The 144,179-nt window shown below is 37.0% G+C and overlaps 7 protein-coding genes and 1 long non-coding RNA gene across 12 annotated transcripts in view; 4 read left to right on the forward strand and 4 right to left on the reverse strand.

Moving 5' to 3' along the window:
• Positions 1 to 1,399: 1,399 nt before the first annotated feature.
• On the forward strand, positions 1,400 to 37,111 carry LOC136264547 (uncharacterized). The gene is made up of 28 exons (XM_066059321.1): positions 1,400 to 1,514; positions 9,889 to 9,966; positions 10,322 to 10,784; positions 11,688 to 11,788; positions 12,570 to 12,667; positions 12,719 to 12,806; positions 13,178 to 13,263; positions 13,315 to 13,371; positions 13,422 to 13,537; positions 14,437 to 14,546; positions 14,611 to 14,703; positions 14,764 to 14,935; positions 15,241 to 15,384; positions 19,030 to 19,068; positions 19,128 to 20,324; positions 22,720 to 22,974; positions 23,043 to 23,158; positions 24,528 to 24,650; positions 25,765 to 26,052; positions 30,076 to 30,301; positions 31,337 to 31,491; positions 32,436 to 32,583; positions 32,635 to 32,810; positions 32,877 to 33,003; positions 33,150 to 33,341; positions 33,394 to 33,780; positions 35,478 to 35,616; positions 36,802 to 37,111. The coding sequence occupies exons 1-28, from the start codon at positions 1,449 to 1,451 to the stop codon at positions 36,986 to 36,988; spliced, it is 5,427 nt and encodes a 1,808-aa protein (XP_065915393.1). The 5' UTR covers positions 1,400 to 1,448; the 3' UTR covers positions 36,989 to 37,111.
• Positions 37,112 to 39,097: 1,986 nt separating this feature from the next.
• On the forward strand, positions 39,098 to 44,454 carry LOC136250296 (uncharacterized). Its single transcript, XM_066042486.1, has 2 exons — positions 39,098 to 39,235; positions 41,968 to 44,454. Exon 2 carries the CDS (start codon positions 42,098 to 42,100, stop codon positions 44,231 to 44,233), a length of 2,136 nt encoding a protein of 711 aa, XP_065898558.1. The 5' UTR covers positions 39,098 to 39,235; positions 41,968 to 42,097; the 3' UTR covers positions 44,234 to 44,454.
• An 11,179-nt stretch (positions 44,455 to 55,633) lies between these two features.
• LOC136264572 (receptor-type tyrosine-protein phosphatase eta-like) lies at positions 55,634 to 84,231 on the forward strand. Of its 4 annotated transcripts, none has more exons than XM_066059347.1 (9): positions 55,634 to 55,704; positions 55,784 to 55,835; positions 63,775 to 63,840; positions 64,628 to 64,915; positions 72,492 to 72,770; positions 78,432 to 78,704; positions 79,149 to 79,231; positions 81,952 to 82,189; positions 83,646 to 84,231. In XM_066059347.1, exons 3-9 carry the CDS (start codon positions 63,783 to 63,785, stop codon positions 83,945 to 83,947), a joined length of 1,521 nt encoding a protein of 506 aa, XP_065915419.1. In that variant the 5' UTR covers positions 55,634 to 55,704; positions 55,784 to 55,835; positions 63,775 to 63,782; the 3' UTR covers positions 83,948 to 84,231. The 4 variants fall into 4 exon arrangements, with proteins under 4 accessions (XP_065915419.1, XP_065915415.1, XP_065915412.1 ...); XM_066059340.1 differs by having other exon boundaries at positions 55,676 to 55,704; positions 55,779 to 55,835; XM_066059343.1 differs by lacking the exon at positions 55,784 to 55,835 and having other exon boundaries at positions 55,649 to 55,704.
• Positions 84,232 to 92,538: 8,307 nt separating this feature from the next.
• LOC136246738 (uncharacterized) lies at positions 92,539 to 93,771 on the reverse strand. Its single transcript, XM_066038299.1, has one exon. The coding sequence runs from the start codon at positions 93,769 to 93,771 to the stop codon at positions 92,539 to 92,541; it is 1,233 nt and encodes a 410-aa protein (XP_065894371.1).
• Positions 93,772 to 94,652: 881 nt separating this feature from the next.
• LOC136246747 (uncharacterized) lies at positions 94,653 to 96,108 on the reverse strand. The gene is made up of 2 exons (XM_066038310.1): positions 95,268 to 96,108; positions 94,653 to 95,224 (listed from the first exon to the last, which is right to left on the reverse strand). Exons 1-2 carry the CDS (start codon positions 96,106 to 96,108, stop codon positions 94,653 to 94,655), a joined length of 1,413 nt encoding a protein of 470 aa, XP_065894382.1.
• Positions 96,109 to 106,364: 10,256 nt separating this feature from the next.
• Positions 106,365 to 144,179, forward strand: part of LOC136264644 (uncharacterized) — a 70,762-nt gene continuing 32,947 nt past the window's right edge. Inside the window, exons 1-3 of the mRNA XM_066059422.1 lie at positions 106,365 to 106,505; positions 129,704 to 129,769; positions 130,515 to 130,802. Of these exons, the coding sequence (XP_065915494.1) occupies positions 106,463 to 106,505; positions 129,704 to 129,769; positions 130,515 to 130,802 (397 nt within the window). The 5' untranslated portion in view covers positions 106,365 to 106,462. The remainder of the gene's footprint in view (positions 106,506 to 129,703; positions 129,770 to 130,514; positions 130,803 to 144,179) is intronic.
• LOC136264651 (uncharacterized) lies at positions 109,044 to 113,847 on the reverse strand. The gene is made up of 3 exons (XR_010705263.1): positions 113,770 to 113,847; positions 109,336 to 109,458; positions 109,044 to 109,154 (listed from the first exon to the last, which is right to left on the reverse strand). It is a non-coding gene; the product is annotated as an uncharacterized lncRNA (long non-coding RNA).
• Positions 116,217 to 120,773, reverse strand: LOC136264591 (uncharacterized). 2 transcript variants are annotated; one of them, XM_066059371.1, is made up of 12 exons: positions 120,654 to 120,773; positions 120,430 to 120,603; positions 120,286 to 120,381; positions 119,463 to 120,240; positions 118,958 to 119,155; positions 118,661 to 118,906; positions 118,454 to 118,599; positions 117,984 to 118,390; positions 117,800 to 117,934; positions 117,619 to 117,749; positions 117,462 to 117,570; positions 116,217 to 117,413 (listed from the first exon to the last, which is right to left on the reverse strand). In XM_066059371.1, exons 4-12 carry the CDS (start codon positions 120,096 to 120,098, stop codon positions 117,169 to 117,171), a joined length of 2,253 nt encoding a protein of 750 aa, XP_065915443.1. In that variant the 5' UTR covers positions 120,099 to 120,240; positions 120,286 to 120,381; positions 120,430 to 120,603; positions 120,654 to 120,773; the 3' UTR covers positions 116,217 to 117,168. The 2 variants fall into 2 exon arrangements, with proteins under 2 accessions (XP_065915443.1, XP_065915436.1); XM_066059364.1 differs by having other exon boundaries at positions 117,984 to 118,599.

The raw sequence follows: 144,179 nt of genomic DNA on the forward strand, positions 1-144,179 counted from the left end.
TCATCAAAGCAGACTTTCTGTTGACTATCGAAAAACAGTTAAAAAGTAGAATCAGCTGGTGAAGGAAATGTTTGTTGTAAGGAAGAAAGACAATTTAGACAAGGTCTGTACATCAGTGTGGTAATATTATAAAATAATGGCCTAATGGTAATACCCTCCCGCCCACATCATAATAATTAGAAAGGCTGGATGAGAAACTAATAATCACCAAATAGGGGCCTTAGAGGCACTTAATACTCCCAAAAGGTGCCAAGTTCCTATTGTTATTAACACTTTACAGTGACTAGCACTTAATGTCTGACAGCAACATGTGCTGCAGCCTTAGGATTACCTAACCTAATTTCAAGGGCTTAGACTTGATGACTTACAGCTGAAAAAGGTGTAACAGAAAAGGGGCCAAAGTAAGGAAAAAATCCCTCCAACCCCAGGTTTCAAACTGCAGGTCACCCAATGTATAATCGGGGCCACACTCAGGAGGGATGGATGGATTTTCTTCCTTAAACCTAAAGTATTTATTGCTATTAACACTTTACAATGACCAGCACCAAAGGTCTGACAGCAACATGTACTGCAGCAGTAGGATTACCTAACCTAGCAACGATTACAAGGGCTAAGACTTAAATGACTTGTAGCAAATAAGGTCAGGTGAAACAGAAAAGGGGCCAGATTGCTTGACAGCTGGTTTGACTTAGGTTTCGGGTGAGTCAGTTTGCAGTTATAGTGATATTGGCGGGGGGGATGACACCTCTACAAATCACGTACGCCCCTCAGCTACCAAATCACAGGTCAACAAATCTTCGCCGAAACGATTCGCCCACGCAGATAACTAATGCTGCTTGCCAACTATAGTCTCGAAAACAGATTTATGAACAATGCAAGCTCACAGTGTTCCAATACTAGTTCTTATTCATGAACTAATGTCCTTCAGAACCCAGTAGTAACCTTACAAATCACACTACGGCAATCACGCATGACGTTTCAAATCAAGTTTCAAATCACAAATCCAATTTCAAATCACAATTAATCAAGGACATGATTTCAAATCACAATTAATCAAGGACATGATTTCAAATCACGTAGCTACAGATTTGCGAAGGTGTCGCACCCCTCGGATCGAGCCTCGGATATTGGCCTGAAAAGGCGTGAAAAGGTTTAGTATTTGATCAAGTCCTCCACAAGTATAGACTCTCTCCAACTTGACTCTCTCGATATTCTATGCCACAAGGGCCGGGGAGAGGGCATTTGCTCCAAACGCCATGTGTTGGATCCGCCAATGCTAATTTTCAATCGATTTGTCAAAATGCTATGAAATAAAAATTCAGTGGGGCCACTACCAGACGTGAGCTAGCGAATCCGGGGCTCAACTTGGCGCATCCTAACCCGTACACGCCCCACCCATCAGGTTTTGGATACACAGACTAAAAAACGGGAAAGGGCGAATTGGTTCTATGCCGTACCTGGTGATGCCGCGTAGTTCCATGCTTGTACTGATCGGAAACAATGTTATCTTACAGGTACGTTACCTTCATAATCATCTATAATATTGTTTTAATTCGGTTTGCTCGGCTTTGTGTACTCATTAATTAGTCAGGCACGCCCCCCATAGAAGTCTGAAACATCGTGTTAGCTACAGTAGCTATACGTATCGTCTCAATCTTTTCTATTAGTGCGTGGCAACGTAGCTCATGGGCGGGCTGACAAGGTCAGGGGCAGATCCAGGACCTTGCAAGGGGAGGGGCAGATCCAGGACCTTGCAAGGGGAGGGGCATAAACAGGGAAGCTATAGGTGGTTAGGGAGAGTTAGATCCTCTTGTTAGTTGCTGTATTTTTTGAAGTATACACCTCTTAGTAGGCATTCCAGCCCAATTTTTAAATTTTGGAAAAATGGACTTTTTGTATGCTCAATAGATAGAGTATTGATTGCCGATCTCAGAAATATATAGTTTGTTTGGTTGGAATTAACTACCTTGGCATGCACATTGCATTTTTTTCTCCGGGGCTCCCCATACATTTTAAGAGAAAAATGGCACAATTGAATCAGGAAGTCATCAAGCAATCTGGACTGTCTTGAAACTGCAGTTGCTTCTAGCTGCAGGTTTGTACATGTAATGAGAGTAACTTCAGATGTTATCAGATCTCAGTGATCTTTGTATGCTTTGTGGTGAGCAAATATGTTTCAGCTACTCCACACTTCTCAATACAATGGTGTCATACCCATAGGTAAGTGGCTATCTCAAGTAAATAAAAACATCAAGTTAGCAACTTATAAAGGTAATCAACTAAAGTGGAGGAGCCACAATGATGCAATAATACCTAAGGTGGAGTTGTGGTTTCAATTACGGCATTGTTATGCCGTCTTTGAAGTGGTTAGTATTTTTGAGCTGATGACACAGCCATCAAAAAATTGCTCTGGAGCTGAAAATCGCTAACCCCAGCGAAGTAACTACGCCCTTTAAAGTAAGCACCAGCGACTACCTTCCACCCGACACTGCGTTTTTAAAAGTTTTTTAATGCATTACAAGGCTTGAAAATATTACAAGACGACACAAAACTTACTTATATGTAACGCGCACGACAAAACTAAGATTTTCATAATGATCAGCGTGTGGACAAACACCATAGCGATTTTCATCCTCAATGGAGTTCGGACTACAGAGCAATACCAAGTTAAACGCAAGTTGTTATTTTGTGCCAGGGTTCTATTGGGGAATATACAGAGAAATGTTTTATTAAAAAATCTCGGATACTGGAATGCCTACTCTTAGTAGTATCTCACCGTTGATTTTTACCATTTTGGCCTTTGCAGATGGCTGTAAAGTCTTTAAAGCTGCTCTTAAACAACAGCAATACAATAATTATTTTATAGGCACTTACTACGCACAAAGGTGCTGAGTGACAGTTTCGTAGCTAGTTTGACATTGATTCGCTATAGTTTCAGGTGAATTCGTAATAAATGCTAGTAAAATGTGCATGTTTTATGAGCTGATCTTGGCCTGGCATACAGTTTAGTATTTTAATCAGAAGTAGGGCCTTTTGTACTGTTCCTTCCCTTGTGGTAAATTGAATAAATAAATAAAATAACAAAATAGCACTGTAGAATTCTATGAAACTTTAAATAAAATACATACTGTCAGACCGGGTGATATTATATTGGTGCTTACATTATTACATGTAGCTACTTTGCTTAGTGATATTTTGTTAGCTACTCAACAATTTCTAATAGTTGTGTCACCAACTCAAAACAATAAAGCCACTTCAGGCATAACAAAACCATAAATGAAACCACAACTCCACCTTAGGTATTGTTGCATCATTGTGACACTATAAGTTGTTAGTTTAATCCGTTTACTCACGTACTTGGGATAGAACATGGGTATTAAGTGTGCAGTAGGTGAAAATAATTGCTCACCAAAAAACATACAGGGATACAAAAACCCAGAAGTTACTCTTATTTCATATAATTATATACAAACTTGCAGATAAGAAGTGGCTGAATGAGAGTCAGGTTATTAAATGGCTTTCGAATTCAATTATATTGAGTTGTGCCATTTTTTCCTCTAAAATGTATGAGGAGTCCAAGAAAAAATGTACCTTCTTCAGTATTAAAGCATTGTGCATGCCAAAGTAGCCAACCAATCTATAGTAATTATATATTTCTGAGGTGGGCAATCAATGCTCTACAGTATCTATGTAAAAAGTTCAAAATTTAATGGACTGGAACTGCGCCTATTATGCCGGCATAATCTTGAGAATAATAGTCACCAATTTTGTGAGAATAATTCCAGAATTATAGGATAGTTACAGGAATAATTTCAGAATAATCGGACGACCATGGGAATAATCGGTGGGATTAGGGGCGTGTTACTTCTTGATTACCTAGAAGAAAGAGTTAAGCTACTACAAATGATATAAAGCTTATAGGAGAACTGGCTGAAAGGAGCTGAAAAGCCTCTAAAAGATCGATATACTCTAATACAACGCTCAAATACTCTAATAGAGCAGTCAGATCGTTTCATGTAAACAATCTGCAGCCAGCATCAGGGATTTGTATTTAACTGCATGATTATCAGCAATTCTGAAACTTGTACATCTTATACCAGTGTATCCTCTGCAAGTCTTTGAGCATTATTACATGTATCTACCTAACTTAGTAGCTATACAGTAGTTACAGCATTGCTATTATTATAATACACTAATAATTAAATACACTTGAATTATTACTGTAGATAGCTATTTACATCTGCTGTAACTATTATGGATAGAAAAATGATGTGTAAGGTGGAATGCTTCATATAATAATAACATAGCAAATAATTTGGACAAAACTACTGATAGCAGCATCTTGAAAAAACTAAGCAACTAGCCACAGATATACTGAATGAGATTAATTATGGAATAATAGGCTGGATACAAGAATAACAAAAAGAATAATAGGAGAATATTTTGGGAAATTCTGGAAAGAATAATAGGTAAAATTTTGAGCATAACAGGCTCAGGCCTAACTAAAAGTAGCTTTTAAAATCCAGTCTCAGAGCTTCTAAATCTCAAAAATTTCTGTACTCAGATACCTCTGATTAATCGAACTCTCCCATTATCCAAACACAAAATCAACTGCTCAATTAGGGTATTTTGTCAAGAAGTGTATGCTTTATTAGAGTAGTTGAGCAAAGTTCAGTATTATTATAAATGTATGGATGTTCGATCTTACGTACTTTCGATTATCCAAACACCCTTCCCCCCAATTAGTTTGGATAATTGAGGTTCCACTGTATATATGTACAATGTAAAGCTACAGTGGAAGATCTAGGATTTTTAAAAGAGGGTTTCTAAAAATTGATATAAACTGAGTGTATTATATATAGACAAGGCCAGAATAACTTGATAAGTGTTCGGATAATCAAGGTTCCACTGTATCAAATAGCTACTGGGCCAAGGCAGGCCAATATCTTTATTAAACTTGGAGCAGTCACTAGCTACATTAATGCAGTAAAAATGCTGTCTGATATTTAGTCTTGTTAGTTGTTACCACTTCAGGGGAAAAGGACTATCTACAATGCCAGTTAATAAAAATCTAAAATCCTTAATTATCCTGTTGTTGCTCAAAATTAGCTCTATTGATCACTACACACACAATAGCTTATACAGTGTATGGGAAGGATACAAGATGTCTGATTTTCCGGGTATCAGTACTTTAAACAGTGGCTTTCTAAGGTGATGCAGCCACATGATACAGTACGCATAACCAACACATTTTATAAATGGAGGTTATAGTCATAGGTCTTTCAATGAGTTAGTCTTGTGGCTCTTACGGGAAATATTGCATCCAAAAGTTTATGGTGGCTAAGAATACTTCAGCTAATGCTCTATGGGTGGATAGCACAGGAGGCCATTAAACTATATTGTTTTGCGCTAGTGTAAAATAAACCACAACATCACATGGATGTACATACTAGTGTAGCTACATGGTGTATATATATACATGTAATACAGCATACTATCACCCAAAACAATTTTATTGTCAGATGTATGCTATCAATTGCTGCAGTCGATTTGTGATAATTTAGGTATTTTATATTATGAGGTTTAGTAAAACACTAAAAGCCTTTAAGACAGCGATTAAAATATGGGTAGCTATAGGACATTTTTGTCAATTTTAAAAGTAGCTACAGTTACGTACATAGTTGCATATGGTAAGTCTAAAAGTTGGCTACTTTTGGTATTTAATGCTAATAATTTTCCATTCTTGATCTTGTCAGTTTTAATTTCAGATAGGTGAGGCTAATAAATAGTGTGCACAACCTTGCTACTGCTTAGTAGTTGGTGTCAATGTTAACTTCATACACGTTTATGTGCAGAAGTGTTGGTATGGAATGTGCAAATGTCATAGTGCAGGTTCATAAGATGATTATAATCACATACAGTATATTATAAATAATAAATTTAAAAATAAAGTAGGAATCCAAGCAATAAAAAGTAGTGAAACAAGAGAAGAACGATGGTAGCTATTGCAGCATAGCTCAGTGGGAAATCCCTACTTTGGCATTATTTTGTGTTCAATGCCAAAGTAAGAATTTCCCACCAAGCTATGCTGTAATAGCTACCATCGTTCTTCTCTTGTTTCACTACTTTTTATCGCTTGGATTCCTACTTATTTTTAAATTCATAATTTTTAATATACTCGTTTGTTTGTTTTGTTAAGGCATACAACTAGCTATAAACATGTGACTGTTCTATTAGGGTGACTGCTGTGTTAGAGTATCTCGAGTCTAGTCTCACGTAGCCAGACCCTTTCTGCGCAGCTGTTTATCAATAATTAATGGAGATTATAAGCGGCACGCTACAAGGATCTGAATTAGTTCATGATTTATAAAATACTGCTCTCACCAGTGGTTGGTGAGTATTAATTGGCTCACGCGATCTTTATTTTTTTAATTGCCAAAATAGTGTAATTACTGAAGAACACCTCTGGGAAAGACGACTACCAACCCGTGTGGATTTTACCTTCTCCCTCAGACCATTGAATCTTCACAAGTATGGTTGAATATAGACAAACAAGCTCGATTCATCTTGCTAACTTGCTTTACAGGAAAAATAAACGGAAGATATTGAATGGATTTGCCAATCAGAACAGGCTAAAGATCGAAGGAAGATCCATTGCCTTTTGTCCCTTTGTATCTTAGGTGTCACTCAGTCAACCAATCGTTGCCAATAATGTGTTGAAGATTTTTACGTTCACGAACTACTCCTGACCGTTGTAGTGCGCCGCTTATAATCTCCGATCAATAAGCGGCAGCGAGCAAAGGGTCTGACCACGCGAGACTATCTGGAGTCAGCCTGCAAAGATGTGTACTTGCCCAAAAAGGGGTGTGGTTTCAATCGATTATAGAGTATCTCGAGTAATTGAAGGTGTGTGGTAGTGGAAATACAGCTAGTGCAAAAGGGATGGTTTCAATCGATAGATCGATAATGCATAGAATGAAGAATGGGCGTGATCTTGTGACCTAGTCTAAGTGCCTTAAATAATCTTGTGGCGTCTATTATGCTGCTTAAAGAAAGTGTTGATACGGAAAATTAATACCTCTATATGGTTTCATTGGATGAAGAAGAAGACAAGCAGCCTGATTAAAGATAAAAGAAAAGACAAGGCGCAGAAGGCACTGACACACTCGTCGGAACCCCAAAAGGCACATCCCACTGGTGAGTTTGTTATTGTAGTGTAAAATGGTGGCTGTGCACTGCTTCGTTTTGCCTCTAGGCTTGCGACTGTGGTCAGTCAGTCAGGCAGTCAGTCTAAATTCCAAGTTTTGGCATTTTTTAAAAAAATTCTGCATCTGGCCACCTGTAAGCGTTTTGTTGTATTTAATGCTGTTTTATGTATTATATGGACTAGTACTACTCTGTAAAGGTGATTTCCGTCTCGTAAGTAAGATATCTCTAGGATGATTTTTTTAAGTTGGAATTTTGGGCGGCGTGTGAAACTTTCACCTGGATTCCTACTTAAACGGTACAACCGTACCATAGAAAAGAAGAAATGTGAGTACAAGCAAACCTCAAAGTCAGCCATAGGCTGGTTTTGGGGCCTTATAAAGTACAAAAAGGAGTGAAATCCACACAAAAACAGCCAAGCTGTGAAAAATGGTGCGGCCTTGAAAAGCCTGGGTGAAAAAGTTGTGAAATCAAAGGTGGCTGCCAAGAAATGGCTGCAATGATGTTAATGCTAATAAATTTTAACAATGCACACAGCCATTATTAAATTTTTTAGCATTAACATCATTGCAGCCATTTCTTGGCCGCCACCTTTGATTTCACAACTTTTTTCACCCTGGCTTTTTAAGGCCGCATCATTTTTTCACAGCTTGGCTGTTTTTGTGTGGATTTCACTCCTTTTTGTACTTTATAAGGCCCCAAAACCAACCTATGGCTGACTTTGAGGTTTGCTTTTACTCACATTTCTTCTTTTCTATGTAGATACAATGATGATTATTGAAGACAGACTTATAAATGTATTTCATTGCATGATTTAATTCAATATTTGATAATATTATTGTAATACTCTAATAGAGTGCACATATTTTTGAGGACTTCTAATAGAACATACATAGAATGTTCTAGAACAATGTAGTACTTCTATTGGTAGATCTATGAAATTACAAACGTTTGATTATAAGTAGATTTCAACTAGAAATTTCATTTATAAAGCAGAAATTAAGTGAGGTGATCAGTCAAGGTAGCGGTGGTTCAGTGGTTAAGGATGCAGGTGTTAGGTATGGAGGTCCCTGGTTCGAACTCTGGTAAGTTTTTTTTTCTACATTTTTTGCACAACTTTTTTACCCCGTGGTGACTGCTCTATTAGAGTATCTCGATTCCACGATTTACACTTGCTTAGTTTTTGCCTTATAACTTTGTCGCTGTAACTCTGTTGCTATTCAAACTATCAAAAGGCACTGCTACAATGATCAGCCTATCTACACACCAATTTTCAAGTTATTTCTATACTTGGTTTACCCTGTAGCCGTGACAGAAGTTTGATCTTTTTTACGTGAATAAACGTCCATAATTCCTTGAATATTACTCAGATTTACAACAAACTTGGTAGGTGAATCCACCGTTACACGTTCTTCATTTGTGCTAAAGATCGAGGCAATTGAGTTACACCTTTGCATTTTATAGCAATTTTTGCAAAGTGTGCAAAAATAAATCGAAACCCCCTTAGCCCCCCGTACAGCATAAGAAGAAAAAAACGAAGAAATTATAACGAAAGTTTGAACGCCCATATCGCGCAAATGGCTGTTGCGAATTTAATCAAATTTAATGTGTGGCGTACCCTACCTGGGGGACAGCTATAATGCAAAAATGGTGCGCTTTGGAGAACGGGCCATGGAGCTATGCATGTGTGAAAAAGCTGTTTTCTTTCTTCCTGTAAATATACTCACGGTGTGGTCGCCGGTTTTCTTGGCCGCACAACACATTACCGTGTGTCTTGATATTACCTGTGCAAAATAGCCAGAGTTAGTACGAGTTGCAGAATAAAATCAACAATGTTTCTAGCATCTGTCCTCTATGTCATATATGTTGGTTTTTAACCACTGCATGTACGAAAACCAGTAAATGCAAAATACGTTGACATAGGCTACTCTAATAGAACAGTCAGATAACCAAGATTTTGCATGGTGTTGCAGTTTCGTGCCCATCTAAGTTAATAAGATCAAGAACATCAAATCCTTTAAGAGGAGTATTAGTAGCCTTTCTGTATGTGGCTAGTTAAAGACTTGCTACAATGCAGCTATATGTAGCTATGTGCTATACTTACAATTGACAAAAACTACACCTGTGTTTAAGTTGCTGTGTTCTAAACTTCCTCTCACAAAATTCCAAAAATAATTGATAGGTCAAAAAATACAATTACGTTTTGGTATCTGATGTTCAATCACGTTACCCCATAAACTTTATATTGCAACATTTCCCAGGATAGCAATGAGACTCAATAATTTATTACATTATTTTGGAGACCTACGTATGTCTATAATCTCCATGTATAAAATATGACAGGATTTGGTTCATGTGGCTGCAGTGACCTTTGAAAGCCACTGTCCAAAATCATAGATAATTGATACTCGGACATCATGTGCATTCAGATGGCACCTCATGTACCCTTCCCATACATACTATTATAAGCTATTGTGCACATCGTAGTGATTGGCAGAGCTCACCTTGAGCTGTTGAGCTGTACCACAAGATATTAGTAGGAATAGATTTTTATCAACTGCTATTGTAGATAGTTCCTTTCCCCAGAAGTGGGCGAGTTTATATTACTCCATTTTTGTGCATAATTACTTAATTATACTTGTAGTCATTGCAGTATGTAATGTTATGGTCCTTTGTGTGCAGCTCTTGATCGTTGTTACTGGACTTACTCTATATAATGGAGAGGTAATCAGTCGGAGACCACCATGTATTCACGACAAGGTACAAACTGTATCTATACCTCATTGACTTATGTCATGCTGAAAAATGATATTACATGTATTTTGTGTGCTTAAGTATGTTACTATTAGTATGGTTATGATCTCAGATAGAACACCCAAAATACAGTAGTTTAATGCCAAAATTCTGACTAGTGGTTTACAATGTTTGCCTTCTTGTGGGCTCCTACAGTAATGCAACTAAAAATGATCTGCAGAGTTTTACGTATGGAAAAGTATACAGAGTGTACATGTTTGTGAAAGCTATACAGTATCCTTCAGAATATTTGTATATGCTTATAACAGCTATGTGTTAAATTTGCTTTGAGAGCTTATAAAGCACTTTTTATTTACTACAGATAGTAGAGAGACACCCACACATGGTGGATCTTGCTAGTCAGACAGGGAGAAAGATAAATAAAAAACAATCTTCAGTGGACTATTCCAAGATCAGGATACATGTGGAATATACCAATGTAGACTCTAATGCTGACTCATATGTACGAGGGCCTAACAGTGTATTATCTGACAGTATTAAGACTCTTGAGAGTATTCTAATGGTCCACCCAGTACAGGGTAATCTACTCATACCCCCAATGTGTGATGATACCTGGTCCTCTGGCTCCAATGGAGGAAAGTGTATAGCTCCCTTACCATCTCAGAGTTACTATGAATGTGGGGAGTTTGGTACCATTCCACTATCATACATTGGTACCAGAGAAGTCTGTACCTCTTCTAGTGGATCATGTACCTCAGAAGGTCCCAATGGCTCAGGACTACCCAATGCTGACTATTTACTCTTTGTGTCAGCTACTTCTTCAAGTAAGCTACCATTGGTAAACTATAATGAACAAAACAAATTAATGTATGATAGAATGGTTGCAATAATACTCTGAACACTTACAGGGTTTGCACACTATAATAATTTAAGGACATTGAGAGAGTTCATTACAATGTTTACCTGAAAAATTTTCTAAAACTGTATAATATAATTATAGCTTGATTTAGTAATGCTTAACAAGCATAATATGCACAGAGAATTAATAAGTACATTTACAATTAACAGGAATAGACTCTTCATAATTATACTTTAACTTACCACACAAGAACATATTTTCTCCATCTGTGTGTATAAATCCCTGGCTTAGACACTACCTTGAAATACTGGTGTATTTAGGATTTATGGGTGTATTACTGTATAGAGTGTATTTGGAATATGCCTGTGAATTTGCAGTTATTTCATTTGCAAAATCTGTTTACAAGCCTATAAACAAGTCAGATGTTCCAAAATATTAAGTTGTGGATACATGCATTTATGGATGTAACACAGCAACTATACAGTAAGCATGCACTGCTGTAATCTGCATTTATTGTCCACCATGGGAACTTTGAACATGGTCCTGAATGTGATGACTGTGATTTATTATTATCTACAAAAGTAGCAGACAGATTTAAACTTGAATTTGTAACAGAATATGAACAGAGTAAAAGTGATTTTGAAAACATTTTGTTATTGCCCATTTAGTAATTCCTGTTTGTGCAATTTTTTTTGTTCAAACAAGAAATTATACAATGGTGGCAACAATTGTACTTATTCGTACAGTACTTGCATAAACATAGGATAATGTTAATGCATGTAATGTAGTCTTCCATTTCATTACTAAAGAACTCATTATAAGTACGTATGTCATTTGCTTGTATAAATAAAATATTTTGTTTTTGCAGTTAATTGTGATGAGGGAACCTTAGCCTATGCTTCACACTGTATGATAGATGTTAGTGGTAATAACAGACCAGTGGCTGGATACATCAACCTCTGTCCATTGGTAAAATTTGTATCTGCTGCACAGATGTTAATGTTTAAATTTGCACATACCTTGTACATAACGGTGTTCTCCATTAATACTGTAAAGTACTAAATATCTGTATACTGGTAGTAACCTACTGTAAACATGGCAGAATGTCACACTATTGTCATTGTAGCTCCAGCAAAAGGAAGATCCAGATTTTAGGTCCAGGAGAGGATCTACAGAGGGTATATTAATCCTCTTGGAAGTTTTTAAAGATTGAGATACTCTAAAAGAACAGTCACCTATACTCTAATAGAGCATTCATGCAAACATGATCTTAAACACTTACTTTTAGAGGCACTATGGACATTAATTTGATGAATTCAAATTGGACGGATTCATCAGCTTTTTCTTTTGTCAAAATTTCCTGTCATACGGTAGTAGGCTAACAGGATAATAGACTTGTAAGTCTTCACATAATTACTTCAGCGCCACATTAAAAACTCAAAATTTCATGCCAATATTACAAACACTACTAAAGTATGATAATGTGAATAAATTGTAAAGTCAAACGTGTGTTTTACTGTCCTTCATCCCATTGAAACTGTAACATGGTCTGTTCTTATCATGGCATAATTGAGTTACATGCATGAATGTGTTGAAAGTTACATTATTGGTTCCTGTGTACTATGCAATACAATCGTCGGTCATGCAGCTGTATAAGCTTCCCTTGTCCACACGATTTACTGTTATGTGTCTTATTACATTTTTCACTTTTATATTGTCACAATTTGATTGGTGATGTCTTTGTACACAGTCTCTTGAAGATTACAGAGGCGCAACCAGAGCCATTAAAGACCTCTTCACGCATGAAATGATCCATGCATTGGGATTTTCATCTGGTCTGTTTGATAAGTTAGTTTTACATTGTTGTATACATGTAATGCACACCATCATGTATGTTAGGTTTGTTGATGAAAATGGAAACAATTATGATACAACAAAGACCATCAATGGACCTTATGGAGAAGCCACCATTTTCACAGGGCCTAAGGTTATTATATGTCTACATACAAGTAGATGGGTACAGTATTTGTGCTTACAGTAAAACCATAGTTATCCAAACACCAGTTATCTGAAGTGTTTTGGTACACTAATTTACTTTAAATATTAGGTCTATTAGAGTAGTGAGCATTCTATAAAAGTAGTGAGTGTTTTGTCAGTCTTATAGAGTACGTAGTTGAGGATATCGAATGTAACTTAAGAGCTTGGGCTTTTATTATTAAATCAGGTGGTCCTCAGAAGGTTCGGGATAACTGAGGTGGTTCTGTACATATGTGTATGAAGGCATGAATGTATATACATGTATGTGACAATGTGCAGTTGGACATTAACTGGATTAAATTGTACTGTATTACATTACAGACAACAAATGTTACAAGATCATATTATTCATGTGAAGACATTGAAGGTGTTTATCTAGAAAATGAGGGAGGCTCAGGAACCTTAAAGTATTGTGTGCATTTGTTGTGTAACTCTGCATCATGATTTCTGTTATATAGTTCCCATTGGGAGAAGCGGACACTCAACCATGAACTGATGAATGGATACATATCAGAGTAACCTCACAATAGTGTATGATGTCATTGTATAGTGTACATTATTACAGTGATTATGAAGTGTTGAGTGAGTTCACTGTAGCCTTGTTAGAAGACAGTGGATGGTACAAGGCTAACTATACTGCATTACGTGAACTGAACCAGGTCCCTTTGACATGGGGAAAAGGTATATGAATGAAAAGTGCATGTGTTTTGTGTTGTATTGTTTTGCTTGCTCGCTCACTCACTCACTTGCAGGCACAAAGCAAAGCCAACAGCAACCGTGCGAGACTCTTGTGTGGACAAATCTTCCTGGGGCAGGATAGTAAGAACTGTCCAAGTCTCGGTAGTAACCCGTAGGAGGACTGTCCAAATCTCACACAGAGCGATTTCAGAACCCGAAGCTCCCCAACACTACTAAACGAGACAAGGACAGCTGGGAATTTGCTTTGTAAACACCAGGCACCCATTGATGTTACAGCTGGGTGGACTGCTTCCCCAGTTGACACCAGGCCACCAGGTCCCCAATATACAGCTTGTGTAGCACTGTTTGAGTAAAGTTTATTGCTCAAGGAGACAACAACACCAAATTGGCATAAATATATAGGCACCGAACCTGGAACCTTTTGATTACCAGGCTGATTCTCTAGCCACTTGGCTATGCTGTCTTACACACATGCAGACGCACACAAACACACAGACCCTCGCTCACACTATATGTACACATGCATGCACACACGCACGTACGCACACACACACACATGCAAACACACACAGTGGTGAATACACACATATCCATCCACGTTCACACATGCACATGTGCACACCACATGCATATAGCTAAATAACTGTGTAGGCATTGAAGGGCTCACTCTGATGTTGCTGTCTGTAGTTTACTATCTCAACACATGTTGGATGTATCTGCCACCATCTTTAAGTATCCAATGTCAAGTTATAGGAAGATAGTATTATGTGTTTATATCTTCAGGGATACTTTGATAATTTGTTTTGTATTCTGAACTTCATGTTGTGTTTGTACACATTTCGTACCAAAGTGTTAATGTAGACATACTGTATATCATACAGGACTTGGATGTTCATTTTTGACTCAACAATGTTTAGACAACAAAATATATCCTTATTTATGTGATCCAATCAATAGTCAACTAGTATGTACCCATGATCATTTGACAAAGGTAAAGTAAATAAATACATTTCTCATGTTACAGTATGTATAGCAAGTAACACTCACTCCACTAGGGTAACTGCTCCACACGGTGGAATGGATTTGATCATTGTCCTGTGGCTATTGCTTATAATGTTAAAGATTACTGTCGAGCTGAAGGAATTATTGTATGTAGTATAATTATAGTGTTAATGCTATTGCAACAATAATGGTATACTATTCTGTAGACATCAGGAACAGTGGAAAGTTTTACCAGTAGCTCAATTTGTGTTGATGCAGTGAGATTAGTCTCTTCTTATACTTGCGGTACCTACATCAGAAAACCAGTGTGGCCACTTTGTGTGGCACAAAATTCATACTCAATGAATGATAGCAAACAGTATGCTCTCAACATAAATGGTGCGTATATACGTATATAATTTTATTTATGTACAACTTTTTAATCTTACATGTAATAATTTTACTCAATTTAGGTAGAAGTTATTCAGTTTTTCTTTCAACATTTTAGTATAGTTATTTTCCATTTTGTATCTGTTTCTGTTGTGCTTCTTACTGAACTGATTAGAAGGCTATTAATAATACCTAGACACATCGTAGTCTCACTATTATATTTAACCCTAAAGAATCAGGCCTTGAATCATGTACATTCTCATGTATATATGGTTTTCACTCTTTCATAATACGTGTTTCATATTCACCAACAGGGCAGCTATATGGATGTCAAGATGGACATGCTGTTATAACTGGTGATAACTGGGTAATGTTATGTCCTCCCACTGATGAGGTAGTATCACGATCTCCATTAGTTTATAATAAGTTACCTACACTAACAACTACTGCAGAATTTGGTAAGATTTATTTTCATGATACATTAGGTTTGTAGTATGATGTGTGGGTGGATCAAAGTCAGTGTTACAAATCAGTTGTAAACTGGTTTTCAACTACACATGTAGTTGTCACACAGTATACAATAGCATCATCTTCAGTCTGACCATTAGTTATTTTACGAAAGCATCCTATTATTTTTAGATCTATTTTTTTTCTTTCCTGCAATTCTTTATGTGTTTTGCTCAAAATTAATCTCAAACTCACAAGCATGTGTGACTACTGTAATAGGATAATTATTCCATACCAGAATGATTGTTCTATTAGAGTATCTTGACCCCTTGTTGCCCGTATCCTATACTGTAAATGACAAAAGTTTGACAAGACCTAGAATTTGTTGAATCAAAGAAAATTTGCAAAAACTGTTAGGTTTGGTGAATTTGGTCGAATATTTTATGTAACTGTTCTATTAAAGTACTTTGATGCATATTGTGTTATTTTACTGTTCACTGTCCTCTAAATCCATGTATTATGCCACCATTTTGCTCATTGTTTTTAAACTTTGGTAACAAAATTGGCAATCTCTAATTAGTTTAAAGGTATCAAAGTAACCATACACCACACTACAGCAGGAAGTCATGATCAAACTGTGAATTTGTTTATACATTAAGCTACATATGTGACTAGATTTTACAATACCAATCCAAATCGCACATCAGGCAAAATCAAACTAACACCACCAGTGGATAGCTACACTATCGTACTAGTATTTTTGACACTCAGTACCACTCAAACTACTCAAGGCTGGTTTCAACAGATGTCTTTTCTGGGGTGTGTGTAGAGCTCGAATGGTTGTTTTTGGCTTTGTGAAGGACCTGGCTTGGCAAGAATCAGTGGTTTACTGGTAGACAGCCTGACAATGTAGGCCAGACATTTTTTTTCTGTGAATTTTGCTACATATCAACCACTAAGGAGCCAGCACAGCTCTGTAATCTCGTCTCTGGACTCCAATCATGGTCTGTCTCCATTTTGAGGTCTAACCCTTGCCCACCCCGCCACCCTCCACCCCTTTGTGAGCACTCGTGAATCGTCGTGATACTACTTCGCTCATCCAACAGCTCAGATTTTCTATCTTATTTGGTGGGAAACTCTACAAGCAGCTACAAGTACTGGAAGTAGTCTGAAAGGTAACAGATTGATGCATCTTTAGTGTAAATTTCATATGTGTGCTTGCTATCCTTGGAGAGTTATGCTGGCTTCAATTCTTTAAAACCGTTTATCTCGAAACTTCTAATGTGCGATTTGGATCGTTTTTCCAAAATCCAGTTACATATATGTAACACTATTACATTATGTATCTGCTGCATTGTGGTGTATTTGAAATTGGGAATTATATAGGACAATGGTTGGGTTGAATTGTGAGGCTGTACCAATACCACATGTTACAGCTGATATCAATATTCATGTCTATTTCCGATAAAGATTTTCTAATAAACCAATATTAAATATTCAGCTGATACTTAATAATTGTAACCAATATGTATTATCTTGAGATTTAGCATAATAAGATTACATAGCATAGTCACTATGGCTGTGTTTGAATTTACTAAAATTCATTGTTCACAAAGTGTTTTCATCCAAAATTTTCTGTGTAATGTTAGAGTAGTATCATAAATGAAAATGTATTACCAAAAAAAGTGGTACAAAAAACCCTCAAAAACGAAAAAAACAAAAAAACACATAGCCACTTGGAGAATTGAACCCAACGCGACTCGCAGTGTAGCCCAGGATCTTACCACTTGTCTACAAAGTCACTTATTGAAGATAAGGGCTTTTAATAGTACTTATAGTATTTTTACTGGTACTTACACTACTCTACTGAAGTATCTGTACTATAGACTTGCAATTGACCAATACCAATACTCGTAATATCGATACTGATATTGATATAATATTGATATAACATCGGTATCGGTACAGCCCTATTGAATTGGCATCAATGTGACCACATGCTCATTCATGCAACTCTGTAGCTACCAATGTAACAATTATTGTTACTGACCAAGACAGTAAGATTTTTCCTTGGGCATAGTTGTTACACAGCAGTAACCATAATTTCTTTCTTGTTACAAAATAGGAGTCTTTTGACACATGATGATATCTTTTGTAAGTTGTGGCACAACAAGCTATAAGTTATACACAAACTCACAGTGCCTATTAGAGTCTTCTAATTGCTAAGTGCTCTATTGAAAAAAGTAGCTAAATTCTCTATATGTCATGGTGTGACCTTCTCAAACATACTATATCTCCAACCCAATGGAGACAAAACACAGGCTGAAAACTGAATATGGCTAGCTTCAGCTTCTGTCAGCTTCATCTTTAGTAGTACACCTGTACTGTAAATACCTGTATCCTATATGTGGCTATAACGTCGAATGACTAGCCCAAGTACTTAAAAATCTAATTATCATAATATTACAATGTCTAAGCCAGAATACTAGAATGAGAAATAGTGAATGTCTGATTTCTTGGATATAGATTAGAGTTACCTAATAGAGCAGTCAGGAATTATGTAGTGAAGTATTCTAATAGAACATTCATAAATAAATGTTTTGAAAGATAATTTTTTCTAATTTCAGTATCTCAAGCTCACAAGCATGCATGATTGTTCTTTTAGACTATATTGGTAGTGGACATGACTAAAACATGGAACAGACTGGGAAAACGGACTGGGAAAAACTTGCTTGAAAACGTTTTTTTGGCCATAGAAATTCACTGTATAGCTGCTAGAAAGATATATAACATGCAACAACGACCTGAAGCAAACCTCTGAACTGATCTGAACACAATGTTGAAGTATGCTCAAGCCGATATTAGCCCTGCGCTTAAAGATATTCTGACATTAAATTCATTATGTTTATTAAAAGGGCACTTTCCATTTCGCATGTGTAAACAAGACAAGACACATTTGAATTCGTAGTATGGTTAATTGCTGCAATTAATTTGATGGCTGATCTTCAGTTTTACAGGTGACAGGTAGGCTTCATGGTGGAACCACATTGTATTTAATCAGCTGGCAAGGCACTGGCTACTACAAATGCAGTCTGTGTTATTTTGTTAGTTTAAACTGTAGCTAACCGACAACTTCGCTGTCACACTGACAGGGTGGCGCTTTGTAAATTATCCCAGGGTTTAATGGCAGCTCAAGCACACATTTAGAGGTTTGTTTAAGGCTGTTGTTACCTGTTATATTCTTTGTAGCAGCAATTTAGTGAGTTTCTATGGCAAAAAAAATGTTTTCAGGGAAGTTCCTTCCAGTCCGTTTGTGAGTCCATTTTCCCAGTCCATTCCGTGTTTTAGTCATGTCCTATTTGTAGCATACATAATTACTGTTCTATTAAAGCATCTCTAGTTGCCCTAGCTATAACAAGAGGCTGATAATACCATGTGCTACTGTTATATTACAATATTTCAAATCTTCTTCATGAAAAATGTGCTGTACCTCAGTGCCCACTCTTCCAAAACTCAACCTATTATACATGATTTTGCTCATTGCTGATACTTTTCCAAAACTTTAGCTGGCAAAATTGTCACATTCTTGCATGTTACTGTACCTGCATAAACATAACTAAGTTACAACGCTGACAATTTTTCTTCTATTTGTGTAGCCTCCAGTACTCTAGAAGCATTTGACAACGTTTTACCTGGTAAGTTAGTATGTAAAGGAATAATTATACTATTTACAAGGCTTAAATGTTGTACGTAGTTTCAGATTCATCACAAAATAAAAGTCTGGTATCATTTGGAGGAATCAATTTCCATAATGGAATAACTGCTCTGTTACATATCAACTCTTTTACTAATGACACTATTCCAATCTGTGAACTATTTGGATGTACAACTTGTGATGGTCCCCTACTGGTAGACTCTTATACAGTAGTCAGTGGTAGTGTAATGTACTTAGTAGCTAGTGGATCAGTAGTGGTCAGTGCAGAGTTTACCAATATACTAACACAAGCTAAACATTATAGTCTTATGTTGATGTTAAATCCACAAGCCAGTCACTCTTTTGTGTATTATGCAGTATCTACACTGTCTAATGATGGTAGTTTCTTCAGAGTTACTGCTTTAACTAACAATGTGGAGGTTAGGATAGCTCCTAGTAGAAATGTAACTATTAATAGGTTTAAAATTTCCTATGGAGAAGAGTACAGTACTACACTAGATATTGGAGAGTCAGTGATGGTAACCAGTAGTGAAGATCTTACTGGTTCTAGAGTAACTGCTAATAAAGCAATATCATTTTATTCTGGTCACTATTGTGCTACAGGTAGTACTGACAATTGTTCAGTTCTCATTGAGCAAATTCCTCCATTCAATTCATGGGGGAACAGTTTCATATTACACACCAATGTCAGTGGGTTGATAGGAAACATGTTCAAGTTGATATCATCTGATATTGATGCTAGTGTGTCAATTAACTGTACTGATGATGGAATCAACTATGAGAGTAACAACTACCATCTTGGCTTTAGACAACACCTTGTTTTATCCATTACTCATCATCACTGCATAGTTAACTCTGATGAGAATATTCTGATCATACAATTCAAAGATACCAGTCAGTCACCGTTAGACACCTTTATGACTATCATACCAGCAGTTGACCAGTTTGAAGATCACTATGTCTTCAGTGCAAATAACAGTCGTGTTGCATTAACTGTTATGGGAACTAATCCTAATATCCTGCTTGATGGTCATCTTATAAGTGTACAATGGACAATGATTAATTTTGAAGAACCACATTATTATAGTGTATTGATACTTTCTGGGGGTAGACATACACTAACCTTCTCAGGAGATGGTAAATTTGGAGTTATTGTGTATGGATCTAGTGGGACCAATACATATGCATTTCCAGCTGGAATGAAACTTGATCTAGCTGCTGACCTACCATCACAAGGTATGAAACACAAATTTCTATACATGCATATTTTGTATGCCACATTGAAAAACAAAACTTTAATGAGGAATGTGTTTGCTTTAATTTGTAAAGTGTGCAAAATGATAAAGATTTACAGTGTATGCCACTGAAGAATAAAAATTAATGAAGAAATCCCCCTACTTTGTTGTATTTCACAAATGAATAAGGTGATTTTGCTTAAATTTGCTATGTGGATGACAAAGGCAGAGGGCATTTGCATTATATTAAATAATTTCCATTTGGAGAAAGGAGTACGTATGTATGCATGAAAACTACATTTTATTCTCCTTCTACGTAATAGTTATACCATGGGATTTTGCTGATATATACACCCAAAGCCTGAGGACCGCAGGCCTGAGGGTTAAGGATGCAAAACTTGATGCAATTGTGGTATAAGTGATATATACAGTACCTCTAGGCACACTCATAGCATGAGATAATTGCCTTCAGAACATTATTCATATGACATTTTGCTTTACACACAACACCAGAAGAATTTTGATTGTGGGATCTATATTTATACTACTTAAGCCTACTAACTTGGCTATTGGTACAGTCAGTATGTTAATATGTAATAGTTGTATCATGTACCCGAGTGATTTGCCTGATATGTACACCCAAGCTAGCATGAGGGCCATCAGGCCCGAGAGCGTGGGTGTACACAGTGTTGGGAAAGTTACTTTGTAAAAGTAACTAGTTACATCTTACATATTACTTGCAACTGAACTATTTAATTATAGTTACATATTACCCATAAAATAAAGTAACTATAATAATATTACATATTATATTACTTTGTGTCCACAGCCTTAAGTTGTCATGTGTGAAACTACCACTTTATCACATGACATGATTGCATTGTTGGACAATGTGCAAATCTTGGTTATAAGTAAGAAGCTGATGAATAAGCTTTATTCAGTAGGCTTCATTACTTTGTTGTGGCTAGGCATTACTCAGAAGATAACTAACGAGATTAGTAACTTCGTTACTTGTAGTAATAATATTACATAATATTTGTCTCGTTACAGTAACTATATTACTTAGGTAACGCGTTACATTTGTAAGTAAAGTAACTTGAGTTATATTACCCGTTTTTATAGCGTATTTCGTTATATTACTTAGTTACCACAAAAGTAATAATATTACGTAACGCGTTACTTATGCAATGCATTACTTCCAACACTGGGTGTACATATCAGGCAAACCACAAGGTCACGTGATACAACTGATACGTACCATGAAGCCACCTAACTTCAAAGGCAAATTTCAGGGTACATATCTTATAAACCCTGGCTGGCCATGCTACATTTAAGTTAAACCATGGTTTATTAAGTTAAACCATGGCCTTGATATCTGGTGAGGTAACATGGGCTTGTTTTTATAAGAATCCTGGCAGTATTCGATTTTGGGAGTTTATTATTGCTCATGTGCTGAAAACCATGAAGCCAATTTTCCATCCTACAGTGCTCAGACGGAGGCGATTCGGCTCCCTTACCACCCTATGAGTTGACAAACGAAGGTTCAAGGTGAGAACTAATGTCATGGGTAATTTACAAGCACTTGTCTACGTGTTTGATTACGTACCACACCCACGTTTCGTATATTACGAGGTAACCACTCTACTAACAGCGAAGTTTACCCCTCTGGATGTTTAGAAAACTGTGTAAACAGTATTTAAGTGATGTAGCAACTTTAAAACACTTGTAAAATCGCTAAATTGAGTGTTTCCATGATATCCATAGGATTTTCCCATTTATGTTACAAACGTAGTCACAACGTTAGTTGCTGCTGTCCCATAATTGAATTTCACAAGTTGGTCTATATAATGAACTCAGTGGTCGGTATAGTATTGGTTTGGGTGATTAATCGCCCGCACGCTCTTATCCTGCATTGGCATGGTACATATAAAGTTAAGTACTTAGGACTATAAGTTACTCACCTATTGATTTATCTAGTGGTCCTCAGTGTTGTTCCGCTCAATGGTTGACACATGGTGGGTAGAAATATGCATCCACACATTGCCCAAACTTTTATTTTGCTGATCATTCGTCATTTAGTGCCTATCAACTATTCGAAATTTAGCAATTACTCTGAGCCTAGCCTAATCTCCCACATTAAATGTTCCATGTTGCTCAATATAACAAGTCGAAGTATACCGTATCTTTGGACTAGTTGGGCATCAAAGTGATGAGCAAACCACATTCCCATGATATGTCCCAGGAATATGCTAATAAAACTCCAACGGCACCTTTAAACTCCCACGCTAAAGTGGTATATACAGTAATACCCATAATGTGACACGTTGGCTTTCTTGGTTTTGAAATATACAGTATGTGTACATGTTGTTTGTTTTCAATTGCATAATATTTTCCAGTTCCTTCACCAGTTCAAGATGCAGTTCTAATACTAGTTGATGGAATGATCAATGTCACATGGACACCTCCTGTTGTTCCTAATGGAATCATTTACCAGTACATTGTACAGAGAGTCAACTCTAGTGGGAAATTTTATCATCACATTCCAGCTAACCAACAGACAATATCACTACCCTACTTCAATGTTGCTCTTGTGTTTGTAGCTGCTGTTAACCTGTATGGTCAAAGTGTCTTTGAACATGTCAACTCTCAAGGTAGGTATGCATGCACGCACACACATTTCTACAGTTCATTATAACCAGTGTTCTATACTTTATTACAGTTCCATGCCAGCCACTTCCTTGTATTAATGGTGGATCTTGCTCTACTGATGGACAATCATTTCACTGCAGCTGTAGTGAACTGTTTGCTGGTTTGTACTGTGAGAAAGCTCGGAAGGTAAATACAAGCATATAATTGCTGCTACAAAGAAACCTGTTACAGAAGTTTTATTGCTTATTGCAACAGTGGAAGGCAAACAGAAATAGAGTTCTTGCATGTTAATTATGCACAGACATTCATAGTCCATTCTTATAGTAGTTACTGTTAACTCTAAACATTTGCAAGGTGTACCATGCAATAACACTTTATGGAAACCATACTGTGCCTTCCCTTTTCTTGAGGTAATGAAATTTCTGTAATATGGACACAACCGCAAAATCTACAATTATAGTTGAGGTCCCAAAGTAACTTGTGGTAGTACATTAACTGGAGGAGACTGAGTGTGGTGCTCGACTAGACTTTGGGTGGCCTGCAGTTCGAATCCTGGGTAGGAGGGATTTTTTTCCGGCCTTTTTCTGTTTCACCTTATTGTTAGCTAGGTTAAGTAATCATTTAAAGTCTCCAGTTCTTGTTAGGTTAGGTAATCCAAAGGCTGCAGCACATGTGGCTGTCAGACCTTCAGTGCTGATCACTGTAAAGTGCTAATAATAATAACTAAACTGGGCAGCCTCTTAATTATCACTCCTGGACCAATATAAAATGTGACTATCGCTGGGAAAACCATTCACAGTTATATTTCTGCAAGTATTGAGAAATGCTGGTTTTAAGTATTTAGAGTGTTATAGCTCACCGATAGTTGAAGCTGCATGTTTAGGTTTTTGCACATATCTGGCTGAGACCTGTACAATAATCACTGAGGGTGAGGCCCGAGTTATCGTCAGATGCCTCCAAATATATAACGTAGATATCCAGATGTGTGCAATAACTGATTTAGACTATGACTCATGCAGCTCCAGTAATAGCAGTTTCCTAATCAAGTTTGTGCTAAAACAACTCACTGGTAGGCTTACTAGATGAATACTAGTATATCAAAATTTATTAGCTTTAAAATGAAGTAGGGATCCAAATTAAGTGAAAGGTATTGAAACAAGGGATGAATGATGACTGTGTTACTGATAGTGTTTCTCTATGACAGCATATAAATTCAAAAAAGGGTATAGTATATAATGCAATACAAATAAGCATACAGTACTTGTGTCTGAATTTAAAATTTTTGGTAGTTGGAACACGTTTTGCACCATCATGGTGCGTGTACTACTTCTTACCTTTATCATCTGTGTAAAAACTACAGACAATATTCATTTTGAATACAATGTGCCAAAGTCTCTGAAGCCCCTACACTAACATGGCCATTTTGGAATTATGACATCAAATTTCGTCATTGCGGATATCACTCATTCACATTGTAGCACAGTTATTATTATTATTGATCATTTTTGAGTTGTCTATATAGTAATAGCTGCTTTTCCATTTTATTGTTGTTTAGCTTTATCCATTTGGGAGAGTTCATGATGATCACTCACTACCATTAACTGATGATGGGAGCTCACTAGAGATCTACTTATCTCATGACTTTATGTTCTATGGAGATGCCACAAGGAATGCATATGTATGTAATGTATAAATCAATCCATGCAAAAACAGCCAAGCTGTAAAAGAAGGATGCAGCCTTTCAATGCCTGGGTGAAATAAGTTGTGAAAGTTAAACGTGGCAGCTGCAATGATATTAATATTTTAATTTTATAATGCACAATGGATTTCAATACCCCCAAAGCCTGGCTTTAGGGGTTGTTTTTTTTTTCTTACCTACAGATACAATATTGATCATGTAAGACAGAAGTTACATTGTGGTTATTTATTAATAGTATATTAAGGACTTAGTAGAATTTTCTAGACCATGCAATTTATTAGTAGATCTATGACATTATAAACTTTAACTACTAAGTAGATTTTAAACTTAAAAATTTTTATTCATAAGGTTATTAAGGTAGAAATTAAACTTTAGTAGTAGTTTAGTGGTGAAGGGTTTGGTAGTTACACTGTAGGTATGGAGCCCCTAGTTCAAATCCCAGGCAAGATTTTTCAACGTTTTCAGTACACCTTTTAAATTCTCATGACTGCTCTATTTTGACTACAACAAGTTTGTAACTCTGTGGCTGTCACCAAAATTACAAAAGGTTATTCTCATAAGTGGTGTGTCCTGTAAGTGTGACAAAAAGTTGTTAGTCTTTTTAAAAAATTGTTCATAACTTTTATCAAATTTGCACCAAATGTGGTACTTGGTTTAGCTTTGATATATTGGTAATGTATGCTGCATTTGCACATTTTAATTATTTTGTACAGTGTGTGAAAAGATCTATACCCTTAAATTGAAGAACAAAAACATGAAACAAAAAGAATTAACCCAAACTTTAAGTTAGAGTTTGTATTTCATGGATAAATAGGTGATCTTGCTGAAATTTGATATGTGAGGTTCAGAATGTGGAGGTGTAAGATTTATTTTTATTCCAGAGAATACAGAACTATGCATGTGTGATATTAGATTTTCTTTTCTCCTGTCAATATACTTATGCTGTGGTATGCTGGGTTTTTTGACCACACAACACACTACCAAATGTCTTGATGTATAAGTTAGTATGTATTATAGTATAGTTCTGTGCATATATACGTGATTATATGACAAGACTGTTTTTTATAAGTAGATGTTACATTTTTTGTACTAGGTGAATGCCAATGGAATTGTTAGCTTTGTTTATCCGTTTGATGACTCTGTTATACATCCATTACCACTGACTGGAAATAATAATAAGATCATTGCACCATACTGGGCCGATGTTGACACTAGAGGAACAGGAAATATTTACTATCGTCAGACCACTGATCCTGGTTTCCTTAATACAGTAACTGAACAAATAAGAACAGCTTTTCCTAATTCTCAAGTTGTATCAGTTGACAATATATTAATTGCAACATGGGATAGAGTTGGTTACTATCCTGAAAGAACTGATAAGGTAAACAATAGTGTTATATTTCTAATTCAAAATAGCTTAGCTCCAAGCTGTGAAAAAGAGTGCGGCCATCAAAAGCAGACTGGTATGAAAAGATCAGATATCAAAGGATGGTAGCCAAGAGTGATATTAATGAAAATAAATTACTGCAACCATTTCTTGGCAACCACCCTTTGATATCACATACATTTGCTTTTGATGGCCACACTTTTTTCCACAGCTTGGATGTTTTGGATTTCATCTATTTTATAATTGTATAATTGTACAGTATACGCAAACCCTAAACCAAGTCTATGGCTGGTTTTTGGGGCTTGGTGTTTACTTTTTGTCCTTTTTTAAAGAAAATATTGAAGAGGAAAACAAATTAAACATTATTACATTTATTTGTATGTTTGCATGTAATTGAAGTTTCAACTGTGACATTATTGTGTACTGTGAACACTCTAATAGGTTTATTATGTAGCTGAACACTTTAATGCACTGTATTGTCTAGCTGAACACTTTAATGCACTGTATTGGCTAGCTGAACACTTTAATGCACTGTATTGTCTAGCTGAACACTCTAGTTTAAATGAATTATTGATAAACTGAGCAATTTGTATATGCGCACTAGGGCCCAAATAAACTTAATTGAATTCGAAGGTTTGTTCGTCGAACGTATATACAAATATTCGAATGTGGGTTGAACAGTTCGAACTATACTATTTAGATAGTGATACAGTTAACTATTCCATATGATGTGGGGATACTAGACTTATGGTATTTTGGCATTTAATTAAGTTATGTGTTAATGGTTTAGTAGCGTTACAGGCCATGCCTATGAAGTAAACTGAGATTTTGAGGTTTCCATATTGTGCTTAGCCAATTGTCTCAACTGTATAGCAATAGTAAAATGTATTTTAAACCTAGTAACCATGAGTATCTTTACTTGTGGTATTCAATTTAAAGTTTTCTCAGTAAAAGTGTTGAGTCAGTACAACAGTGTGTGTTGCAAACTTGTGGGACATACATTTAATATGTTGCAATTTGTAATTTGCATACCTGTTTGAAGTTTAAAAGATTCGTGAACTTTAGTTAATGAATGTTCAAACCCTAACAATCCAAGTTCGTTTGGGCCCTAACACACACACACACACACACACACACACACACACACACTACACACACACACTACACACACACACATGCACACACACACACACACACACACACACACACACACACACACACACTCACACACACACACTACACACACTACACACACACATACACACATGCACACACACACACACACACACACACACACACACACACACACACACATACACACACACACACACACACTACACACACACACACAAACACACACACAAACACACTCATATACTGTACACTCTAATAGGTTCTATTAGCTAGCTGAACACTCTATAGATTAATAACGTAGCTGAACACTCTAATAGGTTTTATTTTTATCATAATAGCTATCAATTTTATTATAGTTTACTTTCTAGCTGAGTTGCACACTCTAACAGATTTTAGAACATGGTATACATAGTATACTTTGATCTTTGATATTTAAAGGGGCAATGTACTGTTTACATGCTGTATGTTTTGATGCATGGAATCCACTCAACGCTTGTCCAAAACCAGCTGGTTGCATTGTGTATCTTCAAGTTCATGTTGTAGGTGGTAAAGTACAAGTATCACATTTTATTGGGCCCCAAAATAATCAAATGTTGTAAACAGCACATTGCCTCTTTAATAAGGCCTCTACTATCACTAAGCAACCTCCTGGCACATTAGAAACCTCCTTTAGTTGGTTAGAAATATATTGCATTTATACTCGCTGTGCGAGGTCTTGCAATTATTATAATTAAAGAAAAAAACAAAAAAAAAACCTACTGAGCAATTTATTCAGACTCTTCCAAGCCTGTCCACTGAGTATATAGAATCTAGCAAAATGTACTTAAAAATTATTTTGATTGTGGGTTTCAAAAACATTTATATGGTTAAAATTAAACACCAAGCCATGTTCTAAGTCAGTTACAAACCACACCCATTGTTCTCTATAGTTTTAGAAACCTCAGCTTTGTCTTGGTTTCTAAAACCACAAGTATACAGAAAAATTTGGAATTTTCAACTAGAGTAGGGACCATAGCACATCGATAAAAAGTAGTGAAACAAGGTGGAGTAGTGCACGATATTAAGTCAAGTAAAACAATAAGAAGTGTTATATCCCTACTGTGCATTTCCACTATGGTATTGAGCACAGTAGGGATATAACACTTCTTATTGTTTACATACTGTAATATCGTGCACTACTCCAGCTTGTTTCAAGTAGGGATAAAACACTTCTTATTGTTTTACTGTGATTTAATATCGTGCACTACTCCAGCTTGTTTCAGTACTTTTTATTGATGTGCTATGGTCCCTACTCTAGTTGAAAATTCCAATTTTTTTGTGTACTTGTTTGTTAACTTTTTTGTAAGTAATTATAATGACTGGTGAACCCACATGTACCGCATCTGAAATGCATGGCGCCATGCGACCCAGCTATATCAATTATCGTCTGAAAAGTGAAGTATCCATTACGCTTCATTATCAGCTATGTTCAACCCATTACGCAGCATTTCGAATCAAGAACTGTTTGAAAAGCACCTCTGCAATCCATGCATACCAAAAGAAAGAAATGATGCCGCGCACTCCAGTTATATCAGTTATCATCTGAAAAGTGAAGTACCCATTACGCTTTGTTGTCGGCTTTGTTCAACCCGTTACACAGCAGTATGAATCAAGAACTGTATGAAAAGCACCTATGCTATCAAAATAGCCACTATGACAAATACGGACGATTTCCGTTATGAAGGGAAGCCATCACAAGCTATTGCCAAACCAACACTTTTTGCTGTCAGCAAAGATGAATGGGACACAAAGGAGGACACTGGTAAGTCCATGAAGAATGCATTGTACGTACTGCGGTATGCCAAAAGGCACCTCTTGGGCCAAAGTAATGTCAAACAGTGAAAAACTCAAGCCCGTAGCCTTAGCCGTTATCAAGTTACGCTTGTCTGAAGGCATCAGTCAGTTATTTACTGTACTTACTCAGTCAGTAGAAAATTCATTTAAATAATTTTTTTGTTAAAATTCTGTAGCAACTTGTTGAAAGAATTTCGGGTTGATCTGAAAGCTTAGTTTTACCTAACCAATACTGCCTCATTGCCGTCAGGGTATATTGAGGCTGTTTTTTTGGGTGATATTATTTCATGCTACTCCTTTGTGGTCCCTACTATACAGTACTATCATACTGTATGATGAAGAACCTTGGGCTGGGTTCCTAACCTAGGCTATGTGAAATTGATTTTATTGCATAGCTGAATAATAGGTTGTATTTACCTCACTGAGAGTTCTAATACATTTAATTACCTAGCTAAACGATACCTATAGGCTTTATAACTTAGCTGATTGATCTAATAATTACTCAAACTTAACATAACCTGTTACTAGGTTTTACTACGTATTACTGTAACAGTACCTTGCTAAACTTATAGTAGATTTGTTAGCTACTTTAACATGCTAATAAGTTTTATTACCTACGTATCTGAATACTTTAGCTTTGCTGAACTACAGTAGTTTTATTTCCTTGTTGAACTTAATAGGCTTTATATAGAACATTTTTTTTTAAATTAAGTACCTGAATACTCTAAGGTTTTATAACCTAGCTAGATGCTCTAATAGGTCCTTCTATTACCTAGTGTAATAGGATACATACATAGCTGAATGCTCAAATAGGGGACTGCACTGTTAGGGTAAACTGGTTATACAGTTGGTGTTTGCATTTTAACCCAATGGTTTTATGCAAAACACTTAGGATATCTAATAGAAAGGAATAACTGTACCATATTTGGGTTACATAAAATTCTTGTAATATTGTAACATTATCATCCACTTGTGTGTGATATCAACTGTTTAGATGTAGTTCAGTATATATTCACTTTTGATTACATATACTGTACTCTGTGTACTTAGGTCAACACATTTCAGTGTGTACTAGCAAGTAGTGGAACTAAATCTTTTGTGATTTTCCTGTATGAGGACTTACAGTGGGGTGGTGGTAAAGCTGTGGCTGGAATTAATGCTGGTGATGGTACTAATTTCATCACCATTCCTGGATCACTATCTCAAAATATCCTCAGTATCACTGAGACCAGTAATGTGGGTGATCCTGGAGTGTGGATATTTGAAGTTGATACAGGTAACCTTACAATATTGTACACACTGTAGATATGCAAATATACTAAAATAAATTAATTGTGAATGTACTGAATGATGTAGTCTGAATCAACCATAATTAGTTTGCATTCTAAATTTTTCCCTTTTCCATACTTTTGTCTTACTTTCACTATAAGAGTCTAGTTATATTACAGGTACGTAAGCATGACTGAGACTGAATAGTAGGAATGTACATGTACATATAACAATTTTTTTTTTAATTTGTTAAGTGCTTGATGTAATTTGCACAGCATGTGAAGTACACTTTGTAGGGAATGCTCTATCTGGGACCATGCCCCACAAAAAATTTTAATGTGATGAAAAAAAGTTAATTTGGTTACAGTAATTTTTGCTGAAAGTTATTAAAAATGCACTTGAATGCTCATTTGAGTGCGTGACTGCTAGCTGACTGCTCTATTAGAATATATTATCAATCTCGAAAAGTGAAGGGCTACACCCCTTCTATAATAAAGTGGAATGGTTCCAGCTATGCCTATTCAATACAAGCATGAGTGCAGACATACATGCAAAAAGAAGAGGAATTTAGACAGATTTTTCATACATACAAAATAACAATGTCTCTTCTCCAAGGTTGAAAAAGGCTGGTCATTTTATTGTACTAGGAATGGTTAAGTACCATGGTCTTTGCCATGAAGTGCTGGATAACTCTGTACATTTCAGATGATGAATAAAATAAAATGCTCTAAGACTCGTCTATTGTCTGTTCTGTTTGGACTGTGATACCCTGTGTGATTTTTGAATTCCACTATGTATTCCACCAACCCAACACTAGTCCTATGTAAGCGTGTCTAGTGCTTCAAAACTTTTGAATTATTATTTACCTGTTGGTTTTAGAAAATATGTGTTGTAATGGATAGTTTAATAGTTTTGAAATGTCATAATACAATGGAGTTATTCACATCCATGCATAGACTGTACAGTAGCTGTCTATGCATGACAAACTCGGTTTAATGTAGAAAATTTGCTGACTACTATGTACTGCCTCATGTTTATCTAGGACTACCTCCAAGTGTAGCTCCTGGAAATTTCAGAGTTATATCTACTACATCGACAACCATTAAATTCAGTTGGAATACTTTGAATGCTGCAGAAGCTAATGGAGTAGTGTTATGGTATATCATCACTTGTAATGAAACAGACTATAACTTTGTGGTGAGTACTACTGTCAGTGGTGAATAGATTGAGGTGAATTGATAGGTGTTTTCAATTTTTTCATCTTGGTTTTGTCTACATTTACACAATGAACTTCTACTACAGTTAGCTATACATGGTAATATTACAGTAACTTCAAACCCTGAATCTGACTATCTGCTACTATTATTTAATACTCTCCTCTACAAGAAAAACAAAAGTTTCACTGCATTTTTGGTTGAAACGCTAAGTAGTTTAAGCTTGGTATAATAATACAGCCAAAAGGCAACTTTTATATGCTTGATGATATGATTGTGCAAACTGCATGTACTGTACAATTATGTGACTGAGTCTGGGAAAACCAGTCTTATCGCCCATGACAGCAGATTTCAAGAACGCAATGCTACTGTACATGAATAAACTATCAAATTTCATTATCAAAATCAGCTAGACTTGACTCTGCTTTTCCCATTATGGCAAGCACAGTGGTAATCCATACGAACTCTGGCCAGCCTGGAGATGGCTGTATGTGGCTGTACAGCACCAAGAATAAAGACCTGTGCTGTAAATGTGCTTTCATTTTATCCAGTTTTGAGACCTCAATGGCCCATAACTGTGCCTAATGTATCTCTACACCTTCCTCTTTAAGATTTTTAAACAGCCGGTGTCTCTTCTCCAAGCCTCACCTCCCACCTCTTTTGGAGCTTGCCTGATACAGTCAATCTCGGTTTAAAAACTATCTAAAATGGCCAGAAACTTAGCTGCTAGTTACTTGTACATTGGATGCTCTGGAAGGTAAGGAATTGGTTTAAAATGTGTGAAAATTTGGTACACATAGCTTCAACCATTGGTGAGCTCTAGTGCATGAATACTGAAAACTGGCATTTCTTGACACTTTAAGTTGGTGATAAGACTGATTTTCCCAGACTGAATCACATATTATGTGCATTATTCATGTTATACAGCAATTTCATGCTAAAATTGATGGTACTGCTACACAAGGAACAGTTACTGGACTAACTCCACACACCACATACACTTGTACAATATATGCTGTTAGTGGATCTGATGGACCAGTAAGTGATCCCATCACTGTAACAACTGATTATGAAGGTAAGTAAAGACGGACATTTGAATGATTCTGGTTAAAAAATGTTCTCACAGCTCCTAATCCTCCAGTGATACTATCAATCACTACAATTGATAGTCAGTCAGTTCATGTAACCTGGATAGCACCAACACAACCTAATGGAGTATTGATCAGTTATACTATATCATATCATACTGAATCAGATCATAATAGTTATCCAACAATTGATATTCCTTATAATGGCAGAACAGTAAGTTTCTAATGAACCTGTTTGCTATGATCATGTTAACCTTTTATATACATACGTATATTGTAGACACAATCTTATGATATTACTGGACTGGCTCCATATCAGTTAGTCACAGTGACCATCACTGCAACTAATGATGGAAAAAGTACAAGTGGGAACAGTAATGAAGTGACTGGCAGAACAAATGAAACAGGTAAACAGCAAGCAAAACACTGCAGCAGCAAATGTTGTGTATACATTGCACTCTTGTTACTCTATGAAATTTGACATTCCAAATTGTACATCTAATGGTGTGAATAAGGCATGTACTGGTTTATTAGTTTTAATGTTTGTACTCAGCACCTGGCGTGGTACTATTTGATGTTATTGAATCAACTAGCACTGAAGTAGTTGTGATGTGGAGTCCTCCTCTACAACCTAATGGAATTATCACAGCATATGAAGTGATGTATCAAACATATGAGGATGACAATAGCATATTTGATGCTAAGCTAAAGGACATTATTAGGAGTTATGCTATTCATAATTTAAGTAAGTCACTGATTGTGTCAAAAAATTAGTCGTATTATTACTTCTAACACAGTACCAGGCACTCCTTATCAAGTGAGAGTAGTGGCATTCACTAGTGTTGGTATGGGAGTATTGGGTGATTATGTTGTATTCTTCAGTGAAGAACTAACACCAACTAAACCACCAGATAATGTACAAGCTAACTGGTTGAACTCTACAACAGTGAAAGTAGCTTGGACTCCATTAACTCTTGTTGAAGCTCAAGGATTTCCACAATATAGGATAGTTCTCACTCCATTTTCTACCTATGATCAAAGAAGACAGATTGAAGTCAATGTTGTGTACACTGATAAACGTTCTGTAGTCTTCCCTCACTTGGATAATAATACTGAATATCATGTGGTAGTAGGTGTGAAAACTAATGGATCATCCTCTTATACGGATAGTCAACCTATTGATGGTATGAAATGTACTACTGCATATTACATCATGATGATATCCATGTTACTGTGTTACTGTATCTTTATTATACAATGTGACTCTCTGGACATCTTGCAACTCCTTATGATTTTCATATTAGTTGTGCGTCATATGTATATATACTCGTGCAAATGGGACCATGCCTTTGATTATTAGCGTCAAGAGTTCATAATAACATACGGTATGATAGTACTGTATTTATTAGGAATCATGAAAGTTTGGGCTTTTCTAACCAAACATAACCAGCCTCACAATACCTTCATGGTGCCTTGGCATGCAGTATTAGCAAAAAAAGCATCTAAAGAGTGTTACGGAATTTATTTAGCAGAATTTTCTACTAACTGACTAACTTCCTGCCTGCCTACCAACCTCCTACTTGATGCATTCAGACAAGCATACTGTAACTCAACAACCGCTAAGGCTACAAGCCTGATCTTTTCACTATTAGATGTCTCTTTTGGCATACTGTAGTCCATACAGTGCATACTTTTTGGACTACCAGTGTCCTCCTTTGTGTCCCATTTATCTTTGCCGACAGCCAAAAGTGTCAATTTGTAGTAGCGCAGCATGATGGCTTCCCTACTTAATGAGTTTTTCATTGGGATTGGATTGATTGCAGATGTCCTTTACATAATTTTCTTCATTAATTTTGTAATGCTGTGTAATAGACTGAGCATAGCTGAAATTGAAGTGTAATGGCACTTACTTTCAGTGATATTTGATAGTTGGGTGTACAAAGTTAATTTAATGGCATGTCTGGTATCATTCTTTCTTTTGATGTGGTATACACTGGTTCATTATTCATAAAAGTTATACTATAAAGTAGTAGTACACTTTATTAGGAATTTTCAGTCTGACTTGGGATTATAGCCATACAAAGTAGTGAAACAAGAGAGGTTGCCTACACCTACAAATATGAGGACATTTAGACTCTAATTCAGTCATGGGTATATATATTACTATTGATGTAATAAGTGATAGTTCCAGTGAAAACAAAATTTTAGATACCATTAAAAAGCAGTCAGACAAAATGAACTGCTTCAACAGAACAGTCAACCAGTTTACAAGATGAAAATCTTAAAATCAGAGACCAACTAATGCCACACCTTGTATGCAATAATGATTAAGTTTTGGAAGGATTCAAGTGTATAATAAGACTGTGCTAGTTCTATCAATCTGTATAGGTTAATAGGGTAGTTCTAGATAATTTGCTAACTGGTTTCCAACTCAAAGTCAGAAAAGCCCATCAGGCCATTCTGATACATTTTAATTACAGCTATTTTCAGCAAAGTCTATACAGAAAGATATGATTCATTATCAAATAGTTGCAGAAGTTACAATAGCTAAATTATTTTAGAGGCGCTTCAACATTCAAGGTTCAGGAGAAGTAATTTTGTGCTGGAGAGAAGTAGTTTTGCGTAGTTTGATCACTAGAAGTTACTATCTTTTTGTAATACACCTCGTTTCACACTTGAATTTACTTACTGTTTTAATTATTTTTTGATTAAAAAAGCTGACTGGTTCTGGAAACCAGTGAAACCCCCCTTAGAACCGTGCCAGTGCATAAACACTAAATTATATTTGCGAGTATGGCGCACTACAAAGCATTGGCATATAGCTATATAGTATATATTAATTATTAGAATATTCATATCTTGTGGTAATGTTTCTACACAGTATCACTGATCACCAGTAACAAAACTGTTAGTGGTAAACACACTACTAATACTGCTGCACTAGTTGGTGGAGTTGTTGGTGGAGTAATAGCTAAAATAATTCTGATAAGTGTTATCATCCTGGTGGTACGGCATTACAGGTGAGTGGACTACATACTGTAAATAACTTTGCATGTCGACACACAAACTTTACCAATTCATAAAATTAGCAATGCTATTCCTGTACTTCTGTAACTTCTGTCTCTACATGATCATTATAGATTAAGAAATTGGGTCAAAATGAGCCTTGAAGCCACTTTATGGCTGGCTTTGTGGTATTGTAAAACACAAACTATTGTAATTGAAGTACATGCAAAAATCAGTCAAGCTGTAAATAAGAAATAAATTAAGAACTATAAAATACAGGGTTGTACCCAGGGGTTTCAGCCTTTCAGGCTTTTATTAATGGTTATTGAATTTCATGAAACATTGAGAAATTGAAACTTTTTAAACCTCGTATTTAAGTAATATAAACTCTTATATAACAGTCATTTAACTGTGAGGAAACTCCTTTTCAAAATTCCAGCATATGCCCCTAAAATAGGTGCAAACTTTTAAAACCTAGGTGAAATGAAAAAGTAGTGAAATGAAATCAAAGGTATCAGCCAAAAAATCACTGCAATGTTAATGCCAATCAATTTTAACAAAGGGGTTGGCATTAACACCATTTGATTTTACATTTTTTACTGAGACCATAGAAGGCCACACCCTTTTTACAGCTTAGCTATTTTTGCATACATGTAGTTACTGTTTTCTTGGCTAATTATTAATTAAAACTTTACAGAAATAAGTTCAAGATACTCTAATAGAGCAATCACTTACTCTAATCCGGAAATGTTGATGATTAGCTTATCCTCCTCTTGCATAACTTTGAGCATACATATGATAGGCATGATTGTCAAGAAAAATGAACTGTTGTGTTACCTTGCTCTGGAAGTAGAGAGGCAGAAGTGAGAGACACATGAGGATAGAATGACTGCATAGCTATGTGCTAGCTAGAATACTGTAGCAAGATTGCCTTAATTAAGGCTATTATCACACATACATGTACCACATGTCCACACACTTTCCATTATACACAAATAGCTATACATAGTCCTGTAAGCCAGGTCTATAAATAATTGTACAGTAATTACAATGCAAAATTTCATTTCTGCTATTATGGATAGGCTGTTGTTTTAATATGTGTAAGTGTAGCAGGTAATAAATATCAAAATACAAACAAAAATAAGTGAAACAAAAATACGTTAAAGTTCGTAGGTTTAATCATTGTGCTGTTATTTAAGGCTCCGAAGAAAGAAATCATTATCATCCAATGTACATGAGGTAGCTCCTTTGATGTTAGATGATGATGAAGATTATTATGATAACGATGATCAACAGTTACACATGCAGGATGTGTGTGATATTATGGAACCAGCAACTACCTCCAACCATGATAAAGTATCTACTATGGTGGAACTGGAAACTTAAAATTTATTTTCTCTATATTGTACGTAGTATTTTTTTTCATACAGTGTTGTCATTATATTTATACACATAATTTATTGATGTATACCATAATTTACTATTTTTCATTGTAAAATAATTTTCTTATACAAGATCATTTGAAAATTTCTTACACAAATATTTTTTGCAGAAGAATGAGATATTCTAATAGAGCAGTCATTCATGGAAAATATTTTACATGCACATTTTATCTTGAAACCTTTAACACAAAACAGTGAATCATGGTACGGGGTATAGCATGTAATATTTCAAAGTGGCTGTACACAATCATGAGGATTGCACACTTAAAATATATTAAGGCATTGGAATGTGCCTTTATTAAATGTGTTTTTGGTACCATTTATATGAAGTAATTATATAGACTTTACCACAAGTTGGTTACTGCGTACAGTGAACTTTACCCAGCTGTATACAGTAGCGTGTAACTGTTCTAAGTGTTATGCTCACATGTTGTATAACTAGCTAGAATTTGATGTCATTATTATAGTTTGTTTATTCATCAATAGCTACAGCATGATGATGCTAAACATTTGCTCTTAAAGTGTCATAACCAATTGGACTATGAATGTCAGTAAATTTGGCTGCATGTTATGTACTGTACCTTGCATGAGTTGACAGAACATACTGTACATTACACTCGTTTAGGGTATATAGGGACCCGCCGATTATGCTGGCATAATTTTGAGCATAATAGGTACCTAAAAGCATTGAGCATAATGGGTTAAATATTTGTACGATAGTGAAAAAATGACAATTGCAAAATAAGATCGATATACTCTAATAGAACAGTCAGTTTGATGATTGTTCTATTAGAGTTACTGACTGCTCTATTAGAGTATATCGATCTTATTTTGCAATTGTCATTTCCCAGCAAGAGTTTACACTATCGTACAAATATTTAACCTATTATGCTGGCATTATGCTCAATGCTTTTAGGTACCTATTATGCTCAAAATTATGCTAGCATAATCGGCGGGTCCCTACACTCGTTCATAATGTGACTTGCATAATTATGATATGCACACTAGCTGGTAGATTAACCATCCACATCAGATGAACTCATCCATATACAGTATATGGAACCCTTTATTTGAAAAGTCTTAACATCACTTGAGCTGCTGACAAGTTCTCTTGAACTCAGTAAAGTCAAGAATCATTTCATATTAGAGTCTACAAAAACATTTCCGTGGGCTGTAATGTCATTTTTTTCTATCATAATTATGTCAGCAAACTATCGGTAATGTATTTGAAATCTGTTCAAATATCAAAAATGTGATTAACCAACAATATGTGTAACAAATGAGTTTGATACCTTAATAGAACAGTCAAACATATAACAGAAAATAATACGAACTTACAAAATATCTAATTATTCAGTTTACCTGTACAAAACTAAAAGGATAAAGAAAAGCCAGCCAAAGGCTAGTTTTAGTGCTTGCATATATAAAATTAATATAAAAGGAAGTTATAATCTAACCCAGATGTGAAAAACTATGCAGCCAATTGACGTTATGATATCATTGCAGGTATTTTTGATCTCCACCTATCTTTTTCATACTAGCCTATTTTTTGGAAGTTCGCACATTTTCACAGTTTGGCTGTTTTGAATTACGTACATATACTCATCTGCATAGCTACTAGCTACAGTGTTACTACATAGATAGTAGAGCCCATGGTTTTCTTAGTCTCTGATACAGTATCTCAATCATAACAATTTTCCTCAAAAGCAATGTTGTAGTGTTGTTTACTACATAAAAATAAGTCTTGAAATAGCATGTAATATGTACATGTATATTGCAGTTTCAATAAAAATCAACATCAATAATATTATTAAGCAATTGAATAGGGTCAATAACAATAATCATTCAATGTTGTTATGTATATTTGTATATTATATCTATTGCTTAGCTTTCAAAGTCATCACTAACAAGTCCATCATGGTATTCATTATAATTCTGTGTGCATTCAGGAACATCAAGTAATGCAAGGATAATAATATTTATTTATTATTGTGATGACCATGTTTCATTTTATAGTTACAGTACATCATCAACCTTTTTGTCACAGTTTGTGATGTTCTCACATTACAGTGACATGTGTAGATGAGGAAGTGATAGAATACACTTGTGAAAAACTGAATAGCCAAAGGTGACATTTGTGACAGTAGAGAAAACACTACCACTACCCTGATAGGATACTGCATACATTATGGTGAGGTTTAGTAGTAGTAATAGTTCTGGGAAGTTTACAAGTTTGTTTTATTTGGATGAGCATATCCCGGTCACAGATCTGTATATATCTATATGGCACCCCCTTGCAGTAACCAGGCATGCTCACAGCTGGCCCTCGGCTGGCTGTTGGCACATGCCTGATTTAACATAGTAGCTACTTGTCATGCTACAACCGGTACCCCAAAAATCGGTCCCCCCAGACCAGTTGCAGCAACCCTGCAGAGTCCATTTTGAACACCACTCAAAGGAGCAGATGACTGCTCAGGTAGACCAGTGAGTGTTGATATACCAGATTTATGTTTAACATAATTAGATGGATGCATGATGTTGCTTTTCATAAGTTGACCTGACCTGAGGCACGGCTGAACTGGGTTAAGTGAAATATGTCCTGTCACATTGGCTGCAGGAATTTTAATTGTCTTCACTAAACTATATAATTACAGTATGTAGCCTCACACTAAAGTCTGACAGTTGCAACCACCAGGTATTATATATTACTAAGTGACTCCTATCACCTGTCTACACTGAGTAGCTACATAGTAAAATTAATATTCATCAGGTGCCCACAAAAAGGCTATAGCTGATTAAATATGAAGAGCTAAGAATCTTTGCATTGAAACTCAACAAAATTCCAGGCCAGTAATGTCTCCATTGCAGCTTGTGTTCTAGGAAGCAGTCTAATTTGGAGCCAGAAAACTAAAACATGGAATTCTTTTTGTGCTTAACTAATACATAAACAATGATTGCAATAAAAGTGAGATGTAGAGAAGCTGATGTTTCTTGATGATGTGTAGCTACTACAGTACTACTACTATGTACTATTATGATGCGCTGCATAATGTTTTCATTTTCAGCATGTCCTTAATGTATGCACAAACTAGATATAAATGTGAATATCTATTTTGTATGTGTGTCATACTTTGTTACAGGGGCGGAGGAAGTAGTTGATATGAGGGGGGGGGGGCTGACCAGTGGTGGATCCAGACTCATGTTTTAAAAAAATAAACTGAAGTACTACATTGTCTCTGGTTTGATAAGGTGAGACCAAAAAAAAAAAAAAAAAAAGGTCGCAACCAGCTGGCAATAGCTGCCCACCTCACCAGCTACGAATTTATACTGATAAACTACATAAAAATCCTTCCTTAGCTCACTACACACTGCTCTAATACTGTGATTGCTTTATTAGAGTGACTGCTCTATTAGAGTATCTCGATCTTGATCACGGTTTTCAGCCCCACTCCAAGAAGGATAATTTCGCGTGATATCATTCTGAGGGGGGCTAGCCCCCCCTCAGCAGACCGAGGGGGGCTTCAGCCCCCTAGCCCCTCCCCTTTCCGCCGCCGCCTATGCTTTGTTTCATGTACATTAATTTTGTAGAAGCTGTGCCATGGTATGTTTTTCTCTACAATTGTTTTGTTTTACATGATCCATTTTGCAGGTAGAGCAATTGATTGTTATCCTGTTTACAGTACCTCTTATCTCAGCTACCAAAGTATACTATGTTTTACCGGATAATATTTCTACTGTACATTGTCCATCTCAACCATGTGCTACACTCAGTCAATACCTACAGGATAATAGTACATTATCTTTTGTGTCTGATGTTGAATATCACTTCTTACCAGGAGAGCACCAAGTTACCAGCACTGTAGTAGTCCAGCATGTTAACAAGTTTGTACTGCGTGGGAGTAGTAAGGCTTTATCCTTATTACAATGTACATCACAAGTATCTATTAGTATTAAGTTGTCCAGAAATGTCACAATCATTGATGTATCCATTAGAAACTGTGGAAGTACTTCTGGTCCCCTAGCTAGCATAGATATATATAATTGTGCCTACTGCAACATCATCAATGTACATTTTCATCCTTATATGGAATACAGTATAGCAGGGACCAATTTGATGGGAGAATGTCATTTGGACAATGTATCCATTAATTTGCATCCATCAATACATGGTGCATGTGGAATGGGAATTTCCCTTACATATGACAACAATGTCAGTGTCAACAACGCAATAAATAGTACAACAATAGTTAGCAATTTCACTGCTAATGACATGCATATCCAGTGCTTGTCTTATGGTAGCACTAAAGAATTGCAAGGGATTCTTCTTAGCATCACAACAAAGCAGACGAAATATAATGTTACTGTTGAATTGTTTCAAGCTTTTATTCATGACATATATTTCTATGGTCGTCCAGTGATTTATGCATATTTTTATGGAAAGTATGGTAACATAGATTCTTTACGGTTTCAAAACTGTACATTTGCTGGCATAAAATTTAACATTTTTGCAGATTATGAGACATATGGAGTGACGCCAGCAATGATTAGTCTGTACATGTCACATATTAATGCTGCAGCAGTCATATTTGTAAGTTGTAACTTTTATTCAAATTTTCTAACATCTAATCTAGCATTAATAGATATCGACACATTCCAGACTAGGAAGAAAAGTAATGGTTTGCTTACTAGCAACATTGTCATACACACGTGTATCTTTTCTCTAAATTATGGAACATTATTAAACGTATTTAGTACTCAGTACAACAAAACAGAATTGCTGTTGCTTGGGCATAATCACATTTTATACAATAGAAACCCTAATAATTCCATAATCTCAGCCAAAAATGTTGCTGTTTTCATAAATGGAACAATGAACATTTTAAACAATGAGGCATTGATTTTATTTTTATTTTTTTCATGCAGTGTGGTTATTAATGGAAATGTTGATTTCATCAGCAACACTTGTCATGATATTATTGGACTTAAGAAAAACACTAGGTATATTATCACTGAGGAATTCACAAATATAACATTTATCGATAATGAATCAAATATGATGTTTTCAACAGAAGAGGATATCCACAATGAGTATTCCAATCATCCTAATCCATATTGTCTTTTTCAGTATGTAGCATCCAATAACACATCAAGTACCCCACCATCAACTGATCACTACAACATCACCTTAATCGGAAATCTTGACAGAGATTCACACTACAGTTCTGTATCTATTCATACACTTAATGTTCATTGTAAATGGATACCCACAGCAGCATACAAGAGCTATCATCCTGCAAATGTAAACATGTTGATCATTAATATTCCAGATGATGATGTACCATTAAACATTCACAACAGGGTATGTGCATGCTCATCACATGGCGTACATGATTGCAGCATAGATGTGATAGGACCTGTGTATCCTGGACAAGTGTTAAGGGCTATTATGTCATTACCTTACAACAAGGAATTGTCAATACTGTACACTGAAACACATGCTGCTTCTTTATCTTCCTCAGCTTGTAAAGTTGCTCATCAAGATGAGTCATTAAATGCACTAAATGAAGACTGCAAAACACTTAATTTCACAATTGTTTCAAATGAAAGTAAAGAATGTGAGTTATTCTTAACAGCTGAACCTGATATGTACCTTTACTATGATGCGTTTTATGTGCAACTCTTAACATGCCCAGCAGGTTTTGTGCTACTTAATGGAGTTTGTGACTGTGATCCACTTTTAACTAATGGTGGTATAGAAACTTGCAACATTGAAGAAGCAGCTATCAAACGTTCTGCTAACAGTTGGATAAGTTGTTATACTTTGTCAAATAGTTCCCAATGCAGGTATTTATTCTCATTTTGTCCTATGGATTATTGCTTGCCACACTCATCAGCACTCAATTTGTCTAATCCTGACTTACAGTGTCAGTTTAATAGGAGTGGTATCTTGTGTTCACAATGTCAACATGGACTTAGTATGGTATTTGGATCATCAAGGTGTATGAAGTGTACTAATGTACATATTCTCATCACTCTCATAGTAATAGTGGCAGGAATTGTTTTGGTAGTATTACTTTATCTTCTCAATCTCACAGTTACTAATGGAACTATCAATGGAATAATATTTTATGCTAACATTGTTAGTATCAATGACTCTGTTTTCCTGGTAAATGATAATGTGTTTAAACCTCTTAAAGTGTTCATCTCTTTCATCAACTTAGATTTGGGTATTGAGACATGTTATTACAATGGGATGGACAGTTATGCTAAGATGTGGCTACAGCTATTCTTTCCATTGTATCTGATATTGATAGCTACTTTCATTATCATAACAAGTCGCTACTCCTACAGAATACAACGACTAACATATACTAGATCTCTTCCTGTACTAGCTACATTGTTCCTACTATCCTACACAGGTATCCTCAGAGCTGTATCAACAGTGTTGTTCTCTTATTCTACCATAACTGAACTACCAAGTGGTCATCAACAGTTAGTGTGGTCTATTGATGCCACTGTTCCATTGTTTGGAATAAAGTTTACCATACTGTTCATCACATGTCTTGGGTTCTTTTTCTTGTTGGTCCCATTTAATCTGGTCTTAATGTTTACAAGGTACTTATCATACTTTAAAATGATAAACCAGTTTAAGCCATTGTTGGATGCATTTCAAGGATCACACAAGGATAGTTACTACTACTGGATTGCAGTGCATATTGTAATAAGAAATATATTCTTAGTATTTTATGCAGTAAGCACAAGCATAAGATTAGCTATTTTAGCAATGTTTCTGGTATTGTTTTGTGCTATTAATGGATACATTCAACCTTATAAAAACAAGCTTGTAAATGTCCAAGAACTATTTCTGCTGGTAAAACTCACTATACTGTATGGTGTGGGTGTATGCTATCAAAGTAGTAGCAATGTGTTTTCTATCACAGTAAATTTCATATTCATTGCCAGTTTACTTCATTTCATCACCATTGTGCTTTACCATTTCTTCACCCACACATGCCACTGTGATATTATGACAACTATGCTTGGTATTAAAAAGAAGCTGAAAAAACTGTGTTCCAGTAAAGAACAACACGAAAGAGTATATAATATACAGTTGCTTAACATTCCTGAACGTGATTATAACTACAGTGAGTACCGTGAAGGACTTGTTAGTGACGACTTTTGCAACTGATTGTATAGATATCAGTGCCCACACCAATTTTGTTTTCATTACTAACATGTAACAAAACAGATACTGCACACGCACACATTAGCTTAGCATTGAACTCCTAATAAATCAATAACTATGTATAGTCTGCTTAAACTGTAATGGTGGACTGCTAATGCTTATTGAGTTAGTGTAATACATTGAGAACATGTACACTGACTTGCTTATAAGTATGCTGTTGCAAAAAGGGATACAATGATTGTCCTTAGCCTAGAGTCATCCATGTACAATATATGGTATATAGCAACACACCATTAAATTATTGATCACAATTGAGAAGGTATTATTATATATTCAAACCAAGTAATAAATAAAGTTCCATTACAGTACTTTATGGAATACTTTATTAAATTCAAATATAAAATGGATGCATTATCATACTTTGCATGATCATATCAAGCTGTATGATAATGCCTGATAATTTTTAATTTTAACAATACCATATCAAGCAGTGGCAGAGGAGGTAGTTTGTATGAAGGGGTGTATAGAATCTCTGGCAGCAGGGGGTCTGGGGGGCTGCGTCCCCCAGAATGCTGTAGCCATTTTAACTTTCACAATATCTCAAAGTTCACCGGAATTAATTTATAGGCACAATTTGAAACATTTCAACTAAAACACCAATTTTTTATTTATAGAAAACTTCTTTTGGCAATATTTTTAGCTGTTGACTACAGGGTTAATAAACATACAGAATTTAAAAGCAGCTTTAAGACACTTGAGAACACTTGATAAGACACCAACTTTCTAAAGTAAGAGGTCAGTAGCTAGATCCCTGCTGTATATGATTTTTTTCATTTTTAGAGACTACTTTTAGGAGTACGGCTTTGACTGCTCTATTTGGGTATTTGAGCATTCTATGAAATAATATATGGAAATAATTGGACGTAAGAACATTCGTCAAGATTTTGATCAGAGATTCTAGATTTCATTTTGGGATTCCAAGTGATTTGCGTTGGATTCCAGTTGGTGTAGGAGCCCCTGTCTTCAAAACAGTAAAATCAATTAAACAGTAATTACTTATAGAGACACTATGTGGCTTGACAGTGTTGGAGAAGTGGCAATGGATGATTTTGTGACCAAGGTAAGTACTTTATGAGGCTTTAGCCACTAATGGTTGCTTTGCAATGTACAATAAGTACTTGGCTAATCTCAATAAATTAGGATTCTGAATGGCAAATGTATATTTATATTATCTATTCAATGAATCCAAAATGGCCCATTAGCAACAAGTATCTTGGTACATTTAATCAGTGAATGCTCTATTAGAGTATTTCACTACAAAGTGGCTGTTCTATTAGAGAATATTGATCTAAGGAGTTATGTACAATGTCTTATTTGCTCTATGATTGCAGTTTCCACTGACTGCTCTATTAAGGAGTGTTGATCTATTTTCATGAAATTAAGCTCCATAGTTTGAAATATCCACCTAATATGCTTTTTATTATGCTGGCATAATTGACACAGCCACCCAGGCCTACTATAGCTACTGTGTTGCTACACAGATTCTGTTAGTAGAGCCTGTGGTTTACTGAACCTCTTATACAGTATCTATGTGGTTGCTATGTGCAAACATAATACAGATGCATTATTTTTCCACACTAACAATGCTGTGGTGTTGTTTACCACATAAAAAAAGAGTTGCATAATTACTATCAATGTATATTGAAAGGGTATCTTCAAATGGCATATAAATAATTATGTTATTACAGTACATGTGTATACATTTGCAGTTTCAATAAAAATAAACATTAAATAAACAGTGGGGTCAATGGCAATAATGTTACTACATAATATTATATCCTTTCTGCTTGTATATTTAATCTATTGTTTACATTGCTCAGTAACTATCTAGCTTTCAAAGTCATCACTAACAAGTCCATCAAGGTATTCATTATAATTCTGTGTGCGTTCAGGAACATCAAGTAATGCAAGGTTAATAATATTATTATTGTGATGACCATGTTTCATTTTATAGTTACAAGTACATCATCAACCTTTTTGTCACAGTTTGTGATGTTCTCACATTACAGTGACATGTGTAGGTGAGGAAGTGATAGAACACAATTGTACAAAACCGAACAGCCAAACTGATCATGACATTTGTGACAGTAGAGAAAACACTACCACTACCCTGATAGGATACTGCATACATCATGGTGAGGTTTAGTAGTAGTAAGAGTTCCTGAATGATTACAAGTTTGTTTTTATTTGGATGAGCATACCCATTGAATGTAATTATCACAATAAGGATCATGGTTGTAAATATTAGTCTAAGTTTAGTTTGTATTGCACAGAAACTGAATAGCATACTCGTCACAATGGTATGTACTGCAATCCAATTATAGTGTTTGTCTTTGTACGACCTTTGAAATGCATCCAGTATAGATTTAAAGTGCTCTGAATTGTGATACAAATCTTGTAAACAACAAAGTGATGTTGAAAGGAATCAATATTAAGAACAACACAAGACATGTGATGAACAGTATGGTAAACTTTATTCCAAACAGTGGAACACTGGCATCAATAAACCACACTAACTGTTGATGACCACTTGGTAGTTCAGTTATGGTAGACTAAGAGAACAACACTGTTGATACAGCTCTGAGGATACCTGTGTAGGATAGTAGGAACAAAGTAGCTAGTACAGGAAGAGATCTAGTATAAGTCCATCACAGTATTTTGGAGGAATAACAACTTGCTACAATAATTGAAGTAGCAATAACAATGAGATAAAAAGGAAAGAGCAACTGTAAGAACATCTTAGTATATCCATCCATTCCATTATAAAACATGTATCAACACCCAAATCTAAATTACCAAATAAAACAAATATTCTAAGTGGTTTAAACACATTATGATTTACCAGGAAAACAGAGTCATTGATACTAACAATGTTAGCATAAAATATTATTCCATTAATAGTTCCATTAGTAACTGTGAGGTTGAGAAGATAAAGTAACACCACCAAAACAAATTCCTGCCACTATTACTATGAGAATGATGAGAATATGTACATTAGTATACTTCATACACCTTGATGATCCAAATACCATACTAAGTCCTTGTTGACATTGTGAACACAAGATACCACTCCTATTAAACTGACACTGTAAGTCAGGATTAAGAAAGTGCAGCTGTGATATGTGTGGTATCCATTAGACAATTATGTAATATTAATAACTAGTACTGTTAGAGTAATAATGAGCCGTTATCCAAGCATTAGCAGGACGTGTGATAGTTGATTGAACAATATAACATGTGTCAATGTGAATGATATTGTTATGAAGACAAGGATCACAATCGCATACTCCATCTTGTAAGGTAAACCCAAATGGACAAGATAGTACTTGTACATAAAATGCTTCATAAATATTATGTTGACAAGGTGATGCTGTTAAAAATAACTCACATAACTCTTTAGCTTCAGTAACAATAGTGAAGTCAAATGTACTTGAATAGTCTGTGATAGTTTGTAATGATGGCAGATTAGATTCTTACCATATAAACAAAACTGGCCATGGCATTATCTTTAATTTTTTACCACATCTCACAGTCAAATAGAATGGGTTCATTACAAACACACTTTACATACTGTAAGGTTCAGACGAGGCCAAGAAGTTTTAGCGTTTATTCAACTAAGAGGAGAAGAATGGAACTCTAGTACACAAATTATATTTATTTGAATCATTAACATAACTTTGTTTGGTATGTAGCTGGATGAATGAAGGGCATACACTTTCTAAGACTCTAATTGGATATCTATTGAGAATTTGAAAGCATTTTTGATAGTTATTTAACAAAATGTATGCTTTGCAAAGCATGTAAACTTATCTAAGATAAAACGTGTTTGATGGTAAAGCTTAATGACATTAGAATTGTGACTGTTCTATTAGAGTAATGACTGCTCTATTAAAGTATCTCAATCTTTGCACAAAAAAATTGCCTCAGTTTCTTCACAGTGTGCAGTAAAGCACATTTTAAACTGTTGTAACTGTTGTCTCCTAATTACTCACTGGTTCCTATACAGTGTGAATGATTCCTAGTTTGTTTTTGAAGTCAATATAGTCCTATAAGTCTAAGAGGGCATTGTCTCAGATCTGCTTGCAGAACATAGCTAGCTGAAAACAGAGCAAAATGGCTACTTTGCGTGGTCAGTGAAAATTACAGTGTGGCTACATTTCAACTGAAGAGTACAATTTTGTCAGGAGTATATTACAGTAGTAGGACTGAGTTTTCCATGCATACATATGTAGCTACTGTATGTCAACCTTGTGATTAGCATCAGTACCTGCCCTACCATATTGAGCTGCAGTGCAGCTGTTGAAATAGGGGATAGGTCAGTTGTACTATGACACTTTGATATTAATGAAACAATAATTGTTACACTGTCAAGTGAAATGATATCACAGTTATCAATGTTACTGTAGTATTTGGTCATAATGTATGCTAATGATTAACACACTCATTCTTGCTGTAAATGAACTGTTACAAGATGAATACTGTTCCAATGACTATCACATGATGTTACTGGACAATGAGCATAAAATATGCTAATATACTGTGTATCACTCAATTATTGTGTAATAGCTGAAATATTCATGTACACAAGATGATGTTGTACTACGTACTTCTGAATGAGGTGTCCAGTTCATTATTATCCACTGCTCTATAATATATTGAGAGATTTAAATTATGGTGTTCTGTATCTTGCAGTACAGTAATATTCTATACAAGTATAAGGAAAAATTAGGAATTTTAAGTACGATTAGGGATTATACTGTAGCAAAAAAAAAGTAGGAAAACAATGGAGGTCACCCACACCTGTAGATATACTAGTGAACATCTAATCCCTGATCCAGTCTATACCCATGACTGAAGTGGGGATTAAATGTTCACTAGTACAGGGTACAGAAAAAACACAAATTTAGTTGACTGGTAAATGGTTCAAATATCTATATGTGTATTTTGGTATTATGTATGTGAGTATACTTTATTATTATTATAGTACAGGAATAAAATAATAGGCACTAGGCCTGTAATAGTCCTGATCCTAAGATTCTATATACAACAGAGAAATAAAACCTAGGTATCACATTTAATGTTTTGGTAAAAAGTGTCGCATCTCATCTTAAATAGTGATAAAGTTGGTGCTGGTGTTGTATACTGTTAGTCAAAAAGAAAAGAACTGTCTAACTGATTTAGACAAAATATCTGTACCTACTTGTTCGGTCAACTGAGCCTTAATGTAATGTCTGTGTGTGTCATGTGATACATTCCTTGGAGTTTACTGTTTGTTTTTTTTAAATAATAATAATATAATAATTTGTAACAGAGTTTAATATGATTCATTAACCTTGCGTAATCTAGGTGATTAATAGCATCTTTAAATCTTTAGTTGGTTTCACATGTTCATTCAAGTTTGTACCTTCCCTGTAGCTATGGTGATAGACATCAGCTTTTATTATGACTGAGAATAACTTTCATAACCACTCCTCAATTGTACCTTAGTTCTGACATACAGTACTAGTTGTGTATAGTTGTGTACAGATGTTTATTGACATAATTAAAGCAAGTACAATGAAACATTCACTATGTTGTGTAGGCTATCATACTCATATACACATTTTAGTATTCTATTAGTGATGGATCTAAGTTCCACAGCTATGGTAAAGGTAGAAAATAGGTGGGTATTTGAGCCACTTGAATCTCCATTGACTGGGTTGTATTGCTAGTCTCTAGTTATTTAAAGATTACCAAGATAAAGCTTGACAAAATTTTAACAGTGGTTAATCCCCCACTACCTGGGAAAAGTAATGGATTCCACCATTAATGTTTATCTCTCCACAACTCTTGCTCCACCCTTCAAGTTACAATTAATTTGCCCAGAACTTGTGTAAGAAGGTTCCTGTCTAATGGCTTTTGTTTATAGGCATCCAATGGATCAGGTAATGCAAATAGGTAATCAGTATTTTGTTTGTAGCTATACATCTAGTGTACACATGTAAAATCAGTGTATGTGTGTGAGCTGTGAACGTGTGGAAGAGATGAATGTGTTCCAGCACATGTGCTATGTGTGTGATTTGACAGTGAAATATTATAATTGTATGACTTTATCAGTGAATTGGTTGACCATAAAAATTTAATTGGGCAGCCATTAATAGCTTATATTGCACATTCCATCATCATGTTGTAGTCTACAGCACTAAAAAAAAATCCATGCCAATAAATTAATTTAGTTGAAAGGTTATTAGAATAGATATCTGCCTCTGCTTACCACTAAACCAAGAATCATGTACTTATATAACATACATACTTTACAATTTCTTGTAATAATCTCCTACAACATGATAAAGATTATTATAGTTAATGTTGATGTACTAAATTCTAAGTGTGGTTCCTGAAGGCTTTAGACAACCCAACAGCTACAGTATTACAGTTTGGTTACTCAGTGAAGAAGAAACTATTGTTTAAGTACAGATGTCAGAGTGCACTACTGTATTAGTCTACTGCTACTGTACAATGTTAGTGCATGTACTGTGGAGAATGATTTTAATACTTTTACAGCATAGTAGTACTGTATATTAGGGATCATGAGGTTTGCACTTTCTTACAAACCAGAAACCAGCCTTACAATACTTCATGGCATCTTGGTAGTATTGGTTAGGTGTAATCAAGCCTAAAATGCCTTCTGGCAGTGTGACTCAAAACACTTCCAATAGGTTAATACATTTTCAAGTGGAATATTTGCTCACTCTACTCACTCACTCACCCACTCACTCACTTCCTCGCTTGCTTGCTTCCTTACTTACTTACAGACAAGCTTACTGTAACTAAGACTGTGTGCTTGATTTTTTCACTGTTAGATGTCTACAGGTGTCTTTTGGCATACCACAGTACATCCACACATTATGGCAATTTCTATTCGCTGACAGCACAAGGTGTTGATTTGTGATAGACCAGGCAAGCCTTCCTACTGTTTATAATGGTGTAGTCATCCATACTTCCTTAGTTACTGGATTGACTGCAGAAGCACTTCTTGTATTGTTCTTTGTTTGTAACACTGTGCATCGGTCTGAACACAGCCTGGCAAAAACGAAGCATAGTGGCCACTTCACTTTCAGTAATTGATAGTTAGGGCATGTATTGAGATGTAAAATTGATTTTATGAGATGTCTGGTGCCATTCTTTCTTTTGATGTGGTATGTGCAGGTTTACCAGCCATAATTACCGTAGAATTTCATGCATGTACGTATATATTAAGTGCATATTATTTAAGCACATAATACTCATTTCTTGTACATAATTAAGCACATGTAAACAAACACGAAGTTCCAACATGAGGTACAGCTACACAAGAAAATAAATGCTAGAGGTTTGCCAATGGCGTAAGGTGCAAAATTTCATCTTGCATGGCCAATAATAATAATTTGCCTTTCACTATGTTTACTAAGCAAAATGGACTTTTGCAGTTTGCTCCACGTGACGGATTTGCACAGAAACTAGACTCCTAATGTAATGTTGGTACACATGGTGACTGCAAATCACACCACTCCAAGAGAGTGAATCTGTAATACTCATAATGATGTTTATTTGTTATCGAGATACTCTAACAGAGTAGTCATCGTAGTATAGTCTACTCTAATAGAGCATTCAATGCAGATTATATAGTCACTGTTCTCATTACATGTAACTATGTAGCTAAATTCATTTTGTGATTGCTTTCTCTTTTTTCCCTGAGCATATCAGCTGTGCTGTCTGCTTATAAATATTATAATACACTGCATGGTCTAAATCATTTACATTTATGTTAATTGTATTAAATTACTTTTTCAAAAGTACAATGAGTCAACTGCATGGCATTGCATTGCAATGAGCTAATTGATTGTGCATTAGCAGTTACAATCAAAAATAGTAATATAGCCTCCACATGCCATTTCAAAGCACATATTTTCAAAATTTTCCTTGAGGGAGCATGCCCCCAGACTTTACAGTTTGACATACTTAGCACAATGCAGTTGATCATCACATGAAAGAGGTAATCTCTGACTTGAACATCCCATCAGATCAATAAAAAGTATAGTGTGCACGATTATGACCCCCCTTGCAGTCCATGGATGGCCTGACCACTCGATGAAACTATCTCTGGAGTAATTCAGTTTTTTGTGCCAGGTGAATGCAATTAAACTGGTCTAATAATTGAAGCATGGTATACTGTAGCATTAACTAAGCTGTAGCATTACTTATGACATAGAAAAATGCTCAGAGTCTTCAGAACAGTTTCTTCCATCCAACCAGTGAGTCAACCTGCAAATGTTGTGCCTCCCATACTTGGAGTGTTTGTGAATCAGTTGAGTCAGAAGCAGACCATTTCAATTAGGTTAATGAATAAACTTTGCCTCGGTAAAAAAAAAATATTTTCCTGGCTACATCACTGGCTACTCCCTACAAACTTAAATGTTCCACTTGTATATGAGGCTCTCCTATATTCATTTTAGAATATGACATCATAATAAAATGCACAACAGGCTAATGTACTATGTCATTGTAGTGCTTGTTAGCAAACTAGGTGGACTAGATTAAAATTCTTTGAAAACTATGACAATGCATTTTTCTTGTTGCACGTTACATTCTAATAGAACATTTATAAATTGAAATCTTTAAAGTTTATGGTAAACAATAATATATAATGGGAACACTTTAGAGCATAATAGGTGAAACTGTTTTGGACACACTTTTAAGCATATTTGTCACCACTGCTGCATGCTTGATGTACAAATCTTTTGTTCGTCCCATATTAGAATATGGAAATATTATATGGGGTCCACAGTTCATACTTGATCAGCAGTCAGTTGAAAAAATTCAAAGAAGAGCTACCAAGTTAGTGAGCGAAATTAAAGACTTGCAATATGTTGACAGATTAAACCACCTAAACTTACCATCTCTCAGATATCGACGTCGTAGAGGGGACTTAATTTACACATACAGACTATTCATAACATGCTGGACATGGATAGCTCATCTTTATTTACCCTTCGATCATCTTCTATAACAAGAGGTCATGATTTAAAGATCTACAAACTACACGCTACCTGCTTGCCACGCCGTCACTTTTATTCAGTAAGAATTATAAATGATTGGAATGGACTCCCATATGACTATGACTCAGTTAATGTTCATTCAACCAATTTGTTTAAGACACACCTAGATAGATTTTATTATGATTACCAGTATGATATTGTATAGTTATTTTTGTAGTAGTTTGATTGTTTAGATCAGGTTTTTACAGGCTTTGCCTCCTTACCTGTACCCCCAATAATAATAATAATAATAATGCTTAGTGAATAACACGCCAAAACTAATATAGCTTTTTGTGTGTGTTTAATCATAGATATTATATTAATAACACATGATTTTTCTGCCCTGTTTCCATTTACTCGTGCTGCCAAACATAGATAGTTTGGTGTTCCTGCTACAAACCTGCAAGTTAAAACTTCAGGGTTTCCAGAACCCCAGGAAACCCCCTTAAATATGCTCTTGATATATATGTTTGTTTGTGTGCGCACTGTATTTACCACATATAGATTAAACGATTTATAGTATCGATGACTAATCGATTAATAAATATAGTAATCGATGACTAATCGATTAATAAATTAATTGTAACTGGGAGCCCTAGTCAGAAGCCACTGTTTTGGTGATATTAAAAGCATCATACTAATACTACGTACATACAGTATACGTATCTACTTGTCCCCATGAACAAAGTTATATTATATTATTACTGATGCAGTCAATTTTATGAGTCAGTGGCTTTCCATCCAGGTATGGACAGGTAACATTATTACATGAAATCTACTAATAAGAGTTTATTGTATTAAGTAGTGAGAGAGAGTGTCGAGCTGAAGCACATTTGGTAAACATACTGTGTGCAGTTTAATACCAACACTCCAGCAGAATTTGTGAAGAAGTTTTTGGAGATTTGCTCCAGGTGCACTGGTTTGTTCACTATAAAATTGAATAGTTTTTATTTTATTGACATTTCACACTGTCTCACATATCTTTTCATTCAAAATACATATTACAGAGTTGCAAGTACTTTGAGAAAGAGCAGCTCTTGGAAAACAGGATGAAGGTTGGTATGCTAAAACTCTGCTTGTCATTTCAGACCATTTAAATATGTGGACAATTCTGAGTGAAACTATTGCTGTGTTTTAGCGTGGATTTCATGGGGCTCAGCCGGTCTGATGAGTCACACAACAATGCTTTGACTGTAAATAACTCGCCAAAATTAATCCAGAACTTTATCAAGATTTTATTAAAGAACTTCTGCATGCATACAAAAGTTCAATGCTCCAATGCAGTTGTCATAAGTTGCTACTACACAACACAGCCAGTCTGTGGAAGGTGTTAATTACTAATGCAGGTATCAAATTTCCAATGTAGATACACTGTGTAAAGAAAGTTCAATTCAGTTCAGAACAGAAATTTGAGGGACAAATTAGGTGATTAGTCCAACTAAGATGAAAGCAATTGAGCAGTTGCAAATAATTTAATCAGTGATAAAGGCTTTACTGTTGCTGATTTTCCATTTTTGTAAGTTTTGGAAGATTTGTTTTAGGACATTTCTGATAAGATGAAGCATACAAATTTGACATCTACCTACACTGTATAATAGTTAGACACCAAGACCAAGGGAACTAAGTGATTTAGTAACCCTGATGACCTGAGGCTGTAGCATCCCGAGCTCAGTGAGGGTGCTACTAAGGACCTGAGGAATTACTAAATAGCTTAGTTCCCGTTGGTCGCGGTGTTTACCTTATTTAGGCTATGGTTTAAAGTACATAACTTTATAGTCAAAGCATAAGTGTGGGGTGAAAGAGCAATGCAGAACAGCAGAACAGTTTCTTCCCTGAAGTCCTTAAGCACCCACAAAACTTATTATTCAACCGGTAACCAAAGTAATGGCTAGAGCTACAGTACATGCACCGTTTAGTCTATTATTTGTCCAGAATTATTTTGCAGAACATGGAGAAGAAGAGTACTACAGTACTGCAGTGTGCCTTTCATGTTATAATTATTTATCATGTACAAAATTGCTTGAGGGCGGGTTACTAAGTGAACATGTGTAGATGACTAAGTGAGCATGTCAGGTGACTAAGTGATTTAGTAAACCTGTAAATGTAAATGAGCCATACCATAGTCTGATAGACTTTAATATTACATACTCTTGCTACTAAGTATATTCATTTTGTGTGGCCAACATAATTATGTACAAGAGTACATGTATGGCCTCTTTCCCCAGACTTAATTGATATGACATGTGAAGCCATTTAAAATATTATTATCAGCCCAGGTGCTAATGATATGGCCATAACATATCCTAAAGTGGCTTAGTGGATTGTTAGTATAATGTTGATGCTGTGATATTATGCTGTGTGAGTTTTTTGCTAGTACTGTAAATATGATTTCAAATATTTTTTACTTGTATGTGTGTGCTATATGTCATAAGTACAGGAGCTGCTTGCTAAAGGAAACCGAGCTGTACTGAAAATATTAGTATTGTACGGTAAGTAGACATTTTTATTTCTGAATGAAAGTTAGGGCTAGCTAGAAAACTTGATTACTAGTTTAAATGCTGAACTAATACAGTACAATAGTACCAAGAGTACATAATGAGGAGGGAGAGTGTCACACTGCATGATACACTGTGAAAATGAGCCTGTTAAGTCCTATGGCATTGTTCAAATGACTTTGATTTGTGTCGATTGGTGACTAATTATAAGTATGCATGTGTACACGTGAAGAAACAGAAGCTACTGAGTGAAAGAACAGTTGTACTTGAGAAAATATGGCACATTGTGCAAACTGGGAACTTGCTACAAAGAGCCGGAAAAGAAACAGGCAACTAACCTGGAAAGCATACATTACCAGGAATATCGATGCTGCCTTGGACGAATCAAGTTCCAGTTCACAAGTGCACTGTACTCTGGGTTGTCATGAATATTTCAACCTCATACAAGACATCTTCATTTGAGATTTAATCAAGGTCTCCATTTGCCCACAGTTTTGCTAGTGAAACTGACATGTCTAGTTGGAGTTTCAGTCATTGCGATTCCATGTGGACCACCTGCCTTGAAGTAGAAATGTGTTAAATCTGGGCAATCAATAGCGGTCAGGTTTACAAGAAGAAACTAAGGTATGTGGGTAACTTTACATGTTCATTTTTCACACCCTGTAGCGCAGTTTGACACTCTCCCTCCTCCAATATATACTCTTGATAGCACTGTATAGTATGGATCAAAGTTTGCATCAATGTTACAAAAATCAATCCTGACCTTTCCTTAATGATGTCTTGGCAGCATTGGTTAGGCCCAAACACGACCCACAATACCTTTACAGAATGTCATTTCTTAAACTTTAATTGAATTTCTACTGACTAGCTAACAGATACCAAGCATAACTTGACTATGTACATTTAATGGTAAGGATGATTTCTTTACTGTTCAATGTCACTTAAGTCCAAGATTGTTGTTTTACCTATGGCAGCAGCTATACTGCTTGCATCATGGACTTCCTTTGTCCTTCTTTGTGTCCCATTTCTTTATCCATTAGTGTGTATGGTGATGACTATATATTGAAATACTCTAATAGAGCAGCCATGTATATACACAAATATGAATGGAGCATCATGTAATTAATTCTTGCCAGAGAGTCAAAATAGAGATGACATTACCACCCCATTTATCCCTTCTTGTTTCATGGCTTTTTCAGCATTTCCTATAAATTTTAGATTTTTTAGCTTTTCTTATTCATAATATTACAAGTACATGTACGTATAAGGAAAACTAGAAAATTTTCATTTGATCTTAATTTTAAATATGGATCATAAAAACCGAAGAGATGAGAGGTCATCTACACCTGCACCTATATTAGTGGACATTTAATTCCTACTTCAGCCATGTTATACTCTGCATGTAGGAATTAAGTATTAGTAGACAACCTCCCTAAATTCATTACCTTTATTTCTATGATCCGCACTAATTTTCCTTGCACATGTTTTTTTTTTTTTTGCATAATTCAAGAATGCATACTGCATCAAAGGAAAGAACGAAACTGGCCAGACTTATTAGCAACTTGACACACTCCCTGACTATCAGTTATTGGAAATGGGTGTGGCCATTGTACTTCATTTTCAGTTATGCTCCACACAAAGAAGCGCCTCTGCAATCAATCAAGTTACTAAAGAGGAGTTGCAACAAAACACAATTAATTACTGAAAAGTGAAGTGCCATTCCACTTTTGTTTCAGTTATGTTCTACCTGTTATACAATGTTACAAACAAAGAACAACGTCTTTGCAATCAATCTACAAAAATTATGGATGATTTATTCTCATGATAGCCAGCTGCAGTGACACCATCAAGAATCACCACAAATCAACACCTTCACAGTAGTGGAAAAAGAAATGAGGCACAAAGGAGGATAAAAGTAAGTCCATGACGCATGCACTGTAGCTGTAGCAATAAGAAAAAGCACATTTCAGGCTGAAGTGACATCAAACAGTGGAGAAATCAAGGATGTAGATTTAGCCATAGTTAAGCTGTGCTTGGCTGGAGGCATCAGTTAGTCAGTCAGCAATAATTATATTTTAAAAATTCACATATACTTGTTGGAAGGGTTTGTGATCACTCTACAGGAATATTTGGGCTATACTATTACAAAGAGTTCACTAGCATTATGAACTCTTGCTATTACTGCCAAGCTGTCATGAAGGAAAAATGAAGGTGGTTTTAGGGCAATAGTTTTGGCCAGAATAGCCCAAACCTTCATGATCCCTACCATATAATACTACCGTACAGTGTGATATTGTTTCACCAGTGGTGGGGACAGTATAGTATGTACAAGTTAAGCTGAACCCTGAGAAAACAACTTAAAAAGAATATTGGATTTTTCTTAATATTTCAGTTAACCAGATGATTAGTGGTGACAGTAAAGGTGTCAAGGGCAGGCATGTGCAGTTTGGCTCCATTACAAATACAAGAAAGGTCAATAACTGGCTGTGTACGTTTACGGCTTCCTTATAGGAAATGTGTAGTGAAATCTTTGATTGGCCATGTAGATATTGTGACAGACATTTGATTTAGAATTTTTAGCAGGCCAAGCAATACTACAAATAGCCAATTTTTAAGACTTTGTGTAATTCCATCTTCGAGTTATTAAATGTTTTTTGAGTGTTCAGCTACATATGAGATGGGGTGGGGGGCTTACCAGAGTATATAGAATCTCTGGCAGCTGGGATCTGTGCCCCTCAAAAGCTGTAGCTATTTTAGCTTTCATGGTGTGTCAAAGTCCACCAGAATTAGTTTGAAGCATTTAGCTATAAGTATTTGAAACTAGGGATGAGTCTATTTTGTCCTATTTTTTCTCCAGCAATTATTTTATTTTTCACCTATTATATGCTCCATATTTTGCTCAAAAATTATCTATTTTGCTCAGCATTAATCTTTGTTAATTGACCATTTCTAAGTGCAAAGCTACAATTTCACATTTTCATATATTTCATAATTAGCATCATTTCTAAAAATTGTCACAATAATTACAATATTAACCAACTGGGTGCCTGGTTTTTTAGAAGTAGCTAACACAGCATCAACTTGTACAGATTTGGAAATGTACTGGCAAGTTCCATTCAAGTTTTGTAAAATGATTGAAAAGTCCAATTTGTTGGCATGACTACCAGACAAGCTACTAAAATTTATCTGAATTCTCTACAGACTTCAGTAAACTACCAAAGATTAGATTACCATATCACAACAAATTTTGGCAAAAAAAACTATACTTGGAAAATTGGTGAATTGTCTCCAAATTTCCAAATTAAAAATTTGTCGTACTGTACATAGTTATTTTCATAACATATTCAGTGTTCATGACACTGTAGTCCTAGCAGTTATTAGCATTAATGTTGACAAACCATGACTAATAAGATTTATAACTTGGTCCATTCCTCCACTCCAAATGCCCCCATGACGTGAGACGTTGAAGCCCGGTCACTAATCACTACTGCTGACATGGATGATCCACTGACCTTGGGCAGGACCTGGATTTGACCTGGAGTAATAAAGGCAAGGCTTGTGCCAGAGGTGCATTTTTGGATAACTCCATGTGGTAGCTAATTAACCATTAGTTGTCCATGCAAGTTTATGGACAACAAAATAATTTTCTATTAGTGGGTGTGACTTTGTGGATACTTACAAACTTAAAGACACCTTACTGATGAAATAGCATGGCTCCATCTATGTAAGTGGTTCAGCTCACGACAGAAGCTGCCTGTTGTAAGACCTGACTACAACTCCTGCCCTATTAGTGGGCATGGCTTCACATAAGCTTCCAGGAAGATTTGTGCAGACCACAACACACCTATTGTTTAATGGGTGAGGCTCTGGATCACCTATGCCTACAGACAATAACACATAATTTCAATAAGTGGGTGTGACTTACAAAAGAAATCATGCCTAAATCCACAAAGCAGACTTTTTAGCACAAGATGGTGCAGCATCCTTTGTCTTTCTGTCAGATTAAATTTATTATAACATGTACAACTCCACGTGCAACAGTACAGCATCAATTATTTACCAGTAAATGACATTATGACAGTGAGCCCAGGGGCGGATTTAGGGAGGGGGCTAAGGGGGCTGTAGCCCCCCCTTTCCTTTTAAGTCAGTACTTGGCCAATAAAATGCTAAATCCTCTATGTGTATCAAAAGCAGACTTATTTCAGGAACTACACATCACTATCAACACAAATCGTGTCTATATAACTATACCTATTGTTCAACTCTGTTCCAGGAGAGTATAGCTTCTTTTTCCTCAAGAGTTCTTCAAGAAAAGGTTTCAATTGTGGGTTGCATATCCATAGTTACAAAAGTTTTAATTGTGGGTTTTGTTTTATCCAGTGTTTTCCCACTATGGCTATAAGAGGTGATTCTTAATCAAAGTGTGGTTTGATTCAAAGTGTTAGTTGGTTTGACTGGTTATTAGTTGGTTTAACTGGTTACAGTCTGTATATAGCTACCAACTCAGTCATTTAGCAAAACTGTAGTCTTGGTAATTGACAGTCTGATAAGGCAGCTAGCATATTCACCCACTTTTGTCTATGAATGTTAAATCTGTATCGGTTACCTTCTGATATGACCCCATGCTGTGGATTATGGTGCTGGCATTTGTAGCTAGCTAGATCAGTCTTCATAACCTGGCAGATCTTTGACTATCACAACAGCAAATTAATTCAGAAAGCTCATCATCAAGTAAAGCTGCATGCACCTTGCTAAGGGTTACTATAGTGGACTAATAGCTACTAGCATACTGACTGCCTTCTGCTTTTACACTTTATTTGGTGCTTAAGGCTAACAAATTAAAGTGTCACTAAGCTAAGGAGCATGCATACTAATTGCATTGTGATCTTTAAATGCGTCATTATGTTCAACACTACAGCTAGCTATAGTGTTGAACATAATGCTTAGCTAGCTTAGCTATACCTGTTTCCATATCACAGATTTAGCTGATTAGAACATGGCTAAGAAGGGCTGATCCATTAGATAATAATGGTATATAGCTATAGCTAAATGCTCTAGGATTTATATAGCTATAGCTAAATACTAACCGCCCCTCATTTGCTGTCCCATGTTGATTTAGACTTTCATCTGCATAGAATTTTTTTCATTCAAAAGGGACCTACTGGTGGAACAATTTACCATCTTTATCCTTATGCAGCCAAATAGTTATTATGGCTTTAAGAAGCGAATGTTGCAGCATCTTTTGGAAAACGACTGATTTATTAAATTTTAATTTTAGTTAGGTTTGTAATAATTATGTGTAGTAAACGTTTTGCTGTGTTTATTGTCTTTGTAGTGTTTCTAGGTATGTGTGTTGTACTTTATGTTGTAATTGTTGTTGTATGTAAGTATGCCCCTCTGGCAGGGAAGAGCGGCTTGTCCGACTGTTTAGAGGTATTAAACAATCAATCAATCAATCAATTGGTAGCTACAAATGAAGACTATAATATTATGTGTGATACTCAGTGCATATATTGCAATCAGCCTTGATACAATGGAATAGTAAATGGTATAAAATACCATTATTTTCCACTGAAAACAGCTGAAAACACTCTCAAATTCACCTATACAGAGTCTAATTTTCAAACATTTCCTGGGGGGCGTGCTCTCAGACCCCCTAGGTTGGCATGCTAGTGTACTTTGCACACTAATGTAGTGTTTATTTCAAATATGGATACAGGATACTAGATGCATTTTTATCACTTGGTCTCTGCATTAAAATACCCCTACATATATATAAGTGCTTTCCCACTAGGGACCTGTGAGAAGGCTTGGTATCATCTAATGTCTGGCTAGTCACCTATGTTCCTGTCTGGCTTAGCCCCCCCTTTCAAAAAATCCTAGATCCGCCCCTGGAGCCTTTCACCAAATTAAAATCTCACCAGGTGCAGTTCTTTTAGCAAATCAACAAACATTAGTCTCACCCAACACAGTATGTAATAAGTTTTTTTGTATGTATTACTGAATTATTTTATTCTGTGTATGCAATATGCAATGTATTTGACCCCATGTTTGATATTAGAGATCATGGATGTTCGAGCTTTCTTGTTCAAAATTAATACCCAGAAACCAGCCTCACTATTCCTTCACAACAGCTTGGCACTATTGCTTAGGCATGACCAAGCCCAAAAATGTCTTCAGGCCAATCCCAAATCCATCCAACAATTTTCTATGAAATTTAAAACAATAATTTAGCTGAAAATTCTACTATAACTGACTGACTGCGTGTCTGCCTACCACTGATTCCTCCAGCCTATCATAACTTGACAATAAATAAGGCTACAGGCTTGCTGTTCAACATAAATTCATCCAGAGATATGCCTTTTTCCAACTGCAGTACACACAATACACTCATTATGAACTTTGTCCTCCTTTGTGTCCCAGTTCTTTTTGCTTCAAAGAAAAAGTGCTACCAAGGGAACAGCTAAAAAGTTATGAAACTAGAGAAGTTGTCTATATCTGCAGGGACGTACCAAGGGGGGTTTCCAGGGGTTTCAGGAAACCCCTTCGGATTTTACACACCACTTGAAACATTAAGAAATTGAAACGTCAGGTTTCCAGAATCTGGAATCTGTCATGGAGCGGGACACATTTTAAACTTTTATCTTAGTTAAATAATAGTTTGAACATGATAGTAACACATATAGCATTGTTCTGAATTATGAATTTGGTGAAAAGATCGAGATACTCTAATAGAGCAGTCAGGTAATATAAACTACTCTAATATAACAGTCACTTAGCTGTAGTGGAAACCCCTTTTAAAAATTCCTGTGTACACCCTTGATCTGCAGATATACTATTGGACATTTAATCCCTAGTTATAGACTGAAGTAGAGGGATTAAATGTCCATTAGTATAATACGTAGACTACCTAGAGCTGTTGTTTCACAACTTCTTCAGCTATCCCTTTGTTGATTACTTTTTTCTTTGATCCCTAATCCAACTTAAAATTCCTAACTTTTCTTTCTACCTTTTAAACCCAGAAGCGGCAGGGACACCTATATTTAGGGGGGCTGGGGGTCTAGCTCGATAATGTAATGGCCTAGTTGTAAGTTGAAGACCAAAAAAAAAGGGTCATTACCTGCTGACAATAGTTGCCCTCTACCAACTACACTATATCTCCTTATTTTATAACTACATACGTAGCTCTCCTTAAAGAATACTGTGACTGCTCTATTAGAGTATCTCGATCTGGACTGCTCTATTAGAGTGTCTTGAATGATGCTATTAAGCTAGGTTCTCCATCACAGCTACAGATAATTTCAGGGGGCCATAGATTATAGACACACCATGGGGGGGCTAAGCCCCTCCATAATTTTTTCACAGTGGCTGTAGCCCCCCCTTCTCCACCGCCCCTGTTTAGGCGAATATTTGGTGATAATATGTTTTTCATCAGTGCCTGCATGTATTTTTACTGCCACACGTCTTTCCTCATTATTAAAGATTTAACCATTATTTCATCTGATTAACCAAATATTGGAGATGAGCAATTCAGTTTTCAAGATTGCTGCACAGTAGCTACCTTGCATTGTATCCAAGAAAATGGGAAAGATTAGACTGCAGTGATGCTTACTGATGCTCGAGTGGAACTGTGATCACGTGACGAAGGACGACTGGATATGGATGCAAAATTGGCTGTGTTGAGTTAAGCTAAGTTAGCAAATTGTCTGCTATGCAGAGAGTATCAGGCCCTGGAGAGTAAAGGTATGAAAATAAGTCTATAGCTAGCTAGCTATATTGTGGCAGGACTGGAATAATGGGTAATGGTAATGCCCCACCCACCCGCACTATACATTTGGAATTTTCTGATGAAAAACATGGTATCACCAAATAGTGGCCTTAAACCTGTACTACTACTACTACTACTACCTGACTTGCTGTATGTATATTACAGACAACAAGATGCTTACAGTGGTTGGATTATTATTACTAGCAAAGTGTACCTTGCAACAAAACTTTAGTAAGTAGTGTGTGTGTGTGTGTGTGTGTGTGTGTGTGTGTGTGTGTGTGTGTGTGTGTGTGTGTGTGTGTGTGTGTGTGTGTGTGTGTGTGTGTGTGTGTGTGTGTGTGCGCGCGTTAGGCCTCAGGGAACTATGCCAGCATAATTTTGGGAATAATGATAAGGTAAAAGAATCAAGAATTATTCCAGCATTTTGAAGCAATATTGAGCATAATTAGCATATTATGCAATTAAGATAAAACTTCTGATGGAACAGTCACTTACTTTATTAAAATAGTCATCGGTGGAATATTTTACTCTACTGAAATAGCCACCAAGCATCTTACTGACTACATAATAAAGTTCATTATCTAATAAAATAGCAATTTAGCTGACTTAAAAGTTTGCTGAATATATAATTTTAAAAGCTTTTACAAACTTTGGGAATAATTTTGAGAATAATGAGTGGATTTTGGGAATAATGAAACCATAATGAGAGGATATTTTGAGAAATTCAGAATAGAATAATGATGAAAATTTGGAGCATAATTCCCTGAGGCCTCGTGTGTGTGTGTGTGTGTGTGTGTGTGTGTGTGTGTGTGTGTGTGTGTGTGTGTGTGTGTGTGTGTGTGTGTGTGTGTGTGTGTGTGTGTGCGTGTGCATGCACACACGTGGAGTTCTAGTACATAATTGTGTACACTGTTGAAAATGTGCTTTTACTACATCCATATGTATAATAAGTAGCTGAAAATGAAATCATGTGCATGTAATGTTGGTTTTGAGGAAATGCATAATTGTTTTATTACAGCACTCAGTCAACCAGCTACTGGTCCTAGTATAACATGTCAAGGAAGTAATGTAACTCTACAATGTGTGATATTACGTAATGAAATACCAGTGGATATAGTTTGGAGGAGAAATGGAACAGCTGTTGATCCTAATGTTCTTACTAATCATCAGTTTGTGTTCAACCTTACATATAATGCTAACACTGATCTTGTGATCACTAATGTTGATTTGGAAGATGATAATATTGAGTATGAGTGTACTACTGCTACTAATGATGTTACTAGTTCCATAGTGTTAAATGTGGCAGGTAATGCATGATATTATGCAGCTGTTTGTCAGTACAAGTACACTGGAATTTTCAACTAGAGTAAAGACCGGATGGGGTATTTGAGGCAAATTCCCACCACTGACCTTGTGGAGCCAGCCATACTTCTAGTAAATATTGAGGCCAAGATCAGTTTATAAAACTCATGAAAATATGCACATTTTACTAACATTTATTACAAATTCACCTGAAACCAAAGCAGACCAAAGTCAAACTAGCTTTGGCCCCTTTTCTGTTACACCTTTTCAGTAAGTCATTACGTCTAAGTCCTTGAAATTAGGTAATCAGATAATCCTAAAGCTGCAGCACATGTTGCTGTCAGAGCTTCAGTGCCAGTTACTGTAAAGTGTTAATAACAATAGCTGTGAAATAGCACTTTCGTGTACTAGGCGCCTCTAAAACTAATTATCATGTTGCTGTTATATCAGACATTCAGAGCCTTTTTTTAAGACTTCACAACCATCTGCAAAGGCCAAAATGGCAAAAATCAACAGTGAGACACTACTAAGATGTGATTATTTGCTGCTCCAAAAATGCAGCAACTAACAAGAGAATCTGCTCTCCCCAACCACCTAACAACTTAGCCTGTTTGTGCCCCTCCCCTTGCCAGCTCCTAGATCCGCCCCTGGGGACCATAGCACATCAATAAAAAGTACTGAAACAAGCTGGAGTAGTGCATGATATTAAATCACAGTAAAACAATAAGAAGTGTTATATCCCTATTGTGCATTTCCTTTATGGTATCGTGAGCACAGTAGGGATATAACACTTTGTTCTTATTGTTATACTGTGATTTAATATCATGGACTACTCCAGCTTGTTTCAGTACTTTTTATCGATGTGCTATGGTCCCTACTCTAGTTGAAAATTCAAAGTTTTTGTGTACTTGTTTGTTAACTTTTGTGTAATAAAAAAATATTTTGCAGAGGCGGAGGAAGGTGAAAAGGTTGGGGTCTCAAAATTATTTGAGCTGATACTTGTATGGAAGCTGGCACGATTGCAGTGATTCTACATAAAATATCATGCCCTTTACTGAGCTATATACTAGCCTGCTAGCAAATCAAGCGGCCAAGAAAGCCAGCCCACCACACAGTGAGTATATTGACAAGAAGAAAGAAAACAGCTTTTTACGCGTGCATAGCTCCATGGCCTCTTCTCCAAAGCACACCATTTTTTCATTATAGTTGTCTGCCAGGTAGAGTAGGCCACACAGCAAATTTGATTAATTTGCAACAGCCATTTGCGAGATATGGGTGTTCAAAGTTTTGTTTTAATTTCTTTGTTTTTATCTTATGCTATACATGGGCTACATGGTTTCAATTTATTTTCACATACTTTGCAAAAAATTGCTATAAAATGTAAATGTGTACCTTGATTGCCTCAATCTGTGGCAGAAATGAAGAGCAGGTAATGGTGGATTCACATACCAAGTTTACTGTGAATTTGAGGAATATCCAAGGAGTTATGAGCATTTATTCACGTAAAAATAGATCAAAATTCTGTCACGGCTACAGTGTAAACCAAGTATAGTTGAAAATTAGTGTATTGATAGGCTAAGCATCATAGCAGTGCCTTTTGATAGTTTGAATAGCAATAGAGTTACAGCAACAAAGTTATAAAACAAAAACCAACCAAGTGTAAAATCTCGGGATTGAGATGCTCTAATAGAGCAGTCACCACAGGGGTAAAAATATGTACAAAAAATGTCAAAAAAATTTGTGCAGTTCGAACCAGGGACCACCATAGCTAACACCTGCATCCTTAACCACTGAACCACTGCTATCTTGGCTGATCACCTCATTTAATTTCTGCTTTATAAATGAAATTTCTAGCTTATAATTAAATGTTTGTAATTTCATAGATCTACCAATAGAAGTGCTAGTTTGTTCTAGAGCATTCTATGTATGTTCTATTAGAAGTCCTCAAAAATGTACACTCTCTATTAGAGTATTACAATAGTATTATCAAATATTAAAGTAAATCATGCATTTACAAGTCTGTCTTCAATAATCATCATTGTGTCTGCATAGAAAAGAAGAAATGTGAGTAAAAGCAAACCTCAAAGTCAGCCATAGGCTGGTTTTGGAGTAAAATCCACACAAAAACAGCCAAGCTGTGAAAAAATGGTGCAGCCTTAAAAAGCCTGGGTGAAAAAAGTTGTGAAATCAAAGGTGGTGGTCAAGAAATGGCTGCAATGATGTTATTGCTAAAAAAATTATTAATGGCTGTGTGCATTGTTAAAAATTTATTAGCATTTTATAACAATTTTTGCAGTGTGCCCAAAAAAGAAATCGAAGCCCCCATAGGCCCCCTACAGCTTAAGAAGAAGAAAAAATCAATTTTGAACATCCATTTACTGGTACAAATTTTTTGTGACCTGGTGGACAGCTATAAAGCAAAAATGATGTGCTTTGGAGAAGGGACCATGGAGTTATGCATGTGTGAAAATGCAATTTTCTTTCTTCCTGTCAATGTACATGTGTGGCTTTCTTGGCCACACAACACACTACCAGGTGTCTTAATCTGGAAGCAGTTGTGACTGCAATAATGAAGTTGTAATGTTAAATACAAATTCTTGGATTCTGAATCTTGAAGTACTGCCAATGGACTAAATCATTCCATGAATGGTTGCATTTTTGTTGCTGATAGAGCTATTGGGGCCAATTGGCTAAACCAAGTGTTAAATATTACTAGTGCTTGAAAAAGCAATATTGTGGATTTATCATAAAGTATTAGATATGCTAATAATAATAATCAGTAGTAATGAAAGTATGTGCCCTGTATCATAAGTGGTAGACTGAATCTTACAGTAATTGTATCATCTGATTATCAAAATTACAATTCCATCAATCTGTTGGGTTGAAAACCAGTTTCTCCATAGATAAAAAAATACATTATGAATTTCAGTAGCGCACTGATATTGCTTCAAAAGAGGTACAACCATAAAATAAAATTATTTTTGCTTGTAGAAGAAAACCTTGGCAGTGAGTTAGCTGAGTTTGCTAGATGGCAAGCTCATTGCAATAAATTCTCTGAAATATTATAATACATAGTGACATAGTTTGTGAGCCAGTTTTTGTGAAAGGGACAATGCGGACCGAATAGTTTTCCTAATGTTTGAGAACTCCAATGCATACTACCTATTGGCAGCACTTAGGCATAAGAAATGTCTTCGACGATTTATTTATGGCATCATGTTATGGTATCATGTAAGATGTCAGACTGAGCACTATACAGGGATTTAGTTCATCCCTAATGTTAACTAGTATTTTTTTTAAATTGTTAATTTAAAAATAATGTAGGGATCTATGCAATAAAAAGTAGTGAAACAAGAGATGAATGATGGTATTGCAGCATAGCTCAATGAGAAAGTCCCTACATTGAGCAAAATGCTAATGTGCCAAAGTAGGGACTTTCCCATCAAGCTATGCTGCAATACCATCATTCATCTCTTGTTTCACTACTTTTTATTGCATAGATCCCTACATTATTTGTGACCGGATTTGCGAAAAGGTACCTTTTCCAAACATTTGACATACCAGCAAACAAAATAATGTAACACTTGACTCCTTATACCAATTTATTTGCTCTTAGTATCAAAATGTAGCCAGATACTGTGGTTACATTCAATGAAAATTTCAAGCAATTATATGCAATGATCAAAAAGTTATGAAGCTTTGAAGTCCAAAAAATGGGTCAAATTTTGTGTGTGAAAAAGGTACCTTTTCGCAAATCCGGTTACATTTTTAAATTAACAATTTAAAAAAATACTAGTTTGTGTAGTTTTTTGTTGTAGCACAGCTAGTTAGCTACACAGCTAGTTACAGTGCAACTTGTGAGCTAGCTATTAAGTTCCTGTACAGCTTATTATTTTAAAAGTACTTAAAGTATGTACATAGGCCCGTAGTAGCATGCATAGCTTACAAGGGAGACAGCTTACCTTTGATTGTAGTAGCAGTAGCACTCATGATCAGATCTATGACCTGTTGACGATGGTCCGCGTTCTATTCACCTGGGCCAGAAGTTGTTCAAATGAACAGGCCCTTTCAGTTGTCTGGAGCTTAGGCTCAACTAACAGGATGGAGTAATACAATTTCCACTTGAGTACTATCCAATCACATGAATCACTGACTTGCTGATCTCGCCATCCGGCTGAGTCAGTGTGTTCAGAGGAACAAGCCGTCGAGTATCAGTCCTCAAAATCTCTTCCACGATTGCAGTCCAGGTGTTGGCAAAAGTCAAAGTGACAACTCAGCAGCCTTAATGTTTCACGTGCAACACTTGAAATTATAAGAGCCCCACTCTTTCAGCAGCATAAGCGCTTTCTGAAATAATTGTGTGGTGTCTACAGAAAAGTGTTGATACGGAAAATTAACACCTTGGTATGGTTTCGATGCTTGAATAAGAAGCAACCAACCTGATGGAAGACAAAAGGAAAGACAAGGCGCACAGGGCTTACACTTGTCAGAACCCCAAAAGGCACATCCCACTGGTGAGTTTGTTGTTGTGGTGTAAAATGGTGAGTGTGCGCTGCTTTGTTTGGGCTCTAGGCTTGCGGCTGTGGTCAGGCAGTGAGTGAGTGAGACGAAATTTCAAGTTTTGGAGTTTTTTTAAAAATTCTATATCCAGTCACCGGTAAGTGTTTTCTTGTTTTTAATGCTGTATTTCATGTTAGATAGACTAATATTATTCCATAAAGGTGATTTTCATTGCGCAAGATGTCTCTAGGATGATTTTTATTTAAAGGCGGAATTTTAGGTGGCGTGCATCATTTTTGGGGGATCCCTACATAAACAGTACGACTGTACTGTTTAATATGATGTTTTTATATGGAATTTTGTAACTGAATACAGCAAAAGAATAATGTACTTTTATGTTTGAGTATATCATACAGTAAGGTAGTACTGTATAATAGTAGGGTTTAGAGATGTTTGGGCTTTGCTTCGGCTTGAACCGCAGCAGCTACAATGGATGCATCATGTACTGAGTGGATCGATTCATGGTTGAAAACAATTGAAAGCAGAATGGCCACTTTTCAGTAATTGACATTGTGACCTGCATTTAACTGTAATGTGTCTGGTGCCTTTCTTTCCTTGGTGCAGTGGGCACTGATTCACCAGCTATACTGTAAATTATACAAATAATCATATTAAGAACAAGTTGATGCTGTGTTAGCTACTTCTATAAACCAGATTCCCAGTAATGCTATTCCTTGAATTAATGAGCTGTGTATGAAGTTTAGAAATACGCACAACATGCTATTAATTATTAAAGCTTTGTTTTGTAATAATACACACATTAGTTAATCTATTTATTAAATTCATCAATGATGTTGCTATGCATTGCTAAAACCACTTTCAATGACAAATTATGGACAAGGGTTAGGCGATATTTAATTTGTGACATCATATGCGATTATTACAATTAAGAACTGACATAACCACATAGTTTGAAAAGTCTGCAATGTCAATATGATTCACTGAGAATTAGTTTACTAACACAATTTATTTGCTAAAAAGTTAACCAATTGACATGGTCAGTGATAGTATGCACAAACTGCATTAATTATGAGGCCCAGAATAGACACATATTAGATGATAAGTGCAATAATTATTTTAAAATGTGATAAATATTTCCTATGTGATAATATTGCGAAAGCTGAATACTTGCGATAATTGTATTGCGGGCACTTGATTAGGCATTATTGGTGATATTTCCCAACCCTACAGTATCTTTTATAGTTTGTCTATCGTGTTTTTGCACAATTCTCTAGACAATGCCCTTAATTTTTGTTCACATACAAAGGGAACATGCTCCCTTACAACTTGAAAGCATACGCTATTCCTGGTAGCCTACAAGGCATGCAATGTTAAATCTCTGTTGCAACACTTAGGCAAGCCGGCCATATCAAGATATACAGGCTGAAAAAGGAAATAGCTGAAGTTTCTGAAATCTTAATAGTAACATTGTAAATTTCACAAACTAACCTGCAGAGCTATTTCACAATGCTTCTTTTACTTTAAATCTCTAATGTAGTAAGGGTAAATGGGTGTCAGGATGTCGGAATACCACTGGAGTTTCCCCTTCCAAATGGATGCCATACATTTTCCCATAGAAAAAGAAAGCAATCTTCAACTTTAAAATGACGCACCTAAATTTCCTCTGATTTCCTTCTGCTATATTTCAATCGCCATTCACTGCTCTTTCTAAATCTAGTTGAGAAAATGAGGTATCTATCACGTGTCACGGGTTATTACACCATATATTACACGGCCCGAAATGCCCAATACAAAATTAATGTATGGGAAAATTTTCTACTCCAGTTTGGTTTAGGCTATTTTGATGCATTTAAAGTTCCATGAATTGGGCTTCTTCTGGCATCATTAGACTCACAGAGAGTTACTCTACATGTATCACACTGAGAAAGTTGCTAAACGAACTCGAGGAAGGCGATACACTACAATTTATTTCACTTTTTAATAGTCTTTCCAATGCAAATGTATTGGACATGCCTGTTACAGCTGTCATTTTGTGTCATGAACAAATTGTATGCAAATTTCCAAAAATGTCTTGATGTGATTAAGCATTTCAGTGATGGGCCACACCCATTCAGGTGAACACAATTAATTTAAAAACAGTTTATAATGCTTCTATCAATATTAAGCTCCCCTATATCCCACTCAGGGAGATTTGATCCTATTTGACCAAACTCACCCTACTATATAGTGGGGCATTTGACTATTCAAAAATTTTAAGCACTTGCTTGACATTGCTGGTTATGCACCTCCTGTTTCTCAAAGTACAATGGGTAAGGATTTGACCACTCATCATGTCCCCACGGGTAAGGGATTTTTTTTTTTTAGAAAAATTAAATACCTACCTTCCCAACTGTTGCCCAGGAAGTGAAGGATAATATTGATGGATGCATAAAAAGCTAACCTTCACCATACAAATACAGTAGTACATAAATAGCCTTTATTCATTGAATGAAGACTTTTTTTCTGTATCTTAAAGTTTGTGTGCTCACATGTGTGTGTGGACAGACATGCAGACGCATGGTTTTCCCAAACAAATTTTGCTGACCTTGTTTAAAAATTTGAAGTTTTACATTCATAGAAATAAAAAGCAAGGAAATGATGGAGGTCATTGACACATGCAGCTATACTAGTGGACATTTAATTCCTAATAAGTAGGAATTACTGTAAATGTCCAATAGTAAACATATTTGATTTGGAATTTCAAAAATTACTTAGAAGAATTTTAAAATAGGATTTTAGAAATAGTATAGGAGTTAGAAATTTTCAGGCTAGTGATCAATCATTGCAATAAAAGTGCTGAAATGGGAGATCATCACATGAAGTAAAACCATATAATTTGCAATAAACTAGCATGACTACAGCAGGGATTAAATTTTGCACTGCTGGTGGTGATATTTCTTGTTTCAGCACTTCATTTTGTATTAATAACTACTGGTAACCATTAATGACATGTACGGCAGTTTAATGTTTCTGTTCATTGAGATAAAGAAATTCCAATATAACTTTTGTATATGTTACAGATTCACCATCACTCATCAACATCACAGTGGAAGATACTGGTACCACCTTCATCACTATATCATGGATCAGTACATCAGTTGGTAGTGTGACTTATACTATATTATTATCATCTTCAACTGGTGATGTGATGATACAAATTATCACTACTGATACAGAGTACAATATTACTGGACTATCCATTGGTACATCATATAGGATCAGTGTTGTCCCTAGTGTGGGGATGTGTCAGGGAGAAGGAAAAGAAGTGATGGTGAATACAACAGGCATGCCAACTACAGGTATCATGTAAATACTTTACTCATTGAATAGTGTAAGAGTTTCTGTAATAACATACATGTAGTTTCAAAAGCATTGCTGACCTTACAAAAGCTGACCAATAATGTATAATATTGTCAGATCGTAAATAACTGATAGACTCAGTATTTACAACAGTTTACAAGGTTGCAATTGATTTGCTTCAAATATCACAATTTTCTGAATTGCTGAATTTAAAATGTCATGCTTGGGTGCATGTGCACATACATATGTGTAGCAAGTTAATGATGTTCTGTTGTTGCATACCACATGGTTTATTGTTGGTATACACAATGTAAGAGTAGTTGTCACTGCTTCATCTATAGGCAAAGCATATCCTAGAGTCCAAGTGTGCAGTGTTAGTACGTAGTGGTCACAAATTTAACTACTTGGGATGACAATAATATAACCTGGGGTGGATATGTCACCATCTCAACAGCACTGCTACAAGGAACGACTAGTTTGTTGTTCCTTGTAGCTGCTGAAGTCACATAAGTAAAAATACTATGAGAAAACTTTATCCCTCTGTATTTATACCTAGTGCATGTGCTTCTCTATGGCTTTTACATAGATAAGTACAGTAATTATAACCTATCAGTAGGTTGCTGTATTTCATCATAATGCTATATAAAATATAATTTTCTGAACACTTTATTACTAGGGCAGACATAATCAAGACACACCGTAGTGTGTCGTGTGGCCAAGAAAGCCGGCACACCACACCATGAGTATATTGACAGGAAGAAAGAAAACAGCTTTTTCATGCGTGTATAGCTCCATGGACCCTTCCCCAAAGCACACCAGTTTTGCATTATAGCTGGGGTAGGCCACACAGCAAATTTCATAACAGCCATTTGCAAGATATTGGCATTCAAAGTTTCATTTCAATTTCTTCTTTTTATGCCATATGGAGGCTACGAGGGCTTCAATTTATTTTTGCACACTTTGCAAAAATTGCTATAAAATGCAAACGTGTAACTCAATTGCCTCGATCATTGGCACAAATGAAGAGTGTGTAATGGTGGATTCATGTACCAAGTTTGCTGTGAATCTGAGGAATATTGAAGGAGTTATGAGCGTTTATTCACGTAAAATAGATTAATCTTCTGTCACGGCTACAGGGTAAACTGAGTATAAGAATAACTTGGAAATTGGTGTGTAGATAGGATGATCATCGTAGCAGTGCCTTTTGATAGTTTGAATAGCAACAGAGTTACAGCGACAAAGTTATAAGGCAAAAACTAAGCAAGTGTAAATCGTGGAATCGAGATACTCTAATATAGCAGTCACCACGGGGTAAAAAGTGTACAAAAAATGTCAAAAAAACCTTACCAAAATTCAAACTAGGGACCTCCATACCTAACACCTGCATCCTTAACCACTGAACCACTGCTACCTTGGCTGGTCGCCTCACTTAATTTCTACTTTATAAATGTAATTTCTAGTTTAAATCTGTTTATGATCAAACGTTTGTAATTTCATAGATCTACCAATAGAAGTTCTAGATTGTTCTAGAACATTCTATGTATGTTCTATTAGAAGTCCTCAAAAAAATGTGCACTCAATTAGAGTATTACAATAATATTATCAAATATTGAATTAAATCATGCAATACATTTACAAGCCTGTCTTCAATAATCATAATTGTATCTACATAGAAAAGAAGAAATGTGAGTGAAAACTGTTGTATTAGCAAGGTTTTCACAGAGCAACTTTAATGAGTGATTTCAAGCGGACTGACAAATTGTACAACAACATGCTCTTTTATAGACTAAAATTCTAGAAGTCTGGAGATAGTTCCAGAATAAGAACAATAAACAACATAATAATTAGCTGTAGTCTAATTACACAATAATTAGTCAATTCAACACAGTTAAAAGTCAATTTACTCCACAACAAAAACAAACCTCAAATCAGCCATAGGCTGGTTTTGGGGCCTTATAAAGTAGAAAAAGAATTGAAATCCACTCAAAAACAGCCATGCTGTAAAAAATGGTGCGGCCTTAGTTATTATCATTAACATTATTGCAGCGATTTCTTGGCCACCACCTTTGATTTCACAACTTTTTTTCACCCAGGCTTTTTAAGGCCATGTACCATTTTTTCACAGCTTGGCTGTTTTTGCATGGATTATCTTTTACACTGACAATCTTGCTCATTCTACTTCACCTACAAAATACCAAAACACATCATAGTATACGTATAGCTAATCTTCAACCATGCATAAATGCAGAGGCTCACAAATGCAACCAACTCACAGAAGCTCACCCCACAATGTTTTTATCATCCGTCTAATTTATACAATCCACACAAAAACTGCCAAGCTGTGAAAAAATGGTGCGGCCTTGAAAAGCCTGGGTGAAAAAAGTTGTGAAATCAAAGGTGGTGGCCAAGAAATGCCTGCAATGATGTCAATTCTAATAAATGTTTAACAATGCACACAGCCATTATTAAAATTTTTTAGTATTAACATCATTGTAGCCATTTCTTGGCCGCCACCTTTGATTTCACAACTTTTTCACCCAGGATTTTTAAGGCCACACCATTTTTTCACGGCTTGGTTTTTTTTGTGTGGATTTCACTTCTTTTTGTACTCTATAAGGCCCCAAAACCAGCCTATGGCTGACTTTGAAGTTTTTTTTTACTCACATTTCTTCTTTTCTATGCAGACACAATGATGATTATTGAAGACGGACTTATAAATGTATTGCATTGCATGATTTAATTCAATATTATTGTGATACTCTAATAGAGTGCACATCTTTTTGAGAACTTCTAATAGAACATACATAGAATGTCCTAGAACAATCTAGAATTTCTATTGGTAGATCTATGAAATTACAAACGTTGATTATAAGCAGATTTACACTAGAAAAATTTCATTTATGAAGCAGAAATTAAGTGAGGTGATCAGCCAAGGTAGCAGTGGTTCAGTGGTTAAGGATGCAGGTGTTAGGTATGGAGGTCCCTGGTTCGAACTTTCAAATTGGTAAGATTTTTTTGACATTTTTGTACACTTTTTTTTACCTGTGGTGACTGCTCTATTAGAGTATCTCAATCCCACAATTTTACACTTGTTTGGTTTTTGCATTACAACTTTGTAGCTGTAACTCTATTGCTACTCAAACTATCAAAAGGCACTGTTATGATGATCAGCCTATCTACACACCAATTTCCAAGTTATTCCTATACTCGGTTTACACTGTAGCCGTGACAGAATTTTGATCTATTTTTACGTGAATAAATGCTCATAACTCCTTGGATATTCTTCAGATTCACAGCAAACTTGGTATGTGAATCCACCATTACATGCTCTTTATTTGTGCTAATGATCGAGGCAACCAAGTTACACGTTTGCATTTTATAGCAATTTTTGCAAAGTGTGCAAAAATAAATTGAAGTCCCTGTAGCCCCCCATATGGCATAAGAAGAATAAAAACTAAGAAATAAAAGCAAAACTTTGAACACCCATATCTCACAAATTGTTGTTGCAAATTTAATCAAATTTGCTGTGTGGCCAACCCTACCTGGAAAGCAGCTATAATGTAAAAATAGTGTGCTTTGGAGAAGGGGCCATAGAGCTATGCACACATGAAAAAGCTGTTTTCTTTCTTCCTGTTAATATACTCACGGTGGGTGCACTGGCTTTCTTGGCCACACGACACACTACCGGTTGTCTTGATTATGTCAGTAGAAAAATTTCTTATACCATTATTATTTTATTTTTGGCAAAGAGGCTAAAATAACCTGTACACCAAATCATGATAGAAAAATATACATATTATTACTCCAATGCATATCCAGCTCTGACTTGAAGTTGTTCAATGAGCGTGCCTTGATAATATGTTGTGGTAAACTGTTCCAAGAATTCACTACACAATGAAAAAAAAAGTTACTTCATAGCAAACAAGAAGAATGGCACTTGTAAATTTTTAAATGATGTCCTCTGGTAATCCCTGGTGACTGTGTGAAAAAATCATTTACATTGATATCCACTAAATTATTAAATATCTGATATAGAAGTATCATGTCACCACACTGACGATGATAATTAAGTGAAGGCAGCCTTAATTTTGTGAGTCTTGTGCCATAGTCACTATCATGCAAGTTGTTTATCAATTTGGTTGCTCTTCGTTGAATTGTTTCAACTTTCTTTTGGTCTAATAGGTAGTGGGGTCCCCATATTACATTACCATACTCTAGTATAGGACGTACCATAGATCAGTAGAGATGAACCAACATGTTGGAGTCTAGGAAAAACTTCTTTTAATCAACCTAAGTATGTGATTTGCTTTGTTGGTTACAAGTGAAGTGTGCTCATGAAACTTAAGATCTTGATCAATTATAACCCCGAGGTCCCTGACAGATTATGCTGGTTGGATGGCAGTGCCGCAAAGGAATAGGTGTAGTTTTCTATAACTGTAGCTAACTGTGGTATGAAAAATATATTGGTTTGCTTGACCATACCATTATATAAAAATTGTTATTATGGGTTTTGGTTTTCTAAAAAGTAAGTTCAGGTTTCCAGGTACATGTGTATGTATAGATTATACTGTAACCTGTGGACGCCAGCCCTAGTCACCACTGAATAGATTGTACCAAGGGTGGGTCATGTGTACAGCCATTATGATGTACAGTACAGCTATAACACTAGAAAGCAGTTCCATAGACCTGCATAACTTAGCTTCAGAGTTTTCTCAGTTCCAGTGATGACTGTCAGCTCACCTTAAGGAGCCATAGACCAGGATTAGGGTATCCAAATATAAACTGAATAGAGTCCACATACAGCCATGTGTAGGTATGCGGCTATTATGCTCAAAAATTGAGCATTATGCTTTTGAGCAGTGCTCAAAAAATCACCCATTATGCTTTTGAGAATTGCCCATTATTCCCAAAATTATGCCACCATAATTGGCTATGAATTAATAATGACAGTTTATTGCTGTATCACACCATTTTCATTGTTAGCTGGTTGATGTATTAGAGTATTTCATTTCAATGTGACTGTTTTATTAGATTAAATAATAATCATTCAGTGACTATTTTGTTAGAGTTTCTGACTGCTCTATTAGAGTATTTCGATCTTTTTAGTGCAATCTACAGATTTTCCTACTGTAAAAGCTTTATAATCACCTCAAAATGCTAGCATAATTCCTGATTCCCACACATACCTATTATGCCCAAAATTATGCCGGCACAATTGCCGCATCCCTAGCCATGTGTGTTAAACAGTTAGAATAATTACATATAAACATATAAACAATGAATTAGAGTATCATATAACTACCATGCTGACTGCTTGTTGACAAGACTTTTAGAACAGTGGAGACTGTATCATGTTTAATGCAAATCGGTCGTTGGGCAACCCATCACTGCTGTGCCTGTGCCACCCTAAATGTGGGTTGCTACATATCTTGTATGCACATATGTACATGAGAGTTGCAGTTGCATACATGTGTGAAGTAGCTGTGTGTATTTTATACACATGGATTTTTGAAACACATGTGTGTTGCTGTGCATTGCTGCACCACGTGTGTGGGAAGTTATATCTGTATGCAAAAAAAACATACATACCTTCATGGAGTCTGTATCTAATGTATAAAGCGCCAAAATTTTTTTAAAGATTTGCTGTGACTTTACTGTAGATATACCACAGCTCAGTGATCCTGTTGTGGTAGAGAGATGTGTATCCTACTTGTACATAATTTGGAATGACACTACTCAGTCTGTACCAGTGAATTATACAGTGATGTTGACTAATACATCATCTGGTGAACTACTACATAGTACTACTACTAATAACAACTACAACTTTACTGGACTAACTAGTGACACTTCATACACAATAACCATTGCTGGTAGGAACAGAGTTGGTCAAGATGTGGTGATTAATCACATTTCATCTTTGAAATCAGAGGGTAGGTGCTCCTGGTTTTGACTAAGTTATTTACATTACGATTACAATAGTACAGCTTCTGGGGGTCAGTTTCAGTGGCAGAAGGAACTTTTAGAGGGTCTGACCAGAGAATGGTGAACTCTAGAAACAAGGAGCCTGGAAATTAAGGTCAAAGCCTATACCCATTTTGCTTTCATGGTGTCTCAAAGTTCACCAAACTATAACCTCAACTTACATTATCTAATCAAAAATATTTTAAAGCAAATATTGTTAGGCTATTTAATATTAGTAGAGATATCACTATTATGTTGGTATGCAGCTAACAACTAGGCAACATTTACAAGCATTACAAAAGAGTCTTGAAAAACTTGATACAGTGGGAAGTAACCCTGTAATGTTTCATTTAATTATACTTGTGTGTATGTGCCAAACATATTATTGTCTATTTGATCTGAACGTGTATTAGTTCCTCAAATGGTTTTGGAAGTGACTCCATCTTCAATTACTACCTCAAGACAACAAGTGAAAAACATCACAATCAGCTGGATGGTATGTGTGAACCTCATGCAATTATCCAAACTATTGAATGTCACATTAGTTGAATGTTTTATTATTAGAGATCCCTACAATCATTCTTTAAAGATTCTGTATAGTACTGTGGTAACATAGACCATTCTTTATGGCAAATACAGTACTGTGTAGTAATCACAACGTTATTGGCTACCTTTATTACAGGTACAATAACATTAACATATTAAATTAATCTAGCAGGGAAGCCTTTACTGGATAAAAAATTTCATCACTCATAAAGCCTCATAACTGGTGACACAAAAAAAATATTGTGCAGTACTTACAGCATTATTGTGATCTATTAGCCATATAATGCAACAGATATCACCATACATTTTGCCAATTAACTACAATTCAGAAATTAAGATTGACAACTACATAACAGTGTGAGAGTATCATGAAGTATTGTGGAAGTGTTTTGTGGAAGTGTTTTGTGGTAGTTGATCATCAATTGTGAGATTATGCTAGTGAGAACACCGTCAATAATAAAAAATATAAACTCCATGATCATTTTAGCCCTAATGTACAGTACCTTAAGTGTTATTTGTGACCCACTAAGCAAAAACCAGCCATTTTTGCAAAATTCTATTTGCAATAAAAATATATTGAAATAAACAGGATAATAAGTATGTATGCTACACAAAACATTTACTCACATTTTAATCACTTCGATTGAGACAAACTCAAATCAAGAAAACCTATACACCATCAGATTAGCCTTTTCATGGGGAGTAAGAAAATCTTTGTTTTATGTTTGTACAGTGTAAGGCACAAGAGATAGGCCAGGCAAACTTGATTAGTTGTTTCTCATCCCCGCCTGCATCCCTTTTTACCCCACCACCTCTAATTTCATTATTGCTGTTATCAATCACGTGCACACAGATTTTGATGCTAAGAAGGCTGGCTATCATTTTACAGCACAGCAAATGTCACTTGCACCTCAGAAATGCTGGTAAAACATAAGCACTACGTAGTTCTTAAAACGCTTTAGTTCACTTTTATAGTAACAGACAGCTTGATTTGGACAAGGCCGGAGCCCGTGGTCCGGTTGGTCCGGCATTTTCTGGACCACTTTTCAGCTACTTGAATTTGTAAAAAGATCGAGATACTCTAATAGAGCAGTAATCATAATATACTCTGATAGAACAGTCATCGTATTACTCTAATAGAGCATTTGGTATACCACTGTTCTACTTAGTCTAAGCCATTACATGTATGTTAATTGTCTTCAAATCACTCAGAAGTTCCAGTGAGCCATCTGCAGGCATTGCATTGAGCTAATAAATCATCATGTCATGCATGCATTAGCAATTTCAATCTCAATGGCTTCTGTATCTCAAAGAACTAAGCTTTCACTTAAACTGTGAAGTAAAATTTTAGATATGAAATTGAATTAATTGGTATTGTAGTACAAAATTACCAGGATATATCATTGATGTTAACAATAGGAGTAAGAGGCTTTGCAAGTAAAATAGCTTCCAGATACCATTTCAGAGCATCTATTTTCAAAACTTTCCCTGGGGGAGCATGCCCCCAGATCCCCCTAGCTTGACATGCTGTGTGTACTTAGTAGATGCACTTGAATTGAGTATCACATGAAAAGCAGATAATCTATAAATCACATCCGATCAATAAAAAAGTAGTGTACATTACTATGACCTCCATTGCAGTCCATGGTGGCCGGACCACTCAAAATCTCTGGGATCTGGCCCTGTTGGAGTATTTTCTTTAATACTGAAAAATGATAAATGACCTCCCACCCACATGGAAATCCAAATTTATACCTTTAATTAACACTATTAAATTAAATATACACTATACCTTGATTGATTTGCCAGTTCATGGTGAACAGACTAAGCCAAACCCTGTGTTCATAACTTGTTTCAATCATGAGTTATGATCAATTAAATAAATGCATATAATTTATTTGCTGTGTTGTTGCAATACAAATCAATTTTATTCCTGTTCCAAATGTCCAGCACTATAACTCCAAGACAAAATGTTGAAACTTTAGCTGTCCACTCCTTTGTTACTATAGATAATAGGTAAGCAATAAAATAGAATTCAAGGAATGTATGAAAACAACTGGTTTTTGCTCAACCGGTCACATTTAATGAAACAAGTACACAAAAAAATTTGGAATTTTCAACTAGAGTAGGGACCAAAGCACTTCAATAAAAAGTACTAAAACAAGCTGGAGTACTGCACGATATTAAATCACAGTAAAACAATAAGAAATGTTATATCCCTACTGTGCATTTCCATTATGGTATCTTGAGCACAGTAGGGATATAACACTTCTTCTTGTTTTACTATGATTTAATATCATGGACTACTCCAACTTGTTTCAGTACTTTTTATCAATGTGCTATGGTCCCTACTCTAGTTGAAAATTTTTCTGTGTAATTGTTTGTTTACTTTTTTTGTAAATATTATTATTATTATGACTGGTGAACCCATGCATACCGCATCTGAAATGACGCTGCGCACCCCAGCTATATCAATTATAGTCTGAAAAGTGAAGTTTCCATTACGCTTTGTTGTCAGCTGTATTCAACTCGTTGCACAGCAGTATGAATTGAGAACTTTTCGAAAAGCACCTCTGCAATCAAAAGTGGCTCAGCCACTTTGAAAAATACAGACAATTTATCGTACTGTATAATTCATTATAAACTACGTATGCATTGTATTTTATACAGGCACCATCAATATTGAACCTTTGTACCACATCCTTGATCAGTAGTTATGAAGTACAGATTGACTACACCAACAATGATGGCCACTCTACTTACAGTAGAAGTGTTCCTAGTAATATTACATCAGTGTTAATGTCAGATTTGTTTGTTGGACATCCACTACCTGGCACCACTTATAACATTGTAGTTGTTGCAGTAAATGAAGGTGGTCATGGTGTTGCTACATGCAATACTCCAACATGTATGTACATACATATGTATTTACTACTGGCATTGTGTGTACTGTGTATAGTTTGAACAAACATACTGAAAATGCAACAAATCCTGCAGAAAATGGCACAAACTACATCCCACCACATCTGCATTCTGTAAATTGTATTATAAAGAGAACAAAATGACATGGCCATATGAAACAAAGTCACATGTGAAAGTTTGAGAAAAAACACATACTTCTATATTGTACTTTGTTTTTGTACTTATGTACATGTATTATGTATAAATGTACAGTCAATGCATTCATCCATCCATACTAGCTTCTAGTCAGAGATAGAGTAGTAATTACTCATTACTTTTATCCCATGTAACTTACTCATAGGTGGTAGAGATGAGGTGGGGGGGAAGGGGGGGGGGGGGGGGGGGCAAAGGGGCCATGCCCCCCTCTCCCACTTTTATGGGACAATATTAGCAAGAAAAGATCAAGATACTCTAATAGAACAGTCAGGATCTAGATACTCTAATAGAGCAGTCACAGTCTTCAGAGAGGCAGTGTAGCAAGCTACTTAGCTATGTATGTGTAGCAATAAGGAGATGTATTTGGCAGAGGGCAGCTATTGTCAGCAGATAATTACCTTTTTTTTGGGTCTTCAGCTTACAGCTGGCCTGGCCGCCTCACTCTTTGGCCTTCTCCACTGCCCCTGAACTTACTCACAGTTACTTTTGTAAAAGTAACTAGTGGTTACTTGCTAGTTACTTTCATATGCTTGTTTGTTAACTTTTGAAACATGTTTGCATAATTATTCCATGCAGATATACCTTACCAAGGAAGAACAGAACTATACATATAATATGTGCTTCCCCAAGTATTAGTTATGTACAAGGGAAGTGGCCAATTTCAACTAAACAATAGTACAAATTATCCAGGGACGTAATTTTTGCAAATTTCGTGGTTGCTTGACTGTCTGCAAAAGTTACATCCTCGAAAATTAATGATTATCAGGTTTGGCTTTATGCTATACTGAGTCAAATATTGGGTGATCCTTGAAAACCATGAAAATCCTTAATCCACAAAAATTACGTACCTTAAAAATTACAGTAGCTGTTATACAGCCTGAATCATTTAATACAGTACACAAAATGTATCTACTGTGACATGTATGGTGTAAAAAATTGCAGAGGTTTGGTTTTAAAGCATTGTTGCTAGCAACTATGTAACTAGTTACTGTTGTAACTTAGTTACAACTTATGAGGGATGTACGTACCTATAGTTATATTAATAATATTTTGTAACTTAGGTTCAAATAAAAAAATTATTTACTTCAACTCTGTTTCTAGTGAAATGTGTATTAGACGAGGAGAGAAAAAATACAAATTTGTAGTGGTTAAGTAGGGTCTGAATGATGCTACAGCCATACAACATGTTATATGAAATATGTACTTTGTGTACATGTGGTTATATAATATACACATGTACTATACAGGTGATTGTGGATCAGATGATTACTGCTTAACAGAAGTAGTTGCTCTTGGTATAGTGGTCACATTTATTATCACACTTGTTGTTACTACATTGATCAGTGTCATCATTACCAGAATGTGTTACAAACGTCAACTCAAGAAAATTGTTAGGACAAATAACAATAATAACAGTGCTACTCAAGATAACAGTCGGTTTGTTCTAATGGGTCGAGATGTCAAAATGGATACTAATCCATCTTATGCTATTATGAACAAAGATGCTATCAAAATGGATACTAACCCAGCTTATGCTGTTGCTAAGTGACTAAAGTATACATACATCATTTTGATGATGCTGGTGTCCTGAGAGACATATGTTTTGTATCCCTTATTATTTTTGTCTTGCATTGTGTTTTCTTTAGATGTATTATGCATGTATGTGTGTATGTGTGTAGATTGTGATTCAGAAGCTTCCATGCAGTTGTATATACACACATACATAAATAATATATTATAAAGTTTGATATGGTGTAGTCTTCATATTGTAGTAAAGTTTTGCATTCAAATTGAGAGCAATGGGTGATTTTTTGTATAAATTAAATGATAACCTAATGGAGAATATCATGATACAGTATTAGTGTGTTGTATGCTTTTACATGAAAGCTAACAATAGTCTATCTGCCACTGCCATCATAATATTACATCATTCCAATGGATGTTCAGAATCCCTAATTCAGTCTACCTACCATGACTGAATTAGGGGTTAAATATCCAATAGTATATCTGCAGGCTTAGGTGACCTCACTACTTTTTATAGCTATATATACCTACTTTCTATGATCCCTAATCAAACTTAAAATTCCTAATTTTCCTTATACTAGTTTGCTTACCTTTTTGTAACATTATTATGACTGGTGAACCCGCACATACTGCATTAAAAGAAAGGATGATGCCAGAGTTAATGTTTTCATCTGAATGTATGCCCCAACTATCAATTACTGACTCGTTTTCTTCAGCAGTTTGTGACCTAAATGAAAAAATTAGCATGGAAGCAAAAAAATCCTGTATACATAAACATGTACTATGAGAGCACTGTATGATACAAACAAAGCCACTTCAGTAGCTGAATTTGATTATTGAGTGTGCCAAAAATTAATATAAAATTTTAATGGTAGGATTAAAAAACATTTACATAAAACTAGTAAAAAAAAATTACCAAAGCTTCACTTGTGGTGGTCTATATAAAAAGGAGGTAATAAATTTTGCTAATGTAAACAGTGTATAATAAGTACATTGTTTGGAACTTTTGTTTGAGTGAGTAGCAAGCAGTCCAATCCATTTACACATTGCTAATTGTTACTTTATAAAACCACTACACCTGTATGCAATTTACAACTGATATATACAGAGGTATACGTTATAGTTATAAATGTCACTGTAGCTTAATAATATACCACACTTTCACAAAGTTTGCAACTAAACACTAATAGTGGACAAGAGATGATGGGGAAATTGTGATATGGCCTCTTAATGTCCAGTACAAGAGATAGATTAACTGGACTGCTAAAATAGTGTTGAATCCACCAATGTCCCCATAAATGTTATGGAAGTCTTCATCCCGATCTGGCAAGTTGACAAAAGTTTATCAGAATAAAAGTGGCTACTCTATTAGAGTAACTTGATCTAAGAGGTAAGGACATTCTGAAATAAGCACCAGGCTTGTTGTAATTATCCACCGAAAGTAATCAGTACAATTACAATTACCTTTTGAAGCCAATCTAATGATTACAATTACTTCAGTATGTAAATAATGATTAATAATTACAGCTACTTTTCAATTACTACTGTACATTGAACATTGGTGTACATTGAACATTGGTGTACAACAATAACTTACAATTCTCCAGCATTAATCTTAAGGTATATTAACTGTTCAAACTTTTTTGGTAATAGTCTACATCTATTAATTTTGGTCTGAGAACTTTGCCACTATGGCTGAATACACACTGAATTGGTGCAGATGTTGCTGAAACCCTCAGCATATTCTTTGCTATTGTACTTAAAACTATATGGTCAACAACTACATGCCAATAACTTCAATAGGCCACATGTCATACACATGGGATTCTGTACATAGTCACTAGTCAAGTTGTGGGGTAGTACTTTTTTATAGCATAACTTTGATTCCTTGAATTTATATACATAATGATTATTTACTGAACAGCTAATTACCATTACTTTTATGCTCAGTGAGCAATTGCAATTACTTGAAAATTGCTAATGATTAGTAATTAATTACAATTATGATTACAATTACAACAAGCCTAATAAGCACATTAAATTTCTCTCCCCACTGCTACTACACTTTGCACAAAAATATTTAGGAATCTACATTCATATCAGCACTGTCTATAACAAATGGCTTTATTGACTTGCAACGGAGTACCATGCTATTCGAGGTGTTCAAAGTTAATTGTACAGTGCTCCCTCAATCATCTGGTCCCTTTGGGACCAAGACATGTACAAAAAAGTCAAAGCCCGTTCATTTATATACACTCATTATTATACAGATCCGGTTGCTAGCAGACCCTCAGTGCAATATAAGTAACTTGTAATAATCCTTGAAATTGTACATACTCTGCACTGTAAAACTATTATTACTATTACTAGATCCCTTCTCAAATACTCTAGTAGAACATACATCTTAGACAAAATACTCTAATAAAGCAGTCGTTTCTATTGTTCGGATAAGGCCTTCAACTATGCAGGTTGCAGGCAATCATTAAATAGTTTTGATGTTTTATCACAGTTTCTCACAGCTTTACATTTAGCTAGTGATAGTGAGTGCTTCCCTCCCATTCACCCAGTTGATGTGCACACAATGACAGTCACTGTCAAGTAAGATACTCAGAGCACACAACTAACCAACAATTGCAGTTTAAATTGTACCATATAATACCTGTAGCCAATAGGAAACTGAGGAAGGAATTCAAAAAATGAAAGAAAAAAAGATGGGGAGCAGAACTTGGTTATCAGGAAAGGAAAAATTGTTCTAAGGAAAGTTACTGTGGTTGACAGCCTGAATGACAGAACAAAGAATGCATCACACTCAAGTTGAGTATATAACTGATCAAGTCATTATTTCTTGTCTTCAGACTAGCTAGTTTGTTTTTATTGTAAAAAGGCTGGCAGAAGTAATTTCTACCAGACCCTCAGCACATTTACTTTTGTACATACTGTACTGTGTGTGCATGACTTACTTCTTAGTCACTTGTATGTTGTACTGGAATTTAATGCCCGAGTCAAATATGCTCAAACTTTTGCCCAAATGCTTTCACGAATTTCCCAAAATTTTCACCTATTATGCTCTTCAGTGTACATTCCTATTATGCTTGCATTGTGCTCCTAGGTTAGCAACATTTCTCTTACAATTATCTCGGAATATTAGAGAGAAAGAGACGTCTTGTTTTGCTAAGACAATATACAACTTAAGTACAGGGGACTAGACTCAGGGGTACTATGCACTGGATGGACAGTACAAGAGCCCTAGAAAGACTTACACTATTAAATTACAATACAAAAATAATAATTATAGCATGCAGAAAAGTTCAGTTTAGGCAAACTGGTAGATCCCAGCTCTATAGAATTAAAAATCCTGTATATATGAGCAGGGGACAGCAATGGGAGCAGCCTGTTCAAACAGGGATCTTATAATCTTCTTTGTCAAGCATTGGCAACTTGGGCAATTGTTTCTGGTATAAAATGGCCTAAACAATCAATCTTGATGGAAATGAGATTAACAGATAATCCAGAAAGCTGAAGGTCATGTTGTAAACAGCTATACCAGTTTTCCTTCTGAGCTCAAGATGTTGCTGGGAATCGTTAGTTCGAACAAACAGATGGAATTATTGGAAACTAACACCGAGTCAGGTCTGCTATGGGTAGAGGAAAGATTGGTTGGAATGGTGCTAGGAGGGCAGACACTAGCAAGATATCCTGGAAGGTCAGCATACAGTTTAAAACCGTCAGGTAAGTGCTGTTGGAGTCCATGAATGAGAACCAGTAGGACTGAATTATGTCTCCGGGTATACCTGCCTTGATTAAGAGCAACCGGTCAAGATATGGTTTGTTGTGGGCTGGGAAGCTTGACAAAGGGCACATTTAGGTCTAGTAATGATGTTCTATACCTGGCTAGCTGCAGGTTCATAGGAGTTGGTAGAGTATCACAACCAGCATGTACCAAGGACAGCTGTTTCTCAGGGAGGCCATACATCAATCTCTTCCATAAAGGAAAAGCTTGCTCCAGTGTCAATGTCTAAAAATTTTGCTCTATTAGAGTATTTCACTACAAAGTGACTGTTCTATTAGAGAGTATCAATCTAAGGAGCTACAATGCATTTGAGCGCTCTATTTCAATTTTCACTGACTACTCTATTAGGAAGTGTTTCATGGAATTAGTTCCATAGTTTGAAATACCCTCCCAATATTCTAGAATTACGCTGGCATAGTACTTCGGCCTACTATGGTTTTCAGTGTTATGCTGGCATATTTGATGCAAGCTTAGACTCTAATTATACTCAGTAACATGCCCTTTAATACTAGTAGTATAGCCTTCGTTATTATTATATTAATTATTGTGCAGCAATCAATACAAATTATAATGCACAGGTGTGTTACATTATATATGTAGCTAGCTATCTAAATAACTGAAATGATAGGGAGTTAGTTACAAAGGGGGATAGAAGTATTCCAAATTTTAATTAGCATGAAAACTTTAGTCAATTCTTGTGGGTAAAATATCCTCTTCGCAATGAATGGCAGCTGGGTATATCAATAAGGTTATTTAGTATTTGTACATCATTGTGCTTTGAAATCTTCTTTCCTTGAGTGGAAATAAGTATATAATTAGCAACACTTTCTTGTTCAAGAATACAAAATCTTGCTGGGGATCTCTGTATACTCTGTGGCTCTAGTCTATTTGTATTTAAAATTGTGTAGGGGCCCCAAACAGGTGATGCAAATTTAATAATAAGGTGGACCATAGATTTGTACAGGTTGCATGAGAAAGACACTGATAAAAGTTTTGATGTAAGAAGGCATTGACTTGTCTAGCTTTGTTAGTAACTAATGGCAAGGATATGTTCATTCCATATCAGCCTTTCATCAATAGTCACTACTAGGTACTTACTGTGAGTTACCTGTCAGCTTAGTGCGGTAGTTGTAGTAAACAGGGTTCACAATTCACACTTGACAGGCTGGCATGTGTCAGATTTAAATCAGATCTTCGTAGAACACAGTCTGCTACAGACTGGATAACTGAATACAATAGGACATCGTCAGCATATATTTTAGCTATCACAGTCAGGGAGATCATTCACATAGTAAAAACAGTAAAGGTGCTAAGACAGTGTCTTGTGGAACACCAGATAGTTGGAATATAGCTCTATAATCCCGTTGTGATCGATTTGTTAGAAATCCAATTCTTCACTCCCAGCAGCTTCACTCAATCATTCCAAGCTCAGTTGCCTCAGTCAACCGTAAGGAGAAGACGTGCCTTGTCGAGGAAGTTCACCTCCCTGCAACATATCGCATGAGGAACCTCGCGAGCTCACGAGCAATGTGATTAATTCTCCGTAAAACAAACAAAAACGCTTAGTTCACAAGTGATAAAAAAAAATTTAAGTCACTTGATCTTGGCCTCGATAAGAGCATGGGTCTGCGACTGTGTACTAGAGAAAAATTCAGTTATCGATCTCTCGATCGATACGATACGATGACGTAGATACATGATGTTACCATGGTGGTGCAAGTCTACTCGGATACTCGAGGTGATTGAACGAAGTTGGTTCCACGATTTTCCCTACTAGGAGATTCCAGTGCCCAAAACTACCAAGGTATGTCTACTTGTGTGTCTTTTCTGGATTGTAACTACTGGGGTCATGATCAGTAGTTGGGAATAGACAAACCAATTTATTGTTTATTAAAAAAATATATTAATTACGCAGAAAACTGTGAATCAGATTCACTGGAGACTTTATGACATTGTCTTGTGAAGACTGAGCTCCTCTAATACAAGGGGGTGTAGGTCAATTTGCGGCCGCAGTCAGTCTTGGCTGTGCAAAATTTCACCTTTTGATCTGTGACTTGAACCATCTATCAGTCCTTAATTTAATTCTTAAGGTGCCAGGGACATAATCAATGTCATTAACAATTGTGAGAACATGTAGGGTCACATTGTACTGACATGAGCTAGGGAAGTAATGGGAATTTCTGTTGTGCTGCCTTAATGTGTGAAAGTTATGAGGCTAATGCACCTATCAATGTAATCCCTGACTACCACTAATACAGGCTGAGGTGGGGGTTTGCATCACTGAAATTTACAATTCCCCACCTACTGGGGTAATACTGGTGATGCAAACCCCGACCAAGTCTCGACCTGCGAACCCCGGGAATACTGGGGCTAGGGGGGGATTTGTACAGTTGTGTGGTGTTGGTCTAGTGATGTATGAACGTAATAGCTAGTACCCGAGCACTCCTTCCTAAACTGAAAGCACACACCTTTGCTGTCCAAGTGAATTTCTTTAGTGAAGACAAATCCCCACTATGTTGGGGAAATTTAGCAATCAATTCCCCCACCATCCCCAACCTTTCCCCACCCTCAGCCCGTATTAGTGGTATAGTAGTCCTATAGTAGTTGGGCATTACATTGATAGGTGCATAATGCAACCACACATAGCTCCAACACATCACCAGGTTGTGGTCATTACAGTTGCTGGTGATAGTACACAAAGGGGAGGTGGCATTGGTAAATTCTTGGGATGGGAAATGTAGTATCTCCTAGCAACCAGGTGACAGTTTACAAGCAATCATGTATGTACACATCAGCCTTTGTGGTTTCTTTGTGGTCTCCACCCAAAATTTATTGTGGTCAGACATCATGCCATTTGTGACTGACCCTTAATTTAACACCTGCTTACTGTAAGGTGCATGTTAGCAACAAAGATCTTTGGAATCACAATGAAATGGCTGCTGAAGCTTTGTAGCATATTATTGGAGATTCTTTAGTCTTGTGAGCAGTGTATACTTGGTTTTATAGTTTTTGATTTGTGGGTTACCTTTGAGTTTGACTAGTCGCTGATCTACCTACAGCAAGAGCCTGTGTGATACCCTGTTATATTGCCTTGTATAGCAGAATGAAGCAAACAAAAAGAAAGCCAGATACCTTATCCAGCCCAGTACAGCAGCATAATTATGTTTTTTCTAGGGCTGAGTGAATGATCATTTTATTATCGTAAACTATTCGCAATAGTGAACATTTCATACAAGGACAGATCCAGGGGGGATCTCAAGACTCCCCTTTAGGTGAGAACCTCAAACAGGAAATCTAAGAGAGAGAGAGAGTACGAGAAGGGAGTGAAAGATCGATATACTCTAATAGAGCAGTCGCAAACTATTCATATGTTGATAACGCATGTTTAAAGTTCAGCAAATAGTGGAAGACATGTGCTTATTGTGAGTTGAAGAGCTAGCAACTGCAAGGAAGCAAATGGCATTTGTGGTCACTGATATTGTTGTATAGGTACGCCTGACTTGAAGGATACATTTTACGTATGAATGCTACAACTATAGGCTGGAATGTGCTGAGTTGCATTTTGTGGACTTTAGGGGTGTTACCCTCCACACCCCCTCTTGGATCTACCCCTGTCACGATACATAGTACTTGCTCATACCAAGAGTTCTTAATAATTTGTATGGGGAAGAGTGTCTAACTGGAGTACATTCAGCAAACACACGCAAGTGACACCTCAGGCTTCTCTTAGAACAAAGGCTTGATCTTATCAACACCAATCCCCCATACAAATATTATGAACTCTTGCTTGTACTTAAATATCATGTTGTTCAGTATTCCTACAGGAAGCCTATATAGGTGCTACATTACTGCCATTGTCATTCTTGTTTACAGCAAGGTCCATTGTAACACTTGCTTTGAGGTTATGTAATGATGTTCACACCTCTCTACAGGGGTTAACCAAGTAGGTGGACTTACAAGCTGTTACAAGGATTATCTGTGAGGTATAGTACACAAACTACCAAAACCCTGTTGAAAATGTATTTTTTTACTTGGAGTAGCTCTTCATACGGCAGTCATATGAATATACAGCAGTCATATCGTACTGTATAGTAGGGACCACAAAGGAGTAGGCGTGGCCCACAACATAACACCCAAAAACCAGCCTCAATTTTCCCTGACGACGATGAGGCAGTATTGGTTTGGCCCAAACAAGCTTTCAGATTGACCCGAAATGCCTTCAACAAGTTGCTACAGAATTTTTGTTTTAAATTTATTTAGGAATTCTAGCTCTTTTAGTTAAGACCTCATTTGTACTAATAATAACTTTGAAGTGGGAAAAGTTAGGATTACTGGTGATTCTCCTTCCGTAGATAAGATGTGAAGCCAGAAGGTGATAATGTGTACCCAACACCCCCTGTGTCATCCTCAACATAAATAAACGGTCTGGAGTTTAAGATACCTTCAATTTCAATCAGCAAGGTGTTAAGTTGATCAAAGTTTAAAATAGTTCGACCCAGTGTCTTCTTCAGGCAACGCTTAACACTCTGAACTAGGCGTTCATAGAACCCACCCCACCAAGGGGCCCTTTCTACAACAAATTTCCATGAGATACGATTTCCCGCCCAAAATTTCTGGACTTCAGTAGAACGTATAATTTTGGTTACCTGTTTACTGGAAGACTTACATGTCTTGGCATTGTCAGAAACAATGGTAGCTGGGAGCCCTCTGCGACTAGCAAATCGACGTAGGGCCAATAGAAAGGTGTCTACTCTAATGTCTCTGGTTAACTCTAAACGTACTGTACGGGTCGCAGTGCAAGTAAATAAGCAAACATAGACCTTTTCTTACCTTTCATCAGACTGCCCTTCATTAGACTGCCCTTCATTAGACTGCCCTTCATTAGACTGCCCTTCATTAGACTGCCCTTCATTAACCACATTAATATACAGGGGCCCTGCAAAATCCACACCAGTATGTGAAAACGGTGGGTCTTCAAGTACTCTTTCTGTAGGTAGATCTGGTGGGAGAACTGAACCATAGGAATGACCCAGTCTTCTGCAAGTCACACATGATCTAACTACCTTGCGAGTAGTCTGACGCCCCTTCAATACCCAAAATCTCTCTCTCATGAAGGTAAGGGTTTGATTCACTCCATTGTGTTTTACTGACTCATGTGCCTTAAGTATCAATAATGCAACAATAGGGTGGTTTGATGGTAAAAGAGCTGGTTGCTTGCCAGATAAAGGCAACTGAGAGAGATTGATCCTACCCCGGCATCTCAACACTTGTTTATCATCAAGAAACAAACCAAATTGGTCTATGAGAGGGGGGCATGGGCCAAGTGGCTTGAGCAAATAACAGAATTCACAATCAAATGACAGTTTCTGGATGGTACGAATCCATAGAGCTTCAGCATCAGTAATCTCCTTACCATTCAAGGAGGATCCACAATCGGTCCGGTCTACAGTTCCTCTTAATCGATTAATGAATCTAAGTACATAGGCCGTCACCCTTAACAATTTTCCAATATCACTATAATGAGAACTATTCATCAAATTACTCATACAGGCTACAGGACACTCCTTTGTCTGGTCTTGGCTGGTTAATACCTGAGTGAATGTGGCAGGGTTCCTTAACAATTCAACCTCAGCTTCCTCATTACAATCATCACCCAATTCAGGGGTGTTAATCACAGCACGAGCAATAAACGAGGGTCCATCCCACCACAACCTGCTCTTCAACAGTTCCTTAGCAGATAAACCTTGGGAAGGGAGATCTGTGGGATTCTGTGTACCTGGGCAATGGTTCCAAACACTAGGGTTCGTCAACTTCCTAATTTCCTCCACCCTATGCTGAACATATTGTTTCCATCCCTTTCTATTACAAATCCAGTACAGGACTGTCATGGAGTCGGTCCAGAGATAAGTGCCATGCAGGACTGGCAATGACAATGACACAGAATGTACTAGTCTAGCTAATATCAAGGCACCCGAGAGCTCTAGCCGTGGAATGGTTTGCTTCCTTGTAGGGGTAACCCGAGTCTTGGAGCAAAGCAATCTAAACTTCAGTGTGATCATCCGCATAAGTTGAACTGATGTATAAAACTACTGCATACGCTTGTTCGGATTCATCATAGAACCCATGGAGACCAATAGAGGTAGGGTATTGGTCAACAAGGATACAACATCTAGGCACTCTTAATTCAGCAAAATTCTCCAGATTGCTCACTCATCCTTTCCTCAGTTCTTCAGGTAAGGGCTCGTCCCAATTCACGCGGTCATTACATAGGTCTTGAAACATCACCTTTAGTGTGATCACGAATGGACTCAATAGCCCCAAGAGGTCGAACAAACTTGTAGTCACCTTAAGGACAGATCTCTTAGTTTTAGACAGTTTGCTGGCATGTTGCAACAACTCACTAAAATCAAATGCAAACTCATCACTGAAACTGTTCCAATCGATGCCAAGCAGCTTGCACACACTATTTTCAACACATGTTACTTCAGAAGACCCTTTCGATTCGTCTTCCCCCCCCCCCCCCTTTGGGATGGTAGACAACACTCAGATTGCTGTATTAATTTCAGGAGGTCAATAGAATTTGAATCCCATTTTCTGAGATTAAACCCTCCTCGATACATGAAGTGCTTAGATACCCTATATAGCTCAAAGGCTTCTGGAACATTTGCACCTCAGGTCATCAACGTAAAGAGATTGATCAATCAGGTCAACTATTCGAGGATATTCAGAACCATACTTTTCTACATGTAGTGCAATGACAGCCCCTAATACTGCAAGTGATGGCCTTAACCCAAACACTAGTCTTGTAAATCTGTACGAAACTATTTCGCTGTCTGCCTTAAAGGGTTCTTTCAGCCAGAGGAATCGAAGCATGTCTCTATCTTCCTTTGCTATGCCGACCATAAGAAAGGCCTTTTCTATATCAGCAACAAGAGCGACTTCAGAATCGAATCATTACGTTAAACAGCTTGGGAATAAGATTCGGCCCAACTTGCAAGCAATAATTAAGTGAGAGATTATCAGGAGAAGAAGCAGAGCCGTCATAGACAATTCGCACATTTGTGGTGCTTCTATTCTGTTTCACTACAGGATGATGCAGCATGTAATGGACACAAGTGTCATGGGCCATTGGATTACCATTCACTACAGGTTCAATAATACCAAGACTCAGCTGCTCTGTTATTAGGGATTGGTATTCTCTCAGAATGTCAGGTTCTTTGTTCAACCTTCTCTGTAAGTACTTCAGTCGATTGAAACATAAATTGTAATGATCTGGAACTTCACACCTTTCCCGAAGCCATGGCAGGCCTACTTCATACCGTCCCTGTGTGAACTTGACATTGGTAAGAAAGAGCTCATTGTTACATAAATCAGTGTCACTTGAATCTTCACCAATCCCTATAGATTCAACCTCCCAAAACAATCTCAGAACATCTGTAAGTCCATCTCCATTACAGTCAGATAGCCCCAGTGTGCCGGTTAGCTTACACAAAGACAAATGTGTTGGACAGACTGGACATTGCTAAAGATCCAGATAGCAACCAATCCAACTTACTCCGGACTGCTGTAGGGCCTCCTTCAATTTGAACTACTTCCTCCCCCACGATACTCCAATAATAGTCCGATCCTATAAGCACGTCAATCCCTTCAGGGGAATCAGAGGGTGGGTCTGCCAAATCCAGTTTAAGCAAACTAGGAAACCGCTCCAAATTGACGACCAGGTTTGGTTGGGAGGAACAGATGGTTGGGAACCATAAGGCTTGTAGTTGCAAACTATCACTGCCATTAAGTTTCTTTAGACGAATCTGAACCAGGTCACAACTCTTCCCCTTGAATCCTGGTTCACCAAATGTATTCAACTGCAGTCTTTCCCTTTTAAGAGGTTTCAGGTTAAGATGCCTCACAAGTGTATCAATGACATACGATCTTTGGCTGCCAGTGTCAAAGAGAATTCGGACATTACCAGACCTACCACTAGTGCCATCAGAAGCTAGTGCACAAGCTGTTTGCAGTAAAACCAATTTATCTCCACTTGCAGCAGAGTTACTGGAAGTGTTTGAAGTGTTGGAAGTGGTTTCTATAGCCTCAGTGGGAGGAGTTGGTTGTTCAGTAACAGGTGTGTCCTTGTTACAAATGGATTGATGGTGCCTTTTATGACAATGCCTGCATTTCTTGGTAGATTCACATTGCTTTGCATGATGTTGTGGCTTCAAACAATTAAAACATCTCCCTGTTCGAATCAAAAAGGCACGCCTGTCCTTCACATCCTTAACACTAGAACAATCAGAAGGATAGTGATCTCCTGTACAGTAAACACACCTATGTGTTTGCCCTCCAGCATAGAGGGAACTAGCAGTGGAATTAGTTTTTGTTGTGTGAGTTGTCTTAATTGACATTCCCTCAAGCACATTAGTAGTTTCTCTGGCCTCTACTTCAGTTTTGATCGTCTCCAACAGATCCTGTGATTCCAAACCTCTCCAGGGTGTGCTCTGGCCATTCTCAGTCGAACTTCATTAGGGAGCTTGGGCATAATCAAAGGAATAAGCATGATATCATAATGGTCCTGATTTATACCCAAGGATTCCAGTCCTCTAGTGTGGACAATGATCTTCACTTCTTAATGATGAAGGTCTGTCTAAAGTACCATTAGGAAGTTTCGTCAGCTCGTCCATGTGGGCTGCTATAATGGTCTGCTTTTGTCCAAATCTCTCTGTTAAAAGGGCCACTGCTGCGTCATAATTGTCATCAGTTAAAGTCAGACCTTGTACCACCTTGCTAGCTGTCCCTTCTAGTAGTGAGCAAAGATAGTTAAACTTGTCAACCTTAGAAATATCAGGATTATCATGGACAGCTGACTTAAACGAGTCCCAGAAGCTCATCCAAGTTATGACATTTCCTCTGAACTTCAGCAACTCCAACTTGGGCAAACGTGTTCTAGCAGAGGGCATCAAGGCAGGAGTCCCAGCAGTGGGCGGTGTTACCCCAGCTGCTGTAGTAGAGGTCGCAACCGTTGGCTTAAGAAAGACTTCGATTCACCTCCAATAATCGAGAATCCTAGCGGTAATCACTTCAGATTCATCTATCTCACGTTCTATATCATCAACTCCACAGAGCGCTAAAACTTTGTTGTTGATTTTTTGTAACACATTTAATTTATTCTGCAATTGTTCAAAAACAACATTTAAATGGCTGACCTTTTCTCCTGTTGCTGGGCTTGTCAGTGCTTCGCCGAGCTCACGTGTAAGCTTCGTAATCACTCCCTGGTGACCAGCTCTCACAGCCTTCAGTCTCTCCAAGTCCATCCTCTCAAACGACAGTCCGGCTAAAAACAAGTAGACAAAGCGAGAGATAACTTTCACAAAATCGGAAGTATACCTCTACGGGTGCCTGTAAACCCGGTACCAAGGAATTAGCGTTTCAGGTTCTTCTGTAGAGGTCCTGCCCCACATTGGGCGCTACTTGTCATAAATCTTAAGCCGGTCTTCTCCGCCAAACTTGAACAACAGTGTCTCCCTCACATCTGACCGGCTCACACGTGTCAGTGCTCTTTTATTCTTATTAACACACACAAAAATTCACGTGATACAGCAAAAATGTGCATGTAATATTACAAAACCTATTACACATGCTTCTTAAACAGCCTATTTGGGACTCCTGCATTGGCAGCAGTGGTAGCTCCTCCCGATCTCAAACTGTGGAGTCCAAATTCTGCTGCTGAGAATCCTAGCTTCTTGTTGTACAGGTCACTCATGCAAGTATAACTTATCTTACCAGATTGTCTGAGTACCTTACCATTTTTTTGTGCTTTGAATTGCACAGAATAGGAAGCATTAGTCATTACATCTTATGCCTGTCCTCTCCATATAGCGCTCCAGCATAGCTACAGGGCATGTACTGGATCCAGTCCTGGCTATCAGCACTTCATCCCCTTGACGAAGATGGTCATTCTTGCTTGAGGCAATGTAGACCTTTAACATCTCACCTTCATTTGTGCAGTCACATGCCCTTAAATCCACTATCTCCTAAAAGCGAAAGAAACCCACAAACCCGAGTAAGCAAGCAGTTGCCAGCCTTAGATCTGAGAAGGTGCCAGAGCCATTCACATCTGCAACTATTGCCTCCAACATATCCACCGTTATTGGCTCCTTCTTTACAGCAGGCTTTGCCAACTTGCGTTGAAGCCCTCCTAGTGTATCTCTTACTCAGGGGTGGGATGAGGGAGTAATCAAACCCATACATGAGTGCACCCACGACAGTACATTGCAAGCCTCCTCCACAGCAGACTTAGATTTGGTCTCCTCTCCCAGGTATTGGAGATATAAAACGAACTCATGCGGTCTAGCCAGGATTGGTGAGAGTTTGTAAGAAGCCGCCCATCTCTTCCACCTCCTGAAGGCACCAAGGTACTTCTTGACTGTGCTGTCTGCCCTGCTATGGAGGATGGTGTTAGGCAGCTGGCCAGGTCCTTCAAATAGGGATGTGTCAGCTCGTCTAGTAGCTTCCAACTTCCTTGCTAAAAGACATCTGTAACAGTATAGCAGTAAACAATGAGGGAATTTAAAAAAAAAATCTCTTATGTAGCTATGAGGCACTGAACACACTTAGGTTAGGACATACAACATAGCACATATTGGCCTCCAGCTGTGACCGACAATCATAATAGAACCCTTACAGGTCATACCGACTAGCCTCTTTGCTGTGGCCAAGGATAATGGAGTGTCATTATTGGTCATACCTAATAGGCTAATTATTTTGCCGAATGAGAAAGTCATACCCAGTACCAATTATGGGTTGTGGTGTCCTCTCGCTGTGACCATCAGATGGTGGGAGGTAAGGGGTTTTACATCTTTGGGTCATACTCCAGCTTCTTGCTGGTAACATTAAAGTGACTGGTGTACTTATGGGTCATACATACCAGCTTCTTGCTGTGACCCTAGTTAAATTGGGAACCTGCATCCATCTTAAACACAGGACATAACTAGTAGCCGGTCAGGATAAGTAGGACTAGGTGGTCATACATACCAACTTCAGCTGTGACCAAAAAGGGAAGTGCTAAAAGCCGGAACGGAATGGAACGGAACGGGGCGCGCGCCAAGTGAATAAATCGTTTTTTGCAGATTGTACACTGTTTCTTACCATTACATAGTGACTAGAATTGTGCTGGAGTTAGTTTTCTTCTACTTGTAGGCATGCTAGAAATCGCTCGCTCGAAGTTTCTATTTAATGCCCACTTCACGAAAGCGTTTTGCAATTACCTACGCTGAAAAACTATTATTTAACCTGCTAAACTATTATTTTGTAAGCACTGTAAGCATATGATTCACAGCCACTAACATACACTGTGGTTAACTGTCGTAAATTATTGCCCATGCTGGCAGACTTCAGAAAACCATCCTCGCTGTTTCTGAAGAGTTGGACACGACTATAACATGAAAATACGACAGTAGTTTACCTTTTAGAATGTTAAGGAAGCAATTCTACATCAGGATTAAACAGAATTTGATGGATTGGTAAGAGCACAACATGCTACATGGCGGGCATTAAATAGAAACTTCGAGAGTGCGATTTCTAGCTTGCATATAAGTGGAAGGAAATGAACTCTAGCACAATTCTAGTCACTATATGGCAGTTGAAAACGATGCAACATCTGTCTCAAATGATTCTTCTACTTGGCGAGCGCCCCAATTGGTTCCGTTCCATTCCGTTCCGGCTTTTAGCACTACCCGACCAAAAATCTTTCCACACTAGGACTTAGCAACCATATAATTACTTTAGGTTAGACAATATCTGACATAGCAAACCTCATCAGGGCATGTTGGTCATATATACCAGCCTCATGCTGTGACCATTTACTTTTACCATTTACCCATTCTGTGTTTTCTAGTCACTTTTGTGGAACTCTAACCTAAGGGCTAATACTGGTGTATTTGGAAGATCTTTAAATAGGCTAGTACCTACACAGCCTGTTAAAATTAAGTCTGGAATATTAGGCAACATCAAGTGCTCCGCCACAAACTCTGCTGAGTCCACCCCATTAGATAAGATTAAAGGCCAGAATGGAGATGACATCCACTGAGGAACTAACAAGGTACCCTTTGCATTGCAGTTTTGGGCATGTCTGATAACTCGGGGGATTAGCTAGATAGGTGGAAACCACCAGTTGTCCTCAGCCACGTCACAAGTGAACGTGACCCAGAACCTTGAGTTAAGTCTTTCTAACTGCATTTACATGATTAGCAGACCTATCCACTGTGTGGGGGTGTCTAACCACTGAAAAACTGAAGAGTTTAACATGTAGTCATAATAGTCTATTATACGACTGTAGTAATCGGCCAGCTCGTTCTCCCTCCTTGGAATCCACTCTGACTCAATTCTGATTTTGTTTCTTAAACAGGTTACAAATATACTTAGGGCTTCTGATTGGAGAGCAGCCTGCCTACTTCCATATTGGACTATTCTTACTACGTTCTGGTTATCAGAAAACCAGCGAATCCGTTCGTTCATTAACTTTTTCTGAAAGGCATTTAACATCTCACAATTCCTGCCATGTTGAACTCTTATCTGCAACCCCTGGGGACCACTGGCTATTAGCAACTAAATTTCCATGCTCCACCATAACCTGTCGAACTTGCATCTGAGTATAAAATCCTGACTGCTGATGGTTTGGGCCAAATGTGTTGCCCATTAAAGTTTGAAATTTCAGTGAGCCAAAATTCTATCTCTTGTAAGCTTCATCTGTTAAATTTACTCGGTGACACCAAACGACTTTGCTGTAGTGATGTGCAATATACCGAAAAATTATTGACATTGCAATATTTTTTTCAATACCGATATTGTATCGAATCTCAATATTTTTATAACTGTTATCAATATTTATCGTATAGTCAATATTTTGCTAAAATTTTCAATTATTATATTGAGTAATATTCTGGTAATTTACAACTTTTGGTGTGTGATTGTGCAATCACGGTAGAAATGAAGCTCAGTTCTGTACAGTTTAGCCATTTTAAAAGTGTCTATCAGTTTCCAAGGCTTGTTATTACCTTCATCACAAATTCTATAAAGCATAGCCGCTAATTATAAACATTTGCCCCACGCAATTAATCAAAAGAAAAAATACCGAAAAAGTATCGAAATTTCAATATTTTACCAATTATCATATCAATATCATACCGAAGCCAAAATCCTAATATCGCACATCACTACTTTGCTGTTTAAGGCAGCATACAAGCTTCGGGTCATCAGTCTGGTAACCGAACCTAAGGCAAGGGACATTGAAGTGATTTTCCAATTACACTGGCCAATTGCTTTGCTGGGAGGAGTCTCTTTTGTTTGGCTTCAGACAGCTTAGCTTTAAGAGTGGAGATCTTTTCAGCTGGTACCGAAAACTCACCAAGGGCCAAATCAATGTAAAACCCAAGCCATTGATAGTTCCCAAACACACTTCTCTATGTTAACAATAGGCCCAGCTGATTCTAGGTCCTGTTTAACTTTTACACTTTCGACTGTTGCCTTGGCTTTTCCTTTTACTACTACAATTCCATCATCCATCAAAGTAAATAATAGCTTTTAAGCCTCTGCCATGCCAGTACCTCACTAATGGTCTCATTAATTTTGTATTTGGGTAACAGCAAGAGTTCATAATATAGTAATGGGTACTATATATTATGAACTCTTGGTAACAGACAATGGACAACCCAAAGGGAAGGACTTTAAAGGCATACTAATTCTCCATGCCATCCACATCCCAATGGAACCCCAGATATTTGTAGTGTTTGTGCCAAATATCAACATGGTAGTACCCAGATTTGATTTTAAATAGGTACTCACCTTGTTCAAACATCAGTGCTGCTTTGGACATGCAAAAACTGATTCAGGTGCCTCAGGTTAAGCACCAGGCGTAGTTTAACTTCTGGATTGCTCACAACTGACAATGGGCTACACACCTCAGGCTTACTCTGTACTTTCATCACACAGCGGTTTAAAATCAAACTCTTTACTGCCTCATTTACAAACTCACAGTGTAACTGTGAAGAATGGTGGTTATGTTGGGAAAAGGAGGGGAACAAACTTTAACGGCAAGCGGTAACCATTCTCTATACAGTCCAGGATGGGAGGGGGGAGCATGCAGGACATTCTTGCCAAAACTGTATTTTTTGTTTGGGCCTTCCTTGGACATCTCAATGTTGGAGGCACTTCAACCTCCCAAATTCTTGTCATGTCAACTAACAGGCCCTCAGAGGGGTAGGTGTCAACTACTTCAGAGGTATACCAAACATCAACCATGCTTTGAGAATCATTTACACATTATAATGGCACACATGATTCAGCAGTATCATTATCAACACATTCACTAGACTCAGATATGACACCTATGATTCAGCAATGCTTACCACAGGCTGACCAAAAGAATACTGTTTTCCCTTAAGAGGGTAGCTTGCTGCTAGGTGCCCAAATGCCCCACATGTAAAACAGGGCTCCAGGACTTTTGACCAGTTTTGTCTCTGAGGTGTGAGGGACATCAATGACTGAGGTGGTGTAGGTGATGTGCCTGTTCTTGAGCTGGGCCCAGAAGTATCCCACTGGGGATCCCGGAACGAATATGGGTAAGGCTGCTGTCTCCAGCCTCCTCTTCCACCACCTCGCTGTCGTTTGCTGGCCTCTTCAAACTCTTTGAATTCATTCATGCTCAGCCTCCTTTTCTGAGCGGCAAAGGTGCTTCTCATCATCCTCATTGTCCCTGAGGGGATCGCTGTGATAATGGCGAACGGTATCCCAGCCAAATCTGGAGTGGTCCGCCACTTTTATGTGCTTCTGCCGCTTTTTCAGAGAAGACGCACCTTCCTCTAAAAACTGTGTTACCCTTGACAGTGAGGCCTTCTCTCTGGGGTCAGAGGGCGCAATCTTCTCCAACTCCTTCTTCAAGGACACGGTGGATTCTTCAACCTCCAGGTTGAATTATAAACTGCATCTCATTTCCTTTTTTCCGGAACTGGTAAGATGGCCCTGAGATCTTTCGCGATATCTCCTGTGCTGTTCTTTCTTGTGCAAGTTGTGTAGATGTCACCTCTCCCTTTACTTTGGCGATAACTGAGGTTAGCTTCATGTCCATCTCTCGCTGGTTTTGACTGAGCTTCTCCATAAGATCAATCTTTTCTTTCACCATCTTGGATCGTGATGATAAATAACACAGCCAACCTGTTCACACACATGGCCTAGAGTGAATTGCCGTATAGCTGGTAATTTTCGAAAGGTTTTTATTTTCGGATATTTTGAAGAGGCCCTTCTCTTCGAAAATAAATTCCCACGTCTGGTTGTTCTTCGAAAATAAATTCCCATAAGTGAAAGCAGCGATCCAACTTTTGGTGATTCATTTGCGAGTTTTTGTTTAGTATTACTGATGATAATGGGTAAACTGTATCATTACTGTGCCAATAACCTGAAAAAAGGTGATCCAGAATGAGAATTGATGCCATCTGCTCTAGAATCAGTATGGTAGATAGCTAGCTAGCTACGATTGAGCCAGTGAATTTACTCCACTCGAGACTCCCTCAGTCTTCTCTCCAGTGCACAGGGATGAGGATTATTCCATCGGTAAGTCAGATTTTGACAAACATTTGCGCATCTTCATACTTTGTGACATGAATTTCAATTTATTTGAAATCCATCCGGACTTCGAAATATGCACTCTTCGAAATTAAAATCCTTCGAAATTCAGATTTTGCTTCTTGTGCACATGGGAGCTTATTTTCTTGCTAATTCACTGCATTCAAACACTAGAAAATACACTTCTTATTGTTTTACTATAATTTAATATCGTGCACTACTGTAGCTTGATTCAGTACTTTTTATCAATGTGCTATAGTCCCTACTCTAGTTGAAAATTCCAAATATTTTGTGTATTTATACTATCAAGAGATTATACGAGAGGGGTAATTGTATTAAGAGATTATATGATTATCCCAACTGCCAGTTAGTCCTCTACAAACCCACCACAACAATTACAGTGACTGTGTATAGTAAAGAAATGTTGTTGGTACTTAATAATAGGGATCACAAGGTTTGTATTTTCAAAAAAAATGTTTGCCACAATATAGCACCATGTTCCTTCATAAATGAAGAAGCACTGGTGTTTGTTGGATACAGTTAAATTAAGTGATCAAAGGGCTTCTGATAAGTTTCTACAAAATTTAAGGAATTTTCTAATGAGTGTTACAGGCTTAATTTTTTTTCCAGGACATAACATTTTACACACTGCTGGAGATAACTTGTACTATGAGCTTGCTTCCTTCTTTGTACGTAGTGGCTATTGGCACTGACCAAACAACTCAAGCATCAAAAACACTAGTTGTATGAAGGTAAGTGTTTGGTGGGTTCAAGGTGAGCTAGGGTTGGAGGGAGCAAACACGTACAGACACGAACACACGTGGACAGACATACACAAGTACACTTGGATTTTGCCAAACCAGGCTTGCATGCGACCAGCTATGAATACGTGCCACCTGGTTTATTAGCTGTCGTCCATATGCAAAAACCATGACATTTATACTGCGATACTAAATTTCAATACTGCACCAAATTTAGCAAAACAGTCTCACCTCACAAGAATTTGTACTGGCAGGGTAGTGGTGGCTTATTCCATGTTGTATCTATAGATACATGTAAGTGAAAAGAGCTGTGCCGTGGCTTGTACATAACTGTATGACTGATCCATTTGTAGACATGTAGATAATATTTTTACCATTTAGCTGAAAATTATACAGTACCTACCTATAGTGTTCATCTCAGTTTGCAAATTATTATTAACATCATCCGGTAAGGAACACACAGTAGAGGTGTGCACTTGCCATACAATTTACTGTATACTGTACATATCATAAACAAGTTCATCTTGTACTACGTCTAAAAACCAGGTGCCCATATGGTTAATACTACCTAAATAGCGACAATGTGTATAATTTAGTTTGGATTTGTAAATATTGTCATTTTACTCTATTTCTTAATTCATGAATTGTTTTGTAATGTAAGTACAGGACATTTCCCTCCCCCTCCCCCCTTCACCTCGAAGAATTCGTTATTTCTGGTAGCCTATACGAAGCTAGATATACCATTTTTGGTTGCTTACACCCATAAAGCCCATAGTCAAATAGGTATTCATTATGTGTTGAGAAACTCACTTATGTGTTGAGAAACTCACTTCAGTTTTTCAAGAATAACTATATCAAAGTGATAGTTTACCTACCGGGAAGGTTTATACTGGCACTGTACAGCCTTCATTTCTTACAAAATGGGTGTACACATTTTTGGGAAACAACATAAGTAAACATAATCGACTAATTAAATAAATCAAATATCTATATGTGTATTTGAGTATGTAAGCGTATTGTATACTTTTAGTCAAAAAGGGGAAAAAATTGTCAGTAAATGGCACTAATTTAGACACACCCACTTGTTACTTTAATGTAATGTCAGTGTGTGCCATGCGATATTACTTGGAGTTAACCCATTCACTTCCAAATTCCCAGGTATCACTTGCCAAATTGCCAAACCACATCATACTAACTGTCCAATACACAGAACTGCTTAGTAACCATATGTCTAAATACTCGCTAAAAACTAAGTATGTTGATTTTGTTTACAACAGTAATACACAATGAAAAACCAGCTCAAACAAACAATGGAATCCCAACTAACTATTTACAAAGGTGTATTACACTCCAAAGAACTATTCTATATACGTAGTTTACTTACATTCCACAGTTGGTTTCTTTGTGTTTTGTTCCATTTTGCTGTTGTGCATGTGTCGTGTCCACCATGCCACGTCTGAGATAAAGCAGTCGACTATTGACTTTACCTGTCTCCATCAGTGTTTAACACTTTCTTTGTTTTAAACTCGAAGAACGATTTAATTTGCTTACGTATTATAAAAGGTTACACTTTACGCTACTACATAACAAACGTGCACTAGTCCTGGAGGGATCCAGTTATCCCAGAAATGGGACCTCTATAGGTATGTCCATTTCAGTACTAGCACAGTTATAGTGAGGCTAAAGTTTATTCTGTGAGTGAGTTATGATGCCATGCCACCATATGGCAGCAGCGCTATTAATGGTTGACTTTTTTTTTGTTGTTGTTTTTTAAAATCTTTAACAGTTTAATAGAATTCATTAACATTGTGTAATCTAGGTGATTAATAGCATCTTTAAATGTTTAGTTGATTTCACATGTTCATTCAATTTTGTACCTTCACTGTATGGTGATAGACATTACAGTACTTCTATTATGACTGAGGATAACTTTTCATAACCACCCCTCAATTGCACCTTAGTTCTGACATACAGTAGCTACTAGTTGTGCACAGTTGTGTGTGCAGATGTTTATTGACATAATTAAAGCAAGTATACAATGAAACATTCACTATGTTGTGTAAGCTATCATACTCTTGTACACATTTTAGTATTCTATTAGTGATGGATCTAAGTTCCACTGCTGTGATAAAGGTGAGAAAAGGTGGGTATTTGAACCATTTGAATCTTCGTTGACTGGGTTGTATTACTAACTTCTAATCTCTCAGTGAAAGATTACCAAAATTAAAGCTTGACAGGATTTTAACATCCCCACTACTTTGGAAAGGTAGTTGATTCCACCATTAATGTTTTATCTATCCACAACTCTTACCTCACCCTTCAAGTTACAATTAATATTGTCCAGAACTTGTGTAAGAAGGTTACAGTCTAATGGATTTTGTGTATGCTAAAAGTTAGCCATCCAATGGATCATGTGATACAAATAGGTAATCAACAATTTTATGTGTTTTGTTTGTAGCTATACATCTACTGTACACATGTAGTGTGTGTGTGCGTGTGCGTGTGCGTGTGCGTGTGCGTGTGTGTGGAGAGAGCTGTGAATGGATGAATGTGTACTGTGCTAGCACAAGTGTTATATATGTGACTTGACAGAGCAGATGTGAAATATTATAGTTGTATGATTTTATCAGTGAATTGGTTGACCATAAGAATTTCATTGAGCAGCCATTGATAGCTTATATTGCACATTCCATGATCATGTTGCCATTAAAAAGATTCATACCAATGGTTTAATTTAATTAGTTGAAAGGTTAATAGAATAGATATCTGTCTCAGCTTACTGCTAAACTCTAGTTGTAGCAAGAATCATGTAGGTATGCCTCCTACAATATGATAGAAGATAAATTATGTTCAGTTCTAAATGTGGTTCCTGAAGGACATGACTAAAACACGGAATGGACTACCAAACAGACTAGCAAACAGTCTGGGAAGATCTTGCCTGAAAACATTTTTTGGCCATAGAAGTTCACTGTATAGGTGCTAGGAAGAATACATGCAACAATGACCTGAAACAAACCTCTGAACATGATGTCGAAGTGTGCTCAAGCTGATATTAAGCCCTGCGCTTTAAAATAGTCTGAAATTAAGTTCAGTCTGAAAAATAGTCGGAAATTAAGTTGAAATTAAGTTCACTTTCAGCTTAAGCCTGTTAAGACACTATGTTACTTGGATTTCGTGGTCTGGTGAATTGCTATAATTAGTTTGACTGGCTAATCTTTAGCTCATGGCGGGACCACATTGTATTTAACCAGCTGGTAAGTCACTGGCTACTACAAATTAATATAGTTTGTGTTATTTTGTTTACAACACTAACCACTGTCACAGGTGCTCACACTGGCAGACTTACACTTTGTAATTATCCCAGGCTAAGGCAGTAGCAGCGATATGGTGAGTTTCCATGGCAAAAATGTTTTCAGGGAAGTACCTTCTAGTCCATTTGCAATTCTGTTACAACCAAACAGCTTTTTGAAGATTGGTTGCTAAGGAAATACAGTAACTATTGTTTAAGTATAGATGACACTACTGCTGCTGTATGATGTTAGTACATGTATTGTGGATAATGATTTTAATATTATTTACAGTATGGTGGTACTGTAAAGGATCATGGAGGTTTGTGCTTTTTTACAGACCAGAAACAGTACTTTATGGTACATTGGCAGTGTTGGTTAGGCCCAAAAATGCCTTCAGTGTGACTTAAAACATTTCCAATAGGTTGCTACATTTAAAAATATTTTGTTTAGTGGAATATCTACTCACTCACTCACTCACTCACTCACTCACTCACTCACTCACTCACTCACTCACTCACTCACTCACTCACTCACTCACTCACTCCCTCCCTCGCTTGCTTGCTCGCTTGCTTCTTTACTACTTACAGATGAGCATAACTGAGGCGATAGGCTTTATTGTTTCACTATTAGACATCTACAGGTGTCTTGACATACCACAGTGTATACAATACACACATTATGGCAATTTCTTTTTGCTGACAGTACGAGATGGTGGGTGTGTCCTGTACATATGCAAACAAAAATGAAGGGCAGCCTTGAGGCTTTCTCTAAACAATTCAGTGAGTAGACACACTATAAAACAGTTGAGAAAATACTTCTGTGTGTAGTTTGCAGTTTAAAGTGGTTTGTTCGAGTTACGCTTCCCTGAACGCTTCCATAGCAGTGCATAGCAATGTAATTATTGAATTACAAATTAATCCATAAACTATGAAATAACTAAAATTACAATCTAATTATCTAGTTAAATTAATAGTAGCAAAGCAGTAGCACAACATCACTGGGATTATCCCAGATTCACTGCTAGATTGTTATAGCCTATATATTCTAACAAGCCATAGTGAGCACTGATAGTGATAGCCTAAACTATAGCTCGTCATAATGATACCAAAGTTGATGATTAAATATGTGAGCAATTCTGAGTGAGATTAATGCTGTGTTTTGGCATGGATTCCGTCTGGTTTGGTCTGACAAGTCATGCACAGCGAAACTTTAACCATAAATAACTCCCCAGAATTATTCCAGAGCTTTAAGATCCTGTATGTGTACAAAAGTTCAATGCTCAATACAACTGTCACAAGTTACTACCACGCAGCATAGCCAGTCTGTAGTAGTGATGTGCGATATTAGGATTTTGGTTTCAGTATGATATTGATATGATAATTGGTAAAATATTGAAATTTCGATACTTTTTCGGTATTTTTTCTTTTGATGAATTGTGTGGGGCAAATGTTTATAATTAGCGGCTATGCTTTATAGAATTTGTGTTGAAGGTAATAACAAGCCTTGGAAACTGGTAGACACTTTTAAAATGGCTAAACTGTACAGAACTGAGCTTCATTTCTACCGTGATTGCACAATCACACACCAAAAGTTGTAAATTACCAGAATATTACTCAATATATTGAAAATTTTAGCAAAATATTGACTATACGATAAATATTGATATCAGTTATAAAAATATTACAATATCGGTATTGAAAAAAATATTGCAATATCGACAATTTTTCGGTATATTGCACATCACTAGTCTGTAGGTCCTTCATTTTATCAGAAATGTCCCAAAATCTACAAAAACAAAAAATCAGCAATGTAAAGTTGAAATATTACTAATTTGCAGCTGCTTGATTGCTTTGATCTTAATTGGACAAATCACCTAATTTGTCCATCAATTTTTTTTTTGAGCCAGTGGACAAACTTTAAAATTTATACTCATATACATTTTGAAGACCTGAGAATTGATGCATACCTTGAGAAACTAATATGGCTTCAAGATCCTTTGCTTTGCACTTGCACCATATCTGTAGTAGCTGGCAGTAATCACAGTTGCTTTATGGAGCAGGATGTACCTGACCTCCTGTTCCTTTCTGGTCTATACAGAATATGAAATTATAATAAAAGGCATAACAGGCTAATGTACTACTATTAGGTGGATATTAGATATTGTGGATTCAAATTCTTTGAAAATTCATCTTGTTAGCTATGGAGTTTTTCTCAATGCATTTAACTTGTTGCATATTACACTCTAATAGAACATTCATAAATTGAAAGTTTATGATAAGCAATAATATGTATATAATGGGGACACTGAAGAACATAATACATAGGTGAAGAATGGAGTCTGATTAGGGATAATAGCCATAGAAAGTAGTAAAACAAGGGAGGTCGCCTACACCTGCTGATATACTAGTGGACATTTAATCCCTAATTCAGTCACTGAATCTAGGGATTAAATATCGACTAATATGTTTTCAGGTGTAGGCGACCTTCCTTGCTTTACTACTTTTTATATCTATGATTCTTAATCGAACTTAAAATTCTTGATTTTTCTTATACTTGTTTACTTGCTTTGTAACATAATTATTACTGGTGAACCCACACGTACTGCAAGAAAGGTAGAATGACGCCAGACATACCATTAAATTAATTTTGCATCTGAATGTGCTCCCCAATTATATCAGTTAATATGGAAAAGCAAAGCACCATTACGCTTCATTTTCAACCCAATACACGGCTTTAAGAACACTGCATGAAGGATGTTTGCAATCAATCTAATCACAACAGAAAACTCAGACAATTCCTGTTACGTAGAGAAGCCATCATGCTACGCTACAGCAAATTAACACCTTTTGCTATCAGTAAAGTTAAATGGGAGGATATAGGAGGTAAGTCCATGAAGCATGCATTGTATGTACTGAGTGGGGTATGCCAAAAGGCACCAGCTGGGCTGAAGTAATGTCTAACAGTGAAAAACTTGAGCACGTAGCCTTAACAGTTGTTGAGTTGCACATGTCTGATGGCATCAGGTAGGCAGTCAGTCTGTCAGTTAGTTAGTCAGTAGAAAATTCTGCTAAATAAGAGAAATAGAGCTGTACCGATAATCGGATCGGCCAAAATATCGGCCACCGATATAGCATTTTAAACCAATATTGGTATCGGTACAGAACAGTAGGAGAACCGATATCGCTACCGATATTTATACAGCAATAGTTTGTACATAAACGGATTATATAATGGTTTTCTACGTTATCCATGTGGCTGTTTAGTGGCAGTGGCTTATTGTTCACTGTACAGTAAGCGCTACGCTACGAGAAGCCATACAAATATACGTGATTCTAGTGTTTGTTGCTGGAAAGCTTACAAGTCTTAACAAATGAAGCAGTTACGTAGTACCTTTGTAATATAAAAGAACAGTCACAGGATAACCAAGGAAACCTACTGTATCAGCCTTCACACAAACCAATAAAATGCGGACCAATGCAGAAATATCCATTTAAGGCTTCATGGGAGTATGCATAAAAATGTTTGTGGGTGCCTAATTGTCTGGATTGCACAATAGAAACCCAAGCCACTATCACCACAGGCATAGAGTGTATATCCACGTGTTGTTGTAGAGTAGGTAAATGTACACTTTTGCACAGATTATCTATGACTTTTATTTGTAATGCAAATATCGGATCGACTATCGGTTATCGGCTTCTTTTGGTGGTATCCATATCGGATATCGGTACATGCCAAAAACCCATATCGGTACAGCTCTAAAGATATTCCATAGCAAGTTATCAGAAGCGTTTTTGGCTGCTCTCTAGACACTTGTATTTGCTTATATGTGAGGCTGGTTTTAAGGTGATATTTTTGGCTAGAAAATCCCAAACTTTCATGATCCCTAGTACTATATGATTTGAAAGCATTTTAGACACAGTTTTAAGCATATTTAAACATGCCAAAACTAACATAGCTTTTCGTACATGCCATGATTTTAGAATCAGCGTCATCTTTGTTAGCACAGATAGGGATACATGTGCTGTCATCGATTGGCAAAAAAAATAATATTAATAAACTTTACTGACAGACTGTTATTAATAATAATTAAATTGAATAATATGACAATGAAAACACTGTTGTATTACATTGAAAAACTATATTGATGGTCCAATTCATAGCTCGATTAACAATGTACTGTCACAAGTATATAAGATATTTTAGTAATTGTGTTGTAGAGAATGTGATAACAATTGTTATATCCAAAAACTCAACTTACCAATGATATGCAATGCTGACCATCTGAGATACAAGCCCTCCATCTTATAGAGTTTTGTTTAGATTTGAATGCTACATTTGATGATACAGTAGATACGCTGAGACTATTCCATTAAAGTATTTAAGATATTTCTAGAGTAGCTGTTAGAGGCAGTATTTTGGCAGGCACCATTCATTATTGAGACAATTCCTACTAAACAATATTACCATACTGTGTGATACATACAGTATATATTAGAATTGTGTATGTTATGTATTGCATTGATGTGATAGTTCATAGAAAATACAAGTATTAAAAAATGTGATGTTGAAGTCTGGTGAGCTTAATAGGTATGCTGAAATTAAAATCAGATATTTGATAAACACATCATTCAGTACTAATAGCACGTACCTGTATTCTGTGTGTGAGTGAAAGCAATTATGAGTTGCTGTATTGATGCTTTGAAAAATAAAATAATCATGAATAGGTTCATGTGTATATGAATAGCAGATATATGTATTGATGTTCCAACATAAAATTACGAATATTCCCAAAAGAGACATGTTATTACCAGAGCTGGGGTCGTTACTCTAAAAGTGTAACATTATATTGTACTTTACGTGGGAGGATCAAAGCAATGTCGCATATTGTATTGTCCATACAGTACTAATCATCTGCATAACTAACTGTATGAGTCATACAGTACAGTTATGCGCTTAATTGGGCAAATACAGTACAGTTATGCGGAGAATTTATTTGTGGAATGTTACGTAAACAACACACTGTAAATCACTAAAACCAACCAAACTAATCCTACGAGTTCATTATACGGCTAGGAATAGATTGTATAACACTTACTGATCATCTGATCACGAAGCTTTTTAAACACGACTCCACCCGGACAGCACGATTGATCACGTGTGTGACATTGTAAATCGCTAAAACTAGCTAAACTAATCCTATAAATTAGTTCTACGACTAGAAATAGATTAGTTAAACACTTACTGATATCCTTATCACCGAAAATCGTAGCGGTTTGAGTACTAGAGAAAATCGTTCCGAACCAGACGTGACCAGGAAGTACAATATAACACTTAAAGCACCGCCTTGCTTGTGTGTATGAAAAATACAGTACTCGGGGGGTGTCTCGAGGCAAATACAGCACTCGGCTTCGCCTCGTGCTGTATTGGCCTCTCGACGCACCCCCTCGTACTGTATTTTCCATACACACGTGCGGTGGTGCTTTAACTCTAACATATAGTACTCGTTATGCCATGTAATGCACTTCAGTTACATATTACAGAAAAAATGACAAGTTACATATTACTCAAAGGTTGTAACTAGTAATATTTTACATTTATTCATTACTAGATATAAAGTAAGTCCAACGTTCTAAATACAAGTTACCAGCTTACAACTATAAGTGGTATGAGCAAGACACTGGTTACTATGGTATAATTCAACTACAAAAACATACGTACGTTGTTGTAGAGGTGTACCAATAATCGGATTGGCTAAAAATATCAGCCACCAATGTGATAATTTTTACCAATATCAGTATTGATACAGAACAGTAGGAGGACTGATATCGCTATCAATATTTGTACAATAGCAATAGTTTGTACATAAACGGATTATGCATTGGTTTTCTATGTTACCCATGTGGCTCTTTAGTACCAGTGGCTTATTGTTCACTCTGCAACATGCTATGCTACGAGAAGCCATACAAATAATGTGATTCTAGTGTTTATTGCTGGAAAGCTTATCACAGTCTATACAAATGAAGCAATCATAGAGTACCTTGTAATAAAAAGAAGGGTCACAGGATAACCAAGGAAACTTGCTTTCTTACGAGCCATTAGAATGCAGAGTAATGCAGAAATATCTGTTTAAGACTTCATAGAAGTATGCATAAAAATGTTTGTGGGTATCTAATTATCTGAATTGCCAAGCTGTATATCACCACTGGCAGAGTATAGCAATGAATACATGCATGTGTTGTTGTAGGGTAGGTATTGGCTTCTTTTGGTGGCATCAATATCGGATATCGGTACAAGCCAAAAAACCCATATTGGTACAAGCCAAAAAGCCCATATCAGTACACCTCTACTTTGTTGTAGTGTCTTGGCCTCAAAGACACTATTCCCATGCACTACCACTCACCACTCTTTGTTCATGCCTGCAACTCTTGTCATCTCCAGTGCTGTCTGGTAGTGTTACCCCTAACTTGGGGTATTATCTCCACTTCATTTGCATTCACAATTTAGAGTTGACAAAACCAGGAGGTGTGTGTACTTGTGTATTGTGTCTGCATGTGGTTCATCAGTGTATTGATTATAGACAATATCTTATGCAAGGTTTCCTGTGTTGGTACACATTGTGTTAATAATTAATTTGAGAGTGAAATTTTTATTAATGAGAACCAGTGAAGTGCTTTGACCTGTGCAGTCTACACATGTGGTCTCAGTACTCCATACTGGGGTAATGTTGGCTAAATTTAGGCCGTGTGATACTGTACATGTTTGGGTTGTGTATCATGACATACAGTAGATTTGGTATCACATTAATGCTGGTTACTGGTTGCTCTAAATGTACATTGTGTGGTGAATGTATACAGGTTGTTGGCAAGCCATTTTCTAGGATAGTTACAATAGGTCTAATGCTAGAAACACAAGATTTGGGTTTCTCATACATGAATAGTTTCACCTTGCTGAGGGTCTCAACACAATAGTGCCTTTTCTGCTGTCCTTGTGAAATACCACCAATAACTGATAACAAGTCATTAGTAATGTGATATGATTTTGAAACGTATTTAAGTTCTGATGTGAATCAATTTGGAATGGAACTCTGTCAAAATTGTTTAGTTTTGGTGCAACCAGCATACGAATGCATTAAAATTGCATTTTTCTGGTTCCTGTATAATACACACATGTTTGTTTGTGCACCTACAAAGACTTCCCTTGGCCGTATTACATATTTTTTGTGTATCATGATGTTTTTAAATATTGTTATTTAGGCCAAATCAATTTAATCATGTGTTTCACAGATTGTTTGCCCTCTCGTAATGACCCGGCAGGTCAAAAAATACATTAAAATGTAAATCATTTTAGGTACAACTGACTGTTTTGTTAGAGTTTATGTGACTGCTCTATTAGAGTATCTTGATCTTCACCGTACAAAAGCTATAGTCCTTCTGAAGTGAAGCGATGGAACTCCATTTCCTTCTTTCCCTTTGCTACTACACCTGTTGCTGCTTGCAGAATATTGAAGTGTCTACAGCCTTATTAGCACTCTTGAAGAGATCATGTGATTTACATTTATTTTTGGATTTGCCAAAACATTGACCCACTGTGTCCGTGAAGCTTAATTAAAGATTAATTTGTCATGGCCTTACTAAGAACATAACTGAGTCAGAAGCTACTGTTTTGGTGATATTAAAAGCATCATACTAATACTACGTCCATACAGTACCTATCTACTTGTTCCCATGAACAAAGTTATATATTATTATTATTACTGATGCAGTCAATTTTATAATCAGTGGCTTTCCATCCAGGTATGGACAGGTACCATTGAAACATGAAATCGACTAGTAAGAGTTTATATATGACATTGAGGGAGAGTGTCAAGCTGAAGCACATTTAGCAAACATAAACTGTGTACAGTTGAATATTAACACCCATAATATTGAGAAGTTTGTGGGACTTTGCTCCAGGTGCACTGGTTTGTTCACTATAAAATTGAATAGTTTCTATTGTATTGACAATTTATACTCACATATCTTTTCATTCAAAATATGTATTACAGATTTGAAAGTACGTTGAGAAAGAGCAATATTTGGCAAACAGCATGATACCAAATGAAGGTTGGCACGCTAAAACTCTGCTTATCATTTTGGACCCATTCAACTGTAGTATATTTTCTATAGAGCATTCTAACGATTCTTATATATTCATTCATATATCATGACGTGTTAGTACTATCCTGGATTGCTGCTAGAGTAGCCTATTCTTAAGCAATTCTAACAAGCCATATTGAGCAAACTATAGCTCATCAAAATGAGGTGGTTAAATATGTGGGCAATTCTGAGCAAGATTAATGGCATGAATTCCATCTGGCTTGGTCTGATAGCAATGCTTTCACCATAAGTAACTCTCCAGAGCTTTATCAAGATTTTATTTAAATTTCTGTATGTGTACAAAAGTTCAATGCTCCATTGCAGCTGTCATGAGTTGCTAATACACAGCATAGCTAGTCTGCACGTGGGTCCTTCATTTTATCAGAATGTCCCAAAACTTACAAAAACAAAAATCAGCAAAATAAAGCCTTTATCACTGAAATATTACTAATTTGCAGCTGCTCGATTGCTTTGATCTTAATTGGACAAATCACCTAATTTGTCACTCAAATTTCTGTTTTTGAGCTAAACTTCTGTTTTGTAGTATGAATGATTCTCTGACACTGGTAGAAGATCTGAACTGTATACATTGTATTTGTACAGGCTACATTGGAAATTTGATATCTGCTGTAGTAATTAACACCTTAGAAATTTGACACCTGCCTTAGTAATTAACACCATTAGAATTTAATATTACATGCTCTTGCTACCAATCAGTTTTATATTCATTTTGTGTGGCCAACATAATTGTGTACAAGAGAACATGTTTGGCCTCTTTTCCCAGAATTAATTTATATGATGACATGTCATGTGTGAAGCCTTTTAAGGGTGCTCTGTACAGTCCGCCCACGTAACACGTTTCCACTGTATCTCACAATTGGATTTAGCAATCAAATGGAACTTCTCTCCTAGAAATAAACTACCACCAGCGAACAGTTTGATCTCAGCTCCACTACTAAATTCACTGTAAAACCCGAGTTTCAGTTTTTCACTGCAAATTAAAACCCGAGTTTCAGTTTTTCACTGCAAATTAAAACTAGTTCTACAGTTTACGCCCTAGAGACTTGGTTCTTTCGTTGTACACTAATCAACACTATACAAACTAACGAGCGTTTCTAATTTAGTCCTCTTGCTTCTCCATCTTCAAATACTTTCCCTCAACCTTGGCGTAGCAATTAACCTTCCTTCTTCACCTGTCTTCACCACTACGCCATAGGTGCTATCAAAAAATGACAAACGCTCTTTTGTAGCAAATATACTTGGGTAACTCGTCATAAATTTTCATGTCTGTCACGTACAAAATGACAGAGGAGTTCTAATTGTAGTGAAATGGTATAAATAATGGGGCGTGCGCACTTGCACACAAACCACATCCTATTGTTTCCTTAATTGCATGACCGGAATAATAATCGGCCAATTGTGGAAAACACGGATATGGACCATGAGGAGCATAAAGAACAAAGCCAATAAGGAAACGGTACGTGTCTTATCATTGGTGAACATTTGATGCAGTGTAGTGGCTTTTTAAAAAGCCATTGAAATTAGGCAAGGATGGCGGAAATCATTCCGTTGCCCCACCAGAGAAATGTTGCCACAACATGCGACGCCATCGCTCCATTATCCGAGGAACAACTTTGAGAAGCTTGTCGAACTCTTCATAATTACTACAACGTGGACTGAAGATTACTGTAAGTGAGACGCGCCTCCTTCAAGCGTCTGGCCATCGCCGGCATACAGTTTCCCATCCTGGATGTGTACTCTTTTGAAGAAGCCCAGTCTTCATGCATCCTCTTCCAAGATGACACTACTTCTCCTTTGCTACAAATGGTCAGCTGGGATAGCACTGACTGGAGTGTGGTGGCAGTGAAAAGCCTTACTGTAGCTCTTACATCGTCCATGGTGCGATGAGCTATGAAAGTACATATTTATATAAGTGTTTCTGACACGTTTACTTTACCATTATATGTTTCACCAGGAAAAAATTTGGCATAAAGCTTCTCCAGCTTGAAGTACCTGCGTTCTTGTGCAGTCCATCCCTCAAAAATTGTGCTGCCATCTTTGCTGGGCTGGGAAGAGCAGAGACAAGCTAATTAAGACGTTTATTGACAACTCACCCGTTTGCAGTCATGAAGTGTGTCAGCAAATTGCCAATTGATAGAATTGAAAATGTTCATTTGCTCCTGCCGGTAGACTTCAGCCACCAAAATGACAAAGTCAAATACAAATCCGTTGTGAGCCACCAGGACTAGACAGCAAAATTAATAGTGATGGATATTATGATATTGCATATCTTACCAGGACGATATGATTCACCATGCTGCTCAGCTTCCTGTGCACAGTCCCGTATCCAGTTGACAAACCTTGGAAGCACTTCAGATAAAGGCTTTTGATTGTGGAGTGTGCTGGTATATATGCCACATAAATCTGAAACTATTGAGAGAAGGGTACCAAGTTATGTCGATACATTCAGATAATTTACCTTGCTTAGGGATGCGTCTAGCAGTATAGCACAAACTAGAGAACTCATTGGTACTGACTGACACACCTTCTGGTACCACTACCTGTGCTGCCAACTCCACAATATGATCCTTATAAATGTGAAGTCCTGTTGTCTCACAGTCGAAAACAAATAGCAATGGCAGGCAGTTGGGATCACTGTTACAGTCAGCTCCATCAGAAACTGGATCATCATCATGAACAAATAAACCATCATCATCTAAGTCATCACCGGAGCCATTGTTGTTCTCATCACCAGACTCATCATTGCCATTATCCAGTAAACTGTCACCCTTATAGCTGGAAGTGCTAACACCTGTAGTCTTCAGAGTATCCATCCGCGCCTTCTCCATTTCATGGCGCTGATTAGCCTTAGTCTTCAAGGAGCTCCTATAAGGTACAATATGAATTCTTTGTATGAATTCTTTGTAAAATAAATATATATATTTTAACTTGTACTTCCGGTACTCAGGTGTGCCTCTGCGTGTGTGCAGTCTCTGCCAGTTGACATGCTCCTTGAAGATAGCCGCGACTCCAGGAAAAGGTACATCCACCTCCATCATCCACAAACACAGCACTTTCCACAAGGGACCAAGATTCTGAAGAAAAAGCAGGTGCAGTATTTATTGTGTACACAATTCAATATAATTATACCATTACCTTATGACAGATTGCCATATTTGTCTTGCATATGTAGTGTGAATGATGAAGGTCCACCTTCTTTCCACGATACTTGAGGGCAAGTCCATGGAACCCCTCGATGCTATTAGTGGTCATCCTTCCTTGTGGAGTGATGTACTCCTGGGGTCGCTTGGCCATTTCTTGAAGGAGATGTAAAAAGGCATCCGACTGCTCCACACATTTCAGAGGCTTCTGAGTACTGTAAGGAGTGCCGTCCTCTGCTTCCTGAAACAACAAAGAAAAAATGGGAGTTTCTCATGTCGTACTGATATCTACCTTAGGATGGTATTTACACCACTCTGAGGAATGCTGATCCAGGCAGTAGTGACAGTGGAAGTTCAGCAGAGCCTCAGAAAATGCCTTGAGGGGATCATCTGATGTGAGTACATCAGGGCAAGCCATTATGTTCCGCAGGGACTTCTTTGCTCTGGTGATAAGCTGTTCTGTTATCCGGGCCTTACACTTCGGTACGCACTACATATATTTGACCATGTATGTGAATCAAGAGTAGTGAGGCTCTACAGTGGAACCTGTAATGAGGACATCTGAATGCTTGGTAATGTTCCCAAATAATTTGCTAACATGTAAAACTGACCTGAAAAATCAGGACACTTTTGGTTGGCCCCAAGGTGTACCTAATATACATGTTCCACTGTACTACTGGTACTTATGGGTCCTACATGTAATTTACACTTTACACGGAATTATTTGCAAGCTAAATTAATTTCATGTTTAGAGAAGCGTGTTTGCCTCTGTACTTTCCAATACTTGGTTTGCTGACCTTGCATTGAATAGCCTTTATTTTTACTAGGTCCCGTTGGAAGGTTTTGGCAGTGTGATTGCCACAATAAGTGATCCTTATTTCTGGGAACACATCCGTCACTATATTACAAGCCGAGGTATCATGGTCCATGACAATCTGGATTATTTTAAATTCCTTCTCCTTAACTTCTTCCAGGATACATCGCAGCATATCTCCCTCAGCTCCAGCAGATGTCCCAGCCCAGTTTGCTCCTGAACCTCGTTTAGTCCGGTGGGCGTACCAAGCGATCTTATCACTGACAGTATCGTGAAGTGTTGCCGAAGAATTGTTTGAATGATGGCCTCGAGTGAGATAAAAGCCATCAAATGAGGCTATCCACTTAAATTTATCTCCACGATCTGAAACCATTTCACGAACTTGTGCACAAGAAGAGTTGGCAAGCTCCTCAACATGCCCTCCCAGCCAACTGACAACTTTCATCCACTGCCTTTCAGACATTACTGGTAAGCCCATCATTCCTAAGGTGCCCTTGTATTCAGCATAATATTGTCCGTTCATCAGAAATGTCAGGACAGGGTAGTTCAAATCCCATGAAGGAGCAGGACCATGGTGACCACCAGCTGGGTGGATTGTGGGTGTGTGCATACCATCCATGGCAAAAACTGTGATGCTCTTCCCCTCTAGCAATGATTCAAAGTTCCACCCAGCTTTCTCTAGCTGAGTGACAACTTCGTCAATCAAACTCTCAGGAGAGTACTCAAGTGAATTGTCATCAATGGTAGCACCATCATCGTCACTAAATACAACAGGTAGCAGATTTGAAGTAGCAATATTGATTTACCTTCCAGCTTGGTCATCTGTATCTGTGCTGTCAGTGGCATCAGGAGATCTCAGAGTGGCTACAACAGAGCTAGTGCTGTTATCCCAAAAATCATCACTAGTAATATTTATGAGGTAAATATTGTGCCATGTCATAGTATTTTACCTGTCTGATAATTCACTATCTTCAGTCCTGGATATACTAGGAGAAGGCCATTCATTAGCTTCTTGACCAGACCCACTTGAATTGCTGCTTGTTCTCACTAGTGATATTTGGAGAGACTCCTTGTCAACACTGGATTCAGTAGGTGGTCTAGTCGAGACAGTGCTAGATGCTTGGCTGTAAGGTGAGTGTTAGTGGCAGTAGAATTAATATATAATGCTGCTTACTTTGTAGGTGTACCATCATGTTCAATGACCGAGTTGCCTACTCCAGCAGTTGTTACTTTTTTTTTAAAAATATTGTATAAAATGTTTTTACTATGAACCAGTTATGCTGTATTGCTTACCATTACTGTTTTTACTGTTGTATGGCTTTGGCTTCTTCCTGTGTGGTAAGCTGTTTGCCCACGAACGACACCGTTTCTTTGGCAATGGCATGTTGAAATACGCCCTGAAACCAAACTAACAGCTGCTATGAAGCCACAGACAAATTAAGTAATTAATGGTAGCCATAACAATCTCATTAGCGCAAGCTGTATGACAGCTAGCTGTGACTACGCCAACTGTACAGAGCACCCTTAAAAATATTATCAGCCCAGGTGCTACTATATATCCTAGCGTAGCTTAGTGGGTTGTCAGTATAGTGTTAATGCTGTGATATTGTGCTGTGTGAGTTTGTTGCTAGTACTGTAAGTGTGATTTCAAATATTGCTTACTTGTATGTGTGTGTATTACCATGTGTGTGTTTTTATATATGTGCATTGGGTGTATCATAATTTAGTACAGTAGCTAGGAAAGCTGTACTGAAAATAAGAAAGCTGTACTGAAAATAAGAAAGCTGTACTGAAAATAACAGTATTACAAGTACTGTTATTATGTAGACATTTTTATGTTTGTAAGTTTTACTGAATGAAGGTTAGGACTAGCTAGGAGACTTGATTACTACTTTTGAAGCTTAAATGCTGAACTAATACAGTACTGTATTATACAGATCATGAAAGTATGCATCGATTTTATAAAGCAATTAATCCTTGCCTTTCTTTAATGACTTCTTTTGCGGTATTGGTTAGGTCCAAACATGACCATGATTTTCTTACCACACTCTACATTTTACGTTTGAAGTAGAATGTAGACGGATTGATTGTATAGGAGTTTATCGTACTGTTCTTTGTATGTATGTAACACAATGCTTTTTATGAGTTTGTACAGAATGTCATTTTTTAATAATATTTGCTGACTAACCAGCTAACAGATGCTTTCAGTCAAGCATGACTGAACTACATGTGTAATGGTAAGCTAGGGCGGCTTCTTTACTGTTCAATGTCACTTAGGCCCAAGGCGTGCCTTTTTGTCTGTTGCAGAATCATGGACTATCCTTTGTCCTCCTTTGTGTCCCATTTCTTTCGCCATTGGTGTGTACAGTAGGGTGTTGATTTGTGGATAGTGCATCAATGGATTCTTGTGTTGGCTATCACTTTTATTATGGGAATTGTTTATGATTTTCTTACCGCACTCTACATTTTACATTTGAAGTAGAACGTAGACGGATTGATCGCAGAAGAGCCTGTCGTACTGTTCTTTGTATGTATGTAACACTGTGTAAAGAGTGAATATGGAGCAAATTAGTCACAATGATTGACAATAATTGATAGTTGGGGAGACATGCAATTAATTTTTAACATGATTAACATATTGATGCAGTATGCATGGACTCGCTGATCATCATGAACCATTGTAGCGGGTTGATAATATAGGTAGCCCATGTTTTTGCAAAAACCCTAATAGAATGCATCCCAAAAAGCACCTTGGAAAGTATCCTTCACCTCAAAACAAGTGGTTCTTTGTAAAGAGTATAGGTCTACTAGTGAGGATCAAGTGATAAGGTTTATAAAATTATTTTATTTCACAGGCATAGGAAGGGTTACAAAGATAATCTCTGGTGAAAAAGCAGCATGTATTGAATGGATAATTGTGTGTATCCATGATTTATTTATGTTTTTGATTGAAAACAAGCCATTATTACATATGCAAAGCCATTTGCACTTAATGTTGGATTTGCTATTTGTTTGCTTTTGAGTTTAGACCAGGAAGCTGTGCTGATGACTATATTCAAGGTTGAAATACTCTAATAGAACAGTCATGTACCGTAGGGCAAGAAATTTTTGTGTGTATTAAATTAGCGAAAACCTTTATAATATGTGACTTTCGTGGTAATAAATTTTTGTGTCTATTCATCACGTAATTTTGTCACATTACATAGCTCAGCTAGCTACCGCGTGGTTTAGCTTGTTACAGTGGAACCTGTGTTACGGTCACCTGGATTAAGCGGTCACCTGTGCATAAGGCCACTCCAAATGAGACTGTAGTTTCCTGTCCTGGTGTTTTCCTTATTCGATGCGGGCGGGAGGCTTATTATCATTATTCATTATAGAGATGTGACTGCTCTATTAGAGTATCTCGATCTTGAGAGGATTTCAAGGTCATGAAAATGGCTTCTTTGCAAGTGAGCAACCACCAGAAACGTTCATTTTTAGGTTTCACTGTGCTTTTTAGCAATGCAAAATAAAAGGCTCCATGAGAAGTTTCCAGAAAGCAGCACAGGAAGTGGTTTTGGAAAATAATGACAATATTGACATGCAATGCGGGTGCCTAGACGTGATGCGGGCGGAGGACGGGAAACTACAGTCTCATTTGGAGTGGCCTAACGGCCATGGACACGAGGTTCCAAATATTTTCCCATACAAATGTATGCATTGTTGTCTGCATTAAGCGGTCACCTGTCTAACGCGTATAACGGCCAACCAAGAATTCGCCTATGAATCACTGTATACATAACTTTCTCCTTCATATAGCGGTCGCTACCTTTTATGGTGGGTTGTTAAGCCAACTGTCTGGCACTACGGCACCGTTTCAATTAATGCACAATTATCACACTTCCTGCCTTTCAATGAATACTATATAATCTATCAGGCTTCATTGCTTAAACGTATTCAATAGCTATAACCAACATTCATAACAAGCTCACCTTGTCCTTTCTGTACTAAAGTATTACTGCATTGCGGTTGGCGCGAGCCTCTTAATAATAATCACTCATTTATAACGGCCATAGCCACTAAAATGCTGCTGACCACCTTATATAGGTTTTCTCTATAACAGCCACCTGTATATAAAGGCCAGATATATCTGGTCCCAAGGTGACCATTATAGACAGGTTCCACTGTAGTTGCTTAGCAGTTTTTAGTGATCGTCAGCTGCAGCGATGTTCTTTTCTTTTCAAACAGTTGTGCATGGCTACCATATTTACAAAGACTTCTGGCTTGCAAATTTTAGAGAAGTGCTGCCATGCGTCAGGTAAACAACCAATCCATACAATCCATTTGTGTTGGCTGTGCTATATGGAGAAAGCATTGTAGGCCATCTGCTTAGCAAGATATCTGCACTTTGCACCCTATTTATTCAATGAGGTGGGAGAATAACCTGCCAAATGAATGGAAGAAGGCAGTATTTGAGAGATCTACCCCAGGGTGGACTAGAACTACCAAATGTTTTGACATTTAGTGGAGAGGATAAAGAAGTGCAGAAAGCAAAAGGACTAATTGAAGACATCAATGCTATAACTGTTGTGAAATGTCATCCTGGTAGTTACATTACAAAGTTGTACATTGCTGAAAAGGAGTCTAAGAACAAGAAACAGAGGATGAGCAATGGTCAAGATTCCGACCCAGACTTCAATCATGAAGGAGGTAGCAGCAGTAAAGATGTTGACATGAGGTGTGGTGGTAGAAGATGCAGAATTGATGGCTACTGATGAATTAGAATGGATTTGTGTTTTCAACATTTCCCTAAAAGAATCAGACCACGAAGCAATCTGTAATGGTTGCAGGCTCACTGACATGCATATTAACGCTGCGCAAAAAATTTTTTTTGGAATCAGTTTCCTTTATTTGTTGGGTTTGATTCAACTCTGAGACAGCGACATATTGTGAAATGGGTTAATAATTACATCCAAATATTTTTCTATCGTGGCTGTCATTGGATTACTGCAAGTACAGTAGGATGGAGATAACATATTTGATTCACTGTTCGATGATGTTGATGATACACTGAAGAGAGGTATATCAGAAATATTTTCTGATAACAGGTTAAGTTTCAAGATAGCAGCAGTGCCTCTACAATCTGGTGGAAATGATCACACCACGGCACTGGCATTTACCCAAGATCCTTTACATGCTATGTGCTTCAAGCAGGATAAAATGCATGCACACCTGATTGATTGTTTGCAGGGCAAGTATTTTGTTGACTTTCCATAATTATGATGTAACTGTTATAACTATCTAATCAAAAACAGCCAAGCTGTAAAAAAAGGAGTGCGGCCCTTGAAAAGGCTATGGTGAAAAAAGATGTGAAATCCAAGGTGGCGGCCAAGAAATGGCTGTGATGGTAGGTTAATGGTAAAAATTTTAATAACGACAATTCAGGTGAATTTGGTGCCGCTTGGTCAATTGGCACAAAATTCACCTGAATTGTCATTATTAAAATTTTTACCATTAACCTACCATCACAGCCATTTCTTGGCCGCCACCTTGGATTTCACATCTTTTTTCACCATAGCCTTTTCAAGGGCCGCACTCCTTTTTTTACAGCTTGGCTGTTTTTGATTAGATTTCACTTCTTTTTGTATTTGTATACCCCAAAGCCGGCCTATGACCAGCTTTGGGGCTTTTTAACCTATATAATTTTCTTTACCACAGGAAATAGAAAAAGATGAAGCAGATTTTATAAATACTTTAACTCATTCTGATTTTATCAGTAAATGTACAAATTATATATATAATGCAAGTATCAAGAGTTCATTATATTATGAACTCTTGCATATATTTATTACATGTCAATTAATCCCCACAGGATAATTTGCAGCTGATCTCTCTACTGGGTGACTTGAAATGTAGCTGAACTCTCTACAGGGTGATCTGCTTGTACGTAGATGAACTCTTTACAGGATTCTCTCTACAGGGTGACTTGTTTCTAGCTGGTCTCTCTACAGGGAGATTTGTTTGTAGCTGAATTCTCTACAGGGTGATTTGTTTGCAGCTGAACTCTCTACATGGTGGTTGCTTTGTAGCTGAACTCTCTAAAAGGTGACTTCTTATAGCTGAACTCTCTACAGGGTGATCTTTTCATAGCTGAACTCTCTACAGGATGATTTGTTTGCAGCTGAACTCTCTACATGATGATTTCTTTGTAGCTGAGCTCTCTACTGGTGATTTGTTTGTAGCTGAACTCTCTACAAGGTGATACTTCTAGGTGATCTCTCTACAGGATGACTTGTTTCTAACTAAACTCTCAACAGGGTGATCCGTTCATAGCTGAACTTTCTACTGGGTGATTTGTTTGCAGCTGAACTCTCTACATGGTGGTGTCTTTGTAGCTGAACTCTCTACAAGGTAACTTCTTCTAGCTGAACTCTCTACAGGGTGACTTGTTTCTAGCTGATCTCTCTACAGGGTGATCTGTTCATAGCTGAACTTTCTACAGGGTGATTTGTTTGCAGCTGAACTCTCTGCATGGTAGTTTCTTTGTATCTGAACTCTCTACAAGGTAACTTCTTCTAGCTGATATTTTTACAGGGCATATTTGTTTGTAGCTGAGTTCTCTACAGGGTGATTTGTTTGCCGCTGAACTCTCTACATGGGAGTTTCATTGTAGCTGAACTCTCTACAATGTGACTTCTTCTAGCTGAACTCTCTACAGGGTGACTTGTTTCTAGCTGATCTCTCTACAGGGGGACTTGTTTCTAGCTGAACTCTCTACAGGTGATTTGTTTTCAGCTGAACTCTCTACATGATGGTTTCTTTGTAGCTGAACTCTCTACAAGGTAACTTCTTCTAGCTGATCTTTCTACAGGGTGATTTGTTTGTAGCTGGATTCTCTACAGGGTGATTTATTTGCAGCTGAACACTCTACAAGGTGACTTCTTCTAGCTGAACTCTCTACAGAGTGATTGATTTTTTTTGCAGCTGAACTCTCTACATGGTGGTTGCTTTGTAGCTGAACTCTCTAAAAGGTGACTTCTTCTAGCTGAACTCTCTACAGGGTGATCTTTTCATAGCTGAATTCTCTACAGGATGATTTGTTTGCAGCTGAACTCTCTACATGATGATTTCTTTGTAGCTGAACTCTCTACAGGGTGATTTCTTTGTAGCTGAACTCTCTACAAGGTAACTTCTTCTAGCTAATCTTTCTACAGGCGATTTGTTTGTAGCTGAGTTCTCTACAGGGTGTTTGTTTGCAGCTGAACTCTCTACATGGTAGTTTCTTTGTAGCTGAACTCTCTACAGGGTGACTTGTTTCTAGCAGATCTCTCTACAGGGTGACTTGTTTCTAGCTGAACTCTCTACAGGTGATTTGTTTGCAGCTGAACTCTCTACAAGGTAACTTCTTCTAGCTGATCTTTCTACAGGGTGATTTGTTTGTAGCTGAATTCTCTACAAGGTGATTTATTTACAGCTGAACTCTCTACAAGGTGATTTCTTCTAGCTGAACTCTCTACAGAGTGATTGATTTTTTTGCAGCTGAACTCTCTACATGGTGGTTTCTTTGTAACTGAACTCTCTACAGGGTGATTTGTTTGTAGCTGAACTCTCTACAGGGTGATCTGTTCGTAGCTGAACTCCCTACAAGGTAACTTCTTCTAGCTGATCTCTCTACAGGGCATATTTGTTTGTAGCTGAGTTCTCTACAGGGTGTTTGTTTGCAGCTGAACTCTCTACATGGTAGTTTCTTTGTAGCTGAGCTCTCTCCGATGTGACTTCTTCTAGCTGAACTCTCTACAGGGTGACTTGTTTCTAGCTGATCTCTCTACAGGGTGACTTGTTTCTAGCTGAACTCTCTACAGATAATTTGTTTGCAGCTGAACTCTCTACATGGTGGTTTCTTTGTAGCTGAACTCTCTACAAGGTAACTTCTTCTAGCTGATCTTTCTCCAGGGTGATTTGTTTGTAGCTGAATTCTCTACAAGGTGATTTATTTGCAGCTGAACTCTCTACAAGGTGACTTCTTCTAGCTGAACTCTATACAAAGTGATTGATTTTTTTGCAGCTGAACTCTCTACATGGTGATTTGTTTGTAGCTGAACTCTCTACAGGGTGATCTGTTCGTAGCTGAACTCCCTACAAGGCAACTCTTCTAGCTGATCTTTCTACAGGGAATATTTGTTTGTAGCTGAGTTCTCTACAGGGTGATTTGTTTGCAGCTGAACTCTCTACATGGTAGTTTCTTTGTAGCTGAACTCTCTACAATGTGACTTCTTCTAGCTGATCTCTCTACAAGATGACTTGTTTCTAACTGAACTCTCTACAGTGTGATTTGTTTGTAGCTGAACTCTCTACAGGGTGATTTGTTTGTAGCTGAACTCTCTACAGGGTGATCTGTTCATAGCTGAACTCCCTACAAATTAACTTCTTCTAGCTGATCTCTCTACAAGATGACTTGTTTCTAACTGAACTCTCTACAGTGTGATCTGTTCATAGCAGAACTTTCTACTGGGTGATTTGTTTGCAGCTGAACTCTTTGCATGATTGTTTCTTTGTAACTGAACTCTCTACAAGGTAACTTCTTCTAGCTGATCTCTCTACAGGGCAATTTGTTTGAGCTGAACTCTCTACATGATGGTTTCTTTGTAGCTGAACTCTCTATTAGGTACCTTCTTCTGGCTGATCTGACTGCAGGGTGACTTGTTTGTAGCTGAATTCCCTACAGAATAACTTGCAATGTAATATAATTGAGTAAATTATAACTGCAGCTGAATGCTTTATTAGGGTGACTGTTCTATTAGAGTATCTCGATCTTGCATTTGTTACATGTAGTTATCTTTCGAATCATAACTCAGTGGTTTGTAATCCGATTCTTCTGTACTACTGCAAGGACTTTCTATGATGAGTATTCCAGCTACATACTGATTTTCAGCTCATTGCTCTAAGCGGTTTGCCTGGTAGACACGAAAACTAATAGTTTTTTTATTCATAAAAATCGATCCAGTAATTTTGACACAGGACGGGTTTTGTGTCATATCTCCATGGTCTTTATCCCGATTCCTTTCAAACCACAAAACGGCACTCCTACGATGGTTGTTCCATCTACATATCAATTTTCAACTGATTCTTCAAAGGAGTTTACCCTGTAGGCGTGACAGACCTTCGACCTTATTTTACGCAAATAATCGGTCATAACTCCGTGAATGTTCATCGCATTCCTACCAAAGTTGGTACAGAGATCCGCCTTAATGAGCCCTTTAAGTGTGCCAAATTTCAGCCCGATCCAAGCATGCATTCGTGTTTTATGGCGGATTTTGCGAAGTGTGCGAAATGAAGAAGTAGAAGAAGAAAACGAAGAAATTAAAACGAAATTTTGTTCGCTCGTATCTCGGAAATGGCTGGAGCGATTTTCTTCAAATTTGGTGTGTAGACTCCCCTAGCTGGCCGGCACGTCTGTAGCAAATTTGGTTCCAATCGGATAAGGGATCACAGAGCTACATAGGTGTGAAAATTGCGTTTTCTTTCTTCCTGTTAATATACTCACGGGTGGCACGCGGCTTCTTGGGCCGCACGACACACTACCGTGTGTCTTGATTATCCAAAAGTTGTAACTAATAGCTAACCATATCTAGCAATATCATTTATAGCCACATCGAGACATCTGTATTAGTTACATGCATACTTATTTGTTTACTTTTTGCAACATTATATATTACTGGTGCACATACTGCATCAAAAGAAAGAATGATGCCACACTTAATGTTTTTGTCTAAAACAATGATCAATTACAGAAAAGTGAAGTAGCCGTTATGCTTCATTTTCAGTTATATTTGGCCGATTACAATGCTTCATTTTCAGTTATATTTGGCCGATTACACAGCATTAAAAACAAAGAATGTTATGAGAAATGCCTCTGCAATCAATCCAATCACTATTGAAAATACGGGCAATTCCATTACAAATGTATAAACACCTTGTGCTGTTAGTAAAAAAAAAATGGGACACAAAGGTAAGTCCATGATGTGTACATTGTACATACTGCAGTATGCTGATATGCACCTGTTGGGCTGAAGTGACATCTAACAGTGAAAAAGTCAAGCCTGTAGCCTTAGCTTACGCTCTGAAGGAATCAGACGGGTGGGTGGGCAGGTTTCTGTTTAATTTTTTTTTTTTGAGAAGTGCAAACCTTCATGATCCCTACCTAGTATACTACTACTACCTCAACTTATTGTATGTATGTTGCAGACAACAAGATGCTTGCAGTGGTTGGATTACTATTACTAGCAAAGTGTACCTTGCAACAAAACTTTAGTAAGTAGAGTGTGTGTATTAGAGATGCAACAATATATCGATGTATCGTGTATAGTATCATTTTAAGACAATATCGCTGTATCGATACAAAGTCAAACCGTATCGATATATCGCGTATCGTGATATATCAACATATTGTGGCTTGTTAACATGGCTGACAATCAAATTATTGTACATTGTGGTTAAACTGAATAATACATAATGCTTCTCAAAGAAAAATTAGCTCACTTGTTTCTCTTTAAAAAACAAAGAAAACAACAACATAGACTATTACTTAGGCTCCACTTGTATCACACAGTATATCGCTGTATCGTGATACATCAGAGGCAATATACTGATACATCTGCACACTGTATCATTGCAACTCTAGTGTGTATACAGTGCACTCCTGAAAATGTGCTTTTACTGCATGCATATGTCACTCTCTAGAGTTCGTATCGATACAAATACATGAAATTAACATCCTGACTGCCTGGCAGACTCCTGTAAGCGTTTGAGCGTAAATCAGATGCCTACAGAATCAATGCCTGCAGGATCAAGTCTGCCGAGGTCCAGTCATGGATTTTTTCTCCTTTCTTCAACTTTTCAAACAAATTTAATGTAACATCTTTAACCAGGCTATAGGACCAGGTGTCCTACATATCTTCAGCACCTGTGCTGTAAAGTCTTAATAAACTATGTAGCTGAAAATGAAATCATGTGCACATGTTTGAGTGATAATCAACTGCATGATTGTTTATTGCAGCACTCAGTCAACCAGCTACTGGTCCCAGTATAACATGTCAAGGAAGTGATGTAACTCTACAATGTGTGATATTACGTAATGGAGTAGCAGTGGATCTAATTTGGTGGAGAAATGGAACATTTGTTAATTCTAATATTCTTACTAATCATCAGAATGTGTTCAACCCTACTTACAATGCTAATACTGATCTTGTGATCACTAATGTTGGACTGGAGGATGATAACACTGAGTATAACTGTACTACTGCTACTAATGACATCACTAGTTCCATAGTGTTAAACGTGACAGGTCAGTAAATTAAACTTGTTTATAAGTAATTTGTCAAATTCCGTAGCTACACTACACTGTAGGTATTTGCCAATCACGTCAGGCTGAAAAAGGATTTTCTGTACTCTCTGCATTGAGTATCATGCCAGCATTCAGGCACAGTTTTCGTTCTGTTAATTTAATGTAATCCAAAACAGCCAAAGCTGTAAAAAAAGGTGCACCCCCCCTTTAAAAAAAAAGACATGGTGAAAAAAAGATGTGAAATCCAAGTTGACAGCCAAGAAATGTCTATGATAGTGCTGAGTGGTATGACAGTATTTTAACTAAACTGCGGTGCAAAATAATAAAACCGTCCCATCTGTCAATACCGCCAACACTGCTGCAACAGGCACAGCTAACACCACAACAATAATGATTAGCATCTGCTTTAACATGGGAGTGATACCACCCAAGTGACAAAGAACAATGCATCCAGGTGACAACCAACAATGCATCTAGTCTCGTGCCCAGCTGGGCTCGCGCTAATGCGCAAACACCGTCTGGTGACAATGCTCGAGTTTCTTGGGCCCGGAAGTGCAATCCAGCCAAAATATTGGCTGGCCAATCAGAATCGATGAGTTGCACAATCGCATGAATGTATTGGAAGTAGACGAAAAAGCAGACTATTTAAAGCCTTTCATTAGAAGGTTTTGATCTAGTTCGTTCAAGAGGTTTGTTGTCACGTTGTGTTTTTCGATCTCACCTTATAAGACCGAAGAATCGTGACTCAACATTTAACTGAAAATGAAACGCTACCCTATACTAATATTGGTACAAGAAGAGATCACATCTGGTAAATGCCCTATTCTAAGTTTTATTTTATTCCTAGCCAGTTTTTCACTGTTTTTTAAACGATTATGCAACTCCTCGATTCTGATTGGCCAGCCAATATTTTGGCTGGATCGCACTTCCGGGCCCAAGAAACTCGAGCATTGTCACCAGACGGTGTTTGCGCATTAGCGCGAGCCCGGCTGGGCACGAGACTACAATGCATCCAGGTGACAATGAACATCGGAAAAAACAAGTTTAAGCAGCTGTCATACAATAGCACTAAACATGGCGTTCCAAATGTAAACCCCATTTAGTGCACACTGTAAATTTTTTTTCTACCGTATTTATCTAATTACAGCATGGCATGAAACATGACAAGCGAAACCTTAGATGTTGAAACGGATCAGGCTGAGACTGAGAGTTTAACGGAAAGCCAGCCCTCATCATCAGGTACTGATACTATTGATGGTACTAGTGTACAGTTAATTTCTAAGCGGAATACTACCTCTAAAGTATGGGACTATTTCGGATTTGTTCCAGGCAACCCAACTAACTTTGACACTCCTACCAGTAAGTTATGCTTTAAGAAAGTAACAGCAAAGTGGTCTAATACGAGTAATTTAACCAGTCATTTATGAATGCATCACCCTGTACAGTTCAGTGAACTGCAAACACTGTCAGGTCCGGCGAAGCAATCAAAATCTAGAGAATCCAAGTCTGCAGCGGCTGGTACACCAACTATCACTGGTTGTTTTGAGAAAGACAGAAAGTACGGAAAGGGTTCAAGGGAACACCAATCTCTTACTGATGCTGTAACTCGCTGCATTGTAACTGATATGTTGCCAATGCTCAAGATCGTAAAACATTGCATTTGGTTCCTAGTTGGCAAGATAGGTTCCTACAGTCTGTTGTTGCAGCTATCAAACCTTTTCAAAAGATAACTGATTTGCTATCCGGTGAAAAGAGGGTTACTTGCTCAGCAATAAAACCAATGATACAGTTAATCCAAGAGACAATGGTGAACTACCAAGATGATGACACTGCCTTAACCTGTGAAATTAAAGATCGCATCAACAGTGATCTAGAGCATTGTTATGCTGGTACAGAAGTCAGCATGCTCTTGGATAAATGTTCTTTCCTTGATCCAAGATTTAAGGACAAGTACAAATTAACTGATGAGCCAGTACAAGTTTTACTACAAGAAGCATCCATGTTGGAGTCTGAATCTGCTGACAGGGTTGTGTCCAACTCTCAAACAGGGCAGAATGAAACAGAAAGTAGCGAGCCCCTCACTAAGAAAAGAAAAGGAAAATTCAGCTCAATATTTGGTAAGACTGCTACTTTTACTACTAACTCGCACTCACTTACTGTATCAGAAAGAATTCAACGCGAAGCTGAGATGTATTTGCAATATCCCATCTTAGATGTTGATGAATCACCACTACAATGGTGGAGCTTAGAAGCAAGCCGCATGCCACTACTATCTTCTGCAGCCCACAAGTATTTATCTGTGTGTGCTACAAGTGTGCCATCTGAAAGAGTATTTAGTATTGGTGGCAATGTAGTACGAAGTAAGCGAAATTCCATCAAGCCACACAAAGTGAACCAATTAATCTTTCTTGCCAGCAGCTTAAGCAAACACATATCAGACACTTAATTCTGTTCACTCTGTGGTGTTGGTATTATTTTATTCATTTATACCACTTTCTTTTGATGTAAACATACAGTACACAGTTACTTATACATGTTGTTTAAATTAATTGTCTTTACCGCCTAATACCGTGAAACCGCCATATATTAAGTCAATATCGTACCGCCTATTAAAATCCAATGCCGCTCAGCACTAGTCTATGATAGTAGGTAAATGGCAAAAATTTTATAACAACAATTCTGGTAAATTTGTAATGCCTCCAAGTTTCACTAGCACTCAGCAACAAATTCACCTGAAATGTTATTAAATTTTTTGCTATTTTCCTACATACCATCATAGTCATTTCTTGACCGCAAACTTGGGATTTCACATCTTTTTTTTTCACCATGACTTTTTGGGGGCCGCACCTTTTTTTACAGCTTGGCTGTTGTGGATTAGATAGCACTTCTTTTTGTATTCGTGTACTCCAAATCAGACCATAGGCCTGTTTTGGGGCTTCTTTTTTTAACCGTCTTTTTCTTTACTACAGGAAAGAGATGGCATGTACATCGGTTGTGGATTTTAAGCATACATTTTTATAATTGTACAAATTTTTATGTAAATGAATTTTTCTCAACAAGCCAACAGTATAATATAACTAACCAACTTGTTACAATTTTGGACAGTTAATCCTCGTTACAAATTACATACTATATGTAACTAGTTATAATATATATTACTATATTTACTTTAATCTACTACGTAACTTAGTTACAATAGTAGCTACAGGTGAGTTGTTTGTAGCTGAATTCTCTACTAGGTGACTAGCTTATAGGTGAACTTTCTATAGGTTGTAGCTGAACTCTTCACAGGGTGATTGGTTTGCAGTTGAAATCTCTATGGGATTATTAGCTTGTAGCTGAACTCTCTACAGGTAACTTGTTTGTGGTTGAATTTAGTGTTGCACCGATATGCATTTTTTCACATTTACCGATACCGATAATTTGCCTATTCCTGTAACCGATATGCCGATATTTACCAATATTCTTCTATTCTTCAGAACAGGGGAGGAGGAGCAGAAAATCACCTTAAGTTTATGTGTATAAACTGCCTTTGTAGTGATATATATAATCAATGTAATTAATTGCGTGGGCGACCTACTTTTACAATGTTTTCTACACTTTTGCCACTAACCCTTTTCATGGAAAAGGAAGCCAAGAAGTAAGCCAGCTTATCAAACAGTGTTTTTAGTGGGACTCCAGACCCTTTGTGAAGAGCAATCAACTAATTGCATGGGCGGCCGATAAATATACATAGCCTACTACAGCCTTACAAGCATACTTGTACAAACACACAAGCCAAAACAGTTCCAGCAAACTGCTTACTACTACATTCACCACCTTCTTTACTTACACCTGTTCATTGCCGTCATTAACGATTCATGTGGGTTTCGGTTAATCGGCAAATTATTTCCGCTTCGTAGCCGATACCGATACTTGTAAAATTAACTAATATCGGCTGTTACCGATACTTCAACCGATTATCGGTGCAACACTAGTTGAAATCTCTACTGGGTGACTCCTTACTTGTAGCTGAACTTTCCACAGGATGATTGGTTTGTAGCTGAACTCACTACAGAGTGGCTTTTTTGTAGATGAATTCTCTACAATGGGACTTTTTGTAGCCAAACTCTCTACTGGGTGACTTGTTTGTAGCTGAACTCTCTATAGAGGGTGATTTGCTTGTATCTCTCTACAGGATGATTGTTTGTAGCTGAACTCCGTAAGCTGAATTCTCTACAAGATGTGCTAAACTCTCTACAGGGTGGCCTATTTGTAGCGGAACTCTAGCAGTATGGCTTTTTATAATTTTCTCTGGGTAATTTTTTGTAGCTGAACTGTCTTCAGGGTGACCGGTTTGTAATTAAACTGTACTGGTGACTTGTGTCTAGTTGATCTCTCTACGGGGCGATTTGTTTGTAGCTGAACGCTCTCTAATAGTTATTATATCTCTTACCAGATAACTTTTTTGTAGCTGAACTCTCTACTGGGTTACTTATATTATGTAGTTGAACTTTGAGAGTGTGACTTGTTTGTAGCTGAACTCTTGCATCCATGCAGTTTTAATTATCTACAGTGTATTTTGCTGGTAGCTATAAATATCACTTTTTCCTGTGCTTTTTTCTTCAATAACAGAAACGGCATCAAATGGATGAAAACCATAATTATTGTAATATATTGTAATAATAAAACACAATGAACTATTTAAATTATGTAAGTAATCAAACAGTACGGTAGTACTGTTTAAGTAGGTAGTACTGTTTAAGTAGGGATTCTCCCGAAAATGACACGTGCCGCCTAAAATGTTGCTTTAAAAATCATCCTAGAGACACAAAATCACCTTACGAAATAATATTGGTCCATCTAACATGAAATACAGCATTAAAAACAAGAAAACACATACTGTTGACCGGATATAGAATTTTTTTTAAATCTCAAAACTTGAATTTCATCTCACTCAATCACTCGCTCACTCACTCACTCACTGACCACAGTTGCAAGCCTAAAGCCCAAATGAAGCAGCACACGGTCACTTTTTTATGCCACAACAACAAACTCACTGGTGGGATGTGCCTTTTGGGGTTCTGACGAGTGTACGCCCTGTGCGCCTTGTCTTTCCTTTTATCTTCAATCGAGTCGGTTGTCTTCTTCTTCAAGCATCAAAACTATACCGAGGTGTTAATTTTCCGTATCAACACTTTTCTGTAGATACCACAAAATTATTTCAGAAAGTGCTTATGCTGCTGAAAGAGCGGGGCGCTTATAGTTTCAAGTGTTGCATGTAAAATGTTAAAGCTGCTGAGTTGTTACTTCGACTTTTACCAATGCCTGGACCGCAATCGATCAAGAGATTTATTACTTAATAGACAGACTGATACTTGACGGCTTGTTCCTCTGAACACACTGACTCAGCCACTCAGTGCTGGACAGCGAGATCAGCGAGTGATAGGATAGTACTCGAGTAGAAATTGTACTGCTTCATCCTGTTAGTCGAGACTAAACTCCAGACAACTGAAAGGGCCTGTTCATTCAAACAACTTCTGGCCAGGGTGAATAGAACATGGACCATCGTACTGAGACAGGTCATAGATCAAACATAAGCTATGCACACTACTACGGGCCTATGTGCTTCCAATTTTGGCACAGTACGTACTTTAATAATCTGTACAGAAACTTAATAGCTAGCTCACAAGTTATACTGTAACTAGCTGTGCTACAACAAAAAACTAAACAAACTAGTATTTTTTTTAAATTGTTAATTTTAAAATGAAGGAGGGATTTATGCAATAAAAAGTAGTGAAACAAGAGGTGAATGATGGTATTACAGCATAGCTCGGAGGGAAGTCCCTACTTTGGAATTGAACAAAACTGTAGTTAATGTTCCAAAGTAAGGACTTTCCCATCGATTTATGCTGTAATACTATCATTCACCTCTTGTTTCACTACTTTATATTGCATAGATCCCTACTTCATTTTTAAATTAACAATTTAAAAAAAAAACATCTGCATACTAACTGATGTTCTATTAGGGTGACTGTATTATTAGAGTATCTCGACCACACACTTGCTACGCGTTAGTGTTCTGCGATACAGTGCATTTTGTGTATCGTGTATCACCATCAATATACTGTTCAATACGATACTGTATCACGATACTATAATGAAGTGGTCATGGCTAGTTATGACTGGCGTACTAGCTAATAGTTGTAACAATATCCAATTTATCTGTACCTTAAAGAACCAACACTGATTCTACATTCATTGTGTATACAATTTCTTTATTCAGTGAATGCTGCTAAACTACAGTAATAATTATACTGATCATGATGTGACAAATAGGCTGAAATAGCTAGTGTGTTCCTGGTATGATTTTTAGTATGGAAAACAGAGTTGCTGTTAAAAGTACATCTCTACCTGGATACCTGCCTCTATTACACCACCCAGACAATTAGCTACCACAAACATTTTATTTTAATACATGCTCCCACAAAGGCTTGTCCGGATTTCTCCGCATTTTGGTGAATTGTCAAGATGGCTAGTATATACAGCAGATGTTTACTGCTAGTTCTTTATACTCAAAGTGTAACAGCTACTGTTTTTAGAAGACCTGGGTAAGAATATTTTAGCCATAACACAGTAACAGCAGCACTTATAAATGCGTATTTGTATGGCTTCTTGTAACGTTGCATTTTATAACACAGGTAGGCATTCTGTTCGAGTATTTAGATCACTGTTGCAGTAATAGAGCAATCACTACCTGTTCTACTAGAAAACTTTGATATATCGATATTTCCTAAGTACAGTATCATATCGTGATACTTATTTGCTGTATCGATATATTGCCGTATCGATATGTATTGCAGATCCCTACTACACGTAGTTGGATTTCACATTATACCTCAGTGACTTTAACTCTGATTCTTCTATACTATTGCAAGGACATTCTATGATGATTATTCCATCTACATACTGGTTTTCAGCTCACTCTTCTCAGTGGTTTGCCTGGTAGGGGAGAAAAGTAATAGTTTTTTATTCATGAAACTCAATCACATAATTGTGACACAGGTTGGGTTCACTAGTTTGTTGGGGATATGGAAGAAGGCCTAAGTTGACAGTTGGGATCATCACTTGGGTTGATGAGATAGATAACAACAGTCCTCCAGCTTGTGCATTGCTGAATGTTGGGATAGAAGGATCAGCCAGTAGTATTAGATCAATCTAAAAGGAAGGGGGGTTCAACATTAAATGCATATAGTGATGTTGAAGATCTGAGTTGAGGGTTTACCTGAGCCTGAGGTGAGCTTAGCATAAAATGAGCAAAATCAGGTTAACATAAAATGATCATGTGTCAAAAAATAGGCAGATAAGCGTAGTATGAATGACCTTCACATTAAATGAGCGAATAAGAATAAGCTTAGCGTTTATATGGGCAAGTGGACTTAGCATAACATGACAAGTGAGGGTTGCATAGCTAATTGAATGTAGACTACTGGGCTGTTGTTTCTGCCACTTGCATGACTACTAATAGTGAGGTAGCTTAGCAAAATTATGTTTACGGGGTGGATAAAAGTGCCATTTTTGGTACACTGCTTCTTTAGAGTGTACTGATCAATATTAGAAGGGGTGCCCACGAAAACTAATTAGGGATGGCGGGAAAACAAAATGGCCGACACGATAGTAAGAAATAATCGTTTTAGTATGTTTTCTATGCATACTACCTAAAGCACATGCTAAAACATGAATTCTAGCAATAGTCAACCTTGGCCTCTTTTCTTTTTTATCATTATTAATTTTTATATTATTTAAGCAGTAATAATAAATATTTGCCATTTTATTGGCCTAAGATGCCTATATATATTGAATAAATGCAATTGTAATTACTGTATACCAAAGAGATTATAAAAATGTTGTATCATCAGTTATTACAAAGTGTTGAACAAGCAATCCCAGCTTTAGCACATGTACAATTTGTATTTCCTTTACAGCAGCACCTGATAAGTTCATGACATGCTTTCGAAACTTCGGGCATACTCATCCAAACTGGCATCCATGTGCCCGATGTCTTAGTCCAAGAAAAATCCTCAGGTGAAGGAACAGCTTGCTGTGTACTTGTACTAGTAGTCCACACCCCTGCTTGATGCATGACATGTTGCAGTAAAGCATCTTGATCGATTTTTTTACAGAACAATTCTTCCTTAACAGAAATAAGTGGGCTAGTTCTGTCATACAGAACAACAATGAATCTTTCAATGGATGCAAAATGAATAGAGTCAACATGCACATTCTCAAAAGGATTTAGGGAAAGCTTTTACCAACACCAAACGCAATCCATATGTCTGCCAATGGCAGAATAGCACACAATTCATAAAACACACCTGCTAGGATAACTATGACATCTGTATCCATAGTCCCGACTCTGTATCTCAATAGTCTGCGTACCATGTTGTAATGCATGCTGGACATGCACTACAATCCTAGTATCGACTTCCTCATGATTACAGTTTGACATACTATTATTTGTAAAACAGATTGTCCAGATGTGACGTAAACTATTTTGCTACGTGGAAATGTAAACTTAGAAATTTGGTCTGTTAGGAAAGTTTTGTTCTTTGAATCACAAAGGAAATCCATCCACTTTCCAGGACGTTTTGCTTGACCCGATACTTTTCTCCGTAACCCTTTACCTCTCTTTTCTCAAGTTGACTCTTTCAAGCTGTCTGGATGGTATGTGTCCCATACAACATCTATTCTTTTTTTGTTCTGCAGTTGCATTGAAAGATAAGGAATAAAGATGTTTTCTGCATAGTCATTAAAAGTAACAGCCTCTGTAATTGGGAGAAAATGAGCAACTGCATGCAGCACCATCCAAAACTCGACAATCGTAAAACTGTGTAATTGGTGGAATACATTTCAGCAACTCAGACTTGGTGCTGGGTAAGTGAAGCTTTCCATAGTCAGACAATGAAGGTGGAAAAGACTGTATCTCATGGGAAAAGAATTCTTTTAAATCACCATCACGGCTTTGCATAGAAATATATAGTTGACCAAAAAGTGCTACATTGTTTTGCAGCATCTTAACCTATTTACCCTGTTTTGATATTATTTTATACTGAAAATAAACATAGAATTCTTCTTTATTGGATCATGGGTTGATATACTACATTCTTCCAGTACATTTTTTACGAACAGAATTCCTGATATTGCTTTGTACCTGTGTCTTCAAGTGTGCACAGTGTGCCGTGCACTACCAAATCATCCATTCAATTGCGACTGTCAAGAGTAACAAGTTCAGCAAAATCATCTAAAAAGGGGTTTCCCATATTCGTAATTGCCGAATGTAGGCTGCAAACTTGCTTGTGAAACAGCTTCTGAGTTGCAAATCCATTTTCATGGTTCTGCAAATATTTAGGGTCATCTGATTCACTAAATGGGAGGTATTCAGCTTCAAACTGACTTTGTAACCTAGCTAATTCAGGTCCTTACAGAATCCAGTGTTTCAATGTAATAGGGCTTTCTGTTAGGCCAATAAAACCACTGGAACCCTTCACACTGGCATTCTCCTGCTCATGAGCTTGATCAATGGGGATTGCAGAAAACAATTTGTTAGTCTTTGACAGTACCCAATGCGCTTGCTTTTCAAACTCCTCTTTGATTGACTCTGGGAAACACTTCGTATCTCTAATGTGAACTGGCATCGGATGGCTGCAGGTTCGAGGCTGCCCAGGTTCAGTCATGGATTATTTTCTCCTTTCTGCACCTTTTCAACACAACTTATAACATCTTTAAACAGGCTGTAGGACCAGGTGTCCTACAGACCTTCAGCACTTGTGCTGTAAAGCCTTAATAAATAAATAAATAAATAAAAATCCACCGCGCATAGTTCACATGGTCTATTGCAAAAAACAGTGGATTAAGCTTCTCCGAACTTCCAAAATAAAGCATTCTTGTTAGCCTAGAGCCATGCACTGTACTTTAAATGACAGGATTTGTGCCAAAAAGCATGGTGGCTGATTAAATCTTCAACATGCAAGTCTTTCCCAAAACAAATAGCTATTGGTTGGATGTGCATCGATGCTGCGAAATCCTTTCACATTTGTGAAAAAAGATGAATAACATTCTTCACTGCCACCTCCAAGACTGTCTAATGGGGATTTTAAAGGCTCAGATTTGTCCTGCTGACAAATAATGCATTTGTTCCAATTTATATGTCCATATTTTAAAAGCAGCAGTCTGAAATATACTAGCTATAGCTTAATACTGATTTACAAACCTTAATTAAGTCCCTTTTCCAATACGATTCATTCATGAAACCTTGTCAAAACTGTTTACACAATTGACCACATGGTCATGCATGGTCTTTTAATGCCACCCAAACTAACTAGTGATTGTTTGTGCAACATTAAAAGTGAAAACTGAAGAAGCTTATTATTAAAATCGAAAACAATGGTCTCACTGGGTTATAAAGTTTTAATAAATGGAGGGTGTGGCTAATAGTGATGGGCGTGGCTAATAGTGATGGGCGTGGCTTTTACATTAGCATAGGAACAGATATAACAGCATATGCAGGTAGCTGCACCTCAAAAAATTTAGTTGATGAGTAGTAATACACCCTGTATTGCATGGAATTTTTATAACATCTAATTAAGTACTTAACGACAGCTGGAAAACCACAAAATAAATTTTTGGTCTGGGCACCCCTTCTGAAATTAGTTAATATTTTCCAAGGAAGCCTCAGAAAAAAATTGGCACTTTTATCCGCTTCGTAAACATTATCTCAAAAATTGATGCTAAGCTACCCTACTATAACAATCTTCACAGCTATTAGACAGGTGTTTACAATGTTTGAGGTTTTGTCATGGTGTTCACACTTGTCAGGGGCAGTTTATGGTTAGGTAGATGGGTGGGCTAGGATGGTAGTAATTGAGCAGGTTTGGCGTGGATGAACTAAGCACTAAAGTAGCAAACAAGTTTAGCATCAGTGAGCAAGTCAGCATTGCCAAACTTGGTATGGAATGGGTAAATAAACATAGGATGTTGGGCAGAAGAGTTAGCTGGCTGTGTCACCTTGGTGCTAGTAGGAATGTAAAGGGGATGGATAAAATCCAGAATGGACCAGACCGGACCAAAGGTCATTTCTTCAACTAAGCCAATTCACACAATAAACTACAATGTACACTCCTCACCTTGTAGCAATTCTACTGAGGACACAATCAATGGCTTAGACAGCAACAGCGAGGCTTAATAGAATGCACATGAAACTATATTCACTCTAAAAACATCACAACTAAGCTAAACTACTCTCCAACTACACGATTGCTACAAAATTATAATACTGTAGTCAACCACTATACACGAGTAATTTATTAGAATCGAATTGTATAAGGTGAAAAAGTAAGTCTGAACTTATTAACTTATTTTTTGACGTCGGGTTAAAATGTTAAGGACTTACTCTTCAATTCCTTAGCTTCGTCATCTGTAGCCATACATTTTAAAGTAAGTTCGAAGTTATCTTTAACTTCTGTCACAACTTGATTCTAATAAATTCGGGCAGTTACTCGTGTATGGTGGCTGACTACAGTATTGTAGCAATTGTTTAGTGAAATGTATTGGAAAGCAATTTACAGTAGCTTAGTTGGGCTGTTTTTAGAATGAATATAGTTTCATGTGCATCCTATTAAGCCTCACTGTTGCTGTCTGAGTCATTACAATTGTGTCCTTGGCAGAGTTGCTACAAGGTCAGGAGTGTACGTTGTAGTTTATTGAGTGAATTAGCTTACAAGAATTGACTGGTCTGTTCCCTTTTATCCATCCCCAAATGTAAATGTACAATACCAGTAAATCATGATGTGAGTAAGCAAACTTTATCATCTACACCCAACCCAGCAAGGTTTTGCTCGATCAACATACAATGTGCTTGTAACCATTAACATTTATATGATAACAGGGCACTAAACAGCTACTCTATACTCACCTACATTTCTACCAGAAGTTAGCAGAGGTAACGTGACAATCTGCTGTTCACTGGTGTTTGATGGGGACTGAACTTGGGCTGTCACAAGTTGTCTTATCCAGAACCCTAAGTTGGTGACAGATGAAATGTCCATTTGATAGGGATGCTTCACCTGAATCAACAACTTCACCGTGTGCTGTACTATGTACAAATGTATCGGTATTAAGGTGGCAGTCAAATAGGCACCCATGATTGTAATCAATTTTTTAGAAATGCTGTATCTCCCCCCAACAGAGTTCAAAGGAAGGCATGGAAGAAAAGTATCTTTTTCAGTGCTATATTGTAAGATAGCTTCATAATATCAAGTTTATAAACAAACGCAAATGATAATCATCCTTCCTTTTGTAACTAGTCATTCTTAACAGTGTTCGTGTTCCTACATATGCACTACAGATTACACAAAACTGACACTAAGCTCTGAAAAAGCATCTCTACTATTGAACATAGCTCTACTGCTGAACACCTAACCGCAGTGTAATGGTTATGCAAGGAAATATTCCTTAACCTGTCCATGATTAGTATTGTACATTTTGGCCTGTTACAATGAGTTGTTGCAGAAAAACGTGCCCAGCAAGTGTAGTGGTAGAAGACTTGCTGAATTGCACAAGTGGGGCATGTTCTACAGGGTTTTGCAATTGAATTTGGCGACGTTGCAATTGAATTCGTCCCGTTTGCAATTGAATTTGTCGGTTTTGCAACTGAATTCGTCCCGTTTGCAATTGAATTCGTCCCGTTTGCAATTGAATTCATCGGTTTTGCAATAGAATTTGTCGCTTTTGCAGTTAAATTCATCGGTAACAAGAATGGCAGCTGGAGCAAACACGAAAACATGATGTAGCAGCTGCTACAAGAACTTGTTCAAGTACAACAGTGGTAAACAACTCTTTATAAGGCAATGATTCTTCCTCTACAGCCTATCCAGCAACATTCCAAACTCCACTATGCCATTCGTGATGGGCGATGGGTGTGGTCACGAGCAAGCTAATTAATTTGTCAGACAGCTATCAGCTTTGCATACTACCAGCTCCAATTACTCAAGTGTAACTCTCCATGGCATAAATAATTCGTCTCTTAATGAACGGTTGGTTTCTTGGAGCCATTTTGTTTATGACGAATTGTAATGCAAACGCGACGAATTCTATTGCAAAACCGACGAATTCAATTGCAAAACTGACGAATTCAATTGCAAACAGGACGAATTCTATTGCAAAACCGACGAATTCAATTGCAAACGGGACAAATTCAATCGCAAAGGCGACGAATTCAATTGCAAAAACCTGTAACACAGTATTCTGTGAGGGTTTCTATCCTACAAGAGCTTGTACTGGGAGATTATTACAATGTATTCTCTACACGTGAAATACCCCTAACAAGGATAACAACACCAT

This window comes from Dysidea avara, chromosome 1 (genome assembly GCF_963678975.1).
Source record: "Dysidea avara chromosome 1, odDysAvar1.4, whole genome shotgun sequence".
Taxonomy (NCBI): Eukaryota; Metazoa; Porifera; class Demospongiae; order Dictyoceratida; family Dysideidae; genus Dysidea; species Dysidea avara.

Coding starts and splice junctions, on each gene's coding strand:
- LOC136250296 (XM_066042486.1), top strand. CDS start 42,098: ATGATGTTTTCAACAGAAGAGGATATCCACAATGAGTATTCCAATCAT.
- LOC136264591 (XM_066059364.1), bottom strand. CDS start 120,098: ATGGATGGTATGCACACACCCACAATCCACCCAGCTGGTGGTCACCAT. Junction 119,156..119,462: donor TAAAGGCTATTCAATGCAAG/GTCAGCAAACCA, acceptor AAATATATGTAG/TGCGTACCGAAGTGTAAGGC. Junction 118,907..118,957: donor GGTGTAAATACCATCCTAAG/GTAGATATCAGT, acceptor TTGTTGTTTCAG/GAAGCAGAGGACGGCACTCC.
- LOC136264547 (XM_066059321.1), top strand. CDS start 1,449: ATGCCGTACCTGGTGATGCCGCGTAGTTCCATGCTTGTACTGATCGGA. Junction 14,704..14,763: donor GTCGAGCTGAAGGAATTATT/GTATGTAGTATA, acceptor ACTATTCTGTAG/ACATCAGGAACAGTGGAAAG. Junction 19,069..19,127: donor ATTTGACAACGTTTTACCTG/GTAAGTTAGTAT, acceptor TGTTGTACGTAG/TTTCAGATTCATCACAAAAT.
- LOC136246738 (XM_066038299.1), bottom strand. CDS start 93,771: ATGATCACACTGAAGTTTAGATTGCTTTGCTCCAAGACTCGGGTTACC.
- LOC136246747 (XM_066038310.1), bottom strand. CDS start 96,108: ATGTCAATTAAGACAACTCACACAACAAAAACTAATTCCACTGCTAGT. Junction 95,225..95,267: donor AGGCCCTACAGCAGTCCGGA/GTAAGTTGGATT, acceptor AGCAATGTCCAG/TCTGTCCAACACATTTGTCT.
- LOC136264572 (XM_066059340.1), top strand. Junction 63,841..64,627: donor TACCTTGCAACAAAACTTTA/GTAAGTAGTGTG, acceptor GTTTTATTACAG/CACTCAGTCAACCAGCTACT. Junction 72,771..78,431: donor AACAGGCATGCCAACTACAG/GTATCATGTAAA, acceptor ACTTTACTGTAG/ATATACCACAGCTCAGTGAT.